Below are 144,179 nucleotides of genomic sequence, written 5' to 3'. Positions count from 1 at the left end.
TGGATAGGACTCAACTATTCAGCACAAATCACTGCCCTGGGTGAGAGGCAAGATAGGGAGGGGAAAACGTTGCATAAACATTTCAGGCAAGAAAATCAATATCATGTTTATCTGTAGTAGGATACTTAAATACTTGTAAACAGAGTTGGCCATCATAAGCTTTACTATGCATGACTTTTATAAACTCTGATGATCCAAATTTGGAGATTTGGTGAACTTCAAGCTTGCACAATAAATGTATGAAGGCACACTATAAGTTATCACTAATGTAAGATTAGTTTTGTATGACCACAGAACAAGATTAGAACTAATGCAAACAAAACAGTTTGTGATGGTCTACAAATAAAGTGTTACTCTGAGGTAGATTAAAAATATATATACAAAATACAAAGACTAACTAAGACTAGGACTAGCATATAAATTATGCAAATCCTAGCAAAATGTAATTTTGCATGAAGACCCCTTTTTTTCCCTAAGGTCGGTATTCAAAATTGGATGTGTCTCTCTGTGTAAATGCTCATAAGACTATGGAGGCCGGGTAAATTGAGAGTCCAACTGTAACAGAGTTAAAAATGCACTTTATCATTTCTTTTGTTTCCAATTTGTAACACGTGAGTTTTGTTTATCATTTAACAATCCTGTTGAGTATGTGTGAATTTTATTTTCATGAGTTATTTTTACGTAGCATTATTATTTTATATATGTTTCCTGAGGAAATCGCGTTTCAACTCTTCTGTACCTCCTGTGACGGCTCCTGCAGTAGTGTCTGGCATTGATCAGCTTGATTGTGGGATGGGCTGGTAATCAAGGCTTGCTTTGACACCTGGGCCCGGTGTCATTGGGTTATATAAAAGCTAGGCCAGACTACTCATGGTGTCCTGTTTTTTTTCTCACTACAGGTACCCTGTTGGTGATATGGCCGTTTACGTTGCTGTAGTTCTTTTTTGGCTTAATGTTGCACTTAAACAACATTCTCACACATCATTCCTCACTTCCACGCACACCCTACATTCCTGATGCTACTCACACTCACATACCATACCTTTTGATTCTGTTTTGTCTAAAGTTTCTGGTATTTTGTTACATATAAATTCGTTTTTTGTCCTTCTGAACACGGTGTGACTCATATTTGTCAAAGCCCAGAGCCAGGTAGTGACACTCCTAAGCTACCGTCCCGTCTTCCCCTCAGAATTGCTGAGGGTAAGTTGTGTGAATTAATGCTGTTGTGCTATTTTGTTGTATTCTTTAGAAAAAAATGAACCGTTTATGTTTTATGCTTACTGACTGCTTACATTATTACTTACATAGTTTTTTGGGTTGTTTCGGCTGTTTAAAATCTAAGTTTTATGAGTGTTTAATTTTGTGGTTTATGCGCCATTTTCGCTACGTCTGGCCAACCTGTTGTATGTGTTTAAAAAAAAAGAAAACTAAAGAAAAACGTTTTTTCCTTTGTTTAATGTTATAGTTTTTGCGGGTTTTGTGTATTCACTCCACCCCACGTAACCTTTTTACTCTGGCCACCCGGTGTCGCTGGTGTTTGTTACTATTCATGGTTTCGAAAATAATTCCTGTTATAATTGAAGTTTAATGTTTTCCTGTAAATTCTATGTAGTTCTTGACTACAAATATTACACAGTAGTATAAATAATAAGTATTGCAGTATTAGAGAATTGCGATTTGCATTGCTGAGGGAGCAAACGTGCATTGAGAGAAAGAACAGAAGACAATTGATGTTGTACATTGTCTTCTGCAGGTTTAAATAAATACAAGAAATGCATCTCTGAGTCATCTCCTTCCATGCCTGATCCACATCCGTTACACAACTACCTTAGTAGTCATAAGTCATAAGAGCAGTGCTCAAGTCAAAGATGGCTGCTACTACAGCTCCTTGGCCGGTGCTTCAAGGAATGGGAGTATTAATATGACTTGGGGGAGTGGATTAATTTAGGCTGACATATTCTTCACGACAAAATAAATCAATATGATTATCTGTTGTCATCTCATGTACTAATACTGTTTTAGATGACTCCACTGTTTTCTGTCAAAAATTCAAAGAAATAAAAAACAGGAACAAAGAATAAATATATATATAAATTGTGAAACCAAGACCACTCTGCATTCTTGATATCTTAACATCTTTGGAATATGATGGCGATCAAAGGATTTCAAAGGCTGTGGACCTTTAGAGGGACAGTCTTTCAAAAAGTCACCATATTGCTTCCTTTACATTCAGGCTCTCACCCTTTATCCCTCAATAAGCAGATCTTTTCACCCCTCCACACTTACTCATCACAATGCTATCAGAGTCCTGACCACATCTAGCCAGACACTCACCTTCCCCTGTGCTCTCATTTTATTCCTTCACAAAGACTCAACAATGATCTATGTAGACATATTGTACAGCGAAGTTAGTCCCAGCAATGCTGAGTGGAATTGTGGATGTGTGTGTGTGTGTGTGTGTGTGTGTGTGTGTGTGTGTGTGTGTGTGTGTGTGTGTGTGTGTGTGTGTGTGTGTGTGTGTGTGTGTGTGTGTGTGTCGGGGGGATGCTTCCAGTACTCTACCAGATCTTCTGTTATGTGATATAATCTTCACGCCCACTCTCCTTTTCTGCTCAAGAATTCTCACCGCTGAAGATGGAGAAGTGTGATAGCATATATGAGAATGTTCTAATGTCTGCCCTCTCAGTCGTTGAGCTTGGTATTCAGAGAGGAGTGAACGAATGCTGAATCCCTCTGGACATAGCCGTTCATCTTGGAGATGCATTTTGTCTTTGTGGATTTCAGGGAGGGAGATGGAGGCCTTTGATTAAAGAAAAAAAATACCCGAATCGGTATGTGGTGGGAGTGTACAGTGAGTGAATGTCAGATATTTTATAATTAATGTTGATACACAAACATGTTTTTGAATGTGGTCAATGTTGCTTACTTGCAAATGCATCAACAAAATTTGTGTTGTATATTCAGTACTTTTATAAAATTTAAATAAACTTAACATGAAATACTGGAATTAGATGGTATTACATCTACTTCCCTCTATATTTTATTTTTGTGTGTGTGTATGCAATGGCCTTCCGAAAAAAATGGCCTGCAGGTAAAAAAACACGGATCTTGGTCAAATACATTCTTAAAAACAATCAACATGCTAAGGCAAATTAAAATATATAAATCATAGGAACCAATAGAGTGTATAATAGGTTGTAACAACTCACCTTATTATTAAATCCCAAGGGAAAGGTACATACGCTAAATTTAAGGGACAGGCGGATCTGATATCTGGTGTGGACCGATACTGCAATCTGAAATATGTTTAAAAGCTACGTAAATACGCTGAAAGGCTCTCCCTTTTCCTCACTATATCAGAAAAAGTCATATATTTTAATGAAAGACACACTTTATGTTGCATATAACGGCATATGTTATTGTAAATCAAATTAATTCATGTCCAACCTCATCGGCATACAGCAAACAAAAGCCGTGAGGCGAACCCTAATACTCCGACACAATAAACAAACTTAACATTCACAAATTATCCCCAAACCCAGAGTAACATTAGTCCAAAAGTCCCTTCCTAGTCCAGTGAAGTTTCACGATGCATAATCCACAAAGTTCGATCCCGATCCTTTGCTTTACGATTGCCTGGAAATCCTGCTCGTTGTGCCCACTAAACGCCGACCACTTCCCCCGCCTGCGCGCTCCATACTCTCCGCTACGTCATTTCCCCTTGCCCGCTTTTATACGAGCGAGGAAAACCAAAATAAATAGTAACAATAATACAAGATCTAATTCATAACCAATGTTAACATTACAGGCCACTGATAAAAATTCCAAGTACAGCACTTTAAAGATGCAAAGGAAAATAAACATAAACATGTTCCCCATTCACAACTGCCATACATTAAGACAGACTTAGGCGATCATTACAAGGTGAGGTTGAGAGCAAGGTGCAGATGCTAGCACATTGACACATTAGCAAGTTCAAATTCATGATTTAAAGGAACTTGGATTTAATTTGTTCTTGGATTGAGATTATTCTACATTAGAAAACATTACTAAAAGTGGTGATTGTCACTGCACAGGTAGTACTTGAGAAATGATTTGTTACTAATACGGGACATTTTTTAACGGCAAGCCTTTTTAGCTATACCAGCTACTGCGAGTCTCGAAAATAAACTGGATTTACTTGGTTGCTGACATCCACACTACTACGTTTTGGTTTTAAAACGTATATCTTTTGCTAAATTTAAGCTTAGCATCCCCACTACTAGAATCGAGATCTTTGAAAGCAATGACACACTACTGGATTGAGTCTTAGCAGTCATGACGTGTCCTACCCTGATTTGTCATGCTGCCCAAAGAAAACAAACATAAGCACTGATTACCGATCGCTTACCAGATATTAATTCAACATGGATAATGAATCACAGGCGTTGCTGATCTGGTTGTCTATGCTAGCAGTTGTTGGGCAGTTGAATTCTGCAGTTTATAATTTTACTACTGCATACATGTGGAGGAAGCAAGCTGTTATTGGAGCAATAAAAGAGCAGCCTGTCAGGCATTATCAGCCCTACGAAGTGGACATTTTAAGTCACGGTTGCCGCTTTAAGGAGGGAGATGGACACAAATGGAGGCCTTTCCATTCCTTATCCATTTCTTATCTCAAACTAATTTTGAGAAATATATATATTTTTAATAAATATAGAGAAATAGAGGAAGATCTTAAGTATCAAGCCCGACCACTTATTATTAAAGAGTACAATGATGCCCAGTGTATGTGACCGTTCATGTGATATTCGTTTTCAGGCGTCTTAGTATGGATGGAAATCATTTCTTAAACAGTGATGAAAAGCTTGTGTGGATGGAGTCGTTTAAAATGAAAATGTATTAGTGTGGATGTAGCTTAAGAAGCAGGGGGGCCTACCTCAATCTTAACTTGATCTCCGTGGTGGGGCCAAGTTCCCTTGCATCACCAGCCATACACTGAACTGGTTTCAGCTTATTTAAATACAGAGAGAAACTAAACCAATGTTTTTCAAGGATCAGGGTTATTTTTCACTGTCCATTACAGTGTCAACAAATTACTTACTCCTCTCCTTTTTTTCTTTCTCTGGTGTCTGCCCTCTGATAGGCTTATATTGGATCAGGCCTGTCTTCTTGATGCTAAGTAATCAACTGTAGGACAAAGGACCACCATAAGACCTTTTCAGAGGTCATCTCTCTCTCTCTCTCTCTCTCTCTCTCTCTCTCTCTCTCTCTCTCAAAAGATGGTCTGACCTGGTAAAAATTATGTTGTGACTGTTACATAAAAACATTTTATTGAGACATGAGACCAACAGCTTTGGTTCTTGCAGCCTCTGTCCTGCAGAGTGGTGAGTGATCATTTAGTGGTACATTACTCTCTGTAAGGCTCTATGGTCCTGAGCAGGGCAGTAGCCAGACCAGTTGGTGATGCCCCATTTTAGGATACTTTCCGAGTAGAGTAGAAGGTCTTTAAGGCCAAGATGTCATGATGTGATGTGGCACCTAGGAACCTGAGGTTATTTGTCCTCTCCACATGGGTTCTGTTGATTTCCATGGGTGTGTAGTGCCTTTGCAGCTTCCTACCAAAATCCAGTACAGTTGTGCATGTCCAGGAAGTACAACAGGGAGCCAAATATGCAACGTGGATTTAATTAGGACAGTTCAGAAGATTGATAGATTAACAGATTAACATATTTATGTAAAATGTATTATTGTTTAGGAAACCTAAACTTGCGTTCCAGATGTTTGAAAGCCCACCACTCCGCAAGATGTTGGTAGCTTGGGAGTAACACTTCCTTACCTCCTTATTGTAGAGCTTTGATGCTTTAATCTGCTTTGCCACTAGCTTTTTATCCCCCAGAGGGTTGGTTCTCCACCTTGGCCTTGAACCTGCACCTCAGGGTCTGTGTGTGGTGTCTAGATCTTGTTATAGATGGATGGGTGGTCATGCTCTGCCTCTAAACAGCACTCCTCCGCCCTCCCATTCAGTGATTAATGGTCGTTTAGTTGACAAATCACCCCTTTGGCTCAGAGATGGGGGAAAGCTAGACAGACAATTGCTGCTAGACAATCAATGCCACAAGGTTTCTCTTTCAACCCTCTGGTCAGAGCTGTGTTTTCTCAAAGCCTAGTCATCTGACTTTAATTCATTTTTATTTGAAACATATGTTTAATTCTTCTCGTAGACTCTACCTAACACTTCAAATTCTATAAATTAATAGAAAATGATTTATATAAAGAATACAATTTGAAATGCTTTAATTTCACTATTAGAGGTTTATTTTTATACACCTTATTCACAACGGAAATTAAGCAAAAAGGAAGACAGAAAGAAGTCCCTAGAAAGAATTTGTCTCTAAAAGTCACTTGGTTCTGTAGAGGTAAATAAAGTTTAATCTATTACACTGGGGCAGCTTTCATGCAATCTCTAGCCATATCACTTAGGTAACTACATATAATGCAAAACAAAAATACTAGTCATTCGTCATGTTAGAAATCAAACAGAATTTCTCTAAAGCGGGTAGTTGAGAATGATATTAAACACCCCTTTACCTGTAAATTTGACACCATGTTGTTTATGGGACACAGCATACATAGGTGTTATAAACTGGTTTCATGTTAAAACTTGAAATCAAACAACTTGGGATGTACCCTTCAAAACATTGCAGCCATTTGTTTGGTATCTCCAAAACAATTGTGTTTATTTATGTTAATCTTACATTCTATCATTTTATCAATTCAATACAATTCCAACAAGATTTGCATAATACTCCTCTCTTTAAATATTTTATTTGCGTATGATGATTTTAATGTTTGTAAAGTGTCTTTGAGAACCTTGAAAAGCACTCTATAAATATAATGTATTATTTTCTTTTACCTTTCATTTTAGGTTTCATTTGAATAATGAACTTATATTACTATACAAAGTGAAATTATTGTATACAATGTTTTACTGTTGTGAATCATAAGAGAGTGCCTTGACTGTTGTCAGTAAAAGGTAGATACCAGGGCCATTGAAAAATTACAGCAACATAGAATCATGGATGATATTTTATAAAATCAGTAGGCTATGCCAACAGACACACAATTTTCTTTTTAAATAATTTATTCACTTAATTAAGCGACTGTTCCAAGTGTTCTTTCTTAATGAAATTCTCTTTTAATTCATAAATGACACAATGTAAATTATGTTATGTGGTGAATTTTGAATGGGTAGACCATTTTGGACAAGGAAAACAAGATTCATATGAACCGCTAAACACACACACACACACACACACACACACACACACACACACACACACACACACACACACACACACACACACACACACACTCCTAACCCTTACCCAAACCTAAACCTAAAACTAACATTACCCTAACCTTAGACCAAGTGTTCATTCTAAAATGTAATGATTTATATCATAGGAATGTTCATTTTGTCCCCAAAAAAGGTGATTCCCCATAATGTGACTGTTTAAACAGATTTATGTCCCCATAAGACAGGTAAAACACGCCCACCTAGACACACACATGAACTATCCACAAAGCATAAAGGTTCAATCCTGGAGGAGATTGGTTTGTCCATTTTGAATAATAAATGCAACCATCCTCTTTTTGAGGGCCTTTTTGAGGTTAAACAAACAACGTGTGTTGATTAGTCTGAGACTTACAATACCAATGAGATTACAATGTCATTTCTCACCTCTCAGTTGTGTATAACAAAATTGGGATGGGAAGAGTCCTATCACAAGGGGGTTGCGTGTATTGCTAATCGCTTAGGAAGAAGCGTATATAGCATGACATTTCAGCATAACAACTTAATAACGCATTTTAGGCTTCTTGTGTGTTTCCTGGTTGCCAGTCCTGTTTTTGTTTGAGTCATCCACCACCTTTGTTGCCTTAACCTAACCAAAAGATGTCTTGCCTAGACCTTACAAAGTATTTCACAATTTTTTCCTAAACCTTACCAAGCTGTTTCGTTGCCTCTCTTAGCTGAGTTGTTTTCTGTGATAAACGGAAGTCTATTTTGAAAAGACTGTGTGCATGTAACGAGCAGAACCTGACAAGTGTTACTTGTTACTTTTTTTTGTAACATATACAACCATTTTATGAGGCTACGTCACAAACTGACTTCTCAAACGGATTTGTTTTGAAGCTTGCTGAAGCATCTATAACAACTTGGGGGACATTTGAGATGATGCTCTCTACATCAAAATACAAAGGTTGAAGGAATTCTAGAGAGACTGTATAGCTCCACTACGGACACCAACTGATCTTTATTGAAAGAAACATCCCAGGTAGTTGTTGCTCTCAGCTAGACCAATCCCACATGATCCTCCGTGTAGCCCCCAAGCATGAAAAAGCTCAAATACCTGATGTGGATAACCTGCACAATTGCAATGAAATGACAATTTGATAATCTCCTGGAGGGAGCCTAGAATGTTTTACAGTGTAGCTTTCAAAGTCCCGGCCATGCATGATCGCTGTGGAACCATATGGCTGTGATTTTCACCGGCAATACTTATGCATTCAACAATTATAGGTTTTATCTTATAATAACAGTAAAATTATTAATAATAGTCTCAATAATAATACAACTTTATTTATACAGTACTTTTTTAAAAACGGTGATTTACAAAGTACTTCCCATTTACAGTCAAACGGATGCTGATTAGTGTTCACATAGTGAGAGACAAATACGTTAATTAAATAACAAAAACATTTAAAACATTACATTAGAGAAAGGGGCCAAAAAGGCATTAGTTAGATACAAAATAGGTGCAATAAATACAATTAAATAAATTATTACAAAAAGATACATTATTTGAGTTGTCTTGTCTGCATTAATATTAAAGTCGCCCAGAAAAAGTAACTGGTCATATTTAAGGACAAGAGAAGACACTAACTCAGCAAAGTCAGTTTAAAAGATCCCTCGGGTGGGCAGTGAATGTACAGATGCAGATGACTGGAAAACTTGAACTTTAATTTTGATGAAGAGCAATTCTAAGGAACACTTGAACTGAGTTGTCTTCAGATAAGGATGCAAGGAACCATAGTTAGGAAGTGTGAGCCATATTCTGAAGTTTCCTGGCCTGGTCTACCGAAGTGCTGCCAAAGATTCAACGTCAGCAGCAGTGGGATATCTGCTTCAGTTGTTTTCTCTTTCCAGACATTATTTTCTGTAGAGAGGCGAAAGATGGGGTTATTTTTACAAATATGTTAAAATAACCTGAAAGTGTGTAATACAACGTATAAGTGTTATACATATTTTTTTAAATGTAATAAACAGAAATATACCATCCAACACATTTCAGTTACTTTATACTCAATTCTCATATCTCTTAAACAAGCCTGGGCATATTACCACACACACTCTCATTTTGCCAATGCGTCAATTTAATGCATGTGAAGGCATAATGCAGACCGTTTTGTGAGAAAGTAAAATACGAAAGTAAAATATGAAAAACAAAACTCTTGAAAAAATCTAACCAAACCATTTCTATCAAGTCCATCAAATACGAATTTCAAAATACTATTTTGTATTTCAAATGTGTATTTTAAATACACATTTAAGAAATACTGACCATTCCTGCCCCCATGTCACTTGACATAAAAGTACTCCCAAACTTCTTGTTAACCAAAGACTAATGTGTGTCATGATCTGTAATGCTAAGTGACTTGGTAAATTCAAATGTTTAGTTTTTCTTTTGACCCTGTCTACAACATGAAATTGCGAGTTTTACACACAAAGGAAAAATACACCAGGACAGTCTATGCAGTATCTTCGGCTCTGCAATGGATACATGTGATTCCTGAATAAATGTCATTGTGCTGGGATTTGAGGAGCCAAGGTGAGTGATTTCAAGCAGAGGAAAGGGGAGGGGACATAATGAATGACGTGGCACTCAAGCCCAATTCCCCCTTCATAAGAAAAGTATTCTACTGATAGATATTGGCCTTTTCTCCTCTGCACTGTGGAGAGGCAGAGGAGATAAGAAAGATGAGGCTAGAATAAAGAAGGGAACATTTGGAGGATATATTCTGTAGCAGTTAGTCTGTCTTTGTAATGATAGAGCTCACACATTAACCTAAGAAATCCACAGTTCCTTGCGGCTTACTCACTCTTATTTTTCCGTTTTCTCATTTTTGTGTCTTGTTTCTTTTCCACAAGTTTGCTACCCTTTTCCCTCGCTTTATTTTCTTTCATAGCTTCTCTCTATCTGCACTTTCTGGTCTCTTTGCTGCAATAAATGTCAAACTGCATCAGTTACCCTGACCGGCGGCCAATTCCGAAGCCAGACGACTCACACATTGCTTGAAAGAGGCGATCCATCCCACCTAAACCCTCACTGTTTTCATCATGGTCTCTCTATCCACTGCATTCCCTAGTTCTTTTTCCTATTCCTTTTTTACCTACTTATTTTTTATCTCTTAGCTCTCCATGGCTCTCCCTTACACTAGCAAATTATCACATAATTCTTTCATTTTTGCCGGTGTAAGTGTCAGTATTTCATTGCTTGCATTTAAAGCAGTGGGTCCCTTTCAAGCAGTTTTGTCTGGGGGGTTTATTCTCGGCAGGAGGTGGGGGTAAATGCAATATTTCTAGCATGTGTGAGGGACTTAATGAATGAATGAATCACAAGAAAAGGTACGAGAGATACTCCTTTAGGAAGATAGTTACCGATCGATTGAAGATGTCTTTGGCTTTGAAATCGCCATTCATATATCACCATCTATCATTAACTTGGTTTATACTTTGCTCTGCTGGCTGAAAAAAGAGCAACAGCAACAAGACTTTGGGCCTTATTTTAATGATATATAGCAAATGGTCTAGATTGCATGGCCAAAGCGTATTAAGGAGGTGTCCAACTCCACTTCTGCTAGTTATACAGTGCATAATCTGGGCGCAATTTGAGTGGCATGGGGAAAATAGGTTGTAATTAGTTTCTTTATTATACAAAAGTGTTTTGGGCATAACATGAAATAATTAATTAATGAACTAATTAGTGTGTCATCTCTCACATATTTTGAAGGGAGAGAAGTCCCCGCCATCTCCCAATCCTCAGTGCAATCATCAACTCCATTTGACTGCATATGGGTACATGCACTCCAAAGTGTTGCTGTGCGATCCTATGTGTGTACCAAGCAGAGTGTTCGTGTGGCGTGTTACCGCCTATGTAAGTTAGGTGCATCCTTTTAATAGGAAGAAAATACTTGTCTTGACTTTAGACCAAGTTTTTGTTGGTCAATGGCACAACCCTTTTCTGCTGCCTAAAGACAGCAATGCCCCAACAAGCGACATGGCCATGTATAATTTTAAGACCAACATGCCCATGCGCACCAAATAGGTGCAAGTATATTGGATACTTACACAACCTGGGCGCTAGGCGTGAAAATGACAAATGTATCGGCCTGAAACTATCAATGATAGTTGTGCTGCGCTGTGTGGAGCTTAGCGCTGGCAGTAAATTAGGGCCAAAAATGTCTGAAATGTCCCCAAAAAAGTGCGGAAATTATTCGTGTCAAAAATTAAACTCCTTTTTAATGAAGAGCTTATTTGTTTGTTGGACCTCTGCATATTTAAAACTGCAATGCCTATTAGATCCAGCAATATACAAAGGTGATGGACAAAATGAAAAACATTCAAATGGTGCTTTAGCAGGTGCCATACAAGGCTATTTAGTGAATAGTGAAATAAAAAATGAAAAGAATTAACTGACGCATTGAAAATTTTAAACTAGTATACAAATACTTTAGACTGTTATCCTTAGTTGAAAAAACAATAAAGACATTTTAAATAATGACCATACTGGATTATGGATGAAGATGGCATGGTAGAACAACAGTGGTGTTCTCTGCCCCAGTGGATATGCATTTTTTATGGCAGATGTCTAGTCAACAAACAGACTTTATTAGATGTTGGCAGTCTATATAGAAAATATTTCTGTGTCCCTTGTGTCAATACAATACTTACCCATTGTAATGATTTATTATATAAAGGGAACAGCAAAGGTTATTCAACGAGATGCTGTATTCACACAAGTGAATCAGTGCGCTGTCTGTGTTTTTCCGTTAAAGCATAAGAAAAGGCTATATTTTCAATCCAAACCCATTAGTTCTCCATTGCTGTGAAACCTGCACAGATCAAAGAGCCTGACAAACTGTAACACCACTTATTCAACCAGCAATTAACATTAACATGAGGTAACAGAATGAGTTGCCTTATATCAAATCAGGAAGGTATATTTCTTCTTTATACTTACAAATTAAAGAACAAGATTCCAGCCAATGTGAACTTGGGAGTGTAGCTCATCCAGCTATGCAACTGACAATGACTGTTTAGTCCGCAGGGCCATTCAGTCCAGTGCTTACGAGCTGTAATACACAGTTAATCATTGATATCAACAAGGCAGAGAGAAGAAGACAGCGATCTTTATAGAGACCAACAGGTATTATTTCAGAAGGATTCAAACACAATTGTAAAGGCCAATAGAGCAGCTACTTTTACAGCCAGGTTGTGTTTTAAAAAAAGAAAACAACTTATAATTAGAATGCGGTAAAGAGGTGGACCTAACTGGAATAAATTTTTGATTGAATTCAAGTATTTTCACTTTACACTTAGAAGTAGATTTTTAACCTGCAGAGCAAGTTAATACATTTTTAAGCTGTTTTACACGCTCTTTGCGAATTCTGCATGCTCTCTCCATGTCAATGGGGTCTCCATGGTCTCCGTGTCTGTAGGGACTGCAGGCTGTTGACTGGAAAAATACCATTACAAGGAGTGATAGAGGGTTTTCTCTTTAAGCTGAGTAAATCTATAAATAAATTGATATAAATTAATAAAGTGAATGTTAGGAAATGTTGTGCCATATGCCAGTGATCAATATGGAGCTTGAGAGTTAAGATTTTAAGCAGCATAACTTATCTTGATCTGTGGAAGTCTGCTACCTAAACTTGACTAAAAGATAATTCAGTTCAAGTTTTTTTAATACTCCCTCGATGTAACCCCAAGTTAATGTCAGGCCAAAAGCATTCAAATCACTATCCAGACCTCAGATTAGCATGGCTCATTATCACATGTGTTTCAGAAATAAGGGGATGGCTCCCTCAAGAGAGACAATAACTGTTCTACACTGGCCCAGACAACAGTTTGTAAAATATTAAAGTTACTGAATTTTAAGGTGTATGAGTTATTCTTTGTTTTACACAAAAAAAATGTATTAACACAAAATAACCAGAAATTGCAATTTGAAATGGAAATACATTTCAAAAAGTCAGTAAAAAATCCTCCGCTATGATGCAATGAAATGACATATAACCCATCAACATAATACATTTTACAGTAAACATAGGACTTGACCAACACAAAATGGGGGCAGATGATTGAATCTTTTGTTGAAGAACCATTTAAAACCATACAACCCAATTGGATGTCACTTTACTGTCAGCTCAGTCTACCTGCTCTCCGTTGACAGGGGCTGGCCATGTTGGATGAGCACAGAATTCAGCTGTGACAACCATTTATGTGTGATTAATGATCAAGCCATAGCCCAGTGTGGGTGACTAGGGGTCAAAGTGTAAATCACAGTACTTTGTCCTTGACCATAGTTCATCTATTTTCTGATGGAGATCCAGGGATTCTGATTGCCCATCTAGTCATACTGAAATTACATATGTTTTACGAAAGGATTCTTTTCGTGTAATAACAACAGCTTATACAAAGCACAAGTCCTGCCCGTAATTTACGCCTTATGATTTTGTTGCAGTAGTTTTACGTGAGGTAAATTCTTCCTACTGTATCATACTCCTCAAATCAATATCTTTATAAATATAATAATGATTAATTTAAGTGCTGTGTGAATAGACACAGAGATTTGTTATCACCTCTTTCCTCTTTGTTTTGGTCATTATAAGTGCTAGAAGTCCAGCAGCAGCAGGCAGATGTTTACAGAAAACAAGCTGTGATAAACCCACTGTACACCAACCACCCAGCACTAAATAATAATAATAATAATAATAAGTAAGAAGCCTAGCTGCTGAGTTCTGAACCAGTTGGAGGCGAGAGAGTGACTTGTGGTTAATGCCAGAGAGGAGGGAGTTACAGTAGTCCAGTCAGGTCTGGGGGAGTGAGGATAGGTTTTATTTTGGAGATGGTTCTGATTTGGAGGAAACAGGACTGGACTATTTTTGTGATGTGGGGTCTGAAAGTGAAGTCGGAATCAAATAGAACCCCTAAGTTCCTTGCAGTGGATTTTATATTTAAAGACAGAGGACCAAGTGCATTTACAATAGGAGTGATGGGGTTTGGGGGACTAAATAAAATGATACCAGATTTCGAATTATTGAGTTGAAGAAAGTTTTGTGCCATCCAACAGTTGATATCCCTTAAGACAGTCTAAAATAGCAGCTAGGCTTCTTGGGTCGTCGGGTTTCAGTGGAAGGTATATCTGTGTGTCGTCTGCGTAGCAATGAAAAGAGACCTTATGATGTTGGATGATTTGACCTAGGGGGAGCATGTATATGGAAAATAAAACTGGACCTAAAATAGAACCTTGCGGTACACCACCGGTAATGTTGGAAGTATAAGATGAGTAATTACCTAAGGTGACCGAGTGGGTTCTGTCAGTGAGGTAAGAATAAAACCAACTAAGTGCAGAGACCTCGATGCCAACCCAGTTCTTAAGACGGTTGATTAAAATGGCATGGTCTACCATGTCAAAGGCTGCACTTAGGTCCAAAAGGATTAAAATCGAGCTCTCCCCCCTGTCAGCTGCTAAAAGGAGGTCATTGGACACCTTGAGGAGGGCCGTTTCTGTACTGTGTAATGCTTTAAAACCTGACTGAAACTTCTCAAACACGTTATTAAGACACATTAACGCTAGAAGTTGGGTTGAAACAACTTTCTCTAAAACTTTTGATAAAAACGGAAGTTTAGAAATTGGCCTGAAATTGTTAAGAACTGAGGGATCAAGATTCGGTTTCTTTAAAAGAGGTTGGACCTCAGCATGTTTAAGACTGGATGGAATAGTTCCTGTTGCTAACGAGCTATTAATAATCAATAAAATACTGGGCCCGACTGTGTCAATAACCTCTTTGAGAAATTTAGTTGGTATAAAATCAAGGCTGCACGTGGTTGATTTCATACGGGATATGGTTTCTGCTAAAGAGGAGAGCAATACAGGATTAAAACTGCTAAAATAACTAAGAATATCCCTACTAACATGTAAAACACGGTCTGGGGGAGAAATTTGTTGCCTAGTGTCCTGTACTCTGTTTGCAAAAAAAAATAAAAACTGCTCACACACCTCTTGTGAGGCATCAGTAAAATGACAGGGGGAGGGGGTGACCATTGAGTCAATTATTTTAAATAAAAGTCTTGGATTTGAGTGGTTTGCTGTAATTAAATTAGAGAAGAAAGAAATTATATCTTCCTTAACTGCCACCTGATAGTACTTCATCGCATGTAAGCCTGTTTTTTTCCATTTTCGTTCCTTACTCCTGCAGTCTCTCTTTAAGTCTTTGGTGACCTCGTTTAGCCATGGCTGGGGTGTTGTATTTGGCCTTTTGTTTTTCATGGGGGCAGTTAAAAAAGCAGTAGTAAAAAGCTCAGAAAACTTGCTAGCAGACAGCGTTAAAAACCCGCTGGCGGACAGGTGAGCTGTCAGTAACTGGTAGAGAATGTAGTAAAACCACATTAAATAAAACCGCTTTGTGATCAGACACACAGATATCCTTTGTCTCAAAGTTGTCAGGGCAGAGACCACTGTAAAACACCAGGTCTAGGGTGTGACCTTTTGAGTGTGTGGGCTCCTGTATAGTCTGTGTGAGGTTAAAAGATTCCAGGGTATCCATAAAATCTGTGACAAAGGTCTGTGAAGGGCAGCAGACATGTATGTTAAAATCACCTAAGATAAGAATTTTGTCATACTTTGATGTCACATGGGAAAGTAACTCCGCAAACTCTTGGATAAAAACACTATTCGGCCTGGGTGGTTTGTAGGTTATTAAAATGATCACTGGATCCTTAGAGTTTACTATAAAACCAAGATGTTCAAATGAAGTGAAAGAGCTATGTAAAATGGTATTGCATTTAAAATTGTTTCTGTAGATAACAGCAACCCCCCCTCCCTTGCCTGACAGCCGGGGTTGATGGAGATGTGTAAAATCTGGGGGGTTGCTTCAATCAGAGAACTACTGTCTCCCTGCGACAACCAGGTCTCTGTGATGATAAAAAAGTCTAAATTATTAAAATTAATGAAATCCAGAGCTAAGAACGACTTATTATTTAGGGATCTGATATTTAAAAGACCAAAATTAACAGGCTTGTGGTCATGAGCATGAGGTGGCAGAGGTTGCAGGGGGACTTGAATTATATTCTTGTGGTTAGCACCTGAAGGTTGTGCCGTCGAGCGTGTTGCAGAGGGTCTTTGACAGGAGATGATGGTGGTAATGAGAGTCTCCCTCCTGTTGACAGTAGCTGAGATGAGGGACCTGTTGGTGGAGCTCTCATGTGATTCCGTGTGCTGAGGTTGTGACGTAGAGAAAGAGGAAGACGGGGGATCCGTTTGCCGGATGTTGGTGTGGAATGATAACAGTCATGTGGACGACTGCTGCACCGTATGCTGCTGATTGGCTGAAAGCATGTGGCTGCCCCTCTTGTTGGGATGGATCCCGTCTCTTTTAAACATAGAGGCATGATCCCAGAACAGGTTAAAATTGTCAATAAAACTCATGCAGTGGATCCTGCAGGTGGATTGTAGCCAGGTATGGAGACTGAGGAGTCTGCTAAAGCGCTCTGGTCCATGACCAAGAGTGGGGATAGGACCGGATATAAAAACAGTCTTTCCACAGTCATTTAACACTGCAACAATGGCTGCAACAATGGCTTACTAAGTAAGCGTCCTGAAAATAATTTAAAGTCAAGTCAAATCTGCTATGAGTTTTCAACAGCTGGCAGAGAAAAAAATATAGCTAAAAGAAGAGTGAATATTGAACTTTTACTATTGTTATTTCTTATTCTCCATGATCCAACTCCATTTGCTAATAAAACTGAGATGTAGTTAAAAGCTACAAAAAGAATAAGTAAGTGGACCATAATGTGATTTATTTTGTCCTTTAATAAAAACACTAATGAATGTTGCATCGCATAAACAGCTTTATGGCCAAAAAGGTTTTCACATACAAAGAATTTGCCTTGGTGGTTGGTCTATATCAGTAAACATAGTAGACTTAACGTTAATGGAACGTGTAGTGTCTATGGGACGGGAAGGGAATCACCAGGCAGGGTGCAAATACCCAGCAGCTATCAGGGGTATCCTCCACGCCCCAACCCTCACTGAGCGCTCCCCCCACCTAATCCTCCAATATTATCCTGAAGTTAAACACAGACTCAATACGCAATATACAAAATTTAATGGATGCAAGCCAAAGCAACCAGGATGTACACATTTTGCACACACATCACTAAGGCTAATCTCAATAAGGCAACTCACACAACTACACAACAATTAATCCCTGCAACAGAATATGCATAGCACGCTCGCCTCTCTCTTGCTAACCGGACACACATGCACACGCTTGTACTCGACACACAGACCTTGGCTAGGCTTCTTCTAGTTGCCATCCAAGTATCCAAGAAGAGACCCCCCCATATTTTTTCTATTGAGGCATTCAGGGGTCTGAAGTGTCAATCAACCCATATTTCGCACCCTGGTCCAGGGCCTTGTTGATGAGGCCAACTGCAGATGGGAAGAAACTGTTGTAGTGAAGTTGCCTCTATACATTTGGCATACACCTGTCCATCTCAAGAACACACAAGCAGAGACAAACCTGCAGAGACTAACCACATATGCACGCACACACACACGCACGCACGCACGCACACACACACACACACACACACACACACACACACACACTGTCTGGTTATTATGTTTCAATCGCCACTTCCCTCCACTTATTTCCACACCATCTGAACATTGTTGTCCAAAGCCCCGCCTCAAATCCGGCCATCTTTAATGTGAAGGGGAATTACAATAATTTGTCATTGTAATCTGCTGGGTGGCAGAGGGGTATGAGGAGGCAATCAAACAGGAGGAGGGACTTTGGAATGAGAAAAAGTCAAGGATTTTGATTCATTGCTTTGTCCCAACAACAGAGATTAATATTTGAATGTAATTATTCCTTCCCTGGCTATTACTGACCATACTAAATTAAATCATCTGTGTTAGATAGAGTTATTGAGGAAAACACAGGTATTTCATTAAAGCTTCAACAGAACTGGAGGAGGTGGTATCACTTACTTGCCAAATGAAAGAATGATTGGATATGTTGAGCGGGTGAAGATGAGGAGGTACTGAGCCTCCTAATGAGGACAAATGTCATGATCTTGAGCAGGTGCTCTGCCTGTGATTCATTTGGCCACTCTGTTATCATTTGGCTAACATCAAATGAGGCATAAAGTAATGGCAAAGTGGAAGATTGTTTTGTGTGATTGAATTGGGTTTCATACAATCACTTCCATCACTTGCCAAAGCTCAAAACAAATCAAAATGATTAGAAAGTGAAATGTGTCAATTGATCATTCTCAGAAATCTTTTACATTACATACAATTGCCATTGTTGAAACCATATGCACAAAGCTATTCAGTTTTGCTACAGAGAGATGCCTTGACAGTTGCTTTTGCTTAACTTGACTTTAGGAATAAAATATCTTGCTTGGATTATCCATATACCTCCCAAGCTCCGCATATTGGAGCTGCGCTCAATCAATGCAGGGTTACTTGTGGTTCCTAGAGTATATAAAAGTAGGATGGGAGCCAGAGCCTTCAGTTATCAGGCTCCTCTTCTGTGGAACCAGGTTCCAGTTTCAGTCCGGGGGGCAGACACACTCACCACTTTCAAGAGCAGGCTTAAGACCTTCCTTTTTGATAGCGCTTATAGTTAGGGCTGGTTCAGGTTCGCCTTGGTCCAGCCCCTAGATATGCTGCTATATGCCTAGACAGCCGGGGGACTACCTAGGATACGCTGAGCTCCTCTCTCCCTCCTTCTTTATGTATTAATCTCCTATTTATGCACATTACTGATTTTGCTTCTTCCCCGGAGTTCTTGTGCTTTCTCGCCTCGCAGGTTCCCAGGAATCTGGGTTATATTTGGACTGTCATCGTGCCACCTACTGAGGCCCTGCTGACACCCACTACTACTACCACTATCATTATTAGTCACATTACTATTATTATTGCCTGTACTATTACGCTTATTGACTTGCTTGTACCCTGGAGTCTTTGTGCTTTCTCGCTTCGCAGGCTTCTATAAATCGTGGCTGTACCTGGACCGTGGACGTGCATCCTGCTACGGCCCTGCTGACACCGACTGCTACCACCATTATTATTATTACTAGTCACATTACTATTACTATTACCTGTACCATTAAGCATTTTAGCTTTACTTCCACCCTGAAGCCCTTTTGCTTTCTCGTTCTGCAGGTTTCCATGAATCGTTGTGGTACCTGGACCGTAGTCGTGCCTCCTGCTGTGAGCCGACTGACACCCACTGCTACTTCGATTATTATTATTAGTCACATTACTATCCCTATTTTCATGGCTATAATTCTACTGTAATAATTGCTGCTGTTATTATAAGTAGTCTTATTATATGAATCATTTATGTCATATACATTGAATGTGTTGTATCTCTGTTATGCTGCTCATTCTGTACACATGACATCTATTGCATTCTGTCCATCCTGGGAGAAGGATCCCTCCTCTGTCGTTCTCCCATAGGTTTCTTCCTTTTTTCTCCCTGTTAAAGGGTTTTTTTAGGGGACTTTTTCCTGTGCCGATGTGAGGGAAGGACAGAGGATGTCGCATGTGCACAGATTGTAAAGCCCTCTGAGGCAAATTTGTAATTTGTGATTCTGGGCTATACAAAATAAACTGAATTGAATTGAATTGAAAATTGTTAAAATATTTCCCCATTGCGTGTATCAGGTACATGATATTTGATGTTTGTTATTAAACCCATGCCCTTGTAGTTGATTTCAAGTACCATGAATATTTTAATCTTATACTGCACATGTGCAGACTTTTCAGTTGCCATTCATTCATCACCCTCCAGGTGTTCTAGTCATTGTCAATGTGAGAAATGAAGTCTACCAGTAAGTCTTTAGGTCCGTATATAGAGGTACACTTTCATGAAACTGCAAAGGGCCATCGCTATCGATCTCATTAAAGCTGATGATAATTTGCTGCTGCAGAAATAAAAGTCTTTATGGGATCTGTAACTTTGCACAGGACTAAATAAAGACTAAAGAAGCCAACATCAGAAATGGTTACACCAGATTCATCCACATGAGCATTTCAAATATCTCCTGAGTACATGGGACAAAATTAATTAACTGAAATGCTGGTTAAGCAACAACAATTGTCTGTTCCTCCAACAAGATAAATTCCCGTATTTGATGATGATGCTCTCCTGTACAGATCATTAATAATCACAGCGTTTGAGCAAGGAATAGATTAAAGTAATGTGGACAATGTGTTAAATAAATTGTTCTATATGAAGCACAAAACACAAAAAAGGACATCCCAGACCAGATAGCTGATCTCTGATCTGCTCAGTATCAGATCGATTTCAGATGATACAAACTAAATCTCTGATCTTTGCTGCTCTGCACCATGGAAACTCAATAAATATCTATTATTACTATATTAAGGCAGACCCCAATAGCGAGTGCTGGAGAACCAGATATAGCTCCTACTAGCTGTCCTCCGGCAGCTCCCAAGAAGCCAGAAAGGATGGGTGACTGTCCGAAGCCAACAGTTCACCACAAACCACTTTACGTTTCTAACAGGTGCTTCCCACTCAGTGACACACCTGCTGAGAAACCATCTCCAATTATTGGCAGTTCTATTCTTAGGAATGTGAAGTTAGCAAAACCAGGGCCACACACTATCACATGCATTCTCTGGTCAAGAGTGTGCAACATTGAATCATATTTAAAACTGCGGGCTAGAGATAGTTGTAAATACAGTAAGGTTGTTATTCATGTCAGCAGTAATGACACCCGATTACACCAATCCGAGCTCACTAAGGGTAATGTTAAATCGTTGTGTACATATGGAAAGACATTTTCGGACTTCGTAGTGTTCTTTGACCCCCCCTGGCAAATTATGTCATCATCCAGCAGCTGGCTTTCAAGGTGGTGTCCAGCAAATGATGTGGGCTTCAAAGATAATTAGCATACTTTCCACCCTTTGGATGGAGCAGATCTCATATCTAGAAATCTAACCAAGTTTATTAGTGGACCTAATCCATGACAACCCAGAGTTCAGTTAAATTCATTTATTTTAATTTATTTTGAATAGCCAAAAACAAAAAATCTGAAAAATTCCCCTCAGAGGGCTTTATAATCTGTACAGCAAACAACACCCTCTGTTCCAGGACCTGGACATAGGTACAGGAAAAACTCCCCAATAAACCCATTAACGGGGGGGGAGGAGGAAAACGGAGAGCAACAGGAGGGATCCTTATCCAAGGATGGACAGAAGTGCAATAGATGTGATGTGTACAGAATAAACAACATAATAGATCTACGACACATTCAATGCACATGACATAAATTATTCATATAATGAGAGTAGTAAGCAGAACAATGATTGAAATTTTACAAATTCTAATAATAACAGCTGCAGTGGATATAAGAATAATAATCATAATAAAAGCATTAATGGTGTCAGTATCAATAGAGATTTCACTAATAGTAATAATAATAGTAGCAGTGGGTGTTAAGAAAGATCACCGCAGGTGGCTGGACCACGGTCTAGGTATAACCAGCATCCGTGGAACACACGAGGAGAGAAAGCACAGAGTCTCCGGGGAAGAAGCAAGGTTAGTAATGTGCACTAATGGGACATGAATATATACAGATAGAGAGTGAGAAGAGGAGAGAGGAGCTCAGTGTATCCCGGCAGTCTAGGCCGATAGCAGCATATCGAGGGCCTGCCAAGGCAAACCTGAGGCGGCCCTGGTTCCACAGAAGAGGACCTTGATAGCTGAAGGCTCTGGTTCCTGTTCTACTTTATGAGACTCTGGGAACCACAAGTAACCCTGCATTCTGAGAGTTATATGATGGTGCCTGGGCAATTAGGGCTTTGTAGGGGAGGAGAAGGACTTTAAATTAAATTTCAGATTTTACAAGGAGCCCGAGCAGAGAAGCTTATTTAGGTGTAATACGATCTCTTAGTTTGTGTTGCAGCATTTTAAATCAATTGGAGAGATTAAAGAGATGTATTAGAGCAGCCTGATAATAAGGAATTGCCGTAATCTAGTCTAAAAGTAACCAAAGTATGAACACATTTTTCACAGTTAAAAGATATATTTCGATCAAAGATAACGGTGAGATTCTTTACGGTTGTGCTTGATGCCAGGGCAATGCCATCTAAAATAATCTTATCATTATATAATTGATTTTGGAGATGTATTTGGATTAGTATAATAATTTGTCTGAAGGACATTAAAACCTGGATTACCAACAGCTTCCTGACTTAACTTTCAGACATGCTAAAAGTTTAAGCAAACTGGTTGAGTGTTTTCTAATAAAATTGCCTAATGGTGACTAACATTGCTGTTTATGGAGGATTCATGGTTTACACATCGATCCGATAAATACGACTTAAACCAGCTAAGTGCGGTTCCTTTAATGCAAATTAGATGCTCCAGTCTATTTTAATAGAATGTGATGGTCAGTGGTGTCGAACACAGCACTAAGGTCTAACAAGAAAAGTACAGACACAAGTCTGTTGTCTGATGCAAGTAGAACGTCATTTGGAATTTTCACCAGTGCTTTCTCTGTGCTATGATGCACTCTAAGTCCTGAATGAAAATCGTCAAATAAACTATTGTTATTTAGAAAGTCACACACCTCATTTGCGACTGCTTTCTCGAGGATCTTAGAGAGGAAGGGAAGGTTAGATATACAGTCAGGTCCATAAATATTTGGACATTGACACAATTTTCATCATTTTGGCTCTGTACACAACCACAATGGATTTGAAATGACACAATCAAGATGTGCTTTGAGTGCAGACATTCAGCTTTAATTTGAGGGTATTTACATCCAAATCAGTTGAACACTATAGCTATTACAACAAATTATATACATGGTCCCCCCTTTTGAAGGGACAAAAAGTAATTGGACAAAGTAACATAATCATAAATCAAATTGTCACTTTTAATATTTGGTTGCAAATCCTTGGAGTGGCTGCGGCACACGAGGTAGAGCGCTCATCCCGTAACCACAAGGTTCGTGGTTCAAACCCCTCTTGAGTCAACATGCCGAGGTGTCCTTGAGCAAGACACCTAACCCCAAGTTGCTCCCTGGGCGCTTCTTAGCAGCCCACTGCTCCTCCAGGATGGGTCAAATGCAGAGAATTGTAATTTCCCCATTGTGGGACTAATAAAGGCTTAATTATTATTATTATTTGCAGTCAATGATAGCCTGAGGTCTGGAACCCATAGACATCACCAGACGCTGGGTTTCATCCCTAGTGATGCTCTGCCAGGCCTCTACTGCAACTGTAAATACTCTCAAATTGAAGCTGAAAGTCTGCACTCAAACCACATCTTGATTGTTTCATTTCAAATCCATTGTGGTTGTGTACAGAGCCAAAATGATGAAAATTGTGTCAATGTCCAAATATTTATGGACCTGACTGTAGGTCTATAGTTAGCCAACACCTCTGGATCAAGAGTGGTTTTCTTAAGAAGAGGTTTAATTACAGCTACTTTGAAGGACTGTGTACATGGCCTGTTTAGGAAATATATGGCAAATCAATTAAGAAATAAAATTTAATTTAAGGACACATGCAGCTATAATATTATAATTGAGAGCTACATTTCTATGATGGTAATAATTTCACTCACCAAGACCAAGCCATGACTAAGTTACAAAAGTAGTTTTATTTGGAGTGGCTTGAGAATGCAGGAAGATTGGTTAACGGTCGACTTCGGGGGAGGATGGGGTGATGGTTGTGTTTGGGGATGATGATGGTCAAGGGGAGGGATGGAAGGGAGGCGATTGCCAGGGGATGAACAAGAGCCGAAGGTTGGTCAGGGTCCTGTTCGATGGGATGGTGAGGATGGAAGCGAGGGATAGAAGGGGGTCAATTGCATGGGGATACGGTATCCTTAGTGTTGTGTCTGGGGCAATCCGTATCCCGGGGGGTCCCCCAGAAAGCTTTACTAAACTAGGTGAGCGTGGGAACTTTGGATGTCACTGAGGTGGCTGTGGATGTAATTATGATAGGTGTGGGATGACCAGCAACCAAGAACTTTGAAGGTGTTGTCTGGTAATCTTTGTCTGGAAGCTATTTTAGTGGCTCAAATGCGGAATGAGTGACTGTAGTTAATTGTGTGGGAAATTGTTTACTTGGAAAGAACTTGGCGGAGATGGTGGTGGAACCATTAGTGTGTCCATTCGGTGTTGAAGAGCCAATTTGGTGGAGAAGCATGGTGGGTTAATCTCTGGTTTACATATGTTAGTTAGAATTAGTTAAAATTTGTTCAGATATGAATTCAGATGGAAGAGGAACATGGGGTGTCAAACTGGTTGGTTTTTGCGTTGTTTGAGGTTGAATCTGAGAATGTCAGGGAAGTGGACGGAAATATCGGAGAGGCTTGGGTGCCATGATGGGTCGAAAGTTAAGGTGGTGGCGAATTTGGAGCATGATAAAAAACAAAGAATGCCAGGAGCAGCATGGATACAAGGGTTGAGTTGATTAAAGGGGATAAGTATTCTGCCCAGAGAGTCTGGATGTAACGGAAGAGGAGGTCTGCTGTCAGTAAGCATTTTGCTGTGAGATGAGGTTCTGACTTTGTTAAAAATGTACAAGGAGATACGGTGGAGTTTCTCAACTGGGCTTGGAAGAAGAGTTAATCTAGGGTGATGCAGAGGAACATGATGGCTAGGTTGGAGAGACCATAAGATGGAGGAGAGGAAGATGGTTTGACAGTGAAGAAGTCATCCAGAAGGTGAATGACGTTTGTAAATTTGTGGTTGTTAAGTAGGATCAGAGTTCTTCGGAAAGGAAACCAAATATTTTGTGGCTGCTCTTACATCCAAAAGTGAGACGAATTGCAAAGTAGACTGAACCTTTCAATGAAACACCAAAAAAGCTCCAGAAGTTTTGGTGACTCGGCAATACTTTGAAAGCACTGCCAATGTCCGCTTCGACCAACCAGACGGCCTGGCCAGCAAAGTTGATGGCGTGTCATGCTCAGCAAGGACAGACTGAAGATTCTGGCAAATTAATGATGAAGTGGAGATGACCTCTATGCCAGGGCTTTAAGGTGTGTATGGTTATGGGTGTTTTGAGGTAATAGCATAGACAGAGACCAGGTTTGGTTGGGTTATGAGGGTTAGTGGACCATAGGCTAATGGCAGCATGTTGACTGATAGGGGGATAGGGATTGGGATATGTTGAGAGGAGGAGGAGGCACATCGGAATCAAGCCTTGAAAACACATTAGGAGCATGTGCTGATTGGGCGAAAGGATGGGGTAATAGGATGGTGATGACGCAATGGGTGGCTGGGTGGGAAGGAGCCCTGCACAGGTTGCAAGCCAGGGAAGAGCTTGAGGAGAAGAAGTGGCAGTAGAGCTCAGAGTCAAGGGCCCTACAGTAGCTGCTTCAGTCAAACTGTTGAAAGGTACCTGCTGCCTCGTAAACGGAGAGGATGTGGTATGTGTAGAAACCACCGAACCGCAGAGCCAAATGCAAGATGGTGGACAGGTAATCATCCAGCTTGAAACCACGGATCGATTTTCAAAGAGATCGCAGACCCAGGGGGTGAGAACCAGCTTGTAGTCCATAGTGGTAAGCAATGTAAACTATTAGATAACTTCAAATAAGGGTTAAAGTGCCTCAGTCTGAACAAAAGGCAGTGAGAACTGAGACAGGTGGGAGAGAGAGGGACACACAAACATCGTGATGCAAAGGTGATTGAGTTGATGAGGCACAGGTAGTGGAATTTAGAAGTCACAGGTCTTTTATCCTGAACCTTACCAAAAATGTTGTATTGAAATTCACATTCAGATCAATCTTATTATCATACTACTTACTCCATTGGCATTAACGGCTGTTGATGAACATACATACATATGAAACTAGAGAATGCAGATCTCCGCCAGGCATGCTTGCAATGAGCACTGCTTCAATGTTTGACCATAAACGCATCAGATACATTTTTCCACTAACACATCTCATGCAACAGGTACACTCTCATTGTAATGTCCAGCTGTCTGCATCAGCTTATCTGCAGTTTACAGTGTAGCGCTTCACGCTTCCTCTGAAGAGAAACGGTCAGACCTATGTTTAGTTCCGTTAGCTATTACCTGCGTTAGCCAAACACACCGCTGGACAATGCTGCCTAGCACGTCTGGTCAATATTTTAAAATACTCCAACCAGTCTCCGTCAGTCCAACAACTGGCAACTGCTGATTTAAACTCGCTGGGTGATGGGTTGGAGCGGCGACTTCATTAAGTTACTCAAGCTCTCTTAGTATGCTGTTTAATTTGTCTCAAAATCTGTGTACATTAAAAGTCTGCTAATGCAAGTGATACAAGAACACAGAACAGTAACAACGAGCGGACAACATGCTTGCATTAGAGCAGGGGTCTCAAACTCAATTTGGCTTGGGGCCACTGCTGGTATTGTCGTCTCATAGGAGGGCCACTTCAACGTTCAAGCACTACAAGAAAGCGCAATATTTTTGAAAATGTACTTTTTTATTTCCATGTTTTTAATAACTTATTGAAACATTGCACTGAACCAACACATACAATCCCTGAATACATTTGTGCTTTATTCTATTTCTTGACAGGGAGACCTGGCAGCGCTTCTGCTCACACAGCTGAGCAACATTTGCCCTGATCAAGGTTACAGTAGAAACTCTGAGTACAGCTTCAACATGGGCATCACTAAGTACTTGCATTTATTAAAGTTCATAGTCAAGAAAAGTTTTTCACACAGATACGTGCTTCCAAAAAGGCACATTACCCGACTGAACATTTTTGACAGCTCAGGGAAGGATGGAAGTAATTCTCTCATGAATTGTCCAGTCATGTCTGCTTTTCCCTGTGCCTCTCTGAATTTAGCTTTTAGATCACTGTTGCACTGCAAGTCAATAAGTTCCATTTGCAACATACTTGGGACACTCTCCACATCAGCTGAGAAGGGGTCAGCAAACAGCTGGAAAGTGTCACAGCGTGCCTTGAAGTCAGCAAAACGCTGATCAAACTCCTGCAGAAGGTTTTCACTAGCACAGGCATATTATTACTACCACCACTGAAGGCTGTGCCCTCCTCCACGAGAGACCTGCATGTTGTGAAATGGCTGAGATATTTTACAGAAAGCTGAGTTTTCCACAATTTCAGTTTAGCGGAGAAGGCTTTCACATTTTCATAAGCTGCAGTGATAAGCTGACCAGGGCCCTGGAGCTTCAGGTTAAGGATGTTCAGCTCCTGTGTTAAGTCCACTAGGAATGCAAGGTCCATAACCCACCCTGGATCATCAGGTTCAGGAACATCCATTCTGTCATCTTCCATGAATTTCTTCACTTCTGCTCTTAAGTCAAAAAATCTCTTCAGGACACTACTAAATGATGTACTTTTACTAAAGTAAAGTACATCACCATATGTTGTAAAAAGGCCCTGAACTGGCGGTGCTGTAAACTCCTGGACCTGATGTAACTGATACATCTCAGGACAACAGACATGACATGCTGCACAGTGCCTGTTGGTGTACGATGCAGTGCAGAACGACTGGATCTGCATTTTCCTCTAACTTTCTTTGAACCAGCGCTACCAGTCGGTCATAGACGGGGCTCCATCCGTGGTAATGCCCACCAGTCTGTTCGCACAGCTCCTGAAATATATCCTTGGCTGTGGTGCGGCCGTGCATTGGACACAAACTCAGCAGCTCTTCTGCTTTATCGGGGACTGTTATTGCAGACGGACAGGTGTCGTATGTGACTGCAGACCACATTAGGCTACATTATTTTCTTACTTTTCTTTTATCTCGCCGCGTACGCATCACTTTGATTTATTTTGTCAGAGAGAGACATATATACGTATAATGTCCCGCTGGGCAGCAACTTAAAAAACTTTTTTTTGGAGGTGTTGTGAACGCAGCACGCTGGGACGAATGTCCGCGTTTGCCTCATAGAAACGAGGCAGCCAGCCAGGCACGGAAGAAAACTCTCCATGGCAACACTGCTGTAACTGTCACTCATTGAGAAATGTTTCTCTGCTTGCATCAAGCCCGGTCGATGTCCCGCCCCCGAGAGCCATATACCCCACCGTGATTGGTAGGTTCGTTCAGCTCCGCACACAACACTGTAAAGTGCCATTCATATAAAACTCGCGGTCCGCACTAACATTAAACTTTCATATTAAGGTGGGGGCCACAAAATATCGTCTAGCGGGCCGCAATTGGCCCGCGGGCCGCGAGTTTGAGACCCCTGCATTAGAGCATTTCTGCGGTCCCACAAGCACTGGGATGTGAGGAGCATGAGTTCAACCCTCCCTACATAAGTTGTGTACGTAACTCAAGGTGACTTTTGAGACTTTTGAGTTGGGGATGAAGACCTCCGCTCCACTTATTAGTCACTTTCAACATCCACATACAAACTCTCTGTTTTTGTTGTGATACACACCACTGTTCAAAAGCTTTCAATCATGAAAACAAAATGTTTGAAAGGTTTTTGAAAGACAGCTTATTCATTACACACATCGTGAATAATATATATTCATGCAAGAGCTCGTAACACATGCCCCCTGCATGTGTTACCTGGTTAATAAACTCACAAAATATCAAAGAAAATATATAGTCTTACACCTTTTACCCATACCAGAAAAATACAACCGTACACCTTTTGTTACCCTTCAAGTTTCTTTCTTTCACTGAACAGATGTTAGCTTAATTTCCTTGTTAACTGATTGTAAAACACACTTTATTTGAACTCTACACAAACAAAAGAAGAGCTAACAAAACTGTGTTTGCTAGTCTCCCTCTGTTCTAACAACTCTTGTTTTGTATAATAACTCTTATTCACAAAATTAGATGTGTTTTTCCCCAATGTCTCTCTCTTTTTATTCGGAGGCAGACCATTAAACGAGCAAAATAAAATTACATAAATCAGCACCTGGCAATAGTTCCCAGAGGCTGCTAACAGCTACTAGCTTTATTCCTACCGACTTCCCACCCTCTGTTATAGTCAGTGCTTAGTTCAGTTTGTCATTTGCTTAGCAAATGTTAAGCATTCATACATAAATACACACAAATGTCCTACCTTGGTGTGCAAATCAAGAGAGGAACAATTTGTAATCCATGGCATAACCAAGAGTCCAAACGGAAGCAGTTGTTGATCACTTAACTTAGGCCCTACCAGCCAGTTAAGAGTAATGAGGAGTTGGCAGTCAATGAAGATATGAAATTGTCATTGTGTATGTTGTCAATGGAATATGTTTTTAAAAAGTCTGAATCACTGCAACCAAGTGAGGTCCTTGAGCACACAGTCATAAAGGAGCACAAAGCATTTCTAGCTGAAAGGTCCAGCAGTATGCAAGATTATCCATCAACAAACAGAGTCAGACGGACAGAAACAGAGATGTTTGCATGGAAACACACACACACACACACACACACACACACACACACACACACACACACACACACACACACACACACACACACACACACACACGCACACACTCACAAACTGTCACAGCATGTATGTACTAGTGGAATGTGGACACATGCATAAACAATCATCATCATTGAGAATAATTGATGGTATGCAGTCTCTTAGTACAGTACTACTGTCATTCAGGAAAACATACAAACACTAATGGCAACCAGCATTCTACTGTGAACACAGAGGCAGTCACTGGGTCATAGTGGAACCTCATCTCTCACTTCCTGCCCTCCTCGGCTGAGCTCATGTTCTGTCAAGATTAATGAGCTTGTTGAGGGTTGAGTGATGGATCAGAGAAGTGCTGCAGGGAGCCTGCTCCACCACTTACAGCCGCTAAAGGACTTCTGAATAATGGACAGAAATTCAATTTTACTTCTGTTTGAAGACCCAATAAGTCCATACCTTCAAAAGAACTGTTCTTTTGGCTCTTATGTATCGTAACTTCCTCATAGTTGGTATAGCAAATAGAAAAAATGTCCAAGATATAAGGCTGTGGCCATTTATCATTGGTTGCTTCAAGACCAAACATTTGTTAATGACTAATACTAGCTCTATCTTTGTTTATCTGTCAAACAGATACAGTGGCAAGGCAACAACTTCAAAAATCTGTTTTTTTGCATAGAGGAAGCTAGCATAATAGAATGTTAAAGGTTTTAGTTTTTTACTTATTTATTCTTTACTGTGTGATTACTTATTTATTATACTTGTTTTGATTGTGTTTTTTTTTTTTACTTGTGTCCCTTGTTTGCACTCTACACTCTGCTGCTGTAATCCTGTAAATTTCCTCGCCGTGGGACTAATAAAGGTTTATCTTATCTTATCTTAACTTATCTTAGGTGACTGTCAGCTGTAGCAATCGGTTCAAGCTGAAGCTAAAGAACCTTGATAAAAGAGCTAGCAGTTTAAATCAGTTTACCTTCATGTTCTACGATTTGGGATGAAATCAGCAATTATGGCAAGGTGTGATGTGACTTTACCATTAGCTCTGGCTTGAAAGTGAAATGAAGGGGGTGTTCATAGGTGGGCATGGTCTGAGCCAGGGGGGTGTCTGTCGCAATAGTGCAACATGCAGACAAATATATATATACATATGTATGTATATATATTAGGGATGGGAATCACCAGACGTCCCACGATACAATATCATCAAGATAGCATAGTAACAATACTATTATTGGATTTCCTTTACTTTGTTTAAGTCATCTATAGTGGTGATTTGAATAAAAACTAACAATTCTAATGGTAAGGAAATAAAAGATTGTATTTGTAATGATAAAAAAATCTTAACATTAGTAGTTTTAATATTGTATTATTAGCTGCTCAGAACTACTGTTAGAAAGCTAAACAGGTCATAATTCATCTCTAGTATCTTTTTATATTGTGTGAAAACATTCAAACAACTGTATTTATTCAAGTTTCTTACTAAATCTACATTATACAAGATTACATTTGAACACACCATAATAACGTTATAGTTTACTTTTTCCCAATACTAATTTTATTTGAATGGAGCTTGAACACACCACAATGTAACCTCCGTACAGCTCTTCTCCAAACTTCATAACAAAAGCTGTTGTTGTCTAAGTTACTAACATTACCAGCTCTCCTCCTGTCAATGTCAACACTGATTTGTTGTTCACGTTTCATTATCAGATCAGTGACTAGAAAGCATCAATGCCCATCTTCAGATGTCGTATTTTTTACTGAATTTTGGCTGATGATGATCGTCAGTTAAAACTTTTTTCACACTATGATGGTTAGCCTGTTTAATTAAACAGCAGTTCACATAACTCCCTGTTCATTTCTCATCTAAAATGCTCCATCACTGCTGATTTTAGGCTCTTTTGGCAGATATAAGGCTTGAGTGTTGGTTCCCTTCTAAAATGTTTACATCAACGATGAGAGTTGTGAGTTACACAACTCTCTCTAGCACACAAAACAAACCGGTGTAGTCACACGTGTTATTTGACTGTGCAAGAGGAGATTTCACCGCAAACACAAACACAGTTTCTCAATGCAGGAATCGTTGAAACTGAGTGTGTCTTCAGTCCGGGGGGGCAGACACACACCACTTTTAAGAGTTGGCTTAAGACCTTCTTTTTTGATAACGCCTATAGTTAGGGCTGGCTCAGGTTCGCCTTGGTCCAGCCTCTAGATATGCTGCTATAGGCCTAGACTGCCGGGGGACTACCTAGGATACACTGAGCTCCTCTCTCCTCTTCTCTCTCTCTATCGTTATGTATTCATGTCCTATTTATGCACATTACAGACTTTGCTTCTTCCCTGGAGTCTTTGTGCCTTCTCGCCTCGCAGGTTTCCATGTATCGTGGTTATATCTGAACTGTGGTCGTGCCTCCTGCTGTGGCCCTGCTGACACCCACTGCTACTACCATTATTATTATTAGTCACTTTACTTTATTACTTTTCCCTGTACCATTACTGCTCTTATCATCATTATAATTATACTATATTCATTGCTGCTGTTATTATAAGTAGTCTTAATTTTTTTCCTTTGTTACTGTGCTTACTACTCTTATTATATGAATAATTGATGTCATATGCATTGAATGTGTACTCTGTTATGTTGTTCATTCTGTACACATGACATCTATTGTATTTCTGTCCATCCTGGAAGAAGGATCCCTCCTCTGTCGCTCTGCCATAGGTTTCTTCCATTTTTCCTCCCTGTTAAAGGTTTTTTTTAGGGGAGTTTTTCCTGTACCAATGTGAGGTTCCCGGGACAGAGGATGATGCATGTGTACAGATTGTAAAGCTCGCTGAAGCAAATTTGTAATTTGTGATTTTTGGGCTATATAAAATAAATTGAATTGAATTGAAGACACCAGTGTATATTTTATATTATATTGTATATGTTTGATATATATGACAGTAGCATTGTGGAGGTCTATAATATATCGCCATGAAATCCTCTATGGGAGAATCCTCTACACTCATATTTCGATAATGATATATATCACAATGTCACATGATTTCTGTTAATTCGTCTATATGAAATAATAACATGGTGAAGACTGTTTTCGTTGTTGCTGTTTTTTTTCTCCTGATAATTAAAAGTACTGAATATTTTCTAATTATATGAAGTAATTAAGTTGAAAATGAACATAACAGTTTTAAGTGCAATTATAGAAAAATAAGTCAATACTGCCACCCATATGAAGCTTTGTGAAAGTTAGGAAGACACTCTTTACACTCTCATTCATTGAAAAATCTATCCTTCTCTCTGTCTCTGCGGCTTCTACTGAATTAAAATGAACCAACCAGATTCTGCCACAACCTCCCTCAGACAATCCACTTTTCATCTCATCATGCATGTGTAATAAATTATTGTTTTACTCTAAATTAAGTCTTACCTGATTTAAATACATGCACACATGCATGATTAAGAAAATGTTTTATTTATCTATATTGGGGTATTGAGGCAGAATTCTTATCAATTCAGTTTTTTTGAGAAAATTTAGTTTTGTGCCTGTAATTATCAATTGAGACATAATTGTGAATCAAAATATCTTCATGATACAGTTTAATCGAAAGACGATACGTTTGCCATTGTCCAAAAATCAGGGTGTTTCTGTAAATTGTAAACAATGATACAGTAGTGCAATGGTGCAGAGTGCACATATACTGGAATATATATTGAATGAGTAAATTAAACAGTTTGCTTAATATACACATGATGAAATGTAACCTGAAAAGGTGGTTGTCAGCCTGCAGCAAGAGATGGACAGTGACTCTGCGGTCCTGACTTCAGTGGGGAGTTCAGTCCACCACTGTGGAGCCAATACATTTAGACCGAGATGAGTGACCACAGAGTCCGCTGAGTAATGGGATGGCTACATGTCTAGAGGCTGAGGGGTGATAAAGTATTTAGAGACATTCGCTATCGCTAAACTGGCAGGAGAGACATACGTACACCTATTGTATCATCCAGTAGAGTCCTTAGTTACAATGCTGAACATAAAGGTGAAGGTAGCATTTAAAGAAAATTGCACGTTACCCACTTTGCAACTATGAAAACCAACCAGCCTGTCTATTTTCAAAGTTTTAGAAAGATAGATGTAAAATAATAATGAATTACTTTTTTTTAATGTCTCCACATCCCTGTGGTGTTAGATAGCCAACTCACCCCAGTTATTTTGGGAACATGCAAACTTGTGTACATTTGGTGGGGCCTCCTCTGTTATATGATTTTGTGTGCATGTTTCCTGTTTCCTTTAACCAGCAACTATTCTTGTCGTCCCATATCAAACAAGTCAATGTCTATTCACTGTTCCAGGGCTGATTTATGGCCTGCTGTTGTTGTTCCTCTCTGATATTGTTGAATACTGGAGACTGTGATTGCTTCTTCAGACCCCTTGCCACTCCGTACCCTGTACTGTCACCACAGGGGCCCCCTGAGGACCTTACATACACTTTAATTGGTTTGGGAAGGATTTGGCAGCCTTTGAACTAAAGAGAGACAGAGAGGAAAGGGGAGAGTGAGGCAGAGAGATGGAAAGAAAGAGCAAGAGAAAGGGGAGAGGAGGAGACAGTGTTTGTGTGGATGGGTGTGTATTTTCTGGGCGGTTCTTTGTCCTCATTCCTGTTGTGTCAAAATAAAGAAGAAAAAAAACATATGCAGCAACAACACTGACAATTTCAAACGGTATGCATTTTACTCTTGAATAAACAATATTGACATGCGCAGTAATGCTGGTCGCATGCAAAGTAGCCCTCAAACTGGACAGATTGGGGTGGAGTAAAAGGCATTCACACACGGACACAGAAGGGGCAGATAAAACGTGTCAGCCAGTCAGAAAACTGTCAATTAAAAATGATCTCTGAGAGCCGAAGCTATTTTGAAGTCAGACCTACTTCTGCCCTCTCCCAATGCAAGTCTGATGAGCAGAGTTAGTTATGAGACACAAATCTCTGTTTTATCATTGGAACCTTTTTAAATAATATAGAGAAACAGCACTGAGTGGAACTCAGTTACATGATTTTTCTTAGCAGTATGCAGAAGACTTCAAAATGTGTATGTGATTTCATAGACAGGGCGTCAGTAAGTCACTGTGAAGGACAGGGCTTGTGAAATGCCAGCCAGTCATGCTCACTATGGGTGTGTCTCACAGAGTTCCCTGCTCCAGTGAGCAGTAACCTGACCATTCCCTGAATGATCCAGCACCCAAACGATACTGGATTTTTAGCTTCTGAGAGAAATTCAAGAATGCAGTGAACATGTTTGGTAGAGAACCTTTAGCACAGGGAGCATGTCTCTTCGAACAGACCCACAAAATTGGTCTAGTATTGAAGAAGACAACCGTTGCTGGCAGCCGCAAAACCAGCTACAAGAGCAATTGTGCACCGTAAATGTACTTACTTACATTCCACCACTTTAAGCTTGAATACATTTAATAACTGTTTCACTAGCAAGGACCACACCATCAACGGAATGCGTTTAACAATTTATTAATGAGACATGAATGGTTTGCGAGGCTTGAACACGAATTCTGTCTAGTCTGTCAGTTGAGTTGTGGGGAGCTTTGTGTCGGGGGTTTTGCCATGGCGCCTGGGCACAACGAACCCCCAAAAACTCCAATTACTTGAGATAGGATTGAGCGGATTGGAGATCTTTGAGATCTGAGCGGATGTAGCGGATGTAGCGGATGGTCCTCTCTCCTCTTCTCTTCCTCCATCTTTATGTATTCATGTCCTATTTATGCACATTACTGATTTTGCTTCTTCCCCGCAGTCCTTGTGCTTTCTTGCCTTGCAGGTTGACATGAATCATGGTTATATCTGGACCGTGGTTGTGCCTCCTGCTGTGGACCTGCTGACACCCACTGGTACTACCACTATTATTATTAGTCACATTATTATTATTATTCCCTGAACTATTACGCTTATTGGCTTGACTTCTACCCTGGAGGCTTTGTGCTTTCTCGCCTCGCAGGGTTCCATGAATCGTTGTGGTACCTGGACCGTGGTCGTGCCTCCTGCCGTGACTCGGCTGACACCCACTTCTACTAATTATTATTAGTCACATTACTATTACTATTCCCTATATCATTATTATAATTCTACTATAGTCATTGCTGCTGTTATTATAAGTAGTCTTAATTTTTTCCTTTTTGTCATATACATTAAATGTGTTGTAACTCTGTTATGTTGTTCATTCTGTACACATGACATCTATTGCATTTCTGTCCATCCTGGGAGAAGGCTCCCTCCTCTGTCGCACTCCCATAGGTTTCTTCCTTCTTTCTCCCTGTTAAAAGGTTTTTTTCTTTGCCGATGTGAGGGTTCCGGGACAGAGGATGTCGCATGTGTACAGATTGTAAAGCCCTTTGAGGCAAATGTATATATTAATATAATAATAGTGATTTTGGGCTTTACAATTTTTTTAAATTTAATTTAACTGGTATGCTTGAGACGATCAGCGGCCCATGATTTGGATGAGATGTTCTGAGACGCCGTTATGGGAGGATGAGGTGGCGGCTCCTATCCTAAATGACTGTCCGGAGTATAGGGCGGGAGAAATACCTGACGAGGAGAGAATATGGCGGAGGTGCTGATGGAACCAGAATCTAGTAGCTACTTCTGAGATTCTGAGATGAAGAGTGGATCCGTTAGCAATAAGCTCTGGGATTTCCGGAACTACAAGTAGGTTGAAAGGGTCTCAAAAGGGCGCAGCGGTGACTGTTTTTTGAAAGAAAAGACGGACGTAGACAGCCTAATTGATTTGTTTTGGTTAGCTTTAAGTAGAATGTCATGGTGTCTTCTGTGAAATAAGATAAGTCAGATATGCAGGCTTGGTAGCGTGGGTCGAATATGAGGGTTGAGGCAGTGAACTCGGAGCATCTAAGGAAACTAAACAAGGCCAGGGAGAACATGGCTTCTAAGGTTAATGCAATGTGAGGATTGCTGTATTTGGAGCGGATGGTGAGGATGCACGGCAGGCAGCAAGTCGAAGGTGAGGGGAAGACGGCAAGGATTTTGTTTGGGCTCTTTCCTTAAAAGACCTTTAAGAAGTGAGGTTAATTGCAGATGATCATGAGCGAATTGAAGTTTTGCTTTTCTATCCGAACTGTGAAAAGGAATTCTTATTTCTTTTGGTGCTTTGTGAAGAGTTACTGCGGTCCAGTCAGAGATTAAAAAAGGCTGCGACGAAGCATCCGGCTGCGTGTGGTGAGGCCGGAATGGTTGGAATGGCGGCGGGAAGCTAGCATCTTCCTTGTGGGTGATGGTCGAGGAATTACGGCAGCGTTTTTTGGTCCTTGAATGGACTTGTCCTCTCTTAGCTGATGAGGGATGTGAACTGGGAGATGCTGAGGATTCGCCGGGTGAACTGTGGTAGTTTTGCAAGTAAAGAAGAGATTAACCGGGCGGGATGAAGACCATGGAAGGCACTTTGTAAGGGCTTGCTGAACTCGCTCTCTTCTTGACTGAGTTTTGGAATGCAGAAGGCTGTGTATGGATCACCGAGGTTGCGGAGGTTTCTTTGGATCTTGTGGCCAAGTTTTTGGGAGTGTCTGGGAGTCATTGGACTGGTTCGTTCTGGTCCCTTCCGAAAAGATCGTTGTTGGAAGGAGAAAGCGAGATGGAATCCATGCTGGAGGTGAGCAAATTTGATCGTGGAATGTGATCGTTAGTAGGTTACTTACTTTCTAAACATTCAAACGATGTTACGCGTTCTCGGTTCTGGTGTTGAATAAGAGAGCTTATCCTGTTTGAAGCGTTCTCCCTCAATACTGTTCCAATTTCAGAAATAAAATAAAAATGATACAGGTTGAAAAATACCCTTCAACATGTACCCATGCCATTAGATGAAACGAGGTCAATCACAAAGCAACTCTGTATTTCAATGTCAAAATGGAAGAAAACATTTCTAACTTCCATTCCTCTGTGGCAGAGCACCAAATGCCCACGTCAGATCCTATGTGAGATCCACAAAACACAATGTAGCATAAAATGTTGTGTAGTAAAATTTCATGGATATCAGCCTAACTGTTCACTATTCACTCTCGTACAGCCTTATCAAAGCTATATTAACATAACCAACTCTGTTTATTGTGTCATGTTGTGTGGATAACGGCTTGTGCTGAGGGGTTGCTCATGGCATGAAGGAAAAAGGCTAACTACTTACTACTACATCTTCAACTACGACAGCCCTATACACAGATACACCCAATGCTCTTCTGTTGCATTTCTGGCAAAGTAGCTGCTCAAGGCGTGTTTGCTGCTCTTTAGAAGTCAGAGTGCTTAACCCTCACATGAACTTCAGATTTGGAATATATTTTGCCTTGAAAGGGCAAAATCGTCCCCCATCGTCCCCCATAACTTAAATTGGAAGGGATCCGTTAATTGGCAGTATGGACAAATGATCACAATGTAAATATGAGCAGTGAGTCTTAAGACAGAACCTGTCCTTTTTTTATTGTGGGGGGTTTACCGAATTTGCATTATTGTTTTTACTGTCAATATTCTCCCAAAAGGCCATTAGAATTGAACATGAATAAACATAAGGCAGTAGGCACAACTAAATGTTGGTACAAAAGATGCAAATACATTATCTGTCCCTATCATCCGTTAACCTGAGGTTGCAGTAACAATACAGAGGATTACATAACATTGCAAATTATTGTTATTATTATTATTATTATTATTAATATTATTATATCCTAATTTTTTGTTTGCTAAATTGATTTAAATGTAGAGAAAAGCACAACAAAATGTCTAATTTCCTTCTGCAACATGTAACTATGGCCTTGCAGACATTATTGTGTTATGCTACAGGGCAGGATGTCTAGGATGTTCCAAGCGCCTGCCAGTCAGTTGCTCAGCCCTGAAAGAACTGACACTATGTGCTCCAGCCACAGTGTGTGTTTGTGTGTGTGTGTGTGTGTGTGTGTTGGGGGGGGCAGTCTTAGTGATGGATGGCAAAGCCCAGCTGAGCATATTGCTCCCTTAATAAAAGCTGCCCTGCAATCCACATGCAGCTAAGGGTGTATTTTCTCCTGGTGGCTCCCTCCGCTCTCCTCACTCCACCATCATTTTTAAGAGCGAAAACTGGTTTAGGTGTCATAAAGAATGATGCCCCTCGTCAGACTGCGACTCACCTCTGAGCGGTATCCACGGCTATATTCACACCAAGTGGCTCTCTGTTGGCGAGTGCTGTTTTCTTTTTCGCTCGTGTTTTGACCAAGGGACCAGAGCAAACAAGAAAGACAGAGGACATCGTCAAACTTTCACCTGCTGACTTCAGACCCAAAATGATGTTGGTGACTTTATTTGGTTTATTGGTAGACAGACAGAGCCACAGTACAGCCTTGAAATAAAACATGGTGAGTTGGAGGTCATGAACCAGGAAGTTTGATATTTACTGATATAATCATTGATGCTGTTGAGAATGTTATGGAGAATCCCAATATATTTTATACATTCATTCATTTCATTCATTTTCCGTAACCTGCTTATCCAGTTCTCAGGGGGTGCTGGAGCCGATCTCAGCTGTCAATGGGCGAAGGCAGGGTTCACCCTGGACAGGTCACCAGTCTGTCGCAGGGCAGACATATATAGACAGACAACCATTCACGCTCACATCCACACCTAGGGGCAATTTAGAGTCTTCAATTAACCTAAGCTGCATGTCTTTGGACTGTGGGAGGAAGCCGGAGAACCTGGAGAGAACATGCAAATTCCACACAGAAGTGATCCCGGGACCCTTTTGCTGTGAGGCGACAGTGCTAACCACTACACCAACATGCAACCTATTTTATACAATAAGAGTTAAAGTTACTGTGAGGAACACTGGTTATGAAACAGTCTCAATTTAATGCTGATGTCTCTTTATTTATACGTGAGTAAACAAGATCATCAGCAAGGACATGCAGCCTTCAACCAGCAGTCGGAGCTCCAGCAGGTGGAGGAGAGCTCCGCTGCCAGCAGCAGCGTCTCCTCCTCCTCCAGGAGAAGAGCTTCACCACGCTGCTCCTCTGCTCCCCGCTGGGATCCAACACTGACACCATGCTGCTGGAGACCAAGCTGTATTGCTGGAGCCGCTGGAGGGAGGGGAGGTACAGTTAAACCAGAAACAGGACTGAGCGGTGTTAACTGTCAGACATTGCTGCAGTAAAATGAGAGGATTTATAAAGGCATTTTGGTGCTCGGAAACAAGAAACACCATTTTTGTCCACAGGGACTGCTAAATCCAACTCAAAGTGACAGTTCCTTGTAGTTGCTTGACATACAATACATGGTATATAGGGTATGCAGATAAACAAAATCAGTAAACTTAAAAAATACAATCTAAATTCAGTTGTGGAAATTATAAGTAGATGAGATAAATTCAATAAACTCTTGACTGATCACCCAAGTAAGGTACCTAACAACATGGCAAATTCACTCTATGACAGGTACCTGCTGCATAAGCCACAGCTGGTAATTAGTATTAGTTATATCTGACACAATTTAATGAAACCATAAATTATTCTAAGGACCCAGAATAAGACTTAATACCTTTCATTATTTCTATCAGCAGATTTCATGTCATAGTTGGAATAGGATTAAGGTGGTCCATTAGCTTGAATTAACTTGTATCATCAGTGTGTAATAATACATACAATTACTAGACTAAATTCTGTTTTAATGAATTCATTATGTATTAGTTCCTAAAGGGAAACAAGACATCGAACTTCCAAATACAACAGTAACAAGCAGCATCAAAACGTCTACACTGTAATAGATTACTGTTGATATACTTTGATGGTCTTTGGTCAGTAGATGGAGCAGTTAGCAGTGGATCGTTGGGTACACAGGAAGTCACTGGTGACCTCTTTATAACCTCTGGCTTCAGTTAGACCACTTCCTGTTCAACAAAGGAGACACAGGTATGAGGAGCATCTGTCCACAGAGGAAGACAAGACTGAACTTTGCATCACACTGTAAGTTTAAATGCAGCTTAATGTTGGGTAAAGCTCTTTTCACATGAGGAACGTGTAACACCGATGGCTTCATCAAGCTATGGAAGTAACAGTCTTGGCGTTACTACCACTACGCATACACACACACACACACCGTGTTGGCAACTTAGAGACTCTCTCACTGTTCTCTGTGACTTTCAGACCGTTTGAGAGACTTGCTGCCCAGAGTGAACTCAGTCAGCGGCTCCTCTAGCAGCAGCGTCACTCCTCTTTCCTGAGTGCATGTAGAAAGTAACTATGGTTACTGTAATCAGTGTAAATATATCATAATCACACTAGTGATTCTTCTGTCTGGTGAATCTCCAGACACATTTCCTCATAAGTTTCCTCATTTCATTGATAAATACATGCTTGCATGCATCTAAAGCATTTTGCATGACGTTCATTTATTTGTCCATACAGTTGGTACAGATAAGAGTTGAAAATATAAGGAGACAGCTGGTTGGACAATTATGTGGTTGTATAAGTTTTTCTTTGTCTTTCGCTCTTGTTGTTCGCACCTAAAGGGGAACATTATTTTTTAAGAGTTATCTGACATGAGGAGAATCTCCCAAACAACGTTCAACGAGCTCACTCACAGTACATTTATTAATCAGATTTTATTTCAATTGAGTATAATACTAATACATCTGTGTTAGCTATCCGTTTTTTCATCACCATACTGTTGTCAGATCTTACCTTCAATGAGGTTGTAGAGGTTGCAGTAGTTGGTGCCGTGGTCTTTAATGGCATACCAGTTCTCAGAGATGGACATGGCCTACAGACAGGGTTACAGCTTTATGTGTTAAATAAAAGACAAGGCTGCACAGAATCAGACTCAAGCAAAAGGTGATAGACACAAGAATATGGACAGACACCATGAAAGGAAAAACTTTACTGTAAGAAGTTGAGACGGAGAGGAAACAGATGGTGACAGAAAGCGAGAGAGGAAGAAGGGAAGAGAAAGTGGTTAAGTGTGGAGTGAAAACCTACCGAAACGTGACAGCAAGTGAAGAAGTGATAGGAGACCAGCCGGAAGTTGATGTCGTCCACATTCCTCTTAAAGGGAGTGGAATGTTTGGCGGCTATAAAGTGGACAGAGGAAGACTGCAGCTGCAGAGAGAATAAATAGTTTTTGATTAAAAGCCAGTGACATAAAACTCAGTTCACTTATTAAAATGATAACTTAATTTTATATTAACTTAATTGTTTTTATTGTTTTTGGTTAAACCCCTCAACAAGTAGGCCTCTATTGAAAATAATAAAATGATGACAATTAACCCATTTAAATATATAGCTAAAATGCCTTTCCTGCGTGAATGTGAATGGATTTAGACAGAAAGTACTACCTGGGAGGAATTAACTATTAAAAATAATCTTTTACAATATGAAGAAGTAGATAAAAGCCTGAAAAGATGCAACCCTAAGTGTGTGTGTGTATCTGTGTGTCTTTAACCACACAGTTCTCCACAAGAACAAAGGTATGATCTGGCCTTTAAATGTCTGTTCTCCATGTTATTTAATGCGTAGGATGAGATTAATCATGATTTGGCTACAATTTTAGTTCTTACACGTCATTTAGTGAAGCGTTACATGAACTTTAGTTATTTGGTTCATATTTGTCTTGATTTTTTCAGACTGTCTCACTGTTACATATTCATGTAATCGCCTTAATAACAAAAGTTCACAAATGTAGTTAACTACAATTGAGGAAAGTACAGATAGTGTTAGGGATTCCCATCCTGAGCAGTTTCAAAGCTGTCAGCATCCAAGAACTAAGCTAACTAACTTTTTTAACATGGTACTTACATGGTACGAGTTTTATGTATGGATGATTGTTTATGGTTATTGAAAAACCTTTTCCATCGCTGCCCCCTCTTGTGCCCCCTACAGTGCCAAGCTTCCTGCCCCCCAACAGCACTCCATCCCCAAAGAGCCTGTCTGCTCGGGGACATCTTCTCTGTCTCCTGGTGGGGAAGCAGATGGTGTATACCCTTGAAGTTTTCATGTCATTTGCACGTCATGTTATTGTGAAGGACGGAATAACGTGTGTATTTCCATTATATGCTGCTTTATACTTTATGCTGCTCCACCACATCTCAGAGATTAACTTTACTCCACTAGATTTATTTGACAGCTTTAGTTGTTTACACATTTTACTGCTTGACTGTGGTGATCTGTTGTCTCTGCCCGACGCTTGTATTGGCTGGATACTGTGTACCACAGCACCACAGGTTTGTTACAGGCGGCAAAGCTCTCACCCACCATGGGATCCTTTATGCCAGAGCAACATGGAGGATGAATTCACTGGCCTTCATTGGTCTTTGCGGACTCACTCAGTGGCACATATTTATTTATAAGTCTATCCTTAGTCTGCTCTCTTCTTTTCTTAGTGGATATTTCTCCTCCCAAACTAGTAATTATTGTTTGCGCTCGAATTACACCGTTTTACTGTCTTTCCCCAATGCTCGCACTGAAATGGGCAAACAGGCCTTTATGTTCTCTGCCCCTGCAGCCTGGAACCGCCTGAAGACAGACTTACAGTGGGGTAGGTTGATCCTAATAAGCTTTTAAAAACTTAGTGAAAGGCTTTGAGGCTGATTCAATTGCACTGTGTAAGTGCATCCAGAGCTAGATCTTTGTCCCCCTGTCTGCCTTACTGGGGATATGACTGCTGTTGGTACTGTGTGTTTTGTTTTGAAATATTTTACTTTTGCATGTTTGTTGTTCGAAATAGTTTAGTTTAATAGTTTGTTTTATGTGAATTAAATATTGTGTGCATCTCGCTTGAAAAACGTCTTTCTGGTTAAATAAAGGTTAAATAAAAATACTATATATATATATATATATATATATATATATATATATATATATATATATTCAGAAAGTATTCTTAATCTGAATCAATTAATAAATTATGATATACAATTGTAGATTAAGCTGCCCAGGAGTTTACTATTTGAAATTTGGCACACCATAACCATTCTCAATATTAACATAATGTTTATAGTATGACTATATGTGTGTATACATTTTTCAACTACACAGAGAAATCCAACACTCTACAAGCTGTTGTGGGAAACTCAATTATCAAATTTTGATCTGGCAGGAAAAGAGCTACCATCAGTGTGTGAGTGTGTGTTTGAATGGATGAAAGAGAGCCAAATAGGAAAGCACTTTATAAATGCACCTATTAACCAGTCACCATTTAAAAGTCTGTACCAAATTTCATGGCATAGATATTTCAATGTCCATGCCATGAAAAAAAGGCAGAGGATTACCAAAGTCATTAGGATTAATTGTCTGGGGGCCGTGTTGAACTGTGAAAAAAATCCCTGGCAATTCTTAAAGTAAATGTTGAGATATTTCACAGAAAACTTGAAAACTTTGACCTGTTGATGGCATTTGAAGACAAGTAAGAGTATCATCACCATTATAATTCATCCTGTAGAGACCTTGAATATATTTAGCAAATTACGAGACAATCCATGTAATTGTTTGTTAGGTTATTTAGTTCAGAACCACAGGAAAAGTCAGTGGGTCGCCATAGTCATTAGGATTGACTCCCTACTAGGCAACAGGATTGTCTGTACAAAAGTTTGTGGCAATCCATCGACTAGTTTAGTCTTGTTATAGTTTGGACTAAAGCTCAGGACTATTATTGTCCTCCATAGAGCCATGCCACAACACACACCTTGTACAGGCACCGCTGTCCTCCCATGGTGCAGCCAGCCATGGTTCTCCACTTGTTAATCTGTGAGACCAGGGATTCATAAACCACTCCACATGGTATCCCAAAGTACCTGCATGAGAAAAACAAGTACCGTCACTGAATGAGCGTTTACGTCCATGTGAGTACTCAGGTTTCTTGAAACGACACTGCACATAGTAAATGAAATGGCCCCATCTAGTGGAAATTTGTTGTGTGTGCTGTTGTTTGGCTATATGACACCTTTCTTTCAGCCTAAATATGAATGCTTTCAGAGGCTGACTTAATATTGCCGCTTATATGAAAGCAGTATTTTAATGACAACAGTACCTACCTTTTTTGTGCACATTATAATTTCTCCATTGTTAATTTTAAATGTTTTATATTTTATTTTATTGAAATCTTCATATAAGATAATGACGAATTCAAGAAAAGTTGCACAGTTATATAATTTCATCTCACACGGGAGCTTGACCTGTTTTACTTCTCTTAGGGCAGGGTATCTGAAAAGTCAGACCAATTAATTATGAGTAATACTGTTTCGGCCCAGTCTATGTTCAGTGTTGAAGCTCAGCTGAAGGACATTTCTATTTACAAAAGAAAGGACATCTCAGTGTCCTGCTCTCTGATTTAATTAATTAATTGGTCTGTAATCATAGTTTATATGGTGATCATAGGATCCTTACTTATTCCCAAATACATACATAGTGGTTTTGACTGGAAACTTCAGAAATGTCTAATTATTTGATATAAAAATAAAAGAACATGTGTATATAATAATAATAATAATAATAATAATAATAATAATAATAATAATAATAATAATAATAATAATAATATACTGCTATCAAATAACTACCATTGCAAATCCAATCCATATTCTGTTTTTATTGATAATGTGTCACAGAGGAGATGATCTCACTCTAGCGTGATTACAGTGTAACAATTTTCCCTTAAACCATTTATGTAGCTGCTTTTGTAAGTGATAACTTACAAGATACTGGTGCTTTGTGCTCATGGGATGAGATTTACTGGCAACACTCATGGTCCACACAAGGCCTCAAGAGCCTTTTGCAGGCCACAGCTTCCAGTTGCACACAGGTAATATCAAGATTTGATGGGCAGATTGCCATGAAGTGCGCTGGCATTAAATTACATCATGGCCTTCCCTGTAGCGCCATCCAGGGGATAGCAGCATGAAGCAATAGTCACTTCGGTATGTGGAGTGTATGGCCTCTGCTGGCTCATGCTGGCCTTTACTTTTCTTGTTCCTGTTATTTTGTCCTCCCCAACACAATTGTAATAATGGAAGTATTAGATTCAATACAAAATGATAGTGGCAAGTTGCTACAAGAATGGCAATCATTTGACAATTCACTGTGGATTCTCTCAATACCAAGTAATATACTCAAAGTAAAAAGACAGCACTTGCCCATATATGGTGCATCAATGCGTTATATAACGTTGTAATGTGCCAGATACAGTAAAACCGCATTGGAAAGGGGAACAATGAGCACATACACACACTCATCCACACTAATAAAATGATGCATAACTGAATATTTCACTAGAACCTGAATCAAGACCTCTTATACACACTCATCAAATACTCACATTTCAGAACAATTTAGGCTGGACAAGGGCAAAATTTGAATTGTATTGTAAGGCATTCCTGATGAGTAGTGATAATAAAGTACAATAGAAATACAGCATACCATTCGACCTTGCACTGGGCATGGAGAGGTCCGGCACAGCAAAACTCAGAGGCACCAACTGCCAGGAGCACTGCCATGAACCAAGGGACTGGATGCATTTTGCTCCAAACTGACTCTGCAAAGTATAGCCGGGATTTAATCCTCACACTGACAACAGTTCAGCTGACTGACCGACATAGAATCACAGGATGGTCATGTGCTTTTCTGAAAAGGAAACAGCCTAAATTCAATTTACTTCAGAGGAAGATTTAATAAAGAGAGCAGACACACACCACTCTCTGCCTGTGTCTGTCCCTCCACTAGTGCTGCTTCTGCTACAACTAATACTGTAGTCTCCACCACTGGCAGCAGGTCCAGATTGGTCCAGTTCCAGCCCAAGGGGGCATGGGCTTTTTAGGTTATTTTGTAAATCCTGTAACATTTCCACACTAAAGGTTATGTATAGTGTGCCAACTTATTTGAAACAAAACCCCTACTTGACCAAAAAATTAGGACGTATATATAAATATCCTCATTGAGCCTTTTCCACACGATACACCCAAGAGAGCATGCAGCTTCATTTCTGCCTGGTTGAGTCTCAACAAAATACAATATGCCCCAGCCCATCTCATTTCTGTCTAAGTAACTGGAAGAAGTAATAGTGAAGCAGGGAGATCACAGTTAAACTCTTCCTCCCTGTCAGCTCTGAACAGACCGTTGTCCTTCACTCATGGGTAAACAAAGACATAAACTGTACGATTTCATATCTAAAGTAAATGTATGGTTCTCATCTGTTCAGTGTCTTCTTCCTTTTTTAAGCAAGTATTACTATGGCTAAAACTACATAAGCACACTATTATTAACAGTAGGAAAGTGAACAGTAATAAGCACAAATTACTTATTTATCTCCTGAAGTGTTAATTTGATTCCATTGTTACCACCCACACATACTTACTTCCTGCAAAATGCTGCCGTTTATAAAGGAATGTACAGTAGGTATGCAGTGGGAATTCAAAGTGGAACACTGCTGTAAACAGCACATATAAAAAGCCTGGGTTGCACTAACAAGGATTAATTTAATCTAAGATTAGTTCGAATCTAAAAAAATAGTTGTGTATGATCACATCCCTTTGTGTCAGCATGAGGACAGGACAGGACAAGGCAAGAATGCCAGGTGCTCTGACCAGCAGAACCTGGTTCATCCATTCCCAGACCAAGGCTGCATGACATACTGGGGGACATCAGCATTGATTTCGATGGTACTAATAAATTAACTTTCTTTACAAGTTTTGGCATGCAAAATAGCTTATCTAAATCTAAATATCTAATCTAAAGTGAATAACAATTCTTGTATCTCATAAGTTTGTCCTGGGCATCATTGTAGCATGTTAGAATCAAATTAATTGCATTCTTTCTTCACTAACGGTCATTCTGGATTATGTAGGGGATGGTGAATATACAGTATCTTAGACGGTTTAACTATAAATGGGTACATTTATAAAATGTTAGAATTATGTTGTGATGCATTTCAATGTTTCACTGTCTGGATAAAGCATGTAAAATATGTCGTCCTAAAGCACTACTGGCCTTGGTAGCACCCAAGGGAGAATTATATAACATGCTGCATTTTATCCGATCTTGTCACATGCGGCTGTGATTTCTATGATGTATACCATGAACATTGTTTATTCTTCTAAATATATGCCCACATTTGAGGGTTTGCTTTATCTCCTGCCTCCTCACTTATGGTCTTGTCGCTCCGTAGGTCAGCCTAACAAAGGCAGAGGAATGCAGCACCACAGCAGGGCTCAATGGAACCTCCTGCAGCACAAATTACCTGGTGTTTGTTTTGGCCAAATAGAGTCTGTAGAACTGATATACATTTAATTATTGATAACTCATAACTTGTGTTTAAGACTGGTCTGTCAGTGTTTTTGTGACCTGACAGATCTTCTAAGTAATTATTATCTTGTTACATAACATAATAAAATGAAATGATGACAGGCTGCAGTCTGCCTTCATCTGGAGTACAGGGTGACCTAGCACTCGCATCGGAGCTCAACCTATTCTTCAATAGGTTCGACACTACCCCCACCCCGGTGTGCTCCGATAGTGAGGCTAGGTCTCCACCCAACACCTCTTCCCCCATTCACACCTCTGCTGGGGTCTCTGCTCCCCCTCCCATCTACACCTCTGCCACCTCCCCCTCTCTCAGCAGACTGTTAGGACCAGAGGATGCCCCCCCCTCACCCACTAGCCCTCTTCAGACCAACATCAACAACATCTCCACAGATGTGGACCAGGACAGCCCACCACTCCCCCCATCCCCCCCTACAACTGTTCACCCACGGCCAGGAGCTCACAGCTCCCTTCAAACCCCCTCACCACCCAGCCCCACCTTCACCACCATCCAGGTACAGCATCAGCTCTCCAGGCTTCAGATAAGCAAAGCCAGTGGACCTGATGACATCAGCCCTAGGTTGCTGAAAGTGTGTGCTGGACAGCTGGCAGCTCCTCTCAGGCACCTCTTCAATCTCTCCCTGAGGTTGAAGAAGGTGCCCACTTTCTGGAAGACGTCCTGCATTGTCCCGGTGCCGAAGAAGAGTCGTCCCAGCGGTCTTAATGACTACAGACCTGTGGCCCTGACATCACATGTCATGAAGACCCTGGAGAGACTGGTTCTGCGGCACCTGAGGACCCAGCTTACAGCTTTCCTGGACCCACTACAGTTCGCCTATCTGCCACACATCGGGGTGGAGGACTCCATCATCTACCTGACACACAAGGCCCTCTCTCACCTGGAGAAGCCGGGAAGCACTGTGAGAGTCATGTTCTTTGACTTCTCCAGTGCTTTCAACACCATCCAGCCCTCCCTACTGAGAGAGAAGCTGCTGGAGATGAACCTGCACCCCGACACCACTTCCTGGATCACAGACTACCTCACAGGCCGGCCATAGTACGTCAGGGTGGATGGCTGTGTCTCTGAGTCTGTGATCAGCAACACCGGCGCACCCCAATGAACTGTACTGGCACCGTTCCTCTTCACTCTCTACACCTCGGACTTCCGCTTCAACTCTGGTTCCTGCCACCTCCAAAAGTTTTCCGATGACTCCTCCATTGTTGGATGTATCACCAGGGACAACGAGGAGGAGTACAGAGGACTGATTGAGAGCTTCATCACATGGTGCAGCAACAACCACCTGAAGCTCAACATCAGCAAGACCAAGGAGCTTGTGGTGGACTACCAGAGGAACAGAAGCCCCCCTGTCCCTGTTTTCATTCAGGGAGGGGAAGTGGAGAGGGTTGAGTCCTACAAGTACCTTGGGGTGCAGATAAACAATAAACTGGACTGGACACACAACACTGATGCCCTCTACAGGAAAGGACAGAGCAGGCTGTTCTTCCTGAGGAGGCTGAGGTCCTTCAATGTGTGCAATAAACTGCTCAAGGCATTCTACCAGTCTGTGGTAGCCAGCGCCCTCTTCTTTGCTGTGGTGTGCTGGGGTGGTGGCATCAATTCAATTCAATTCAATTCAGTTTATTTTGTATAGCCCAGAATCACAAATTACAAATTTGTCTCAGAGGGCTTTACAATCTGTGCACATGCGACATCCTCTGTCCTTCCCTCACATCGGCACAGGAAAAACTCCCCTAAAAAACCCCTTTAACAGGGAGAAAAAAGGAAGAAACCTATGGGAGAACGACAGAGGAGGGATCCTTCTCCCAGGATGGACAGAATGCAATAGATGTCATGTGTACAGAATGAGCAGCATAACAGTTCTTAGATACAACACATTCAATGTATATGACATAAATGATTCATATAATAAGACTACTTATAATAACAGCAGCAATTATTACAGTAGAATTATAGCCATGAAAATAGGGATAGTAATGTGACTAATAATAATAATCGTAGTAGCAGTGGGTGTCAGTCGGCTCACAGCAGGAGGCACGACTACGGTCCAGGTACCACAACGATTCATGGAAACCTGCAGAACGAGAAAGCAAAAGGGCTTCAGGGTGGAAGTAAAGCTAAAATGCTTAATGGTACAGGTAATAGTAATAGTAATGTGACTAGTAATAATAATAATGGTGGTAGCAGTCGGTGTCAGCAGGGCCGTAGCAGGATGCACATCCACGGTCCAGGTACAGCCACGATTTATAGAAGCCTGCGAAGCGAGAAAGCACAAAGACTCCAGGGTAGAAGCAAGTCAATAAGCGTAATAGTACAGGCAATAATAATAGTAATGTGACTAATAATGATAGTGGTAGTAGTAGTGGGTGTCAGCAGGGCCTCAGTAGGTGGCACGATGACAGTCCAAATATAACCCCGATTCCTGGGAACCTGCGAGGCGAGAAAGCACAAGAACTCCGGGGAAGAAGCAAAATCAGTAATGTGCATAAATAGGAGATTAATACATAAAGAAGGAGGGAGAGAAGAGGAGAGAGGAGCTCAGTGTATCCTAGGTAGTCCCCGGCTGTCTAGGCATATAGCAGCATATCTAGGGGCTGGACCAAGGCGAACCTGAACCAGCCCTAACTATAAGCGCTATCAAAAAGGAAGGTCTTAAGCCTGCTCTTGAAAGTGGTGAGTGTGTCTGCCCCCGGACTGAAACTGGAACCTGGTTCCACAGAAGAGGAGCCTGATAACTGAAGGCTCTGGCTCCCATCCTACTTTTATATACTCTAGGAACCACAAGTAACCCTGCATTGATTGAGCGCAGCTCTCTAGTTGGGTAATATGGAACTATAAGTTCCTTAAGATAAGACGGTGCCTGACCAGTTAGAGCTTTGTAGGTAAGTAAAATAATTTTAAATTCTATTCTTGATTTAACAGGGAGCCAGTGCAGAGAAGCTAATACTGGAGTAATATGATCTCTTTTCTTAGTTTTTGTTAGAACACATGCTGCAGCATTCTGGATCAACTGTAAAGATCTAAGAGACCTATTAGAGCAGCCTGATAATAAGGAGTTACAGTAATCTAGTCTAGAGGTAACAAATGCATGAACTAGTTTTTCTGCATCACTTTGAGACAGGATTTGCCTGATTTTCGCAATGTTACGTAAATGAAAAAAGGCTGTCCTTGAGATCTGTTTTATATAAGAGTTAAAAGACAGATCCTGGTCAAAGATAACTCCAAGGTTCTTAACGGTAGTGCTGGATGCTAGAGCAATGCCATCTAGAGAAACTATATCGTTAGATAATTGAATTCGAAGGTGATCTGGGCCTAGTAGGATAACTTCTGTTTTTTCAGAGTTTAACATTAAAAAGTTACAGGTCATCCAGGTTTTTATGTCCGTAAGACATGCTTGAAGTCTAGAGAACTGGTTAGTTTCGTCTGGCTTAATTGATAGATACAACTGGGTATCATCTGCATAACAATGAAAGTTTACTGAGTGTTTTCTGATAATATTCCCCAAGGGAAGCATATATAAAGTAAATAAAATAGGTCCAAGAACAGACCCCTGTGGAACTCCGTGACTAACCCTGGTTTTCATCGAGCTTTCATTGTTTACATATACAAACTGAGATCGGTCTGATAAATACGACTTAAACCAGCTAAGTGCGGTTCCTTTAATGCCTATTAGATGCTCCAATCTCTGTAATAGGATTTGGTGATCAATGGTATCAAATGCAGCACTAAGGTCTAGCAATACAAGTACAGAGACAAGTCCTTTGTCTGAAGCTATTAGAAGGTCATTGGTAATTTTCACCAGTGCCGTCTCTGTGCTATGATTCACTCTAAATCCTGACTGAAAATCCTCAAATAAACTATTGTTATGCATAAAGTCACAGAGCTGATTTGCTACTGCTTTCTCAAGGATCTTAGAGAGGAACGGAAGGTTAGATATAGGTCTATAGTTAGCCAACACCTCTGGATCTAGAGTAGGTTTCTTAAGAAGAGGTTTAATTACAGCTAGTTTGAAGGCCTGTGGTACATGGCCCGTCAGTAAAGACAGATTGATAATTTCTAATAAGGAGTTGCTAATTAAAGGTAAAACTTCCTTAAGCAGCCTAGTCGGAATCGGGTCTAAGAGACAGGTGGAAGGTTTAGACTTAGAAATAGTTAAAGTCAATTGTTGAAGGTCAATGGGAGAAAAGCCATCTAAATATATTTCAGGTTCTACAGCTATGGATCGATCGGTACTGGTTGAGGGCAGTAGATTATAAATTTTTTCTCTAATAGTTAGAATCTTATCATTAAAGAAGTTCATGAAGTCACTACTACTGAGGTTTATAGGAATACACGGCTCAACAGAGCTGTGACTCTCTGTCAGCCTGGCTACAGTGCTGAAGAGAACCCTAAGGTTGTTCTTATTTTTCTCTATTAATGCTGAATAATAGGCTGCTCTAGCATTACGGAGTGCCTTCTTATATATTTTAAGACTGTCTCGCCAGACTAACCGCGCTTCATCCACATTGGTGGAACGCCATATCCTTTCAAGTTTTCGCGATATTTGCTTTAAATCGCGGGTTTGAGGATTATACCATGGAGCAAACCTCCTTTCTTTTATTAGCTTCTTTTTTAGAGGAGCTATAGAGTCCAGTGTCATTCGCAGTGAGCATGCAGCACTATCAACAAGATGGTCAATCTGAGACGGACTAAAGCTAGCGTAGGAGTCCTCTGTTATATTGAGCAATGGTACTGAATAAAACCCTGAAGAAATCGCTTCTTTAAATTTAGCTACAGCATTATCAGATAGACATCTAGTGTAGAAACTTTTGCCTAATGGCGTACACTGTGGTAGAACAAATTCAAAGGTTATTAGAAAATGGTCCGATAAAAGAGAGTTCTGTTGAGAGACAATTACATTTTCTACTTCAATACCATAAACCAGAACAAGGTCGAGGGTATGGTTAAAAGAGTGAGTCGGTTTATGTACACACTGACAGAAGCCAATAGAATCTAGTAATGAACCAAACGCAGTACTAAGGCTATCATTATACACATCCACATGAATATTAAAATCCCCTACAATAATAACTTTATCTGTCTTAAGGACTAAACTAGATAAAAACTCTGAGAATTCAGATAGGAATTCAGAATACGCACCTGGTGCACGATACACTATAACAAATAAAATTGACTTTAATGCTTTCCCGCTTGGGTTTGAAAGACTAAGAACAAGGCTTTCAAATGAGTTGTAATTTAATTTAGGTTTAGGGTTTATTAATAGGCTTGAGTCAAAGATAGCTGCTACTCCACCTCCTCGGCCTGTGCCTCGAGGAATATGAGTATTAATATAACTTGGAGGAGTTGATTCATTAAGGCTAACATACTCTTCATGACACAGCCAGGTTTCAGTAAGACAAAATAAATCAATATGATTATCTGATATTAAATCATTTACAAGTACACCCTTAGATGACAGAGATCTAATATTTAAGAGTCCACATTTAACTGTCCTGTTTTGATGCACTGTTGCATCGGTTGCCTTAACTTTTATTAAGTTATTTTGTATAACTCCTCTTCTGTTGACTTTAAATAATTGAAGTGGCCGTGGGGCAGACACAGTCTCTATAGGGTTTTGGGTGGGTAAGTGGGTGGGTAACTGCTCCAAAGGAAGCGCAGAGAGGTGTGAAAGACTGCGACTCTGCTTCTGCTTCCTGGTCTGAACTCTGGGTCATGGATTAGGTCCACTAATGAACTGGGTCAGATTTCTAGAGATGAGATCCGCTCCATCCAAAGTAGGATGAATGCCGTCTCTCCTAATCAGACCAGGTTTTCCCCAGAAAGTATGCCAATTGTCTACGAAGCCCACATTGTTTGCAGGACACCACCTCGACAGCCAGCGGCGGAATGATGACATGCGGCTATACATCTCATCATTGACCAGATTAGGGAGAGGGCCAGAGAATACTACGGAGTCCGACATCAGGACTGGAGATGCCAACAAGCTCAACAAGCTGGTGAGGAAAGCCAGCTCTGTGGTGGGTCTGGAGCTGGACAGTCTGGAGTCAGTGGGTGAGAGGAGGATGAAGGCCAAACTCGGAGCCATCCTGGACAATCCCTCTCACCCGCTCCATGAGGAACTGTGGCAGCTGGGCAGCTCATTCAGCCATCGGCTGATTCTGCCAAAGAGCAGGACGGAGCGCTTCAGACGCTCATTTGTTTTACACATATGAAAGTGAACATTTAATTCGTTTGCCCTGTAAAATAATATTCTCCAAATCAAACAAGCAGATTCAGAGATCTTTTAAATAAAGTTTGATTTATTGTTTATATTTACAAATAAAAAAGTTATGGCGTACAGTTGAAAATAATAATAATAATCTATAGCCTATACCCGAGGCTCATGTCCCCCTAGCTTCCCATTTCCCACTTTTGTGTGTTTACACCTGAGCCAACAGAAGGGGCTGCTGAGGTGCATCAGGTGTGTGGCAAACATAATGCATTAGTATGTCACAGACTACTATTGTGTTATGCCCAATAAAGTGATGATGATGACGACATCAGAGCGTACAGTAAATGTAACTACCAAACTATTTAGCACTGAGTAAATTTGATGAACATCATTTTAAATGTGCCTATGACATCACTTTAGTGAACAAGCAGCTCAGATCCGACATTCTTGTGCAACAGATTGACTTACTTTGATTTAATTGTGTTCATTTTTATTTGCCAACCATTCAAGAGATGGATGTGGGAAATAGAGGAGATCCTTGCTGTCAAGAAGCACATGTTGTCCTTATCTCCTTATATCTTATTTTATCTCATCAGATTTCGCATCTTGTTTCTTTTCATCATCATCATCATCATCATCATCATCATCATATCTTCTACCATTCTATCATCTTTATTTTCTGTCTCAAATGTCAAATTGAGGTTTGAGTTCTCACAGCACATCACCACTCTCGCTCTTCGAGCCTCCAGAGCACTTCCTGGTTCCTCGCGGCACGTCAGCCGCAACGCAGATGGCATTATGATGCATCCCACGGCCGGAGAAGCCCAGCTATTGACATCTGCCATTTCATAGGGTCAGGTCTTGTCTTGCCCTCTTCAAGCTCCCTCTGTCCCAGACATCTCACCTCGAATTTTCTTTTCCCCGGACTTCACTATCAACCCATGCACATTCATCCCTCCATCCCAGCATCCTTTCCTGTTCTATTGCTTCTGCTTTTCATATCCCATCCACCTCTGCCGACTTTGTTCCTCCCAACTCGACTCCGGGCAACTCAGCGTCACTGACCACTCCAACAACAGAAATCCACTGTTGAGCCAATGGACTCTCTTCCTACACCTGTACCCCCACTAACGTTACCCATCCCAATTGAAATGCTCCCCTTTTTTTCCACAGCTCTGCCAGCAGCCAGTTCCAACTTATTTTCCTTCACCTAACAGTTCCACCTTAGCGACAGCATCACCTCCAGTCGCACCAGCCCGACCATCCCCCCGTCACTCCCTCAGGCTACAGAATCTCGCCTCAAACTTGCTCAATTAATTAATCTATCCACCTGAAATCCCTACATGTCCAGGGAATTGCTAACCGCTCTCTGCCCCTTTGCACTCAAACAGCTGATTTTCAAAACTTCGCCTAGTCTTTCTTCCTGTACATCAAGTTGGACGGCTACTTGTTACTGATCCTCAACCTGGCCTTGCGGTTCGGCTGCAACTTTTTATACATACCATGTTATACTGGCATCTAAAGCCACTGGTTGCTTGTAGCAGTTCAATTAGGGAAAATACTGGGAAACACCAGACCCCAAGCTATATCGTTGGGTTTTCACAGCTCGCTTTTCCCTGAATTGCATGCTTTCGGCGCCCTCCGATCCGGCCACCACATACAAATTCACAGCCCCCCCGCCTTTTACCTCAGCTCCTAGTAAACGGCGTAGATAGGAAAAAAAATTATAATTAAACGAGCAGCTATGATTGGGCCCTCGCCAATGAGTCCAAGGGGCTTTGTTGTTAGGGAATGAAGATGACCCACATCAATGTACTACATTGATGTGGGTCATCAGTACTCCTCCGAGGCCGTGGAGTCCGGATCTTCAGTCGGGTGGGTGGAGGGGTTCTGGAGGAAGGGTTCCTCGGCCCCGGATGACGAGGCCTCACTGTCTGACTCGGGCGCCTCTTGAGTGTCTCTGGCAGGGGTCTTTCTCCTGGAGGGCTGGTCTGGGTGCTGCCGATGAAAAGCAACAATGAGTCGAGGATCACAGATGTGACGAGCTGGAACCCACAACCTCTCCTCAGGACCGTATCCCTCCCAGTCCACCAGGTATTGGATACCCTGACCCCAGCGGCGAGAGCGAAGCAGGCGATGGATGGTGTAGACAGGTGGTGATGAGGCGAGGAGGTGGTGGAGGAGGAGCCGCCGGCATCAAGGGGCTCTCCCGGACTGGTTTCACCCTGGAGACGTGGAACGTGGGATGGATGCGCATGGACCTGGGGAGCTTGAGCCTTACTGCCACTGGGTTGATGACCTTCTCGACCTCGAAGGGACCGATGAACTTCAGCCCCAGCTTCTTGGATTCTACCCGCAGTGGTAGGTCCCGGGTCGACAGCCACACCTTATCCCCCACTTGGTAGATGGGGGCTGGAGTGCGGTGTCGGTTGGCAGCATTCGAGTAGCGGTCGGCGGACCGAAGCAGGGCTGTTCGGGCTTTCGTCCAGGTCTGATGGCAGCGGCGGAAGAAGGTCTGGACTGAGGGGCAGGAAACCTCCTTCTCCAGTGAGGGGAACAGAGGAGGTTGGAAGCCATAGGCGCACTGAAAATGAGACGGAGCTGGTCAGGGTGTTGTGCGCGTACTCCACCCACATCAGCTGGCGGGACCAGGAGGCAGGATTCCTGGAGACCAGACATCGAAGGGCGGTCTCCATCTCCTGGTTCTTCCTCTCTGTTTGGCCGTTGGACTGTGGATGGAACCCAGAGGACAGGCTTACGGTGGCCCCCAACAGTGTGCAGAACTCCCTCCAGAAGATGGAGGTGAACTGGGGACCCCGGTCAGAGACGACGTCGACCGGAATCCCATGTAGGCGGAAGACGTGGATGGAGATGAATTCGGCTGTCTCTTTGGCAGACGGGAGTTTAGGCAGAGGGATGAAGTGGGCCATTTTGCTGAACCGGTCAACCACCGTCAGGATGGCGGTGTTGCCTTCGGATGTGGGCAACCCGGTGACGAAGTCCAGGGATATGTATGACCATGGACGATGGGGTACCGGAAGAGGATGCAGGAGGCCCGCCGGAGCCTGATGAGGGGGCTTGTGTTGGTTGCAGGTCGGGCAGGCGTTGACAAACTCCCTGGTGTCCTCGGGAAGTGAGGACCACCAGAAGTGCTGTCGCAGGGAGTCTTGGGTTCGCTGGATGCCCGGATGGCAAGTAAGTTTGGAGGAGTGAGCCCACTTGAGAACGTCGGTTTTAGGGACGAACAGGCTGTTCGGGGGACAGGCGCTGGGACCGGGTTGACCCTCAGTCGCGGCCCTCACTGATTCCTCGATCTCCCAGGTGAGGACCGCGATGAGGACCCAGGAATGGAGGACCGCGATGAGGACCCAGGAATGGCTCCTCCACCTCCTGGAACTGGCAGGAGAGGGCATCGGGCTTGATGTTGCGAGAACCGGGGCGATAGGATAGAGTGAAGTGGAACCTCGTGAAGAAGAGAGACCACCTGGCCTGTCGGGAGTTCAGTCTCTTGGCGGTGCGGATATATTCTAGGTTTTTATGATCGGTCCACACCAAGAATGGAAGTTTGGCTCCCTCCAGCCAGTGGCGCCACTCCTCTAGGGCGAGCTTCACCGCTAGTAACTCTCGGTTCCCAATGTCGTAGTTTCTCTCGGCGGGGGAAAGCCGACAGGAGAAAAAAGCGCAGGGATGCAGCTTCTGGTCGGTAGCCGAGCACTGGGACAGGACGCCCCCAACTCCTACGTCGGAGGCATCTACCTCCACCACGAACTGTCGGTCTGGGTCAGGAACTTGGAGGATGGGTGCCGAGGTGAACCTGGTCTTGAGTGTTTGGAAAGCTTCTTCGGCTGCAGGATTCCAGTGAAAAGGAATCTTGGAGGATGTGAGGGCGGTGAGAGAGGAGGCGACAGAGCTGTAATTCCGGATGAACCTCCGGTAGAAGTTGGCAAACCCCAGGAAGCGTTGTAGCTGTTTGCGGGAATCAGTAGAAGACCAGGACGTGGCAGCGGCGACCTTTGCGGGGTCCATCTTGATGTTACCGCCGGACACAATGTAACCCAGGAAAGAAACGGTGGACACGTGGAACTCGCATTTCTCAGCCTTAACGAATAGAGAGTTCTCCAGGAGATGTTGCAGGACAGACTGGACGTGGTGAATATGTTCCTCCTTGGTTTTGGAGAAGATAAGGATGTCGTCCAGGTACACAAAGACATGTCGGTCCAACATGTCCCGGAGAATGTCATTGACCAAGGTCTGGAAGACGGCGGGGGCATTAGTCAAACCGAAGGGCATCACTAGGGCATCACTTCGGTGTGTTGAAGGCTGTCTTCCATTCATCTCCTTCTCGGATCTGAACCAGGTGATAGGCGTTGCGGAGGTCGAGCTTAGAGAATATGGTGGCGCCTTGGAGGAGCTTGAATGCAGTATTGATGAGAGGTAAAGGGTAGCGGTTCTTAATGGTGATTTCATTCAGGCCACGGTAGTCTATGCATGGTCTGAGGGTCTTGTCCTTCTTCCCCACGAAGAAGAACCCTGCCCCTGCAGGAGATGATGAGGGATGGATGAGTCCAGCTGCGAGAGAGTCGTTTATATATTTATCCATCGCCTCCCTTTCAGGCGTGGACAGGGAGAATAGACGACCCTTGGGAGGAAAAGTGCCCGGATAAAGGTCGATGGCGCAGTCATATGGACGGTGAGGAGGCAGGGACATAGCTTTGGATTTATTGAATGGCTCCTTGAAGTTGCGGTACTCGTTCGGGACCCCCGTGAGTTCAGGCGTATTAGAAATAAATTATCCATTTATCTCATTTTGTCACAATTTCTTACTTCTCCCATTGTTTTGATATTTGCAAGATAAAAAGATGCAAAATATGTCTTGACAGGCTGTGTTCAGCAGAGGAGGAGAATTGCAGATCCACTGGGGATATTGTTGAGCGGTTGAACCCGACCAACCCTTCCTCCGATAGTCTGATAGTCCAACCTTAGATTCAGGAGGAGCAATGCAGATTCTGTCCTGTCCATGGAACAGTGGATAAGCTCTTTACCCCTGCAGGTCTTTTGGAGGTGTCGTTGGAGTTTGCCCATCCAGTCCACATGTGTTTGGTGAACTTGGAGAAGGCGTATGACCTTTTCCCTCGGGGAGTCCTGTCGGGGGTACTGCTGGAATACAGGCTATGTGGATCATTGCTACAAGCCGTCTGGCTGTTCTTGTATGACCAAAGTGAGTAGCTCAGGAATCTAGAGGGAGCTCGGAGTAGAGCCGCCATCTGAGGTGGTTAGGCCATCTGAGGTGGTTAGGCCATCTGATCAGGATGCCTCCCTTTAGAGGTTTTTCCAGGCACATCAACAGGTGAAAGGCCCTGTGGTAAACCGAGAACACGCTGGAGAGATTACATATCTCGTTATCTGGGAACACCTGCTGGAAAGCGTTGCTAGGGAGAAGGACGTCTGGAACACCCTCCTGAGCCTTCACAAAGGGACACTTCTGGTGCAGCAGGTTAAGAGACTTATAATATAATAATACTCTCTAGTAGTTAAATATTTTCATTTATCTTTATCAGTACTCTCAAATTGACTATCATGTACAAAATGTACAATTATTTAAAAGGACCTAAACTTTGACACAATTTTCCAAGCTCTAGCAAATGAATATCATGCTGCCTCATGGTTCCAAAGCAATCACCTTGATAGTCAAATGAGTTAGTGGTTCCCCCAAAAAAGGTTCAACCTGACCTGTGTGTAAAGTGGTACTCAGAAAGAATGAAAAAAAAAAACAGTGTGTACATATTGACCTCACTAATAGCTAAATTCCTAAAGTCTCCATTAAGGCATTCCAAGTCTGGTCATGGGACTCTTCTTTTTCTGATTGATCATTTTAAGTGTATCTGTCTTTATGTCAACTCAAACCACCTTTAGAAAGGGTTTACCCGGTGTCCTTACAATGCCACAAAGACAAGGATGTGTGTGTGTATATGTGTGTGTTTTGGAATGAGGAAATATTTAGGTAAATTACAAACAAGTGATTGATGGATTGACACAAAAATATGACGATTCCATAACATTTCTGACATCAGACACTATGTATGTATACACGTTACAATACGAAGCCTACAATATGATACAATAATGTGACAACTGAACAAGGAGGTTGTTAGGGAGGAAGATACTTTATCATAGAAGTAGTACACCACAGGGGAGAACGAGACACATATCTGCTGCTGAGTCAGCTGTGAATGATTGAGGTTAGAGAGACACAGAAGAGAGACGAAGTGAAAGAGCTGCTGTTGTGAGTGTTCCTGCAGCATCACACTGGCCTTGAGAGATGAAGAGCAGGGAGGAGGAGGAGGAGGAGGAGGAGGAGGAGGAGGAGGAGGAGGAAGACAGCATTTCCCCTAAACAAGAGGTGCTGAAAGCTCCTCAGCACCTACAGCCTCCAGCAGGACTACAAGCACTGCCAGGGTTACAGGCACTCAGAGGGAACAGCCCCCCCCCCTCACCCACTGACAGACAGAGTGCAGAGGAGTGCACATCAGGAGCTACCATGACAGAACCAACGTCAAAAAAACAGGGATTTAAAAAGTGTCGGAGTGCTACTTTCAGCATAGATGGCTTCAGCTTCACCATCGGTAAGAGACTCCTTGTTTCAGTAAGGTATGATGTGTGTGTGTGTGTGTGTGTGTGTGTGTGTGTGTGTGTGTGTGTGTGTGTGTGTGTGTGTGTGTGTGTGTGTGTGTGTGTGTGTGTCTGTATGTGTGTGAGAGAGAGAAAGAGAGGCTTTGCTTGCTGCTGTTGCTGAACAGAAGGTGTTCTTTACATAAAGTGTATTATATTTGCATTGTAGCTGCTTTACCGGTACATTTTCCTCCATCTGTGGCGTGTGCTTCAAGAGAAACAAAGATAAATAGAAAATATGTTTCTGTACAACTTTGAAGCAACAGTTAGTAACTTTTATGAAAACAAGGTGTCACTGTATCCTGACAATAGTATAAGAGATGCTCTTTGTAAAACATCTTTTGGTGCCACGCCTGAAGAAAACTACCAATCATAGCAGAGGAGTCCCCATCCAGTGGGCGGTGCTTGGCCCGGGCTCGACTGATTTTTAACATGGCGTCTGGTCAAAAAAATTCTCATTTTACATTGTGGTGACAGTCGCTCAGTGATAGAGCAGGGTCGTCCTTCAATCTTAGGATTGGCGGTTTGATCCCTAGCTTCGCTAGTCCATGTTGATGTGTCCTTGTGCAAGACACTTAACACTTAGCTACTGCAGGCTGTTCCATTGGTATATGAATAGGTATGAATGTAAGTTCATAAGGTTCATTCATAAGGTTAATGGACTTGTATTTGTACTTGTATAGCATTAGACCATTCAACTCATTCACATTCACACCCATTCATACAGCGATGGCACAGCGCATTTTCGGATTGGCAGAGCAGGCCCTCATTCCAGCCTACCTACCAAGGGCAACTCTTAAAAGGGTTGGAAGTCTGGTCTATAGTAACAACTGTCTGAAAGAGTCTAGGTGAACTACTTTTTAAAAGATCTGTGCATAAAAATAGTTCCCAGATCAATAAAACAAGCAACCTGGCATGTGCAATAGATCTTTTGATGCCATCCTGGGTTGCCTTCACTGACAAGCCCATCAGAACCAGAGCTGCTCTTTTGCTTACCATGACACACAAATATGAATACAAAGAAAACACACCACATAACATGATACAAAAACTATTATTGTGAATCAGATACATGTTTGCCTTAACATCAGTAGAACAGAAGGCCATGCCATTTGTACAGTGTGTCTGTGTTTACTGACTGCTGTCTCTATGGGAACCAGAAGAGATGTGAAGTGACTGTGACATCATTTCGACTGGTGTGTTGTCAGTTGTTAGGGTGCGGAGCTCAGGGACTCATTATCACTAATGAAGTGGCTGTTCTTTATCTCATCCTTCTCTGCCTGATTCCAGCTGTACTTCCATCCCCCTTCACTTTCTCTCTCTCACACACACACACACACACACACACACACACACACACACACACACACACACACACACACACACACACACACACACACACACCCTCTGCTCGTTCTAGGTGGGGGGAGGGACAGGTGTCCTCCTGGGTCATACCTTATTCTATATTTTTTCTGGTAAAGAACACAGTTAGGTACTTTCTTGAAATTGTTTTTTAATTTCTTGTCTTTTTTTTCATTAATCGTAATCTGGAGATATGGTATCCTTTGTGCAAAGTCTTACAGACAAGAAAATACTGAAATAACCGGGTGAACAACACATAATAACACATTTCTGGTTACTGTTGGTGATTAAACCTCTGCACAGGTTGAAGTTGTATAGAGTTATCCTGGGAATGAATATGAGGTCACCAAACTGCATGTACTAGTGAGAATTATGGAGGTGAGGATTACCTCACAGTAACAGGTGCACCAGGAGAGTATGGGATATGTCAAACAAACTCAGTCTGTAACTCTAGCACAGTTCTGAGAAGACGTCTAATCTGACAAGAGAGGTGGTGCTGAACAATGGCTCTTTGAGGCCTTTAAACATCTGACTTAAATTATCAATGATAATGTTAAATCAAAGAAATTCCAATTCTTCTCTTTTCAGTTGCCAATGAGGCGGGGCAGAGCAACCACCATCCACTGGCCCGCTTGGCACGTGAGTTTACCAAAGTGTACCCTTTTTTCTATTTCAAGTTATTATTTTGACGTGCGTCATAGAGGTAGATATGATGTGATGGTGAGGTTGAAGCAAGGGCGTAGGTTTTTCTACACATGAGGGGCCAATGTACATCTGAGCAGGCATGAATCTATCACTTGCAAAGCAGTCTTAAAGCGAAGGGGACACACAATATTATAATTTCATTCTTTAAATCTCAGATTTCTTTTTTTCCAACAGCGGCGCTAATCCTACATCTTATTCTCTGACTTGTGGCTGTATAAGAGAGCAGCTTTTACTGTGTTCACTCCAGTCCACTTCCTGCAGCTATCTTTTTCGTTTTATGGCAGATTGCAAGCATTGCTGTTGTACACACATGAAAATGCAAGCAAAGGATCTTTGTTTTTTTCCAAATTGTTCAGGCTCACGGTCCCAGAATGCACTATGCACCGCCATCACAGCTGGCGTTGGCGTCACTGAACTCAAAGGAATTCTGATTGACCCGCGAAGCGCTGAAGATATCCTGGCGGATGAGCTGCCGATCCCTGACGCCCCCGACGCCATGGAGAAGACTGCCATAAGGTCACACATTCACACACACAGAAACAGAAACACAAAGTGCGAGAAATAAACTGGCCTTTGGTTCTCCTAGTCATTTCGAGATGTGTTATGTAAATGTATCATCCACATGCCATATGCCATAAGTTGTGATGAATGGAAATATTTCCTAGAGTAAGGCAACAAACGCATTGAGCATTAACACCTTTGTGTTTCACATGGCCTGGCCCATCTCCACAGCGCTGTCTCAGTGCCAAAGAAAGGTCTGGCTGCAAATATGATCATTCTTCCATTGGGGGAAAAACATGGTATTTCTTTAAACACAAACATCTTGGGTGGCTCCAAGCAGACGATGCCGCCATGGAGCCCATGCAAAATAGATCTGAAAATAGGGGAAGGGGAGGAGGATGAAAGAGAATGGAAGTGGATGAAAATGTGGCTTGAGACAGACTTCTTCCCACAGTCTATATCCAGTGAGTCAGACTACATCCGGCAAGGAAGGGAGTTTTCTAAAAGAGTTCTATATTTTGCTTTGTAGTAAAATAAAATGGGACTGCTGCCTTGACATTAACATTGCCAACATACTGTCCGCACTGACGAAGAATTTCTCTTGAATTTCTCTCATATTATTTCGCCAAGTTTATTGTTTATCAATCCCAAATTATGTGTGGGGATTTGCCTAAGGATAGAAATTTTAGAGATGAGTTCCCAGAGGAATTAGTTCCATTTTAAAAGGCACTTCATAATAATTTCAAAGTAAAGCTTAACAACTGTGACTCCTAGCCTCTATTTCATTCATTTAAATAAAGACAAGACAATGTTTATAGCATATAGCTAATGGTCAAACAGATTATTAGAACATTCTAAAATTATCTGTTAAGTTCTTTACATTATGGATGAAAGGTCAAAGGTTGAAGACATCATCTCAATGTAAGGGACAGTTGTACTGCTTGTAACACGCTGTGGGTCTGGTATATTTCTTTCTAAAATCAAGCATGTGCAATGGTTTAAATGAAGTGGTGATGCTGATATCGGTGTGACCCTATGTGTTGCAGGTTGCGCTGTCTTGTAAAGCAGCTGGAGAGGGGGGAGGCATCTGTGGTGGACCTGAAGAAAAACCTGGAGTACGCCGCCTCAGTCCTAGAATCGCTATACAATGAGGAAACCAGGCAAGGAGATTTCAGCTCACTTCTGCTTTTATCAACTCATCCTTAAACATGAACTGTGTCGTACAAAAAGTATGTTTTTTTTAATCTGTGAGGCAGTTGGTGATGGTGGAGATGTAGAGCTGGGTGTCGTTAGCATTGCAGTGGAAATGGAGACCGTGGTAGCGTATGATGTTACTAAGGGGGACACCTTTAGACTGGGGCTGTGTCAGAGTTGAACTTATTGATGCAAATGAACTGTTGAACGGTGGTCGAAGAGATATGATTTGAACCAGGAGAGGAGGATGGAGTGGTTGATGGTGTCAAACGCTGCACTGAGGTCGAGTGGTATTAGGATGTTGAGGGAGTGTTCATCTGAAGAGAGGAGAAGGTCGTTGGTGACTTGGATTGGGGCCATTTCTGTGCTGTGATGAGATCTGAATCCGGATTGACATGTTTTGTAGAGTCCAGGTTGGTTTTGAGTTGGTAGGCAACAGTGCATTTCAGTATTTTAGACAGAGAAGAGAGATTGGAGATGGGTCTGTATTCAGATGACAGAGAGGAGGAGCGGGCCTAGGGCCGGGAGACAAGCTATGACTAAAGTGGAGCGGATGGGGTTCAGGTCGCAGGTTGGAGTCTTCATGCCAGACTGATTTGTTGAAATTTGATGGGGAGATGAGGGAGAATTGGGAGAGTGACCGGTCGGTAAGTGGGGGATTGACACGGTTGGCCAGTTTGTTGTCTATGGTTGCAATTGTTGCTTTGTAGAAAGACAGGAAGGAGTTACATTTCTCTACTGTGAAGGAGTTGGTTAGACTGTTCATGGGTTGAGGAGTTTATTTCTTGTGGAGAGGAGGACCTTGGGGTTGGCGGAACCGGATTGGATGATGCCAGAGTAGTAGGTGGAGCGTGAAGTATTAAGAGCATTAATTTATGTCCTCCATTTGTAGTAGAGTAAAAGCACAATGATGATGGTGATACTATTGGTAATAGCATTTTTCCAGTTGCAGTTTGTACACACAAAACTCAAAGTTGGCCCCTCCTACTGGTTCATCTTCACCAGAAGCCCCGGACCCTGACCACGGTTAGGGTTCGGGTGCTAGCCAGCAGGTGAAAGCCAACCCAAGATTCAGCTTGCTGTTTGCCCTGCTCTTTATTGATCAAGTGTTGTGATAACGTCTACACAAGCTTCATTTTCTTAAGCATTCCGAAGTTCAAGCACAGCAGAGCTCTGTGCTGTGGTCTGAAAGTAAACTGCTAAGGATCAGTAAGTGACGCCACCGCCATGCACAGACGAGTATGTGTATCCGATAGAAGCACTTTCTATAGGGTAACATCATGTACCAGTCCTAATGCCTCCGACCTCTCTGCCAAAGGAATACAGATACACCAGAGGGTTGGGACGGAAAGGAAGTGATGTTGGTGGTGATTATTGATATGATAATGTATTTTTTATATTAATGAAACTGTCTTGACTTCAATGTAAAACATTTTTTTTATGTAGTTAAATTAAGATTGCCATGTTGCTGTAGCTTAGCTTGCTACATTTCTCTGGGGGTAGTTTCAGTGTATTGAAGCTTCATCTAAAGTAATAAGTAACTGGTAGCTTAGCTCAGTACCGTTTCAAGTAGCTAACCCAACATTGTGTAGTTATTGCTGTACAATACACGGATGCAGGCCTAATTCAATAAGGAATAGTTGGGACACAGGAGACACAGTAACCCATCACATGGATGTGTACATTTGCGACACAAGACCACATGTTAAGAGTCATGTTAAATGACCATATTGTGATGAAACTGTGAGTAAAAAAGATTAGGATTTCCAGTTTGTTACACAAAGCATCACTGACCTAAAGCTTTTGGTTTCACATGGGACACGAGTAGCTTCACATCAAATTAGACACATGATAAACAGACAATATTCACATATTACACAAGATCAAATATACAGTCATTATTTACATGTGCCGCTTTTATTCATTAAACTGTTAAAAACTCTGCCCCTGTTACAAACCATGAGACCGCTCTACAAAAGCAAAGATTAAAACGAATGAATTGTATCAACTTTGAACTCCTTTGAACTTATAGAATAGTGAAGTAAGAACCATCTACTTTGCTGATGAAGTTAAATCATCAATCAGCAGCTATGAAGAGAAGTAACATGATAATTTTTTCATGGCTTTTAGTTCTTTGTGAATGTGTCTCTCCCTGCAGGCGGCTGGTGGATCCAGAGGACGAGCTGGGTGACATCCGGTCAGACTCTGTGCCGTCAGAGGTTCGGGACTGGCTGGCTTCAACCTTTACCCGGCAGAGGGTTCTTATGCTGCGCCGTAATGAAGACAAGCCACGCTTCCGCAGCATCGTCCATGCGGTGCAGGCTGGCATCTTTGTGGAGAGGTTTGGCTTGTTTGGTGTACTTGATGGAACAGTCATCTGGGATTGTAGGCCCTTAATGATGTTAATAACATTTTATTACATTCAAAAATGAATCTAATAAAGTATTAAGCTGTAGAAAGTGTGTGTGAGTCTGTCCATGGCAAGCTGAGAGGACTAAAATACAATGGCAAAGGGCAAAGCGAACCCAGAGTGCTTTGTTTTCCAAATGCACAGGTTAGGCTAACCGCAATGCAAGCACTAATTCCTCCTGAGGAGGTCTGATTATGGTTCGCTCCTCAGGGGACCGAGTTATTTTGGACTATACTTAGTAGCTGACTGAGCGCTCTAACTTCATTCAGGCTAGTTCAGGCTTCGGCTGCCAATGCTATCAAGACAGAGTAAAGCAGCGGTGTTTAACCCGTTCTCACTCCCAACTTGTTAAATAGTGATGCTCGGTCAGTGCCCCTCGGCATCTGATTCCAAACCACCATTGCCCCCTTTAGGGTCTGTATTTGACAATTTGACAAAATTTGATAATTTTGTAAAATGTATACGTCCAATTCCAAACACTCTTTGCACATTTAAGGGATAGGAAATCATTTATTCGGGAAACAGAAAGAATTTGCAATTCGGACCATACTGGTCAGTGTAGCATTCAGCGTGCGTCATCTTGCTTTTTACACTGTGTTGTGGGATGTGTCTATGTGTTATATCTCTGTGACAGGATGTACAGACGAACCTCCAACATGGCCGGTCTTAGTTATCCCCAAGATGTCATCACTGTGCTCAAGGTATCAATGTGTGTTTGTATGTTTGTTTGGATATGGTGGAAAGCTTTTAATAGATTCATATTTGATGTGAAAATTCCCCCACTATTTTCCAAATGTGTTTTGAACATATGTTTTATTGCCAAGCAATTGCTGAGTTTTAAAATTAACCCATTGTTGAAACAGGTGGACGGCTGAATGAAGTTCTAGAATGGAGGGCTGATATAGATTTTTTTCACAATTTTTTCAAGGGTGTGTTATTTCCATTTGAGAGCATGATTTCTGATGATCTCTTCAGCCTCCTATTCCTGACCTCACATTGAAAATCAACCTTGCTTGCGCTTGGATTTCTGCTCAAACTGTATGCTTGCAGTCCGATATGTTATTGCTTGCACAGATTTCCTGTGCTCCAGCTTCAGCCCTTCTCCTCACACTCTGCTGCTTCTGTGAGATCGAGACTCTGATTTGTTTTGTCAAAATTATCCAACCAATAGAATGTCAGATGTAGTGTTGGCCAAAGAAATTACTCCTGCCTTGTTTGCGGGTATGTTTGCTTTACTTCTTAGAATGTTATTGATGGGCGGTTACTCTCTAACCTGGTCCTCCAAGGACTTAAATGAACTTCCTTTGTTTCTTTAAGGCTTTTTGAAAAAATATATAGTTTACCAGCGCCCATACTGTTTCTTTTACTATAATAACTACACCATCTTCTATAACTGGACGCAACTTTTTCATTTTGCGATACAGTGACAAGGATGCCGTGAATAAACCATATCAACTCACTTTTTGACTGCTGCACGCAGAGAGCGAGACATTAGCTTTCTAATGCTAGCAAAAACTTAGGAGATTACCGCCCAGGTCTGCCCCTTAATACCTCCATGGTCTGCCAATATTATCTATCTACCTCCCTGTAGCTCAAAGTTAGGCTTGCAGTCCCCTTCCAAGCATTAACTGAAGTTGCTAGTTAATTGATTGTCAGTGGTATTCCTGTTGACTATTGAAGTAGCATGCTGCTGCGATAAACAGGTTCTTACTACCTAGTAAGTGGAAAAAGTACAGCGGTACGCTGGTTTATATGTTGACTGTCACTTTATTCCCCCAAAAAAGAAAGTAATATAACAAAGACTTGGAGGGCGGAATGAACCAGGTTGAAGAGTAACCGTCCCACAGCAACACTCTGGTAAAAGGGTCGCAATTTAATAAAAGCTGTCACCTGATTCGTTCCACCATTGTGCAATTATATCTGTTACATATATAAAATCCTGAAAATGTGTGTGTCGTCTAGAATATTTGTTATTCATGAAAAGGCAACAATAAGTAGGCACACTCACACATCCATAGATTTTTGCTGGTGCAGAATACCAATAATCTGCATGTTGTTAAATTCTACATCGGTATAAAAACATTTAGACTAAATCGTCATTGGTATTTTAAGGTTTTATTATCTATGATACGTTTTGAAAATAATGAGGAACCACAGCAAACAGCAGATGAACAGGTCTATAGACATTCATGTGCTAATGAAATGTTTCTGTGTGTCTGTTCTAGCATGTGGACATGTGGTCCTTTGATGTGTTTGCGCTGAACGATGCTAGTGGAGACCACGCTCTAAAATTTGTATTCTACGAGCTCCTCACAAGATATGACTTGATCAATCGTTTCAAGGTATGCCAACAAACTTCTATTGCTTTTATGAATAACTTTGGATATGTGATTGTATGTTAACCAATCCCTTCTCACTCCTAACGCGTCCAACAGTCAATGCTCCTTGGCTTCTGACACCGACGCTTATTTAGCATGTGCATGCAACGCACCCATCAGACCTAACTACGTTCCTGTGAAGATTGATGTTTTTTTTAAAAAGACACTATGTATGTAATGAACGTATATTGGTACACCGTCAGTTCAATTCAATTCAGTTTATTTTGTATAGCCCAGAATCACAAATTACAAATTTGCCTCAGAGGGCTTTACAATCTGTGCACATGCGACATCCTCTGTCCTTCCCTCACATCGGCACAGGAAAAACTCCCCTAAAAAACCCCTTTGACAGGGAGAAAAAAGGAAGAAACCTATGGGAGAACGACAGAGGAGGGATCCTTCTCCCAGGATGGACAGAATGCAATAGATGTCATGTGTACAGAATGAGCAGTATAACAGAGATACAACACATTCAATGTATATGACATAAATGATTCATATAATAAGACTACTTATAATAACAGCAACAATTATTACAGTAGAATTATAGCCATGAAAATAGGGATAGTAATGTGACTAATAATAATAATCGAAGTAGCAGTGGGTGTCAGTCGGCTCACAGCAGGAGGCACGACTACGGTCCAGGTACCACAACGATTCATGGAAACCTGCAGAACGAGAAAGCAAAAGGGCTTCAGGGTGGAAGTAAAGCTAAAATGCTTAATGGTACAGGTAATAGTAATAGTAATGTGACTAGTAATAATAATAATGGTGGTAGCAGTCGGTGTCAGCAGGGCCGTAGCAGGATGCACGTCCACGGTCTAGGTACAGCCACGATTTATAGAAGCCTGCGAAGCAAGAAAGCACAAAGACTCTAGGGTACAAGCAAGTCAATAAGCGTAATAGTACAGGCAATAATAATAGTAATGTGACTAATAATGATAGTGGTAGTAGTAGTGGGTGTCAGCAGGGCCTCAGTAGGTGGCACGATGACAGTCCAAATATAACCCCGATTCCTGGGAACCTGCGAGGCGAGAAAGCACAAGAACTCCGGGGAAGAAGCAAAATCAGTAATGTGCATAAATAGGAGATTAATACATAAAGAAGGAGGGAGAGAAGAGGAGAGAGGAGCTCAGCGTATCCTAGGTAGTCCCCCGGCTGTCTCGGCATATAGCAGCATATCTAGGGGCTGGACCAAGGCGAACCTGAACCAGCCCTAACTATAAGCGCTATCAAAAAGGAAGGTCTTAAGCCTGCTCTTGAAAGTGGTGAGTGTGTCTGCCCCCCGGACTGAAACTGGAACCTGGTTCCACAGAAGAGGAGCCTGATAAATGAAGGCTCTGGCTCCCACTTTTATATACTCTAGGAACCACAAGTAACCCTGCATTGATTGAGCGCAGCTCTCTAGTTGGGTAATATGGAACTATAAGTTCCTTAAGATAAGACGGTGCCTGACCAGTTAGAGCTTTTTAGGTAAGTAAAATAATTTTAAATTCTATTCTTGATTTAACAGGGAGCCAGTGCAGAGAAGCTAATACTGGAGTAATATGATCTCTTTTCTTAGTTTTTGTTAGAACACGTGCTGCAGCATTCTGGATCAACTGTAAAGATCTAAGAGACCTATTAGAGCAGCCTGATAATAAGGAGTTACAGTAATCTAGTCTAGAGGTAACAAATGCATGAACTAGTTTTTCTGCATCGCTTTGAGACAGGATTTGCCTGATTTTCGCAATGTTACGTAAATGAAAAAAGGCTGTCCTTGAGATCTGTTTTATATAAGAGTTAAAAGACAGATCCTGATCAAAGATAACTCCAAGGTTCTTAACGGTAGTGCTGGATGCTAGAGCAATGCCATCTAGAGAAACTATATCGTCAGATAATTGATTTCGAAGGTGATCTGGGCCTAGTAGGATAACTTCTGTTTTTTCAGAGTTTAACATTAAGAAGTTACAGGTCATCCAGGTTTTTATGTCCGTAAGACATGCTTGAAGTTTAGAGAACTGGTTAGTTTCGTCTGGCTTAATTGATAGATATAACTGGGTATCATCTGCATAACAATGAAAGTTTACTGAGTGTTTTCTGATAATATTCCCCAAGGGAAGCATATATAAGGTAAATAAAATAGGTCCAAGAACAGACCCCTGTGGAACTCCGTGACTAACCCTGGTTTTCATCGAGCTTTCATTGTTTACATATACAAACTGAGATCGGTCTGATAAATACGACTTAAACCAGCTAAGTGCGGTTCCTTTAATGCCTATAAGATGCTCCAATCTCTGTAATAGGATTTGGTGATCAATGGTATCAAATGCAGCACTAAGGTCTAGCAATACAAGTACAGAGACAAGTCCTTTGTCTGAAGCTATTAGAAGGTCATTGGTAATTTTCACCAGTGCCGTCTCTGTGCTATGATTCACTCTAAATCCTGACTGAAAATCCTCAAATAAACTATTGTTATGCATAAAGTCACAGAGCTGATTTGCTACTGCTTTCTCAAGGATCTTAGAGAGGAACGGAAGGTTAGATATAGGTCTATAGTTAGCCAACACCTCTGGATCTAGAGTAGGTTTCTTAAGAAGAGGTTTAATTACAGCTAGTTTGAAGGCCTGTGGTACATGGCCCGTCAGTAAAGACAGATTGATAATTTCTAATAAGGAGTTGCTAATTAAAGGTAAAACTTCCTTAAGCAGCCTAGTCGGAATCGGGTCTAAGAGACAGGTGGAAGGTTTAGACTTAGAAATAGTTAAAGTCAATTGTTGAAGGTCGATGGGAGAAAAGCCATCTAAATATATTTCAGGTTCTACAGCTATGGATCGATCGGTACTGGTTGAGGGCAGTAGATTATAAATTTTTCTCTAATAGTTAGAATCTTATCATTAAAGAAGTTCATGAAGTCACTACTACTGAGGTTTATAGGAATACACGGCTCAACAGAGCTGTGACTCTCTGTCAGCCTGGCTACAGTGCTGAAGAGAACCCTAGGGTTGTTCTTATTTTTCTCTATTAATGCTGAGTAATAGGCTGCTCTAGCATTACGGAGTGCCTTCTTATATATTTTAAGACTGTCTCGCCAGACTAACCGCGCTTCATCCACATTGGTGGAACGCCATATCCTTTCAAGTTTTCGCGATATTTGCTTTAAATCGCGGGTTTGAGGATTATACCATGGAGCAAACCTCCTTTCTTTTATTAGCTTCTTTTTTAGAGGAGCTATAGAGTCCAGTGTCATTCGCAGTGAGCATGCAGCACTATCAACAAGATGGTCAATCTGAGACGGACTAAAGCTAGCGTAGGAGTCCTCTGTTATATTGAGCAATGGTACTGAATAAAACCCTGAAGAAATCGCTTCTTTAAATTTAGCTACAGCATTATCAGATAGACATCTAGTGTAGAAACTTTTGCCTAATGGCGTACACTCTGGTAGAACAAATTCAAAGGTTATTAGAAAATGGTCCGATAAAAGAGAGTTCTGTTGAGAGACAATTACATTTTCTACTTCAATACCATAAACCAGAACAAGGTCGAGGGTATGGTTAAAAGAGTGAGTCGGTTTATGTACACACTGACAGAAGCCAATAGAATCTAGTAATGAACCAAACGCAGTACTAAGGCTATCATTATACACATCCACATGAATATTAAAATCCCCTACAATAATAACTTTATCTGTCTTAAGGACTAAACTAGATAAAAACTCTGAGAATTCAGATAGGAATTCAGAATACGCACCTGGTGCACGATACACTATAACAAATAAAATTGACTTTAATGCTTTCCCGCTCGGGTTTGAAAGACTAAGAACAAGGCTTTCAAATGAGTTGTAATTTAATTTAGGTTTAGGGTTTATTAATAGGCTTGAGTCAAAGATAGCTGCTACTCCACCTCCTCGGCCTGTGCCTCGAGGAATATGAGTATCAATATAACTTGGAGGAGTTGATTCATTAAGGCTAACGTACTCTTCATGACACAGCCAGGTTTCAGTAAGACAAAATAAATCAATATGATTATCTGATATTAAATCATTTACAAGTACACCCTTAGATGACAGAGATCTAATATTTAAGAGTCCACATTTAACTGTCCTGTTTTGATGCACTGTTGCATCGGTTGCCTTAACTTTTATTAAGTTATTTTGTATAACTCCTCTTCTGTTGACTTTAAATAATTGAAGTGGCCGTGGTCTCAGACACAGTCTCTATAGGGTTTTGGGTGGGTAACTGGGTGGGTAACTGCTCCAAAGGAAGCGCAGAGAGGTGTGAAAGACTGCGACTCTGCTTCTGCTTCCTGGTCTGAACTCTGGGTCATGGATTAGGTCCACTAATGAACTGGGTCAGATTTCTAGAGATGAGATCCGCTCCATCCAAAGTAGGATGGATGCCGTCTCTCCTAATCAGACCAGGTTTTCCCCAGAAAGTATGCCAATTGTCTACGAAGCCCACATTGTTTGCAGGACACCACCTCGACAGCCAGCGGCGGAATGATGACATGCGGCTCTACATCTCATCATTGACCAGATTAGGGAGAGGGCCAGAGAATACTACGGAGTCCGACATCATCTTTGCGTACGAACACACCGATTCCACGTTCAATTTAGTGACCTCCGAGCGACGTAATCGGGTGTCATTACCGCCGACGTGAATAACAATCGTACGGTATTTACGTTTAGCCTTAGCCAGCAGTTTCAAATGGGATTCTATGTCGCCCGCTCTGGCCCCGGGGATGCAGTTAACTATGGCCCCTGTCTTCGCTAACTTCACGTTTCTCAGAATGGAGCTGCCGATCACCAGAGTTGGTTTCTCAGCGGGTGTGTCGCTGAGCGGGGAAAACCGGTTAGAAACGTGAAGCGGTTGGTGGTGACCCGTGTGCTTCGACATAGAACTATGCTTCCTTCGGACAGTCACCCAGCCTCCCGGCTGCTCTGGGGTTGCCGGGGGATGGCTAGCAGGAGCTAAGTCTGGTTGGCCCGCACCGACTACGGGGTTGGGCTGGCTAACTGCAGTAGCTAACGACTGAGCTTCAATGGTGCGTAACCGGGCCTCTAACTCACTGAGCTTCGCCTCCAACCTAACAGACAAACTACATTTGTTACATGTACCCGTATCAGTAAAGGAGGCAGAGGCATGGCTAAACATGAGACACACTGAGCAGGAGGGAGGAGGAGAGAGAGAAGGAGAGAGGGAAGGAGAGAGGAGCGCCATCGCTGGCTGCTAAGCTAAATGAGGCTAGCTAGCGTTAGCAGAACTGAACAACGTGTAAACTGTTGGTTTAAGCGAAAAGTCGCTGAATTAAGATGTGATATGAGTGTTCAAGTGTTTTAAATGTAAAACAGGTAATTAGCCGCTATAATAAAGAATGTCACACAATTCACTAGTTTTCGCTGGAGCTGCGAAAAGTACGCTATCAACTACGCTGAGAACCGGAAGTGAGGCAACACGCTTACCGCAGTACGTCAGTGACACCAAAACTGAGAAAAAAAGGAAACGTAGTGTCATAGTCTGAATGTGTTTGTGTGATCATATTTGTATTATTTCATTTCCAGACATTTGCTAATACCCGGCTCAAATGTGTCATGGGGGAAACTTGAAGGTAATCATTCGTATTCAGAAATAAGGTCACAGAGGAATGGTATGATCTTTTGTACAATGACTTTACAAAACATGAGGCCGATCAGCAAGGTCTTTCATTCTATGGAGGTATCTCTAAGTTTGGAGTATGTAGCTCAGATGTGGCAACTGTACTCTCACCTTGGTTGTTTCCAATCTAATGTTACATCGCTTGCTCTGTTAAAATCTGCAATTAAAATCACATGACTTTACACAACAAACTCTGTTTACAGGTTTTTGGAAGTAGGACTGCAAATGTGAGAAAAGTTGAGCTAGAGCAGGAGTAAGCAATTTGGCACACGTTCCACCGCTTGCAGCAATAAGTTGTTTTTTTTGGAAACGCTTAGGTGCCCTCCCATCCATATGCCAAATTACATCTTTCACAGCCATTGACAGTTGTGAAGCTTGTTCTTTACGGCAGTTAGACTGACTTATTTTACCCCTCACCCTTCTCTGCCTCTGAACAAGATTGGTGGAACTCAGATGTGGATGTTTTCATAAGGAGGGAAGCTTTCCTGTCTAGTGCACTCATATACTATTAAAATGTGAGATCATTTTTAAAAAATGTTGTTAAGTACCTTGCCTATATGGAATAAAATCAAAGATCCTTTGGCGATTTAAATCAGAATCAGAATCAGAAGCTGTTTATTGCCAAGTACGTTACACTTTGGCTAGGTGTTGGATGTGTGCGTAACAGTAAACTGTAAACACAGTGCAAATATCCATCCATCCATCGTTTATCCGGGGCATGGAGCGGGGGCAGCAAGCTAAGGAGGGTCCTCCAGACGTCCTTCTCCCCAGCAACACTTTCCAGCTCCTCCTGGGGAACGCCGAGGCCAGACGAGATATGTAATCCCTCCAGCGTGTTCTCAGTCTACCCCGGGGCCTCTTACCAGTGCAAATATAAGACATAATTTAATAATAGGAATAGGAATATGTATAGTAAAATATGGTAAAGAAATAAACAAATAAGAGTACGTTAAAACATACTTAACATACATAACAAGTATATTATTAAAGTGTCAAGTGTATATTAATAAAGAAAAGAAAAGATGTGCAGGGGTGTATAACTGTGAGAAATTGTCCTGTGGTGGTCCCCAGCTTTATTGAAGAACCACACCTGCAGATGGGAATAAACCGTTTTTGTGGTGTGAGGTCTAGGTCATAACGGCCCGCAGGATTTGAAGAGTTTGTGTCTGGGGTGAGAGGTTCGGCTGCAATATTTCTTGCCCGCCTCAGGGTCCTTGGGGCGAACAAGTCGTGGAGGGAGAGCAGGTTGCAACCAATCACTCTCTCAGCCAATCTCTGCCCTTGTCCTTGGCAGTGGCTGCAGCGTACCAGACGTTGATGGAGGAAATGAGGATTGACTCAATGATGACAGTGTAGAAGTGCACCATCATTGTCTTTGACAGGCTGAACTTCTTCAGCTGTCGCAGGAAGTACATCCTCTGCTGAGCCTTCTTGTGTTTTCCAAGCTTCACATGCTCCTTCCTGTCGGACAGGAAGTCTGTTATCCACTTGCAGGTGGAGTCGGATACGTGCAGCTCTGAGAGCTTGTCCTGCAGCAGTGAGGGGATGATGGTGTTGAATGCAGAGCTGAAGTCTACAAACAGGATCCTGGCGTAGGTTCCTGAGGAGTCCAAATGCTGGAGGATGAAATGAAGGGCCATGTTGACTGCGTTGTCTACAGACCTGTTGGCTCTGTAGGCGAACTACATGGGGTCCAGGAGTGGGTTGGTGAGGGTTTTTGAGGTGGGACAGGACAAGGCGCGCAAATGACTTCATGACCACAGAGATCAGGGTGACGGGCCTGTAGTCATTAAGTCCTATGATCCTTGTTTTTGGGGGGGGATAATGGTGGAGGCCTTGAAGCAAGCTGGGACGTGGCATGTCTTCATGAGGTGTTGAACATTTCTGTGAACACCAGAGACTGCTGATCAGCACAATGCCTTAGGGTGGAGGAACAGACAGCGTCGGTTTTGACTTTTAAACAGCCTGTTGACATCTCTCTCCAGATTAGAGTGAGTTGTCATTGTGGTGGGGGATGGGGTGGGCTATGGGATGGATGGTTGTGAGGCGCAGTCCCCTGCTGAGCTTTGGGAGGTGGACTTGGTATTCTAGAACTGGTGGATGGGGTCATGGGGAATGGGTTCAGGACTGTCCCATTGTCTTTCAAATCAACAGTGAAACTGATTCAGCTCGTTTGCCAGGTGGAGGTCATTCTTGGAGTGGGTGGCTTTAGGCTTGTAGTTAGTGATCTGTCTGAAACCTCTACAGACAGAAACAGAGTCACTTGCTGGGAGCTGGTGTTGCAGTTTACTGTTGTTTAGCGTCTCTCACCGCCTTGCTAAACCTGTATTTTGACTCTTTATACAAGTCCTTATCTACACTCCTAAATGCCTGTTTAGTCTCTAAAGTCTCTGTTTTTTCCCACCAGTAGCTGAAGGCCATCCAGTTTGTTGCACAGTTTGTGCACGTTGGAAAGAAATATCCCTGAAAATAAAAGATCTGCAGATTATGCTTAACATTATTGTGTTGGAAATGGAGGCTAGTGGTAAATCATGACAAAACACCAAAAGTACATTTTAGACAAAAATGATTGGAGAGAAGTTATTTGTTTTTAACTTTGGTTCAACTGTGCTCTCTTACACTGAACAGTATAAATATCTTGGCATTACTCTAGACGAGCACATGACATTTAAAGAAGCTATCAATGTCATAGTTTAGTCAGCGGGAAGAGCACTTGGATTTGTACTGAACAAAGTTAAACAATGTGGTAATCTGGGATTCCATACTTATACACAACTCTGTAACTCATGTGTATGTCCTGTGTCTGACTTTGCATCTGGGGTTTGGGGTTTTCTTTGACCACACAAGTTCTAACACTGCGCATCACAAAGCTTTTCGCTCTTTCTTGGGAGTTCACAAATCGACTTCAGTTCTGGCCATTAGTGAGTAAATGGGTCGGGAACCTCCAAACATCAGACATAAGTGTCAAATGATTTGATTTTGGAATAGACTTGTGACGATGTATTTTCTGAGAGCGAGATATTTTATTTTCACATATGGCATGTTCATCCCTGGGCTAAGGGTTTAAAACCTCTGTTTAATATGAACGATTTGTCACTTTTTGTTGTACTGTCCTATCTAAGACGACAAAAGGGATGTTCTCTTTAGTAAAATGACTTGATTTCTTTTGGCAGAATGACTATGAAAAACCTGTTGTGCTTCAGGAAAGGTACCATTTTGTAGCAGGTTTTATCTGCCAGGCCTGGGAGAGAAGGCAGAATATTTTGTTTAAGATCGAGCGCTTAAGTAACCTGTAATTTTGTAATTGAATGAAACTTAATGAAATGTTTGTCCACTGCAGTTTTATTATTGGTGTCTTATAAACCCATGAGCATTGGGCACGTTATCTGAATGACAAGAAAATAAACATATCATCATCATCATCCCTACACTTCAGGGTTCTAATGTTATCAAGCTGAAGTTACGGAGTATGCCTTATCAAATTGTAGGTTTTACAAATACGATGCTATAGCTAGCCAACATTAACAGTAGCCGTTCTTAGCTGTTGGGTTTCCCAAGATAGATACGCTGCCTCAGAAAAAATAAATACTATCACACATTGCTTCTTACTGTTGAAATCTTATGCTGATTAATTTGGAAGTTAACAAACATAAAATGAACCATTTAGGATCTACAGCTGAGGGAGCTGATGAAGCTGTATGCAGTTATCGTTACTGACCCAGTCGCTCAAGCAATCAGCCTCATAATGTCCTGGCCTCAACATCCCATCCTAAATTCCATCATATCACCTCTGAAATAGCATTGCACATGACCGTGTTTTTTGTTACAGATGCAGCAGTGTAATACCGTCTCTGCACAAAACATACCCAGCCATGAAAACTAACTAGCTCTGATCTGTTTCATGCAAACAATTAACTTCATGCCCTGACAGGCTGGGCTTTGTGCATCCCAAATAAGTTCAATAATTCTCCATGATGACAAAAGGTGAAAAGTAATTCAAAACTACCAGGAAAACATTTATTCCCTTAAGTCTTGACAAACATAAAGTTCTGCATGAACTTTTCAAATGGTCACTCTTAGCTTTTTTAGCACTTTCGCTTGCCTAGTGAGCGCTGTTAGCACAATTAGCTGAGAGATGCCAGCCATGTTGAGAGCCCTAGAGAGAGAATCAAAATGCTCCATTTACATTTGAATGGCTGGTAAAAGTCTTGTTATCTTCAACAGTATTTCATGCTTCCATGCAGACCATCTGATAATTCGAACCTTCCCTAGTTTCAAACAAGAAACTACATACACTTCACGCAACTTCTTCAGCGCAGCATCTTTTTGGCTCAACCTTTTTTTAATAAACTGCAGTAGTTTGGCAACATAATCTGATTCAATTAATCCAAGGAAGTCAGAGGTAAACTCTCAGTTTTGGATACAGACACAATGTGAACAACCTTCTGCTCGCTTTTTGTGATGTCCTTCGATCCATCAAAGAACAGCTAGAAAATTCTGTGGATTGCAATTTATACATGTCCTCCCTTCATGTGCATGATATGCACCTATACTTCCCCTCGTAGCTGCTTCAACAAAATTAACTTAAAAATATAACACAGAGCTTGTCATTCATTCCCTTCATTCAAATTGTTTTGCTATTTAGCAAGTGGAAGACTGGACTTCTTGCTTAACTAGTATGTTTTTTAGCAATTGCTTGAGCCACATTGGTGTTATCCCTTTCTTTTTGTGCTTATCAAATAATGGATGGTTGAAATTGAAGTGCTGGAATTCTCCACACTCAGAACAACTTAACCATAAACTTAAGGGGAACACTGCTGACTAAGATGAACCCCTGCTCATCAGGATCTAATCTAAGCTAAATGCTCATTCACACACAATCTGATGGCAGAGCCTTTAGCAGTAGTTTGAGTTTCAGTATCTTGTCGAAGAACACTTTGACATGCAGACTGGAGGTGGCTTTTTTCCTTTGTAGGTTGCGGGTTGCCAAAGTAATCGCTCAATATCTCGTGTTTCTTATCTTTCACATTAGCCCACTTCCCTGGGTTGGTGTTAGGGTTGTGTGTTGATGACCATTGAAAGTCGCTCACTAGTGCGCAAATACATGTTCTGAAACAAATTGGCATTCCAGTTATGTGCACCTCTGGTTATATGCAATGCTAAATAGGTGAAGTACTCTTTTACAAGTCTCACTTTATGGACGCAGGAAAGGTCAAATATTTTTGAAGTAATTAAATAATATTCAGAAGAAAACCTGTTGTTGTATTGCACCTTTTATGAGCTTGTGAAGAAGTCTGAATTGGATATTCAAGTTTGCGAAAGAATACATGGTTTTGGGCTACAAAATTAAGATAACCTGGAGTTATCCTTCAAGGTGATGTGAACGTGGTTAACTCACATTAATACTGCCGTATTTGTCAGTGTACCTCATTCTCCTTTTTCCTCTATTGAAGGTCCCTATTTCTGCCCTCATATCATTTGTGGACTCGTTGGAGGTGGGATACAGCAAACACAAGAATCCCTATCACAACCTGATGCATGCTGCTGACGTCACACAGACCATCCATTACCTGCTTCTCAAGACTGGCATGGTGGTAAGTCTTGGGTTGGGTTAATGCAAAATGCAATGCACTTTTTCTCAGTGAATCCTCAAAGTCAATCAAAAATCAAGCTTTTCTTAACTCAAAACCCCAAAGCAACTAAGGGCAGTATAAATGATAATTAATTGATGAAAGTTAAAGTTTCAGCAAATAATAATGACATAATGATGTCATCAGTGTTGTCTAAGCTTGGACTATTAATGAATGGAAGGCTGACAACTGGAGGATTAAGTGACTTTGGTTTGCTTTGACTTTTATTTGGGGCAATGAGGGGTTGTTAAGGCAAAGAAAGAACAACAGAAGGAAAGACCATTCAGTGAAGCAGTACAGTAACGCGGGAAAAAATCAATTATATAAATCATTGTTAAAACCTAAACGAGGCTCCATCTTGGGAATCTCAAGGGCCCGGGTGACTTTTTCAAGCCCCTCCCCAAAGCAGCATCGCAACTCAACAGTATTTTCTTCTCCTTGTGAATTTTATCTTTTTTAAGTTATGGGCCTCTGGGCTTTTGCCCTATGAAGTCTGTGTATTTAAAAGGCAGTGCAGGAAACCCCGGATCAAGTTGAACCTGTTTATGTCACATTCTTTTCCTTTTTGTCTGTCTGTGTCTTCTCTCTCCCTCAGCATTGGCTAACTGAGTTGGAGATCTTTGCCATCATTTTTGCAGCTGCCATCCATGACTATGAACATACAGGGACCACCAATAACTTCCACATTCAGACCAGGTAATTCCCACCCAGCATCATTTGTAGCATTTCAATCACTGCAGCTGCGGAGTGTTACAACCTGTCTCAAAGGCTGCAACATGAATAGGAGACCAGACGAGTTTAAAGTACACATTTATTTAAAGAAAACATAAACTAAACAAACATCGAGAATAGGTCATCCGTAATTCCAGCATGTGTGGATGTGTGAAAATGTCTGAAACAAACTAAACAGCAGCCGTGTCAGCCCAGGAAGAGAGGGCTCAATGGTCAGGTGGTGAGTCTTTATAGATGGAACTCCACCAGGCTAAGGTGTGACTCATCAGCCTATGATCTACAACTTGAAAGACAAATTAGAACCTGAAAGACAAATTAGAAGAAGCAAACCAGTAACAGACCCCAAGTGGAAGGGAGGTGTCTTCACACTGAGGACATTGATGACAGTTTAGAATAGGCTTCCATGAATAGAATATGAAGAGACATGTAAAGACTAAATAATAAAAGGCTCCTAATTATTTTATTATTTTTTCTTTAAATTTCATAATAATTTGCTTTGCTTCATACATTATGATTGTTATAATTATGATGATGGTGATGATGATAATCATGATGATGATTATTATTATTTCCATTTTAATCCAAAACATTCTGAAGTAGTTATGTTGGATTTGCAGGTCAGACACAGCCATGCTGTACAATGACCGAGCTGTTCTGGAGAACTACCACGTCAGTGCTGCATATCGTCTTCTACAGCAAGATGATGAAATGAACATTCTTTCTAATCTCTCCAAAGATGACTGGAGGTAAGAGGAGACAGCTGAGATTGACATGGACTTAATTGCACAGCTGTTTCCATTTAATGATTTGTGATTTCGCAATAATAATTCCTGCTCTTTTATTAGCATGAGACATTTTGGTAACACTTTACAATACAACTTACAATAGACAGTGTTATTATGTTGTAGGAATCGGTACATATAAAATACTTAACGGTTCCTACTGGTACTTAAATGGAGTTGCAGCTGAAGAAACCCAGACTATGGGAAAATGGGAGAAACAAATGGGAATTTGAGAGAAAAGGAGAAATAAATTATATTGTAAGTATTTTGAAATTCTGGGTACCTTGGGGTAAACTGGAATTGAATGGTTTTGAGCAGGTTTGCATCGATCTAGCACTGAATTGCTGTCAGCAGCAGATCATTTGACAGCAACAAGATGAATGCATCTCAGACAGTCTTCCTGATTTAACTTTCCCCATGCTTTATTTGTTTTTAATTCTGAAGGGAACATGAATGTTTGTGGCAATACATGCAATCGCTTTTTATATATCTTAGTGTCATTCACTCTTTCAGAGAACTGCGGGCACTGGTAGTGGAGATGGTGTTGGCCACAGACATGTCCTGCCACTTCCAGCAGATCAAAGCCATGAAAAGCGTTCTGCAGCAACCTGAGGCGTGAGTAGTGGATTTCACTTATGAGTCAGTGTTACTTTTGTCGCCATTCACTCAAGTTTAAACCAGCCTCAGGTACTTCACAATGCTGATGCTGAAACTATCAAATCATGACCCAAAGTTGGGTTTAACACCATTATAATAATTTCAGACATCACTTGAGTAAAAATGTTTTGTGGTGTAGCTTCTGAATATCTTTGTAGTGGTGTTGTTTTAGCTAAAAACTAGGGTGGGTAATGTATTGGGGGTAATGTATGAAGCATATTTTTGTTAATAAATGTTGAAATTCTCTTAACATCCCAACAGCAATCAAAGAATAAAATGCACTGACATTCTTTTTTTTTCTTAATGTGGTGTCTGTGGCTGTCGCAAGACAGTCAAGATGAAATTATTGGACGGGGCTACCTGGCTACTAGTCTTTCTACCTACATGCCTGTCTACAGTTCCTACCTCTCGGTCTACCTACTTGTCTAACTACTTACCTGTCTATCTACCTGTCTGCCTACCTACCGACTCTTCAATTCAATTCAATTCAATTTATTTTATATAGCCAAAAATCTCAAATTACAAATTTGCCACAGAGGGCTTTACAATCTATACAAATGCGACATCCCATGACTCAACCCTCACATCGGCACAGAAAAAACTCCCCTAAAAAAACCTTTAACAGAGAGAAAAAGGAAGACACCTATGGGAGAGCGACAGAGGAGGGATCCTTCTCCCAGGATGGAAAGAAATGCAATAGATGTCATGTGTACCTGTCCGCCTACCTACCCTTCTACATACCTACCTGTCTGCCTACCTGTCTACCTATGTGCACTCTGTGCAATAATTGTGTGTCCCCTAAAGAAGCTTCTATCTAACTATCTGTGAGTACTAACAATGGTCATGTTGGTTGTTGACAATCATTTTGATAATTATAGTGGAGTTGCTTTGGAAGGAGGCCTGAAGGAACAGCTGTCAGAGTCACAAGTTGCAAGGTTATTTATTGTCGTTGTACAATAGGGTTGTCAAATAAAATGCAGTTTGTATTATAGCTGGTGAAGTTGCGGAATGAGTCATTAAAGGCCACCTCCATTCCTCAAGGTACAGTGTTTGCACACCTGCATGTAGCTGATATGGTGACCGAGGTTCCAAGTCCACCCCAAAAGATTGATGCGTCATTGTTTGATTTAGGAGGTTCTCCTATTCCAAGTGAGTGGAAAGAACGACTAAGACAGAAACTCTCTGAGAGGTCCAAAGTGTTGTCAACAGATGAATGGTACGTTGGATTGGACAAGGGAGTGGAACATCATATACGATTAAATGACAATACCCCATTCAGAGAAAAGTCTCGCCGCATATCGCTTGCTGACCTAGACAACCTTCAACGCCACCTTCAAGGACTTATGGCAGCAGGGATAATAAAGGAATCGAGAAGTCCCTATGCTTCGTCCATTGTCCTTGAAAGAAAGAAAACCGGGAAACTGCGCATGTGTGTGGTTTATCGAAGAACCATCCCTGATCAGTACACAGTGCCACGTATTAATGTTGCATTGGACTGTTTGACTGGAAGCAAGTGGTTTTCAGTGTTGGACTTGCGCAGTGGTTACTACCAGATCCCAATGGTAGAAGAAGATAAAGAGATAACCGCAAGATATAATCCACTGGGATTTTATCAGTTTGAGAGGATGCCCCAGGTCATAGTGTACTTGGACGATCTGATCATATAAAAAAACCCCGGATGAGCACGAACAAGACTAATCAAGGTGATAGACGGACTGGAAGAGGCTGGTCTGAAGTTGTCAATAGACAAATGCCAGTTCTGTCCGCCCGAAGTTACCTACTTGGGACACATTGTGTCAGAGAATGGAATCGCCACAGACCCTGAAGAAGCTAAAGCAGTAGCCCACTGGGAACAGCTCACTGATCTTCCATCTTTGCAGTCCTTCTTAGGATTCTGTGGGTACTACTGTCGCTTCATAAAGAACTTCTCCATCATTATCAGACCTCCTACAGAACTCTGCAAGGGTTATCCACCTACCCAAAAGAAGAGAAAAACAGTCAAGGTACCAGATAAGACATACTACAAAGTGAGTGAACTCTTTGGAGACAGGTGGGATCAGTCCCGCACAGAGACCTTCAAGAAGATAATTTCCTGCCTCACCAATGCACTGTCCTTGCATTCGCTGACCCAGCAAAGCCCTATGTGTTACACATAGATGCCAGTTTTAAGGGCTTATGGGCTGAGACCAGTCACCTTTGCTAGCAGAAAGCTGAGTTCCTCTGAGAAGAACTATCCAGTGCACCAGCTTGAATTCCTGGCACTTAAATGGGCTGTGGTCGATACATTTCATGACTACCTGTATGGAGCTTAATGCAACCATTATCGTTGGCTTGCTGCGCTCACGACATACAACTTCACCCTCCCATAGAAAGGCACACGTTCCACTCAGTTAGAGGCGAGGATCCCAGAATCCCAGTGTTGCAACGAGAGGCAAACAAGTTCAATGGAGGGATTTTGAAAGTAAACTGATCCGAGACCTCCTGAAAATGTTGGGGATCTATAAATCCAGAATATCACCTTACCATCCTCAGGGGGATCCACAACCTGAATGATTTAACCACACCCCTCCCATCCATGCTTAGAGCTCTGGATCCAAAGCAAAAGCAGAAGTGGAGTCAGAACATCAGTCATTTGGTCCATGCCCATATTTGCACCATACAATTTGAAAAGAGTGTAACGATCCAGCAGTATGTTACTAAGCTGAAAACAGATCTCCACAAAGCCTACCAACTCGCCACAGAAGCTGCTGATACGAATCACAAGAGGAACAAGAAAGCTCATAACAAGCTGGTAAAAGAACAAGTCTTCGAAGAAGGACACCGTGTGCTGCTGAGAAACTTTGGTGGCACTGGAAAGAACAAGCTAAAGGATAAATGGAGCCCTACATCATTGTTGGAAAGATGCCAAACCTTCCAGTCTACCAAGTGAAACCAGAAAGGAGGACAGTAGTTGTAAAAACATTGCACCGCAATCATCTGTTACCCATTGGCTATTTAGTGTGACTGACTGAACATAGTGATGAGCCAGAGCTGCCACAGAGGCCTGTGACAAGGACACAGCAGAGACAGGTTCAAAGCTCAACACAGATTTTCAATGATGAAGATGCTCCACTCTCTTCTGAGTCCGATTATGAGTATGTGGACCCACCAAGACCCTTAGCAGTAGAGTGGAAAGAATTTTTGACACAACCAGAGTTCTTCAACGCTCTAAGAGGGTCAGGAAACCAGTGGTTTGACCCGTCGTTTACTGTCCTGAGCTGCAGCGTGTTTGTTGGAAGCGGAACATACAAAGCTTTAAGAAGCCACCTATGCCAGAAAGCCTGTTGCCACCCTATGGCATTGTGTCCAGATTGTTTTAGTTTTAATCAATGTAATCAGTATGACCAGATTATGGTTCTCTAAACCTTTTAGTTTTAGTCTGATGAGGACATCAAATGTTTTAGAAGGGGGATGGTGTAGCCCTGGTAAAATAGTTACGGATTAATAGTTCTAGTAGTTCCTAATAAAATTTAATTAAAATAACTCAGGAAAGCAATTAAAACTGAAAGTAATTTAGTAGATTGGTTGTAGGTAAAAGAGGGGGCGGGGCATGATGATGAATGTTTTAAGTGAACAGAAGAAAACCGAAGCTGTAGACATTAACACTGATTGATTGCTTAAATCTCTGTTGATTTAGCTGAAAGTTTGTACCAGTGTGTTCAGGTATAGCTCAAGTTTGTCGGTCGCTGGAACAAGAGGACGCCATTGCCGACCGGAACGGACTGTTTTCTCTTTCTGACGAGTGACCGGCCGTCACCTCCGCGGTCGCTTAGTTTTTCTTCCGTTAGACAACAGACTGTTTCTACTTTGCCGAACTGTGAGTTTGACTTTCTGTGTCTGTGCTCTGATGAGGACAAGGACTCGGAAGACAGCAACGCACCCGAGAGGCATACAGGCCTTCCAAATTAAATTATTGGAAACATTACAGGGTCATTCATTCAATACCTCCCAAAAAAATCTGGCCTTAAGGGTTTTACATATCTCACCCACTTGTTCCATAATTGAATGAACACAGTTGTCTGAAGATGAAGGGAAAAAGTAATCATTTCCATAACATAAGTGTAATTTACTATATCTATCCACTCCTGTATTGTGGGGGGTTCAGGAAGCAGCCAGCGCCTTGTGACTGCTTTTTTACAAGCGGTTATTAATGTGCCAATCGTATATTTATCTGGGTGCCTTGTTGGAAATCAATTTTTCCTAAAAATAATGTGGTAAATTGCAGGGGCAGGTCAGTGTTAAGAATGCTTTTTAATTCTTTGTGAAACTCTGCCCAGAAAGGTTTTATCGGTGGACAATCCCAAAATATATGCTAGTGATTTGCTTTCTGAATCCCACATTGTCTCCAACATGTGGGCTCCCCTCCAGAAAAACGTGCTTTCTGCTTCGGTGTAATAAAGAAATGAATAACACACTTCCACCCAAATTCCCGCCACACATGAGAGTTGGTGCATTCCCGCTGAAATTTACAGACATCCAACCAGTCCTCATTTGATATTGAGAGGCCACCTTCTCTTTCCCATTTTTCTCTAACATATTCAGCAGTGTGGGATTTTTTTGTCAAGCGGCCTTTGTAGAATCTAGAGAAAACTCCTTTATTTGAATCATTTTGGTGGGCACCAAGAAATATTACATTACAGTCATTTAGCAGACGCTTTTATCCAAAGCGACTTACAATCAGTAGTATATTGCATATCATTCACCCATTCACACACTGATGACAGGCTACCATGCAAGGTGCCACCATCAGACTCTAACTAACATTCATGCAACATCCAGTCCACACCGATGGCAAGCCTTCGGGAGCAACTTGGGGTTAAGTGTCTTACCCAAGGACACATCGACTGCCGAAGCCGGGTATCGAACCACCGACCCTCTGATTGGAGAACTACCTTGCTCTCCACTACACCACAGCCGCCCCCGTCTGTTTTGTTTCTAATGCTATGTTCAAAATAACTGCGTATCTGGAGGTACCTAGAAAAATCAGATTTTTCAAGCCAATATTTTTTCAAAGTCCTTTAATTGCACCTTTTCTGTAAGGGAATAGAATGTCGTTATACCTTTTCGGATCCAAAATTTAAATCTATAGTCAATTTCATTTGGCTTGAACCCGGGATCACAAGCACACCACTGAAGTATTTGTAGTTTATGATCTAGCTTATATTCTCCTCTAATTGTATTCCAGAATCCACATTGTCTATAAGTTTGTGCCAGTACTGCATGAATTGGGGATCCTTCATAATGGAGAGTTCAATGTCTTTCCATCTGGAACAATAAGTTGGGGTACATATGTTAATTAAGGATTTAGTCTGGGCAGCGTATAAGTAATCCTTAAAATTGGGTAGACCCATTCCTCCTTGGTCCTTTTGAGAGTTTTAAATTTAACCCTGGGTTTTTTCCCTTGCCAAATAAATCTTAAAATTATTTTATTCAGTTCAGAAAATTGTTTTGAGGGAATTTCTGCAGGAAGTGCTTGAAATAGGAAGAGATATCATGGGAGAATGTCCATGACTGAGACTGAGGAAAGAAATAGAGTTCCATCTGTGTATGTCATCTTTAATTTTTGTTAAGAGAGGGGCATAATTTATCTCTGCCAGTGTTTAGATAACTTCGGTAAGTATTTCAATGAATTCTGGTCCTAGTTAAGGCGAAATTTCTCCCTAATATTTTTTGGAGGCGTGGAAAAGTAGCGGGAAAATTGAAAGTAACGAATGGCCTTAATAAAACTGTTATGCATGCCAAATCTTTCAAAGACTTAATATAAGAAAGGCCAGCTAACTGAATCAAAAGCCTTATCAGCATCCAAACTGATTAGGTAGGCTTCAAGATTGATCTGTTGGATATGGTTTTAATATGTGCAACGATCGCCTGACGTTATCGTGGTTTTGTCTTTGTGAGATAAATCCAATCTGGTCATTATGTATAAGTTGAGGAAGGATGTTTTCCTGTCTTTTAGCAAGGATGGCTGTGTATAATTTGTTGTCAACATTCAACACAGAGATTGGCCTATAAGATCCACATTCCAGTTTGTCTTTTCCTTCTTTGTGGATAACGGAGATCAGTGCCTCACTCCAAGATGGAAGCACTTTAGCGTCTGTTAAGGTTGTATTGCAGGCCCTAAGAATGCTTGGCACTAACTAAAATCGAAATGTCTTATACTACTCTGAAGGAAGACCATCCGGACCGGGTGATTTATTAGCTTTAAGCTTGGAGATAGCACTGTTCAGTTCTTTCTCAGTTACCGCTGCTGTTAATATCTGATTGTGTTCTTCTGATAGAACAGGCAGGTTGAGAGAATTGAGCAATTTGCCAATTTGTTGCTCGCTCTCTAGATGTGGTTGTTTAATCTATATTTAGATTTATAGTACGTTTTAAACGCTCTTTGTATTTCATCTTGTTTGTAGTGTATAGTTTTAGAAACTGGGTCCCTTATTTTGTATATATTTTTATCCGCTTGCTGTTTTGCTGATTCTGGGCTTGGCTCATAATATTTCTGTTTCGTAAATATCTTTTTTTTCAATTTCCTGTGAGTATAATATGTTTATAATTTTGTTTCTTTATTTTTATCAGCACATTCGTTTTTTATTCCCTTTTATGCTGTCTCAAAATCTTTTAATTCTTTATTCTTTAAGGTGTATTAGTCTTAATTGTTTTTCTTTCTTTTCATGGGCACAGTAAGATATAATTCTCCCCCTGATGACTGCTTTTAAGGCATCCCATACTATAGCTGAATCAACCTCCCTGTTATCATTTTCTTCAAGATACATTTTTATTTCCTTTCTCATTAGGATCTTAAATTGTGGGTTGTTTAGAATACTTGTATTTAACCGCCACAATGTTTTTCCAACTTTGTCGCTTATAAGTATCGCGCAAGACAGAGGTGCATGATCAGATAAATTAATACTTCCAATATCACAGCTATACATTCTATTACGATCTCTCTTCAACACAAATAAATAGTCTATCCTTGAGTATGTATCATGGGCGCATGAGTAGAAAGTGTAATCACGGCCAAATGGGTAAAAGTCCACAGATCTAGTATGCCCAACTCTGCCATTAGAGCGTTAACTCTTCTATGCAATGATGTAGTCGTCAAGTTTTTTGATGAATCTAGTTTTGGGTTAAGACGGATGTTCCAATCTCCACCACCTATGACAATTCCCGGGGGCCATAGATGTTACATAATGTCAATGTAACGCCGTCAATTTTTCCAGAGACTATTATATATCTCCCTTCTTTGTTGTTACTTTTTTCATTTTTGACAGTATTTGTCTTTTCTTTGCTGGGTTTAAAATCCCTTTCACATTAAATTAGATAACTTTTAGGACATTTTCATTCATAGTTTCCAGCATCGATTAGCACAAAAAGACCTCTACTGATATCCCTGATGCCATAAAAGTTGTACACTAAAAATATCTCTCCCAATGGACAAACACAATACATACAGAAAGGGGAAACGTTTTTTAATGGAACATCACCGAAACGGTTTATAACAGTTGTTTCCGATGTAGAGGCTCGATTCAAATGAGCCTTAAAGGACTTTTTAAAGTCAAAGTCCCCATAAGGGAAAGACCGACGTCGTGTCAGTGGTGGGGCCCTGGAGTGTGGCTTCATGGTAGCCTATGGTAGATCTTTTTTGGGGGGGGGATTGGATGGAGTCGTCCACTGTGCCGGGTTCCTGGTCTCCACTCCGGTCGCACCATCTCCCCACCACCTGCCAAGCAGACAGGAGCCGGGTCTCTTCTTGGTCCGGAGCAGCAGAGGACCTCATCACCGTAACTGGAAACCCTTGTGAGGCCATGTCCCTCGTCGCTTCTGCAGCATCCTCCGGGTGCCATTATCTTAGAAGACCCGCATCCTTGCGGGGTACGGCGTCTGAAACTTTATTAGTTTTTCTTTCAGGACGTTCTTGGCTTTGGCGTATTCACTGCATTTCTTAAGCGCCTCGGGGGGGAAGTCATGGTCAACATAGAAGCAAACATTGTTGAAAATACTTATTTTTTCTGCCATGCTCTCCGGAGCACCTCTTCCTTCATCTGGTAGCTCCCAAACTTGACCACTATAGATCGGGGCTTTGACTGCGGGCCATTAGGCTTTGGTGCCAGTGCTCGATGTGCCCGTCTCAGTATCTCAATTCTCCCCTCTACCTCGTCCAGTCTGTCGTTTCCTCTCTTTAATTCGTGTTTGATGTCAGTGAGTTGTACCCTGTTGTCTCTTCTGAAATCCCGGAGTTTGTTGAGAATGCTTTGCAGGCTAGCTTCGGAGCTTTCCTCGTCATGTGAGGACGGGTCCGGGGAGCTGCTTCGGCTGTCTTGTCTCAGTTCAGGATCATATTCCATCACATTTGTGGTCGTCCTACTTCTAGTAGTAACCCCTATTTCCATTATTAAAGAAAATTGCACTGGGATTGACAAAACTACAGTTTTTTGGAGTTATTTCATAAAACCGTAGGGGAGCTCGAAAAAGTCATCCTCTCAGTGGTGGAACTGGAAGCCCTAACCGTAAATAATATTTTAAACAATTAAAATCAACAGTCAGTAAACCGTTATTTACTTTCAAAACAAGTTGTCTGTGGTCAGTTATTTAAATAGAGTTTGGTCAAGGAACTAGGAAATTATGCGAGTGTCAGGAGTGATTGGCAGATGTATGAGAAACAAACTATAAGCCTAAGCATGAAAGAGCATGGTCTTCCTGACTGAATTTACTCTAGAGCTTCATATCCCCGGTTCTGTGCAGTTGGGTCTATTCCCACCTTTAAGTAATAATGCTTTGAAATTAAATTAGTATTTTCATTTTGCTATGATGGTTGACCTTTACAGTAGTTTTTGTTGTAGTACTCGTATTTTAAATATGTTGATAGGATGTGGGTTAACAGGCTAGGATACTGGTAGAGCCAACAGTTTGATTTTCAAATTGACTAACAAGGTAACCAACTACCTGTACATGTTGAATGCCTTGAACACAGCTGCTCGGTGCACACTGCCTGGTAATTCATTAAATATCCCTCGTTTTTATCGTCCTCAAGTGCCTGTAAAACTATGGAGCTTGTTGGCTACTTGTTGGCTACTTGCGATGGCAAGTAGCCAACAAGTAGCCAGCAAAATGCATGGCATTGGCCACTTGCGATGGCAAGTAGCCATTGCCATGCATTTTAAGTTGGAACCAAAGGTGTAGCATGGATTGTCATGATGGGCCAAGGGGACCTCTATCCATTTCTCTCACATATATCAGCTAACGAGACTTTGTTTTGTTTTGTATTCTACTCTGTTTACTATCAGATTTCAGCTATGCGTAAAAAGAAGCCTCTTGTGCTAGCTTCTGAAGAAACCACGAAGCCTAGTTTATTCGCTCTAAACCAGCTGATAGAACGCAAAACCTACTGGCAGTTTAATTTGCATGTCCCCTATTACTGACACTGAAAGTTACCTTGTCACAGCCAGCTAACATACCGTTAGCCTGTTTCACAACTAATTGTTTCAAATTCGTTGAATTGGCAGGCTTATATTAAGAAATTAAACTGCCACATTTCAGCTGTGTGCCTCACTTTTTAGTGTACCCCGGAAACAGTTGGTTCTGTTTTTCACCATTGATGATGCCGTAGTGACGCCAACTCGGACTGTGAGGAATCTGGGTGTGACCCTGGACGACCAACTGTCGTTCTCAGCAAACATTGCATCGGTCACACGCTCCTGCAGATTCCTCCTCTACAACATCAGGAGGATTCGCCCCTTCCTCACTGACGAGACGGCGCAGGTGCTCATCCAGGCTCTGGTCATCTCCCGCCTGGACTACTGCAACTCACTACTTGCCGGAGCCCCGGCGTCGGCCATCAGACCCCTGGAGCTTGTCCAGAAAGCTGCAGCACGTCTGGTGTTCAATCGCCCCAAGTTCTCTCACACAACTTCCCTTCTCCGTTCTCTACACTGGCTCCCTGTAAGAGCTCGCATCCAGTTTAAGACTCTGGTGCTAGCCTACAGGGCAGTGAAAGGAACAGCTCCTTCCTATCTCCAGGCCTTGGTCAAGCCCTACACCCCCGCCTGACCACTTCGCTCTGCTGCCTCGGGGCGATTGGTTGCCCCGTCGCTCAGAGGTCCCTGCGGCCGATCCACCCAGTCACAGCTTTTTTCTGTCCTGGCCCCTCAGTGGTGGAATGAACTCCCCACCGACGTCAGGACAGCAGAGTCGCTGCCCATCTTTAGGCGCAGGCTGAAAACTCACCTCTTCAAGAAGTACTACCCTGAGCCTTCCTCGTAGCACTTATTGCATTCGTATTAGTTGTTGCACTTATTGTATTCGTATCAGTTCGCTGCACTTATTGAATTCGTATTTGTTTACTGCACTTATCCTATTCGTAGTAGTTTGTAGCACTTATTATATTCGTATTAGTCTGTTGCAATTATTGTTTTCGTAGTAATTTGCCTCTGCACTATACTTTTGCTCTGGCTTATGCTTTAAGATGCTTGTTTAAGAAAGGAGATGCACTTATGACTTCTGGTGACTAGTAGTTCTCTTGAATACCTATGTTGAATACACTTCCTGTAAGTCGCTTTGGATAAAAGCGTCTGCTAAATGACTGTAATGTAATGTAATGTAATTTTTGCTGACAAATTTAGGTGACTATCTGCAACTCAAAATGAGTCACGGAGAGGCTGAGTAGGAGAGACTAACCTGCAGACGCGCTGGCCTTCAATGAATCAAAGATCCAGTAGCTGCGTTTGGTAGTTTTATTTGCAGTCAACAAACAAACACGTGTGCCCGATTACACAAACATTCTCAATATTTCGTTATGGTGTACAAAGTTGATCAACAGCGATAAATAGCGATAATTAGCAATCATTTGCGATAAGTAGCGATAGGTAGCGGTCAGCAAAAATAAGACTCCCTCTCTCACCCCCTCTCCTTCCATTCACCAAACTAAACTAGTGAACAGCCGAATGTACCTATTGCTATCCCCAACACAACGTGTCTCATTACCGTAAGTGACCAAAAAATGGTGTACAAAATCACACAGGCTATACCTGGCTCCTACAAGTACATTAATAATCTCTGGAATTTTCTAAAACTAAGCAACCAATCTATTTCCTGTTTACACCGGCACCTGCTTGCCCAGTGTACATAAATAGTCATGTGATAGTCATTTTCAGGCATGTAAGTATGGACGGAAATCGTTTTTGTTTAAAAACAAAAATGTATTACTGTAGATGTAGCCTCAGTCTTGAGGGGTCCTTTTAAGCGACTTGTAAATAAATGGGTATAACAACAAAAATTGTAAGAATCATGCAAGAACATTCATTTGATTAATTAATGTTCATGAGCTACTCAAGCAAGTACTTCTCTTAAGCCGTTGCACAGAAGCATGTTGTGCAATTGACAGCAGCCCAGCAGTGACTGACTGGATTGTACTTGCAGGATTGACAAACCAAAGGCCTTATCCCTTCTGCTGCACACTGCTGACATCAGCCACCCTGCCAAACAATGGAACCTGCATCATCGCTGGACAACATCCCTTCTGGAGGAGTTCTTCAGACAGGTATCGACCCAAAATCGTGCCACCTACTTCCTGCCTTAATATTAATAAAGCAACGTTACTTAGCCTTCCTATAAACACTGGCTTACTTTTAATCGATGAGCTGGCTTAAATTTATTATGCATGGTCAATTTCTCTGCAATATATATACACACTACAAAGTGAACTATGCATGATAGTCTCACATGGTCAGTTGAAGATGTAACTTCCATTTTATGCAACGTGTACTTTTCTTTACATTTCTTCGTATCTACTTCAACTTCAGAAAAAAGCAGGAATGAAAGGCTGCTTAATGTTGGCGGCATCAAACGTTTGAATCCGCCTATGAGCCACTGCCCAAATTGCACAATGGCAGGCTTCTGCACTTAGAAGACGTTACTTTATCATGTCTTATTCTGTTGTTCAAAGGTAACTCAGCATTACATTTGCAACTGACAATAATATAAGATTGATGTAAGAAGGAAAGGATAAATAAGTAAACAAAGATGATGAACATATGTGTAAGTGAACCTGCTCAAGTGACCCTGTGCTGACAGTACCTTGTGATTCTGAATTTATTTTCAGGGTGATAAAGAAGCAGAGCTGGGTCTACCTTTCTCCCCTCTTTGTGATCGCAAATCCACTATGGTGGCCCAGTCTCAGATTGGTAAGGCATACCAAATGACACCACAAGTCCAGTTAATTTATATATCGTCGTCGGGGGTCATTGTGTTTGTTGTTTATCTAGTAAATTAATGAACAGTCCTGTTCAGCGTACAATCTTCTGTGTTATGAAGTGTTGTTTTACTATGTCTCTTGAGATTTTATCCGGCATTTTGTGGATTGGGGGTCATGACCATAACAATCATGCACCTCAAACCTGTGGTATATTCATTAACTTGTACTCTGTTAAAGTTATCATGTTTTTACGGCGGATGAACAAACCGGTGAAACTAAAGATTAGTCAGTTACCTGAGGTGAGGAAGAGTGGTAGAAACTGCTCAGGGCTTAGACTTGACCTTTTAGTAGATCTGGATCTGGAGATCTGATTGCTGAGTGGAGGAAGGAAAAGGCAGGTTTTGAAGAGACAAGCACCTGAGTTAACCTGAGCGAAAGACAAGCCTTCCTAAGGTGATCCGACTGGTGGTGCTACCAGTGATGCCAGAACTTGTTGCTTGTCACCTGGTATGGCAGCTGCACTAACATGGACTGCAAGGTGCTGCCCAGCAAGGTGCTGCCCAGCCTGCAGGAGCTGTACACCCAGCAGTGCCTCCGAAAGTCGCTGAGGGTCAACCTCAGGTGGGAGGTACAGGATCCCCAAAACACACAACAGCAGGCAAAGGAATCACTTCCTTCCCCAGGCCATAAGATTTAGAAAAAAGAAAGAAATAACACATACCTCAAACAAAGAGTGTCAGAAAAGACCATCCTCTCTCTATTCCTCCTGCTTCATCTATCAGAAAACCTGTGTTCATAACGAGCGAGTCAGATTTTATGCTGGATTTAGAGTCCTATGGAGTTTACTGTAACATACAACCACATCCAGGTGACCATCCACACCCACAGAGCGACTGCTGAATAGACCGCACTGTCCGCCAAGGTGATTTCCTTACTGTCTGCAACCTGGTAACACGTCTCGATCAAAGCACAGTACTTGTTCTGTTGTTAGGTGCAAAAATGAACAGAAAAGGAATCTTCCGAGGAAGTGAAGACCCAGTGAATTAACTTTATTCATGTCTGAAATGTCCTCACAACAACTTGAAAACACTTTCTCAATGAGGAACAGTATAGAGTTGGATTCACCGCAAGACTGAAGCTCAAGGTAGATTGATACCCACTGTCTGTGACCCAACTTCAAACTTGGAATCTGTAAGTTTTGCAATTTTTCTTTTTTTTTTACCATTAATTGCTGTTTATTTTATCAGCCTGTTCAACATAGTGTTAGCATGCTGCACAGCTAATGGCTCGCTTCAATTGTAGGCCCCCATTAGAAGCTGAGATTATGTGACAGAGAGATGTAAATAGCAGTATTTCCCTGTGCCAGAAGTCAAAGATGCCTGTAATATTGGTTGTGGATGTTTGAACCAGATTCCTTCTGGAACGTGTGCAGTTAGAAGTTTTTGATTTAGAAACAATGTTGCCAAATCTATTCCAATGAAAGTAGCTAGCACTACCTCCATAAAGTTGCATAAAACTTGCCAGATGATGTCATAGGCTTATTTGTGTATTGGTGACATCGCCGCCTATAAATTTGCATGAAGTAATTGTATGTTGTGCGAAATGTCGGTTTCTTTCTTTTTAATCTGTGAAGTGTTCTGTGACATGGTGCTATTAAAATAGATCTTGGCTGATTGATTGATGTTGTAGTGGAAGAAAACTTCATTTTGGGTTTTTTTCCTCCTGAAAATAATTCCAGAGTGAGCATTCAACATTTTCTGTTTATTCAAATGTATTGTAAGATAAACATAATATCACAATAAGTTGGTAATGGACTTGCATGTTGCATTTCTAGTCTTCCGAATACTAAAAGTTCTTTACACTACTGTGTCAGGCACGGCCTCCAGGAGCAACTTGGGGTTGGGTGTCTTGCCCAACATCGACATGGACTGGAGTGCCCTTATGTTTTCACGGTTGCAAATCCCATTTATCCGCTGAAGCAGAGGAAGGCAGAGGTCGATTGCGGTATCTGCTCTAACCCGTCCTCTCCTCACCATGTGCCACGCTCACCAACTTCTAGAGCAGCTCTTTTGATCTTAAGAGGGAGGACCACTCATACTTCAGTCTCTAGGATACACACAGCTTGGTTATAGGCCTTCCTGGGCCGGCTGTGGCACACAAGGTAAAGCGCTCGTCCCGTAACCACAAGGTTGGTGGTTAGAACCCCTCTACAGTCAACATACCGAGGTGTCCTTGAGCGAGGCACCTAACCCCCAGTTGCTCCCCGGGCGCTTCTTAGCAGCCCACTGCTCCTCCGGGATGGGTTAAATGCAGAGAATTGTAATTTCCCCATTGTGGGACTAATAAAGGCTTAATTATTATTTATTATTATTATTATTATTATTATTATTATTATTATTCCAATGACTGAAGTCTTAGTCTGGAGCTTCACTGAGCCGACCATGTAACAATAGTATTGTTATGCGGTTGTTGTTTCCGCAAGGACCTTTTAGAGGGCAACACAGGTTTAGTGAGTTGTGCATGTATGCTATGTTGTATGAGCTCTGCTAAGTTAATAAAACAGCGTAAGCAGCTGGAAATGCTTTATCCGTCCATTCTGTATAGTTAGTGGAAGACAGAACAGAATGAAACAGACCAGACCTCTTGAGGCGTCATCAACAAGATTGTTTTCGCTGTTTATGTATATCCATTGAGACCGATCTGTGTTGTCACAAAGGAATGAGACTCTGTTGGCTACATAGATCTTAAACCTAGTATTGTAATTTCCAATATACCTGAGCCCTGTTTGGCTATTCTTCAAGAACACAGAAGGTTTTAAGTCTAGGTGTAATTCTTTACTTACTACTTTGTCAACCTTCACCAGCAGTGCTGCAGCCTCCAGCTCCAGTCAAGGCACTGGGATGAGCATTAAAGGAAGTACTCTGGACTTTCCTAGTACAAAAGAAACATGCAGAGCATCCTGAATGTTGCCTTGCCTAACTCACAGAGCCATAGGCTCTTTCACTGGAGTCAGCAAAGTGATACAGTTCTGCACATTTGGGTGTTCCGTAGCTGTTAAGTTTCATACCACATGAAACATTGAAGCGTTTAATCCTTTCCAAACTGTTTATCGATTCAATCCACTGATCTGAGATAGCCTCGGGACAAAGGTCCTTCCAAAAAACTGCCTCGCTGGGAGAATGAGAGGAGCGGGAAAGCCGAGAGCTTACAACAGAAAGCATGCCTCCTCAGGCATGTGGCTTCTGGCTGAAAAGAATGTTGAACTGGAAATGGTCAGAGTCCACACACCGCTGCAGTGTTTGTGTCAATGGGCCAATAGCCCACTGAGTGAGCTGAAATCCACCATTGCTGCATTATGAAATTAGGTCATGAAAGCAAAAGTTAATTTCAGTAACATTGACCCCAACACACATTGAGTTTAATATATAATAAAGAATATATTCGTAGCATTCTAATGCTATCAGTATTGTTTTTGTACTCCAAATATTGAGAAAAATATGTCACTTTACATGCTGACTTTAACCAAGTCATGATTTTGGGAAAAAGGCCTTTAAAGTTTGCAGTACATTTTGATAAATCAAATGTATAAATCAAATTCATCTAGACATGTTTACACAAACACATACTGTATACTGTTCACTGTGATTTAAAAGATCACCTAATGGAACAAAGGCACACACACATTCACATGCAAATTTATGTCAATTTAATTTTTTAACATTTTAATTATGTTTGAGGACGGGCTTATGTGCACAGAATAGAGGTCTGCAAGCCCATCGGGACCCAACAAACTGAGTTGATTGGGGTCGGGCTTGGGCAATCTTTTTATTTATTTGATAGACTGGGCTCAGGTAGGACTCAGGCTCATTTAACTTTTCTCCATTCATTGTGCTAGTATTTCCCTTTTAACTACACTGTATGAAATATTGTTATATCGTTTATATTATACAGTACATCATATAAATATGAAATATCTGACTAACTAGATAGCCTAACAAAATCTAATTAATTCTTGGTATTTACAAGAACAAGCAGAAGGTAAAGTCAATTTTAATTGGGCATGTCAACCGTTTCTTGCAGGATTCATTGACTTCATCGTGGAGCCTACATTTACAGTGTTGACAGAAATGACCGAGAAGATTGTGACGCCGCTGATTGAGGAGGCATCGCGCTCTGGATTGACTGGCTTCAGACGCTCTAGGTGACACACAAAAGACCCTCATGTTCTGCATGACATTCCTGAGACTAATGCTATTAGATAATACAGTAGTTTCTACACTACAGTATCCTGTAGTGTAGAAAATACCTCCTGACACATATAAAATCTGTCATGTTTCTATGATGATGATGAGTCCACCCTCACAGGTGATTTCACCATTCATCATCATCTATCTTTCTGCCGCTTTAGATGTCTTCTTGGAGGAAATTTCCACAACTAAATGTGTCCCTGCACAACATAGGACATAAACATAGTTCCTATGTATTATAAATACATTCAAAATCAATATTCATGAAAATAAGTTGCATCAAATAATAAAAAATAATAATTATGGTAGTTATATTGTCCATTGCCATCAGCAACAGTGTATTTTCACCAAAAGAATATGTCAAATACTACCCATAGTTTAATTGAATATTAAAAAGCAGCTTCTGGACGGAGGATATGCCCTGCTACATCAATGCTGGTGTTAATATTGACATTGTTGGAGCCACAATGTTTTTGTTATTTTTATTTTATCTTTGTAAAAGCACAAGGACGTGCAGTTCTGACATTGAACACAGGGTGGGGCACTGATATAGAAGTGCTTATAGGTAATTGCATGGTGATAAGAATCTTGTGTTTTTTTATGTGTTGTGTAACACATTGGTGTGAGAGCGTGACATGCTTGGAATCATTGGTCGGTGAAAGCAGATAGTGATTCAAAACTATGGACAATGTCAAACTGTGAATAAATGGATCAACAGATCCAAAGATAAACATCACACTGGACAGTGGTTTGTTTTGAGCCTATAACACATGTCTGAACAAGTCGCCCATCAGTTGCTTAAAGATAACATCAGTTATTTTGTCACTACAATTAAATCAAAAACTGGCTTCATTTGAACTTGTATGGTCCATTGTTTGCAGCCGGGATTCAACAATTGTTTGACTGGATATTGTTGGATATCTGGGTTTAGCTTTGGATTATAATTGGACAAGCAACCTTCACCATGGGGAAACAATGCATGACAGGCAATATGAAATACAATTCATTAAAAAAAAAAAGAGGAAATGACAGGTGTGTAAGACAAGCAAATATCGGTCACAGATGTAATCTCATGAAGAAAAGGAGAAACATGAGATATGGCTCAAAGCAAAAATGTTGAGTGTTGAATTTATTAATGCTGTGAATAAGTGGTTTTCAAATGCACACATTTCAAAGCTTGCTGAAAATAATTATGCGCTTCACATCTACCAAAGAGACAGAGCAGTCCATGCAAATTAAATAAAGCCAATGGAACCATCATTGAGCAGTGCATTTGTCTCTCTGCAGATATATCATACAGGGGCCAAGAAAAGTGATGGGGTTATATCAATCTGACCAGTACAGGTGCAGTCTAATATGGGTGACAAAGTCACCCATATTGGATGGTATTTGTGTGCTTTACATTCAAGCTGACGTGGAGTTGTTAAAAAGCACCAATGCCTCAAAAATGGTTGAAAATGTTAGGAACCTATTGGAGTGGGTTATAAATAGTTCCCTTCAAGGATGCAGTGATTAGTGGGGTAAGAGTGGCTACCCTGCTTTTACTGTGAGCTCCATAAAAAGCTCCATAAAAAACTCTGAGGAGTTGTTGAATAATCAGTACAATCAGGATGTTTATGAAAGGTCATCAGAGGACAAAAGGGAGTAGTCTAGGGACATTTCAGAATGTCCATGAAATTCATGGAAATCATGAAATGTTCAGTCAAGCTTAAAAAAAATGGGCATTATAGTTTGAATCTTCCCTTAAAGAAAGTAGAGGAGGAGTGGCCTGCTAGCAGCTTGGATTCCGACATTGCCGCTGAAAGGGAACTGATAACAAATGCAGTGATTGTTGAGGATACACCAAGTGCCACCTATCAACTGATAACATACTATTTTGACAGGAAAAGTTTAAAGAGGGCAGTTGCAAAAAATAAACGGAGGGTTATGAATATGCAGACATGAATGGCAAAAAATTTGAACAGGAAATGCATCAAATTAAAGCTGCAGTAGGAGGACAGAGTTTGACTCCAGACGATCTTTTCGGAGGATAAACATCTATCCTTTTGCTTCACTCAGCAGTAAAGGTTCCATGATGAATTGGCTGTATTATCATCTGTCAAATGTGAGGTGAAAATGGATATCACCATCTACAAGCTGGACCCTGTTCTGGAAGATGGATTGCTTAGAGTTGGAAGGCAGCCATGCCTGAGGAGTCACCCTTTCCAAAGACCAACACAAACAGGTACATTCACAAACAGGTTGGGCCATTGTGGAAGAAACCACATTCTCTCGAGATTACGGAGGATTACCAGTGCTAATGCTACAACAAGAAAGATCCTGTCCAACTGTGGCTTCTGTAAGCACCATGAAAGGAAGCAAAACATGTCTAGGCCTATTGAGATCAAGAGAAGACGTTACCTTAAAAATACTATGGAGTAATGTTTACACGTATGGCATATAGAGTAGTCAACTTGGAAGTTGCCCTCTCTTTGGATACTGACGGTTTGTTTGTACAAGAGGAGAATACCTGACAATGGAACCAACTTTATTGTTGCTGAAAAGGGAGTTGAGTGAAGTTCTTGCTGCTTCACAGGAAAATACAAGCAGCTTTTCTACAGGAAGAAATAAAGTGGAACCTCAACCCACAAACAGCTTCTCATCATGGAGGTGTATAGGAGCGCATCATGAGGATGGTTAGACAAATACTAGCATCTGTTGTACATCAACAAACCCTAAGTGACAAGGGATTGCATACAGTTCTGCGTGAGGTTGAAGCCATTCTAAATGATTGCCCTTTTATGAAGTTATCTGGAGGTCCCAATGATCCAGAAGCTCTTACACCCAATCACAATGAAATGAAAACTAGTTTTACCACCTGGACTGTTTGAGAAAACCAACCTCTACACTAAAAGTAGATGGAGACAAGTATAGTACAGAAAATACCTGCCTTAGCTCTAGGTGTGTCAAAGGTATGGAGGACCCGCTCCAGTCTTTTTCCTGGAGACATTGGACTTGCTGCAGATTCTACAGCTCCACATAGTTTATTTTCTTCTTCGGTAGATACTTACTCATTCAGAAAAGGACTACCGCAAACTGTGGGTTGACTGTGGCTCAGTGTTAGAGCGGGTTGTCCTTCAATCAGTGGATTGGTCAGTCCATGTCGATGTGTCCTTGGGCAAGACACTTATCCCAAATTGCTCCTGTAGACTGTGCCTACGGTGTGTGAATGGGTATGAATGGTTAGATGGTCCTGATGGGCAAGTAGCACCTTGCATGGTAGCCACTGCCATCAGTGTATGAATGGGTGTGAATGGGTGAATGATGACATATAGTGTTAAAGCACACTGAGTGCTCGGAAGACTAGAAAGTACAAGTAGAGTCCATTTACCAAGACCAGCATGCTGTATAGGCCAGTGACCACACTTTGTCTTCTTCAAGGAGCAGAAAAATAAGTTGTTATATGTGACCTCCTACCCTGAGAGAATTTTTTTGGTTGTTTGTTTGTTTTGTTTGTTGATAAATTTTGACATGGATTTATTGGCTCCATTATATAAATATGTATTGAATTTTTTATGCCCTCCTGCCATTACCAATAAGGTCCGCTGAGTTGGAGCCATAATGTTTTGTGTTTGTTTTATTTTATTTTTGGAAAAGCACAAGGTTTAATGTATACATTATTATAGAAGTGCATATAAGATAAGATAATCCTTTATTAGTCCCGCAGCGGGGACATTTACAGGATTACAGCAGCAAAGAGGATAGTGCAAACAAGAGACATAGTAAATAAAAAAAACACAAGATCAAAATAAGTATTATAAATGAGCAATAAAAAACAGTAAAAAAACAGTAAAGAACAATAGAGAATCCACAGTAACTGAAATTAAATATTATATATACAGACAGAAACTATTATGAATATTGTATTGCACAGTGTATTAGTGTATTAGTGTCATGTGGTCTGCTGGGAGCAGAGCTGGTTGTGCAGCCTGACAGCAGCAGGAAGGAGCGCGTCGATTTCTGACGAACGGTCAGTGACTTTTGCTTCAGTTTCTGACGCAAAAGGGTACCCTTGCGCTTCTTTTTTCGACGCATGGGGTTTTCAACTAGTTACAATGTAACCCTTTGACGGGGGACCCGATGGCTGCACATAGAGACGCTATGAGCATTCATATCCCATTGGCTAACGGAGGACCTTGCGCTTCTTTTTTCGACGCAGGGGGTTCAACACCGCACTGGCACAAGAAAATGTGGGAACCCGAAAGTGCCAACAGTGTTGGCGCAATTTAGCTGTTGTTCGTTGTCGTGATTGTCTACCACGGCCCTTATTCTGTGCGGAGTGCGACGTCGTCATGCACACCAGACACCCCCTTCACAACCGAGATGCCAGTACTTTAGGATTTTTCCAGCCATTGCCCCCAACGACTACTGTACAGAATATGGACCTTTGCCAGTGTGGTAAGTTCTGTACAATGTATTTTAAGTACAAAATAACGTGTGTGTGTTGCGGGCATACATACTTGTTGTTATGGAGTCTAGTCTCACGAACGACCTGTTTTTCCGGTTTTATGTTCAATTCAATTCAAAGTGTTTATTGTCATATGCATAAATGAGATGTTCTCAGTTGTGCAATGAAATTCTTCCTTTGTTTCCACAGACTGAATGCCAAGATTTTTTTTTACAAGATAGATAGAACAAATAATACATTTAAGTTAAAATAAATAAATAAATAAATAAATAAATAAATAAATAAATAAATAATATATTATAACCTACGAACGTTTCCTGAACTCTCTATTTCGGAAGAAGGGAAGGTTTACGTAAAGAAACGTAAGAGCTTCCGAACCTCCGAGCTGCTTTGAAGGCGGCTGCGCAGTGCACACCCAAGCATCACGTTAACGCGCATGGAGAAATAGGATGTCACGGAAATCATGTCCGTTAGCTCTTCAATATAAGTCTGTCAAAATAAAAGTCCCTCAAAACAATCGTTATTTTGGGGATTCATTTATCCGCGTGAGAAATTTGAATTGTGGCGTGTGATAGTGTGTGAACTGGTTGATATGAGTGTGTCTCAGGGCCAAATGGTGAGACTTGGCAGCTCTGTCAGTTGTGAAACAAAGCGGACGGACGTGGTCTAGCAACGACCTCAGCTACCCAACACTGATCAAAAACACGATTGTTTCTCTCAATCAAAGCACCAAAACAGGACAACTGATGCCCAGAGCCTTAACCCATACATGTTGTGTAATTAACAAGGACACGTTGGTGTAGTTGTGTTGAGGAATGTCACAGATGTCACTGTAAAATCGCCGTTATTGTGCAGCCATCGGCTCTTCCGTTAGCCAATGGGATGAATGCTTATAGCTTCATATATTGCCGTGGAGGGATTACATTGCAATGAGTGGAAAACCCCTGCGTCGAAAAAAGAAGCGCAAGGTCCTCCGTTAGCCAATGGGATGAATGCTCATAGCGTCTCTATGTGCAGCCATCGGCTCTTCCGTTGGCCAATGGGATGAATGCTCATAGCTTCATATATTGCCGTGGAGGGATTACATTGCAATGAGTGGAAAACCCCCTGCGTCGAAAAAAGAAGCGCAAGGTCCTCCGTTAGCCAATGGGATGAATGCTCATAGCGTCTCTATGTGCAGCCATCGGCTCTTCCGTTGGCCAATGGGATGAATGCTCATAGCTTCATATATTGCCGCGGAGGGATTACATTGCAATGAGCCAATGGGATATGAATGCTCAAGCGTCTCTATGTGCAGCCATCAAAGGGTTACATTGTAACTAGTTGAAAACCCCATGCGTCGAAAAAAGAAGCGCAAGGGTACCCTTTTGCGTCAGAAACTGAAGCAAAAGTCACTGACCGTTCGTCAGAAATCGACGCGCTCGGAGTGAGAATGTGTTGCTCCTTCACACACCGGGGTGAAGCAGCCGGTGGCTGAAGGAGCTGCACAGAGCTGCCTGGGTGTCCTGCATGGGGTGGGAGGTGTTGTTCATCAGGGATGACAGCTTGGCCATCATCCTCCTGTCTCCCTCTACTTCCACCGTATCCAGTGGACACCCCAGCACACTGCTGGCTTTCTTAACAAGTTTATTTAGTCTCTTCCTGTCGGCTGCTGAGATGCTGCTGCTCCAGCAGACCACTGCATAAAAAATGGCTGATGCCACCACAGAGTCAAAGAAGGTCTTCAGGAGTGCTCCCTGCACTCCAAAGGACCTCAGTCTCCTCAGCAGAGTATAAGTATAATATACAGTATAATATAGTTAAGTGCTTGGTGATGAGAACAGGTGTTTGGGACAGGAAGCTTACGATAATAAACGTGCTGTGTAAGGTGTTGGTGTGAGAGCATGACTAGCATGCTTAGACTCATTGATTGCGAAATGTAGATAACGATTGATTGATGCTGATTTAATACTGTGGTTACAATGTCAAACTGTGAATAAATGGATCAACAGATCCAAAGACATTCACTGGTCAGTGGAACACATGTCTCCTTTGCCAAGTTCTCCTGTTTGCCCTCAGTGGATTATACATAACTTTAGATATTTTGTTAAAAGTCATTACAGAAATGTCTTTACAAATTTATAAAAATGTGCATGTAATGGTTGAAAATGGCTCAAAAAGCCATCTACTGTTTTAAATCAGCCCTTATCTTGCAAGTCCAATTCTGAGATAGAGTCTACCATTTTGGAATAATCTAAATCATAAAATACAAAAACAAAATGTCTATTTGCGCTCGGACTGCATGGTGGTGTAGTGGTTAGCACTGTCGCCTCACAGCAAGAGGGGCCCGGGTTCATTTCCCGGGCTAGACAACCTTCTGTGTGGAGTTTGCATGTTCTCCCCGTGTCAGCGTGGGTTCTCTCCGGGTTCTCCGGCTTCCTCCCACAGTCCAAAGACATGCAACTAAGGTTCATTGAAGACTCTAAATTGCCCGTAGGTGTGGATGTGAGCGTGAGTGGTTGTCTGTCTCTATATGTCAGCCCTGCGACAGACTGGCGACCTGTCCAGGGTGTACCCTGCCTTCGCCCATTGACAGCTGAGATCGGCTCCAGCACCCTGCGACCCTTAACTGGATAAGCAGGTTACGGAAAAAAAAAATATTTGCACTCGGGTGAGAATAGTCACACAGCAGATATTCGACTATTTGCACCCAGACAACTAGAGTTAGAATTGTAAGCTAGCCTAAAGTTCTCAGTGAGAGCATTTTCTGGCATAAAGATTTATGGGTAATAATATAGTAATAGTAGTAATCATATAAAGAGACAAAGCAGATCTAGTAATTATTGTGAATGACTGGGTCAAATTCAGGGCTTACCACAAGAGCTAGATCTGGCTGGCACCAGAAGATTCAGCTCAGGCATATGAAAGGCTGCCGGTCAGGTTGCTGGAACTCAGGACGGGATTCAGGCAACTGGAGTTATTGACTGCTTTCTGGCAACTGGAGCTTTGGATTGGTATTTGGCAACTGGAGCTTTGGACTGGTATTTCGCAACTGAAGCTTTTGACTGGATTCTTGCAACTGGAGCTTTGGACTGGTATTTGGCAACTGGAGCTCTGGATCGGATTCTGGCAACTGGAGCTCTGGAACAGATTCTGGCAACTGGAGCTCTTGACTAGATACTGGCGGCTGAATGACACTGAGGAGTGAACCCTTTTGAAAATGGAAACTTGAGGACAGGGAGGGCAGCTTGAATCTCATGACCCAGCTGTAGGTTGGACCAGTGGAGTGCTGGACAGGAGCAGGAGGGTGCTTCTACCTAGTGGCATCAGGAGGTCCCTGCGGCCACGTGGGAATGGGTATCGGCCAGAACCCAGGCAGAACATTTTGAGCAGGCTTGGCTGGGACACCCGACACAGGAACTGATCAGATTTCGGCCGGAAACCCTGACCCACAAAGTGGCTTGTGGTCTGGATGAGTGTCGAAAATCGAGCTAGACTGGGGAAACTCTGGATTACTGGGCAGCTTTCGGGATCGACATCTCAAGGACCTCCCAGGGCCAGGCGGGTTCACAGGTACAGGTTTGGGGCTAGAGCCGGCTGGCTGCAAACTCAAAAAGCCAGGCCTCATTGATTTGGAGGTAGGCTGCTGTGGGTGAAGTCTTCGAGAACCATGGTGATTCTGAACAGTCCATTAGTGGTCAGTTTGTACTTTCACATCTGCATAAGGCAGCAGCCAGGGAAGAAAATAGTACAAAAAATGATTGAAGGTTATTTTAATAGAAAACCCCTACCTCAGAGCCGACCCCTCACTTACACATAAGTGAGGGTTCGGGGGCAAATAGGGTGTTATTCTTGTTTCATTTGTGGTCTAATAATCCTTCAAATTCAGTCCCCCATATCATTATTTTCCAAGCTAGACCCTGCGTTGAAGCTTTCGTCATGCAGAAGTTGACATCTCTCAGCCCCTTGCCCATTTTTGTATTTTTTAAAGTTGTGCTGCGGGTGGACTTAGGCTGGGACCTGAGGGTGATGTTACATACAATTTGTGATGTCATATTTATAAAGAATGGAAGTTCTTAACTCACAAGCCCTCATTTATCATTATAAATGAAAGAGAAAGACAGGAAAAAGAAATTGATACATAAAACAGAATGTGCATAGGTATGAGAAAGGAATTTATCAGCTCAGAAGGGGCAAGAAGTTGTTTTTTTTTGAGTACATTTGAAATTAAATGAAAGAAAAGTGAACACAGGTGGAGATCATGGTACGACTTTTCTATCAGTTATGGACTAGGGCAGAGACCTATGCATTGTAATTCAGACTCTCCATAAGGCATCAGGAAAAACTATACAATTAAATTTGCAATGTTTCTGTTGATACAGCAGGTAAAATAATTATTGAACACGTCACCATTTTTCTCAGTAAATTGTTACCGACATCTGGTGAAAATTTCATGTCAATAGCACCTTTAGAAATATATTTACTGAGAAAAATGGTGACGTGTTCAATACTTATTTTACCCGCTGTATATATTTTTAACTATCATGCTTAAAACATTTTTTAATAAAAGGTCTAGTGTGTTGTCCCTGGGGTATCTAGCAGTGAGATTACAACCAACTGAAAATGTTCCTATCTGCCAAGTGTGGTTTGGTTTGTCCATTCTGGGCTAATGTAGAAAAATGGCGACCTGCTCCTTTTGTAGATATAAAAGACTCATTCTATGGTAAAAAAAAACAAAAACATTATACACTAATGAAAACATACTCAATAATATATGCCATTTGTGCCAACGGATCTCCCTATATCCTGCACACTGTTTCTTTAATAAATGCAACCTTAAGAAAATGAGTACTTTAAGACATTATATTATGCATATTTAAACCAAATGATCACAGCTGCATTATCAGCTAAACAAGTTAAAAATAGTACTTTCAAGTGTAATATGAAAGGTGTCGCTCAGTCCAACAGGAGACACTAGCTTTTTAACTTAAACATGACTGAATGGATGTGTGTATGTGTTTGTTTGTGCACATGCATATCTACACTGTCCACAGTGTCAACAGTATCAGTGGCAGTGATGGAAAGCTGCCCAGTGTGAGGAGTACAGGTTCAGAGGGCAGCTGCTCTCTGACCATGGTGGACTTTAAGAGCTTCAAGATCACATGGAACGAAGAGATTCACCACAACAGGGAGACATGGAAGGCCCAGGCAACCAAAGGTAGCCACACTCACCACTTAATATCTCTCACTCGTTACATGGCTCGTACGAATGGATTCCACATTTTCAAATACAGATCTGAGAACCAGCTCTAAGTGTGTTAGCTCTGAGAAGACATCCTGTGAGCTGTGGAAGATGTCGTTGGCGCTGGTTCTTTTGGGCCGATATAGGCATGTTCATGGACAAATAACCTTGTTAGTGCACAGTAACTCACGACAGTGTCACAAAAAAAAATGTTGTATGATAGATGAATATTGCATCTGTTAATGTGTGTGCGTGTGTCTGTGTGTGTTCTGGTTAGACCTGGAGGAGAAGGTCAAGAAGGAGGCAGAGGAGGGTGGCAAGCAAGAGAAGGAAACAGAAGAGGAGAAACAGTCGAGTAGTCCCAATTCAGGACAGGAGATGAAGACAAATATGGAGGGAAAGGTAGAGGTGGAGAACAGGATGCAGCAGGAGGTGCAAAAGTCCAAAGACGTGGAAGGAAACAATAATCCAGGTGGAGCTGCAGGATCAGGCCCAAATTACAACAAGAAGGCTGAGGGCGCTACAGAGAAGCAGCAACGGCAGAAGGGTAAGCATCCCAACAACTTCCTCCCTGTGGGAACACTTTCACAGTGTAAAGGGAACTAATTATATTTACTAAAGTACTCTGCTCAGGTAGAATTTAATTTTACTAATGAAATTCTAAGACATAAAATAGTGAAAAAGTCTTAAAATATAACATACATTTTTTTTTATAAATCTATCTATCTATCTATCTATCTATCTATCTATCTATCTATCTATCTATCTATCTATCTATTCAATTCAATTCAATTCAGTTTATTTTGTATAGCCCAGAATCACAAATTACAAATTTGCCTCAGAGGGCTTTACAATCTGTACACATGCAACATCTTCTGTCCCGGAACCCTCACATCGGCACAGGAAAAACTCCCCTAAAAAAAACCTTTAACAGGGAGAAAAAAGGAAGAAACCTATGGGAGAGCGACAGAGCGATCCTTCTCCCAGGATGGACAGAATGCAATAGATGTCATGTGTACAGAATGAACAGCATAACAGAGATACAACACATTCAATGTATATGACATAAATGATTCATATAATCACAGTAGTAAGCAGAGTAATGAAGGAAACATTAAGAATACTGATAAAAGCAGCAATGACTATAGCAGAATTAAAATAATGATATAGGGAATAGTATTAGTAATGTGACTAATAATAATAATCGAAGTAGCAGTGTTTGCCAGCCGGCTCACAACAGGAGGCACGACCACGGTCCAGGGACCACGACGGTTTGTGGAAACCTGCGAGGCGAGAGAGCAAAAGGGCTTCAGGGTGGAAGCAAAGCTAATATGCGTAATGGTACAGGTAATAGTAATGTGACTAATAATAATAATAATAATGGTAGTAGCAGTTGGTGTCAGCAGGGCCATAGCAGGAGGCACGACCACAGTCCAGGTACAGCCACGATTTATAGAAGCCTGCGAAGCGAGAAAGCACAAAGACTCCAGGGTAGAAGCAAAGTCAATTAGCGTAATAGTACAGGGAATAATAATAGTAATGTGACTAATAATGATAGTGGTAGTAGCAGTGGGCGTCAGCAAGGCCTCAGCAGGTGTATATATATATATATATATATATATATATATATATATATACAGTCAGGTCCATAAATAGTTGGACATTGACACAATTTTCATCATTTTGGCTCTGTACACAACCACAATGGATTTTAAATGAAACAATCAAGATGTGATTTGAGTGCAGACTTTCAGCTTCAATTTGAGGGTATTTACATCCAAATCAGGTGAACGGTGTAGGAATTACAAGACATTTTATTATTACTTATGGTCCCTTTTGAAGGGACCATAAGTTTTTTTACAACATAAAGCAGTGACAGACAATAAAAAATTTCAGATCACATCATGAGTAAACCAAAACTAAGACTCAGGTTATCATATCCTAGATCACACAGGGGCACATACCTCAGTCAAAAACATCTAGAACCAGATGAACCTTCCTCCAACTCCTTCAATCTATTTTTAAAAACACTTAAAGAGACCAGCTCCCGTAGACCCAAATCAGTCTGCAGCAAATTCCAAGCCGCAGTAGCAGCAAACCTAAAACCCCTTTTTCCCATTTCGAGACGGACTTTGGGGACAGATAGCAAGAGTAAGTCTTGCGAATATGTCACAGAGCGGAGACAGTAGCTTCCAGCATTTTTCTGATGAATTAAATTACATAGATGAGATGGAAGCAAGTTAAGAATTGCCTTATAAATAAGGACATGCCAATGATTGAGTCTACGGATGGACAATGCAGTCCAACCAACCCTAGCATAGAGGGAGCAATGGTGAGTAAGGGCCTTAAGATTGGTCATGAACCTCAATGCTCCATGGTAGACAGTATCTAAGGAGTGAAGGCATTGAGAAGATGCATGCATATATAAAACATCACCATAATCAATCACAGACATACCCAGTGAGCACTAGACCAGATTTAGACGTCTAAATCTGGTCTAAAACTGGTTGAAATCGGGTCTAAACGTCTATAGGCGTCTTTTAGCCGTCTTTTCAACCGGCTAAAACACAGTTACAACTTCAACATGTCACAAAACACCATTTGGTTGATAATGTGTTCTGTTGTAACGTAAGGCTGTAAGAGAGACGATATTAACATATTATATATATTATAGTATTCATGTAAAGTATTCAACTGCTCGATTTCAACGCTTTTAATGTTTCATATAAAAAGTAGGAAATATTGGACTTTATCGACTGTTTGTTGCTAAAATAAGCTTCTAGGACGTCGTAATCCGGTCATTTTTATACATTACTCATAATAAGAAAGTTCGTTTACAGCTGTAACGCACATGCGCAAGAACTTAGACGCTAGAGTTTGGAACTTCGACTGAACTGCACGAGAGCAACGGTCGAGACTGACGAGACACAACGACAGAACGGGCTGATGAACCCGAGGCTTCACGCTGCACACACTGTGTAAGTACTTCAACTACTGGATTCAGTTATTCAAAGAGAAGTTAGCATCATTAATATAATTCTAAGATGCTCACGATGCAGGTGAGGCTGCTAGCTTGTAGCGTTAGCATGTTAGCTTGTAGCTACTGCTACATGGACCAACAGTAAACATTAACATGTGTGTAAGTTAATGTTGATGTGTTTATGGGCTGTCGCTGTAGTCTAAAATACATTACAGAGAGCTAGTGGGGCTGTACACAGTTTAAATGGGAGGAAGTGAGTAAACTAAATTAATGAACAAACAAGAAGACGGTTTATAAGAACAACTTATAAACAATATAAAGTATTATAATGTGTAATATGCCAGTGAGCATGTTTCCGTTGGAAAGACGTTTAAAAAACGGCTATGGTCACCGGTGAACAGACGTTCAAGAGTGAATATGTTTTATAATTCTTGTTTACTTTACAGGCATCCATCTGAAACTGGCTCCTGGAGGCTTTGACAACGACATTAAAAGAAGAAACCGGAGATTCTGTTGTGTGTATTTTCAATTTCTTTGTAGTTGTATGACTAAAAACTAATTCATTGTTGCCTGTGTCAGATGGTCTTATTTGTCCTGTCAATGTAAACTGTTAATGTGTTACTATGACTACGTGTTTAATTGCTACATATTTTACTGTGAGCAGTTTGAGGTTCAAAAGACTTTTAGAAAAGGTTTATGTCTAAAAGACGTTGAAAAGACGTTTAAAAGACGTCTATGTCTAAAAGACGTCTAAAAGTGGTTCAAAAGTGAAAGTTTATTCAACGTCTATTTGTAGACGTCTATTAGACGTTCACGTTTAGACCACATTTAGACGTGATTTGCAATAGTGCATTTGTAATCCTCTATGTTGTGCTAATCACTTTTGAACCATTTTTAGACGTCTTTTAGACGGAAAAATGCTCACTGGGATAAAAGTAGCAGCAACAAGTCTCTTTTTAGCATCAAAAGAAAAGCAAGACTTATTTCTGAAATAGAAACCCAGCCTCAGCTTCAACTTCTTCACAAGTTGCTGAATGTGAGGCTTAAAAGAGAGAGAATCATCAATTAAGAATCCCAAGTATTTATATGACGTTACAGACTCAATCACATTGCCCTGAGATGTAATTATAGATGGAAGGTTCAGTGGCTTTTTCTTTGAGTTTGTAAACATCATGAGTTTTGTTTTGTCAGGATTCAAAATGAATTTCAACTCATAAAAGGTGTGTTGAACAGTGTCAAAGGCCTTTTGCAACTGAGAAAGAGCCTGATACTGTGTAGGAGCAGAGGAGTAAATAACAGTATCATAAAAGTGAAAATTTGTATTTGGCACATTTTGACCGATACTGTTTATATAAATTGTGAATAAAAGTACCCTGGGGGCACACCCTTTATTACTTTAAGAGAGCTAGAAGTAATGCCTTCAGCCAGGACACACTGTGATCTGTTTGATAAGTAATTTCCAAACTAACAGACAGTTTGTTCTGACAGTCCAATACTAAGAAGTCTGTGCTTCATTATTGCATGATCGACAGTGTCAAAAGCCTTGGACAAGTCAATGAAAAGGGCTGCACAGTGGTGCTTGTTTTCCAAAGATTCAATAAAATCGTTTACTACCTTTAATGCTGCTGTGGTTCTGTTTTTTTTCTAAAACCTGATTGATAATCAGATAAAATATTGTTTGTGAGTAAAAACTCCTTAAGTTGCTCACTCACAAGGGATTCTAGTGTCTTAGCTAAAACAGTTTGGAGATAGGCCTGTAATTGATTAAAAGTGTGGGGTCTCCTCCTTTTAACAGGGGAAGAACAAAGGCAGACTTCCATATAAGCGGAATTTCGTTTGAGACTAAGGAGAGATTAAAAAGATATGTTAAAGGAAAAAAATCAGCAGCTAACTTTAAAAAATATGGTTCTAGGTTATCCGGACCTGCCGGTTTTCCTGTGTCTAAAAGTTTAAGGGCTTTGTGCACCTCGGTGACAGTAACAGGCTTAAAACTGAAAGACTGACTAACAGTTACCTGATGACCAACCAAAACAAACAGGGGATTTCTCATGTAGATGGTTTAGAGTGTCAAACAGGGTACCAGAGGCAATTAAGTGCTCAATGAAACAGTTAAGCATTATGGCTTTGTCAGAGATGTCATTAGAGTCCTTGACAATGCAAGGGGGAAGCTCAATACCATTCTTATTTCCAGATAAAGATTTTATTGTCTTCCAAAACAGTCCTGGATTGTTTAGGTTGTTTGTTCAGAAAATGCTCAGCTTTAGCTTTTTTAATTGCAACTGTGCAAGCATTGCCTAAAAAGCAGTCAATCTGAATCAAGACCAGAACCCCTTGCCTTGGCCCAAGCCACATTGCGCTCATGTAGTAACTTGAATAAGTCTGGACTGAAACATGCAGTATCACGGCCTTTTATCCTGCACTTTTTGAGAGGAGCATGTTTGTCAATATTTTCAATAAAACCATCATAAAAGAATTTCCAAGCACTTTCAACATCATCAATAAGGTACATTTTTTCCCAGTCAAAGCCAAAGAGATCATGAAAAAACCCTTGTTCCACAAAACGTTTCATATTTCGCTTTATAATGATACGTAGCTTAGTTTTGGGAATTTTTGTATATCTAACTGAAGCGATAACACAATGATCGCTAATGTCATTTGCGAAAATACTGGCAGGAGAATATTTATGGGGAACATTAGTTAGGATAAGATCGATCAAAGATGATGTTTCAGGACATTTCAGATTTGGTCTACTGGGCATATCAACAATCTGGAAAAGATTTAGTGAGTCACATTGTGCCCTGAAATTATCAGACACTGGTTTTAACCAGTTCCAATTGAGGTCACCAATCAAAACAATTTCATTAAAATGTAATCCTGATATGAGGTGCATTAAAGAGGGAAGAGCTTCACTGACTGCTGATGGTGTCCTATAACAACCAACAATTGTAATACGAAGCATTTTAGATACCTCAAGATCAAGAGCCAAAAATTCAAATTGTTTGCTCACTGATTTAGAGAGTAGCACCTTTACATGAAACTTACTTTTTATAAAAATAGCAATACCACCTCCCCTATTTGGTCGATCAGTCCTATATACAGTATAACCATCAATATTAACATCCTTGTTTACTTAACAGATTTACTTAACCATGATTCAGATATCCATAACAATTACATCTGCATCAGTTGAGCGTGCCCAAATACGAATCATATCCAGTTTATCAAATAAGCTGCGTACATTCAAATGGATAAAACCTACACCAGCCCTTGATTTAAAATCAGCAGGAGTATTAAAACCTGAAGCTTCCTTGCTATTACACTTTGTAATATCAACTGGGCCAGGATTAGGCTGCACATTTCCTGAAATCAACAATAACAGAAAAATCAAGAATCTCTGCTTGGTCAAGTTGCCAGGCGCCTCCTCTCTTGATTTTATCAAGTTAACAAAATCAATGAGTGAAATGTCAGAGCATATAAAATATCTTTTCAGCACAGAAAGGCATAGAAGACGGACCAACATCACCGAATTAGAAGAGTCCGCCTGAAAGTGTCTTGGTTTCTGCCCAATTGATTCATGGGGAAAAGCGCTGGTAACCGTGTTGGGCATGATCAGCGGAGAGTGCACCTTCCTCGGTACACTCCCCCCGACGAGGATCGGTTTGCCCAAAGTTCCAGAAAAGCAGTGCTATAAGCAATAATTTCATTGTCAGTGCTGTAGTTCAGTTTGCAACAACAAAAGCAAACAGCTTTTAGACACACCTGAATCACAGGACCGCCGCAGAGGCAGCACAGCAGGCAGGCCCCGCTGCAAGCAGGCAGACACAGAGAGGAAGACCAGCAGCAGGCAGCAGTGCAGGTAGCAGCAGATAGCTCACAGGCCGGCGGCAAGCCGGCGGAAACGCAGGCAGAAACAAAGCGGCAAACCCAGCAGCAGGCAGCGGGAAGCGGCAAGCAGCAGACCAGGCAACCGGGAACAGCACACGGAACCACCACGAAGAAAAACCCACAGGCCAGCGGCAGGCCGGCAGGGACTGAGCCGCAGAGACAGAGCGGCAGCCACAGGCCCCGCAGCAGGCAACGAGAGGCGGCAAGCAGGCGGGCAGGTGAGCGGAGAGCAGAGCCGAGTAGGGCATCAAAAGCTCACGGGGAAAACTCACAGTGCAGAGTTGACATAATTCTATGTTTTTTCGCTCAATTCACGATGCTTATAACTCAACTGTGTGAAATCAGGCCTAGAGTGTAGTATTGAGGGCTCTCAGACCATTAAACACAGTAAAACAAACACACAATTACAGGACAAACAGACATGGAAACGCTCGTGCTGCCATCTTGGATGAATTAGGAAGTAATTAGACAATTGGCTGATCAGCTGGCCAGGTGTGTGTTATTCCCTCATTATTTCATTAACAAGGAGCCAGATAAAAGGTCTAGAGTTAATTTCAAGTGTGGGATTTGCATTTGGAATCTGTTGCTGTCAATTCTCAATATGAAGTCCAAAGAGCTGTTGCTATCAGTGAAGCAAGCCATCATTAGGCTGAAGAATCAAAACAAACCCATCAGAGAGATAGCAAAAACATTAGGTGTGGCCAAATCAACTGTTTGGTTTCTTAAAAAGAAAAAAAGCACTGGTGAGCTCAGCAACACCAAAAGACCCGGAAGACCAAGGAAAACAACTGTGGTTGATGACCGAATAATTCTTTACCAGGTGAAGAAAAACCCCTTCACAACAGTTGGCCAGATCAAGAACACTCTCCAGGAGGTAGGCGTATCTGTGGCAAAGTCAACAATCAAGAGAAGACTTCACCAGAGTAAATACAGAGGGTTCACCACAAGATGTAAACCATTGGTGAGCCTCAAAAACAGGAAGACCAGATTAGAGTTTGCCAAAAAACATCAAACAGTTCTGGAACAACATCCTATGGACAGATGAGACAAAGATGAACTTGGACCAGAATGATGGAAAGAGAAGAGTATGGAGAAGGGAAGGAACCGCTCATGATCCAAAGCATACCACCTCATCTGTGAAGCATGGTGGTGGTAGTGTTATGGCATGGGCATGTATGGCTGCCAATGGAACTGGTTCCTTCGTATTTATTGATGATGTGACTGCTGACAAAAGTAGCAGGATGAATTCTGAAGTGTTTCGGGCAATATTATCTGGTCATATGCAGCCAAATGCTTCAAAACTCATTGGACGGCGCTTCACAGTGCAGATGGACAATGACCCGAAGCATACTGCAAAGGCAACCAAATAGTTTATCAAGGCAAAGAAGTGGAATGTTCTGCAATGGCCAAGTCAATCACCTGACCTGAATCCAATTGAGCATGCATTTCACTTGCTGAAGACAAAGCTGAAGGGAAACTGCCCAAAGAACAAGCAGGAACTGAAGACAGTTGCAGTAGAGGCCTGGCAGAGCATCACCAGGGATGAAACCCAGCATCTGGTGATGTCTATGGGTTCCAGACTTCAGGCTGTCATTGACTGCAAAGGATTTGCAACCAAATATTAAAAGTGACAATTTGATTTATGATGTTACTTTGCCCAATTACTTTTGGTCCCTTCAAAAGGTTGGACCATGTATATAATTTGTTGTAATTGCTACAGTGTTTACCTGATTTGGATGTAAATACCATCAAATTAAAGCTGAACGTCTGCACTCAAAGCACATCTTGATTGTGTCATTTCAAATCCATTGTGGTTGTGTACAGAGCCAAAATGATGAAAATTGTGTCAATGTCCAAATATTTATGGACCTGACTGTATATATATATATATATATTTGTGGTAAACAGGTGCAGTAATTGAAAATAAAGAAAATAAAAAATACAAAGGCTTACTGGCATGGGTAGGAAGTCTGGACAGATTAACTGAGAATCCGCAGGAAAAAGGAATAAACAGACGGACAGACAGGGACAGGTTCCAGGTGAACGCATCAGAGGCTCAAAAGCAATGGCATCAAGTAAGAAAGCAACATTGCAACTTCAGCAATCCGACAGGGATTCAGTAGAAAAGCGCTGGTTTAATTCTGAAAGGCTGAGGAGGGAAAGTAGAAACAGGAGAGCAGGTGGGTGGGGAAGGTCACGTGAATGGTACTTAAGGGGATGGGGTTGCTGCAGGACAGAAGACAGAAGGTGGGAAAGCCTGGGGCATCTGGTGGAGAAATTGACAATGACAATGAACTGGTATCGGGGGAGTGGGAATGTGTAGCAGGAAGAAATATAACAGAAATAAAGCAAGCCAGTAACTCATCAGAACTGATAAACAGGAGGAGCAAGAATTAAAAAAAACAACTGAGTTGACCTGATGGGGTTTGAGCAGTCAAAATGTAATATGTCTCTAATACTCCTTGGTTGCATTTACATGGGTTAAAAAACAAATAAAACAATGGCTACACGAACCATCCAAGATGCCTAGTGTGTTAACAGGGTATAATGCTGACTTTGTAGATTTTGTTAATTTTTAGAGAGCACAAATTTACTAGATGTTGTCACAGTTAAAATAAGATTTTATACATTCACACACAGACACACACCTTAAAGACTACAATATTTCAATGATTCAAGGATCATTAATTGTCATTATGTAACACAGTGATGCATAACGAAATGTAGTTGTAGCCAAATTGCAAAAAAACAGTAGTACATTACCGTAGTGCATGTTTTTTGAATTGCAACCTAAGGAATGTGAACAACATATTACAACCCCAAAAATATTATATGGCCTACTGTAGCCGACTCTCGACTACCGTAGGTTCTCCCCAACACAGATATGGCTTCAGTGGGTAAGTTTAACAAAGGTATATTTATTTCATCCAAAGTACAACACAAAATGCGGACCGTCGTGCGCTCCGCTTCGCTGCCCGGCTTCTCGGGCGCACTCGGTCCCACGTTCCCGGAACGCCACCACTCTGATGGCTTCACGCTCTTGCCTCAGTCCTTGTTCCTCGTGTGTGACTGTTCCTCTCCCGAACTCCCGTCTGCTACTGTTTAAGTACATTCAGCATAATTAGCACCACATTGCAGCCGTGTTGATTGAACTCACCACGGCACTGTTCCCATGAACCACTCCCACACCTCTCTCGCCTGCAGCTGAGCGCAGACCACGCTCACTGCCACACCTACATATTAACATTCAAAATTCCACATCAGGAAAACATTGTCTGTCAACGTTGACTTTGTTTGAGCACTAAGCATCATTGGTGTAAATACAGAATCCACCTCCTCTCAGCCTTCCGGAGTCCTGCTCTCTGTGGCCTGGACAGACTATATAAAGAACAGCTGAATCATTGGACACTTACAACATTAAACATATCATGTGCAATATAACTTCTTTCAACATCCTTCAATATTACATTTCAATTTCATAAAACAAGATAAAATAATCCTTTATTAGTCCCGCAGCAGAGAAATTTACAGGATTGCAGAAGCATAGAGTGCAAACAAGAGACATAGTAAAAAAATAAGTATTATAAATGAGTAAATAAGTAATAAAAGTAATAAAACAGGAAAGAATATTAAAAAGTAAAAAAAGTACAAAAAATCCACAATAACTAAAAATATTATATATACAGACAGAATAATTATAGTGTTGCACAGTGTATTTATATTGCACAGATTTTTTAATGTGTTTTGTCGTCTATTGGGATGGCAGACAGAGCTGGTTGTGCAGCCTGACAACAGGAGGAAGGAAGGACCTGCGGTACCTCTCCTTCACACACCGGGGGTGAAGCAGCCGGTGGCTGAAGGAGCTGCACAGAGCTGTCAGAGTGTCCCGCATGGGGTGGGAGATGTTGTCCATCAGGGATGATAGCTTGGCCATCATCCTCCTGTCTCCCACCACTTCCACCGTGTCGAGTGGACACCCCAGGACACTGCTGGCCTTCCTGACAAGTTTATTGAGTCTCTTCTTGTCGGCTGTCGTGATGCTGCTGCCCCAGCAGACCACGCCATAAAAGATGGTTGATGCCACCACAGAGTCAAAGAAGGTCTTCAGGAGTGCTCCCTGCACTCCAAAAGACCTCAGTCTCCTCAGCAGATAGAGTCTGCTCTGACCCTTTTTGTAAAGTGCATTTGTGTGATCAGTCCAGTCCAGTATATTGTTCAAGTGAACACCCAGGTACTTATAAGTACCTATAATGTCCATTCCCTGGAATCCACCACCAGCTCTTTCGTTTTAGCAGAGTTGATCTGGAGGCGGTTCCGCTGGCACCATCCTATAAAGTCCTGGTTCAGTTCCCTGTATTCCCTGTCATCACCGGCGGAAATGAGGCAGACGATTGCTGAGTCATCAGAGAACTTTTGCAGGTGGCAGTTAGCAGAGTTGTATGTGAAGTCCGATGTGTAGATGGAGAAGAGGAATGGAGCCAGAATGGTTCCTTGTGAGGCCCCTGTGCTGCATGATACCAGGTCTGACTCACACTCCCGTATCCTCACATACTGTGGACGGTTGGTGAAGTAGTCCAGGATGCTGGTCATGGAGTGTAGTGTATGAGGAGTGTGGAGGAGGGGGGCTGAGTGTTGTGAGGAAGGGGGTGGAGGAGGAGGAGGGGCAATCTACAGGGGCTGCAGACGATGGGGATTGCAGCAGCAGGGAGGACTGGATGGGGGTGGATGACTGATCAAATCTGTTGAAGAATAAGTTCAGATCATTCACCCACTTTTGGTACCCCACAGGCTGTTGGTTGGGCCCCTTGTGGCCAGACATCGCCTTAAGGCCCTCCCAGACCCTGCTGAAGTTATTCTGCTGCAGCTGATCCTCCATCTTTGTCCTGTAGACTTTTTTCCCTTCTGTGAGCTTCCTCCTCAGCTCCCTCTGCACAGTCCTCAGCTCCTCCTTGTTTCCTGATCTAAAAACCCTCTTCTTCTCCTTGTGGAGGGTCTTTATATCAGGAGTGATCCAAGGTTTGCTGTTTGAAAAACACCGTACAGTCCTGGTGGGTACGGTGTTCTCCACACAGAAGTTTATGTAGTCCGTTATGCAGTCTGTGAGACTGTCGATGTCCTCCCCATGGGCATCACTGAAAACTTCCCACACAGTTGACTCAAAACAGTCCTTCAGGGCCTCCTCGGCGTCATCGGACCATTGTTTTACTGTGCGAGTCACAGCTGGCTGCCTGTGTACAAGAGGTTTGTACACAGACAGGAGGTGCACCAGATTGTGGTCAGATCTTCCCAGGGGAGGGAGAGGTGATGATGTGTATGCCTCATTGGTGTTGGCATAGAACAGATCCAGGGTTTTGTTGTCTCTGGTGTGGCATGTGACGTATTGGGTGAATGTGGGCAGAGTGGAGGACGGAGGGGCATGATTAAAGTCACCAGAGAGAAGGAGGAGGGCATTGGGGCGCTAGCAGAGGTGGGAATATACGCAGCTATTGCAATAACATGCGAAAATTCCCTTGGTAGGTAGTTTGGCCTCATGCTAACGGCCAACAGCTCAATGTCCTCTGTACAGGTCTGTTCCTTAACAGTGATGTGCCCAGAGTTACACCATCTATTGTTAACAAACACTGCCAGACCTCCTCCCTTCCTCTTACCGCTCTCCGTTGTCCTGTCCGCCCGTATGATGCGGAAACCGTCCAGTGCAGCGTTCGTGTCCGGAGTTAGCTCCGTTAGCCATGTCTCTGTAAACACCATGATGCTACACTCCCGGTATTCCCTCTGAACGCGAGTCAGCGCTGATAACTCGCCCGTCTTGTTGGGGAGAGACCTCACGTTTCCCATGATGATGGAGGGGAGAACGGTTTTTAAACGTCTTCTCCTGGCGCAAGGCTCTGCCCCAGCACGGCTTCCCCGTCTCTTCCTCCTCAGCTCGCGGGGAACTTCGGGTCTCTCCTCAGGTCGAAGCACCGCCGTGTCTCGAAATGCTAACAGCTGATCCCTGGTGTAAACAATGGGACCATGGCTGCGTGCTGGATCCCCAGACACGGTGGTGAAAAGTGCAATAAACAGCAAATAGACCACGACAAACTCGACGTGTCTTGCTGCCATACTGCACTACTGTTAAAGCAATTAATCAAGTAAAAAAGTAACAAAAGTAACAAAAATAACAAATATAAAAGAAAAAGCTCAGTGGTGAGCAGGAGCTGCTGTAAAAGGCTGCCACTCGTGCGGCGCCAGAAGTGGCAGTATTCCGGCACCGCAATAATGTGCAATATCATTTTTATTATACTATGTGCAATATATTTTCATACTTCTTTTCAATATCACTGAAAATTTCACTCTCAATATCATGCTAAATATCAGTTTTCTATTTTAGTTTCTATTAGGCACTGGAGTTAGGATTACTTCTTTTACACTTAATAATTGTTATTTTATTGTTCATACTTGTTTAAATGTGTATTCTATTGTTTTTTGATATTCTTCTGTTCTAATCTTCTGATCAAACTGGCACAAGAATTTACTTTCTCACAAAAAAATTTAAATTCAGGGAGCTACAGACAAGTACATGCGTAGCCGTTTCCACAGAATCTAACTTAAATGTTGCTGTCTCTGCAGGCCTTCAGCGTGACTGCCCTCTGATCCATTACTGCAAGAGACCTAGTTACTCTGCTGGCTCCTACCGGATGATCAGGTCAAAGGTCACTGAGATACGGCCAATTGATGCCAGGGGGAAAGCTAGGAGACTGCAGCGCATCTCTCTGCGTCGCAGAAAGTGACCTCATAGTATAAAGTCATCAAATCACATCAGCATGATGTCACATCAGAAGATAGTATAACGTGATAATTTGTCTTTATTGATATTTGACTATTGCAACCTTGTATTCCAACTGATCTTCTGCTTCATTTCAATCGTGTATTGGTAACCAATGCTGCATTATCTCAACCATGTTACTCTGCCCTTTATACCTGCCAATTATTTGGTTTAATTATTTATATGTCCATTGATGAAATGTTAATGATTATACTGTATATTTAATTTTTCTTCCACTGCTTTTTTTATTCTGTAACATCCTCATTGTGTGTCTTTGCCTATTTGTTATATTTAGTGCTGACAATGTCAAGGCACTGCTGAATTGTCCCTACTAATATTTATGCTGATCTCAAATGATCTTGTAAATATAACTCATAATGTTACCAGTGGGACCTATGCAGAGTTGGCAAGTTTTTTGTGCTTTTGTCTGAATGGTGATGAATGACCTGTGGGTTACATTACATTACATTACATTACAGTCATTTAGCAGACGCTTTTATCCAAAGCGACTTACAATAAGGGTTGAAGCAGTTAGAATTATAGTTTAAGCATTGCAAACAGTGAATATTTAAAAAATTATTTGCTGGATAAAAAACCCATATCAGTCAACTGGTATATTTAAATTTCAGTTGGTATTGTGTAGGTTAAATATTTATTGATCTATCCTTACTTTTCCCTTTTTCATGAGGGGATGAGGTGTTGAGTTACTATGGTATAAGCCATTATCTTAGGGATGTTATAGGGATAATATGCCCCAGCTTGTCCAACTGATTGGTCTGTTAGTGAATGTCATGCATCATTTTATCAGGAAACCAGCCCAATAGGTGAGTCGCAGACGAGCAGGTGTGAAATGTCTGGCTCTTGGTTCATGAGCTGAAAAAAAATAAATACAAGGTAAATATTTTTCAGTGGGTTTTAATATAGATGCATGGTTTAACATTATTGTGTCACTTTCATAAAGCTCCTTTTATTAGCTTTAGGAAACGTTTTAATTGTTTTGCCGAATCGCAGACTATCAGAGAGGACTGAGTCACAGCATCACAGGTGAGGTTTGAAGATGTTTTACAGACAGTTAGTTCAAACTGAATATTAACCTACAAGTTATTACACATTTATTTTCACAACATCTCTTATTAACATCCATCCTATCTGATATTTTATTTATCAATTTTAGTCCTAGATTTATTCTATTATTTGATTGAATATTTAATCAATTAAATAAAGTGGGTTTTAATTCACGCTATTTCAGCTACCTCAACAAATGTAGTAAAGTTAAACACCTTTACTATATGCAACCTATAGAACTCACTTTCAAACTACATTCTACAGCTGCACCACAATCCTGCTCATCAAGAAATATTAACATTTAATTTCCAAAGTTATAGGAATTATGTTCCATCAGTGACAACTGACATCAACGGTGTGCACTGAGTCAAAGTGCTTTATATTTATATAAAGCTCGACTCTGTAATATTTCAACCTCAGGGCAAAAAAAAGAAAAGAAATGACTGTCAACACATGAAGGCAGTAACTTTCCCTGAGTAAAACACTAATCTCTAACCAGGATTTACATTCTGACAGACAGTAAACCTTCAATAAGCACTCAGATACGGACTGACTGAATGAGGAAATAAAACAGTGTCCCTGTCTCTGTAAGACAGAGGAGACAGAGAGAAACTCTGGGTTTAAGAAAACCTGCCAGAGAGTTTGGGTTCACAGAGTCAGTTACCATTGTAACAGAATTAGAGTTAAAGTAACTCTCTCAAAAACTGAAAACCCAGAATGCCTCAACTCAGGGTTAACTAACTCAAGAGTTTTCACTAAACCTGCTTTCTGAAATGGCCCTGGTCTGTAGCAATAACAATCAGAAACTGTCAAATACTTAAAGCTGAACATCTCGTCTAGTTTGTTGTCTAAATAACTTATTCTGTGGTTAAACAGTACCTAAGATTTTTCACTGTATTTTGCATTTTATTTAGAAACGTTTCTGTACAGCTGTTTGTGTTTAAATAAAATAAAATAAATTCAGTTATAAGGCTCTAAAAAAGTTACTGAATGACTTGTCATTGCATTTCAAGCAAATATTGAAATAATAAAGGGTCTTAATAAAATATGTGCATATTAAGTGTAAATGGTAAAATGACCAGAGCTGTTTATTCCCTGCAGGCAGCATGACAAGAGGATGGCTGCATCAAAGTTCGTGAACAAAAGGTTATTGAAAGATCTTAACACAAAGATAGGGCAAAGATTTTTTGCTACATAAAATCTTTAATCTGTCTAGTATTAATTATTTAACTTTGTTCAGTGTGGTCATAGAATAAGTTTAACATTTTGACGGCAACAATAGTGACCTGTGGGATAACACAGTGAGTCTAGGTATACGTTCTTGTTCTAACTTTCTACACTGTTCTTTCTTTAAGTTTCACTTTGAGTCAAGTTCTGGAAGAGTCAAAGGCGTTTTTCTCTCTTACAACTCAAACGGACACTTTATTACGCACAGCTGTTACAACTGGTCATTAAATATCTAATCAGCCAATCACGTGGCAGCAACACAATGCATTTAGGCATGTAGGCATGGGCAAGACGATCTGCCGAAGTTCAAACCAAGCTTCAGAAGTATTCAAGCTTCAAGTATCTCTGTGTCTTATTCCTGAGTGAGGGGGGAAAGAAGCGGCCAGAGTGTACATGACTGCCCTCAAATGGCAATCACAGACACCGAATCTCAATCAGAAAGAGCACCTTTGGGATGCTCTGCAATGGTCCTCAATAGGTACTGAGGGGCCCAGAGTGTGCCAAAAATATGATAAATGATTAGGATGGATCCATGCTTACATGTTGTTTTATGACAAATTCTGACCTTACTATCTGAATGTCAAAGACTTTTGGAGATCCCAAGCCAATTGTAGCCTCATTTTCCTGTAGTTAGGTGACAGGAGTGGCACTCTGTGTGGTCCTCTACTGCTGTAGCCCATCTACTTCAAGATTCAACATGTGCGTTCAGAGATGCTCTTCTGCATACCTCCGTTATAATGAGTGGTTATTTGAGTTACTGTTGCCTTATAAGCTCAAACTAGTCCGGCCTCTTCTCTTCTGGCCTCTGCCAACAACAAGGATTTGTTATCTAGAGAACTGTCGCTTTCTCTGTTAAACCGAGACATGGTTGTGCATTAAAACCCTATTTGATAAGCAGTTTCCTGAAAATTCAAAACCAGCCCAGCTGGCAACAACAACCATTCCCTGTTCAAAGTATCAAAGTAACCTCTTAATTTAAAAATAGCAAACATCAGGAACCTCAGTGGAAAAGATATAGGCAGGGCAAAAAACAGCACAACTGCTCTTCAGACAGTTTGTGTCCTCAGCGGTCCGGACCTTTCTTTTGCCCGTATGTTTCGTATTGTTGCCCCTAGGGCAAAGCGCCCCCGCAAAGATGGGAGGAGAGACACAAACAGGTGAGAGGTTCATTCAAATTAGGCAAGCAGAATTGTTGGTATTTTGGCTCAAGCATAAGGCTCTCTAGATGTGTGAATAAGGTGTTATCCATAAGTATTTTCACTTAGAAGAGTCTTGCATGCCTATTGTAGACCTAACAATCGTACGAATTCTGAGAAATGTATCGAAATTTATCGAAATCAAAATGCTCCCTGTTGGCGTTGATACAAAATACGGGAAGACAGGAGGGCTAACGGGAAGGTAAAGCTAGCTCATCATTGGTTATCTCTTACAAGTATTTTCCTCATTAATGAACGGTCTCTGAAGCAAAACAGATGAGCTGAGACTGCAGATTACCACTCAAAAAGGGATTATGGACTGCAACATCATGGAAACATGGCTCAATAGCAACATTGAGCGAACAGGGTTGAGTCCAGTGTTCTACAGACTGTTGGGATTGGAGCATCCCTTTAGGACTTCAGGAATACCAAAGGTTCACACAATCTCCCATCCAAATCATGACAGAGGCTGAGCATGTTGCTAGCTTTATAAATGTGTTGACTTATTTAAGGACATTACTTAGACCCTTAACACTTAGACCCTGCTCAAGAAGGATCATCAGCATATCTTCTTCTTTGGAGAGAGGATGGTGAAGACGACCCAGGGCATCACTGGTTCTGCAATTCCTGCTGTCAAAGCGGTCAAGCGCAAGTAGTCTGCGATAGGGACATCTCTCACCCTATTCCATGTGTGGCAAATAGTTATAAATGGAAATTTTGGGGGTGTGTCCAGTAGTCATACAATGCCTTAAAGATGTCCTCTTCATTAGACAGCCTCTCAATGGGTCAATGCATCCCAACATTTGTGCAGCTAATTGTCAATTCCAAGGGCGTAAGTTTGTATATGGATAGCAGGGTCATGTCCCTACCAATATTTGAGCAAACTTGTTCGCATTATCATTTGAGTGAAAAGACACAAGGAAAAGAGAGAGTGAGAGAGCAGCAGACTGAGGAGCAGAATAGTTGACTTGCACGGAGAAATGTGCTTCTAGTGCGTCCATCATGCTCACTGAGGTCCAACCCTCATTAATTATCCAGCCTACTAAAAAGCCCACTGTCCCTCTGCATCTGAGTGATGTGAAACTGACAGCTATCTGTGAGGTGACTGGAGAAGACAGAGGGTGTGTATTAGAAGATAAAAGAACGCTATTGACGCTCTGATATGTCATTCTTTAATTCTATTTGATGTCTGATTGAATTACACCTGATCAGCAGTATTTTTTTTATATCAGGTCTATTTTCTCTTGAAGTGTTATGACATTTTATTCATAAAATTGAGTTTATTCTTGTCTAGAGAACATATGTGGGAAAAGTACAAAAAGTATGAACATGAGCGGCAGGGGTCGAGCTATTAATGTCCAAGGGTTTATAAAGTAATTAACATTAATTCATGTATCATTGATGTGAAAAGGTGCCACATGCACATTTAAAGAGGTTAAAGAAAAACAGGAGGGAAGAGTAAAAAATGCTTGTACTCATCCCATCAAAGATAACACATTAAATGAGAAATGTTGATCTGCAGGAAAATAATAATATTAAAAGCAATACAGAATGCCTGAGAGCCATAATGCATTGTATTCCTTTATATTTTACATTTTGAATTGTCACCTTGCACCTGAATTTAGTTTCTTGCTGAACAAAAATAATGACTTTTCCACTATAAATTTATGCAGAAAATTAAGTCTTTTTACACTCGAATTTACGCCCAGTGTACTTTAACTAGGCAAAGGTTTGGTTTCAACATAGGTGGAGACACATATACTAAATATGTGCCACCTATGTTGGACCAGGCCGACGGGGCCTCTCTGGGGATCGGCCACGGGGACGACCAGGCCGGGCCGGAACCAGCGAGACCTCGGCCCGGACCTCCGGCGCGGGAACTGGCGAGACATAGGTTCGGACCTCCAGCGAGACATGCCGTGTGGGGAACAGACCTCTCCTTCTGTGCTGCCTCCCTCTTGGTCTGGCTAGCTGGACACACAGAGGCCCTCCGAAAGCCAGGCGGCTTCCCAGGAACGGGTTAGGGTCCTGGGCGGGCTGAGGGGCAGGCTGTGGTGCAGGCTGAGGGACAGGCTGAGGGAGAAGAGACTGGAGGCTAGGTGGCTGATGGCTAGGGGTGCCTAGAAACTCTCTAGCCCAGAGAGGCAAATAGTTCCTCAGCCATGGCATGGAGGAGGCCTCCCTTTGTGCCATTTTGAGTGCAACCTCTCTGTACTCGTCGTTAGGAGCTCTCCTCCATTCCCCCTGGATACAGATGATAGTATACAACAGTTCATTCAACTCCTTCTTAAACATTGCTGGGTCCATGTTATGGCCAGATCGTACTGTCACGGGTGTGGTGTGGACCCAGAAGCAGTGCGGCAGGAGACGGAGTAGAATGCAGCAGCTTTATTGAAAGCGGGACATACAGCAGACAAACAGGCTGGATCAGACTCACGTCGTGAATTCCTATAAGGAGAACGCCAAGCCGTCAGGGAAACAGGCAGGGGATCAGGCAGACGGAAACCAGAGGAAGCGGAGGCTAAACTCGTGGTCGGGGACAGAAGGCTAAGGTGGCTAACCGGGGCAAAGGCAAGGTAGGAATCTGGTGGTTGGGGACAGAAGGCTGAGTCGTTGACCGGGGCACAGGCAAGGCAGAGTCCAAACGGGCAGGGTCGGTAATGGGAAATCAATCCGGGGAAAAATGCTGGAAGGTCTGAATACTGGAGGGAGTAGGTGCAGCAGAGTGAGCAGGTGAGAGGGATTGTGCTGATGAGGTGGGTGTGGCAGACAGGTGCACTGAGTAAGGCTGATTAGGTGAGTGAGGGATGGTGTGGTGAGAGAAATGTGCTGGGCTGTGGCTGACTGTGAGCTGGGAGTGGCCGGAGTGAACTGAGAGACAGGGGAATGAGAGAGCTAATGACAGGAATGTATGGAAGAAGAACTGTGCCAGAAAACACTCAATAAACTTTCATTGTTATGCAGATGATACCCAATTATATCTATCGATTCAGCCAGACGAAACCAACCAGTTGATCTTGTACTCCGACAAAACTGAAGTTATTCTACTAGGCCCAGATCACCTTCGAAATCAATCAGCTTATTGTTTATTGTTTATTGTGGATCCCCATTAGTTGTCGCAGAAGCGGCAGACTAGTCTTCCTGGGGTCCAATTAAAATCAGAACATACAAACAATTAATCATCACTCAAATACAGTAAAAGTAGTGACAAAACTACAAATACATAGCAACAGTCAAACAAACAAACATAATTCATTGAGCGCCAAGCCAAGTCAGAGTCCCGAGTTCATATTTAACATAAATAAAAATAGGATTTAATTTGCCTCTTGAATTCCCTCTTCACAGGTATAACACGAATGTGCGAAGGGAGTATATTCCACAAAGAAATGGACCTATAGAAGGATGTCCTCCTCATTGCATTACTCCTACAGTGTGGGAGCACAACTAGCCCTGCTGTTGCAGATCTAGTACCGTATGAATGAGCATCAGAGCAAAAAACAATTTCATTAAAAAGAGCTCTAGGAACATGAGTGGAAATTACATTCTTAATAAATATCAAGGACCTAATGGATAACCTATCAAGAGCTTTAGGCCACTTGAGATCAGAATGCATCTGATCTACATTTGATCTGTAAGATCTAGCAAGGGCAAGTCTAGCAGCCCGGTTTTGTACAGTTTGTAGTTTGCTTAGGTCAGTCTTAGAGGCAGAGGCCCAAATAACAGAACAATAGTCGAGATGGCATAATACTAATGTTTGAACAACCTGTCTCCGTAAAGTAGCTGGTAAGTAGGTGGCACATTTCCGGACCGTAGCAATGCTCCTACTCATCTTGGCAACTATCTGCCTAACATGATCAGTCCAGGACAGAGTGTTACAAATAGAAAGTCCCAGAAGCTTTAACTTGCTCTCCTGCTTGACTGGCTGACTAGAAATCTGCAGATCAAGCATAGGCTGACTGGCTACATTATGCCGAGATCCAAAGACAATGCTGACAGTTTTTGATAGATTTAAAACAAGTCTATTTGCAGTAACCCAATTGACCACTGCTTTCAGATCTTGTGACAGAACGGACTTAAGTTTACAGCATGAAGATGCAGAATAGTACAGTGTAGAATCGTCAGCGTATAAAACCAAAGTGGATTCTTGAATAACAAGCGGGAGATCATTCGTAAAAATTGAAAATAAGAGCGGACCCAAACAACTTCCTTGCGGCACACCACAGTCTATGTTAATGCTGTTGGACAGAGTACCATTCAAGAAAACCTGTTGAGTTCTGAAAGATAAATAATTTTCAAACCAAGAGATTGCCATAGGTCCTAAACCATAATGCGTGAGTTTTTCAATCAACAACTTATGGTCAATTAGGTCAAATGCAGCGCTGAAGTCCAACATGACAGCACCAGATAACAATGAATTGTCAATCCCCCTTAACCAATCGTCAGTCATTTTTACCAAGGCTGTGCAGGTGGAATGACCCTCTCTGTAGGCATGTTGTGCATTACTTATCAAATCATTCTTAGACATATAATCATGGATTTGGTTATATACAATCCTTTCTAAAATTTTACTCAAAACAGGTAGGATTGTTATAGGTCTACAGTTAGGACCACTGAATGTTGATTTGGTATCTTTTGGTATGGGAATAATTTTTCCTTCTTTCCAGATTTTAGGACAGGTTCCATTAGATAGACAGGAATTAAATATGTGACATACAGGAAGAGCTATATAATCAACAGCTATTCTGAGTAATTTACCATCAATACAATCTATACCAGCAGAGTTGTCTTTAGAAATGGATCGTAACAATTTTTCAACCTCCTTGATTTCAACCGAATTGAACTCAAAAGTACACTGTTTGCCTTTCATTATGAGATCATCAATGAGCAGACACGATTTGTTCTTTACATTTGTACAAAAGCCCCCCCCTCAAATTTTCAACTTTTTCCACAAAATACTTATTTAGGTAATTTGACATATCCTTAGGCTTAGAAATAAATACACCATTATCAGTTTCAATGAAGGATGCAGAAGCATTAGTACTCCGACCCATAATATCATTCATCACTTTCCATAATTTCTTACTGTCATGTAGGGCTCTATCAATCCTTTGCCGATACAATTCTCTCTTTTTTTTCTCTGTTCACCTTCGTAACTAGATTCCGTATTTTACAATATGCACTTTTATCATTGACTGAACCAGAGGCAATAAAGCATCTTTTTAGCTCATTTCTTTGTTTCATTAAGTTCTTTAACTCCTCATCAATCCAGGGAGCTCCATTAGGCTTGACAGTGAATTTCCTAAGTGGTGCATGTTTGTTTACAATGGGTACGAACAAATCCATAAAAATATTTAACGATTTTTCAGCATCAGGTTCAACACAGACTTTAGACCATTGAGCATACTTGACATCTTCTAAGAAAGCATTGTCGCTGAAATTCTTATATGACCTAGCACAGATTATCTTTGACTTTGCTTTTGGAATCTTTGACTTTCTGGACACAGCAACCAGGTCATGGTCACTGAAGCCAACTAACAATGACATTACCTTGGAACACCTGTCAGGCACATTTGTATAAATATGATCTATACAGGAGGATGATTGAGCTCCATCTCGGTTCAGAGCATTCCTAGTTGGTATGGAAACAATTTGACTCAAATGACAAGTATTGGTCATATCAAGCAACCTTTTCTTCATAGAGCAGCCATCTTCAAACCAGTTCACATTAAAATCACCAAGACAGTACATTTCTCTATTTTCATCTGCAACTCTGTCAAACATATCACAGATTCCATTGAGATATTCTATTCTAGAGTTGGGTGGTCTATAGCAACAACCAATCAGTATTGGGCTAGTATGGGGTAAATGAACCTGTAACCACAATGCCTCAATGTTGTCATTCATCAAATCAGGTCTTAGTTTTACTGGTATATGATGTTTCACGTAGATTGCCACGCCCCCGCCAAATCTATTTCTATCTTTTCTGAACATGGAAAAACCCTCAATTGATATCAATGAGTCATCAAATGTACTATCCAAGTGTGTTTCAGTTATAGCCATTACATGAATTCCATTGTCCATCAATTTCGCTGAGAGTTCATGTGTTTTATTCCTCAAGCTGCAGATGTTTAAATGAGCTAGTGCCAGGCCCTTAAGAAGACCCGGTTTGGAAAAAGTCCCATCAATGCTTGAACTAGCCATAAAACAAGTCCAGCATGCCAATACACAGGCCTACTGGGATTGTGACATTAAAATAACCAGGGAGTGATGCTGGAGTCTCTGAACAGTTGATTATTGATGTACAATTTGTCGACTACCAGGGCAACGCGGCTGTTATGGCTCCGATGTTCTCTCATGATAGGGAAAAGTACTTTACGCCTGTCATGTATCTCCGGAGGGAATTGGTCATTCATGCCGAAGGAGGTGTTCCTCAGCTCTCTGCCCCTCCCCTTGACAAGCTCCTTCTGCTGATAGTGTTCGAAACGAGCCACAATTGCACGGGGTCTGAGCCACAATTGCACTTGGGGTTAGGGTCTGTCCATGTTTTGAGGGTCTTCCCACTCTGTGCACACGGGAGAATGAGACACCCTGAACAGTTTCACTAGGCATGTTAAGCTGGTCTGACATAAACTCCCTAATGACTATTTCACAGTTCTTACCCTCAGCCTCTGGTATCCCAGTAAACACAATGTTGTCTCTCATAGAGCGACACTGTACATCCAGAAGCGATTCCCTCAACTTCTTGTTTACTGTTTCAATGGTATCAACTCTGGCTTCCATAAGTTCCATCTTACCCTTCAGTTCTACATTGTCCTTGACCAAATCTGAAATGAGTTCTTGACTGAACTCTAAGCTTTCTTTTAGGCCCTTTATCTCCTCCATCATAGCATTCAACATATCCAGTTTGTCAAGTTTCTTGTTGATGGACTGTAATGTTATCACCTTACTGTCCACCTCACTAATTGCCAATGCATCATCTGATGGATATTCATCACCACTCTCAGCATCAGAGCATGTCTTTTTATTTGGAGACTGTTTAACAAAGTCAGTAATCTTCTGCGACTGGGTATCTTGTTTCAGCTTCTGCCTATGAGGCCTTGCAGCCTTCTGTGATTTACTCATGATATTGTAGTGATAACTATGAAGTTGCCAAGCTTACCTATCTGTTTTAGCTAAATCCAGCGCACCTCTAGTAACCCTGGTTACCCAGGAGAGCTGCAGTCAAGGTGGTTGTAGGCTAGCAGTTGGAGGTCAGATGCTAGCAGCTGGAGGCTAGCAGCTGGAGGTTAGCAGCTGGAGGCTAGCAGCTGGAGGCTAGCAGCTGGAGGTTAGCAGCTGGGGCTAGCAGCTGGAGGTTAGCAGTTGGAGGTTAGCAGCTGGAGGCTAGCAGCTGGAGGTCAGCAGCTGGAGGCTCGCAGCTGGAGGTTAGCAGCTGGAGGCTCGCAGCTGGAGGTTAGCAGCTGGAGGCTAGCTTGATGGTTGTAGCCTAGCAGGTGGAGGCTAGCAGCTGGAGGCTAGCTTGATGGTTGTAGGTTTGTGTGGCTGCAGCGCAGACGTCCCGCCCGACGTGTTAGCAAGCAGTTGCCTATGTACACATACAGGAATCACAGAGCTGTATAATTTTTCATTTGTCATGTTCCTATCCACTTGATGAGTCCAATATTCCCTCTCCCTTTAGCTCTGTGTTTGGTCTCCACCCTATGCTAACGATATAGTTTCTCCAGATGACATTACCCTGGCATCCAGCACTACCGTAAAGAACCTCGGAGTTATCTTTGATCAGGATCTGTCTTTAAACTCCTATATCAAACAAATTTCAGTTACGTAACATTTCGAAAATCAGGCAAATCCTGTCTCAAAGCGATGCAGAAAAACTAGTTCATGCATTTGTTACCCCAAGACTAGATTACTGCAATACATTATTATCAGGCTGCTCTAATAAGCCTCTTAAATATCTCCAGTTGATCCAGAATGCTGCAGTACGTGTACTAACAAAAACTAAGAAAAGAGATCATATTACTCCGGTATTAGCTTCTCTGCACTGGCTCCCTGTTAAATCAAGAATAGAATTAAAAATTCTTCTCCTCACCTACAAAGCTCTAATTGGCCAGGCACCGTCTTATATAAAGGAACTTATAGTTCCATATTAAATTAACATTTAAACAAATAAATCACATACTTTTTTTCACTATGAGATTAATAAACCTTACACACTCATCAATTTGTATGTTTACAGAAATAGAATTTCAGCTACATACACTTAATACACAGGATTTAACAAAGATAATGCAGATCAGAAATGTGCATCGGTCATGTGACTTACTAGCGTGTAAACATTTTATAACTATCACTAATATGTACCTTACTGCGTCACAACATCTCGTCACTTTGGCACATATCTGTGTTATCACCAATTGACCACTGGATGGCAGTATGGTCACATGATGAGTCGGGTTTGCAAAACATGAAATGGTTTTCTCCTCCAACCCCCACCCCCTCATCCTACTTCCTCCCTTCTCCCTGATGATTTCGCCAACTTCTTTGACAAGAAGGTAAACAATATCAGATCCTCCTTCTCTCAGCCCCCCTCTCCCTGTCCACCCTCTCCCTTTCTACCCTCTCCAGCTCTTCCCCCTCAGCTCCCCCTCCCCTCTCGACACCCCATCTTACCCTATTTTGCTCCCCTCTCCCCTAACGAGGTCCTCAACCTTGTTACATCTAACCGCCCCACCACGTGCTCCCTTGACCCGATCCCCTCCCCTCTTCTTCAGTCTATTGTGACTGAACTCCTTCCTCTCCTCACCCACCTCATCAACACGTCTCTTGTTTCAGGATGCTTTCCCTCGGCTTTCAAGACTGCCAGAGTCACCCCCCTTCTGAAGAAACCATCACTTTACCCCTCTGATGTCAAAAACTTCAGACCGGTTTCTCTTCTACCCTTTCTATCCAAAACACTTGAATGTGCTGTCTTTAACCAACTGTCTTCCTACCTCCACCAGAACAACCTCTTGGACCCCCACCAGTCCGGGTTCAAGGTGGGTCACTCGACAGAGACAGCCCCCCTTGCGGTGACAGAGTCGCTTCACGCCGCGAGAGCGAACTCTCTCTCCTCTGTCCTGATTCTCCTGGACCTGTCAGCGGCGTTTGACACGGTGAACCACCAGATACTCCTCTCCACCCTCGAGGGGATGGGCGTCTCAGGCTCTGCACTCTCCCTGTTTGCATCCTACCTGACAGGTCGATCCTACCAGGTGACATGGAGGGGGACGTGTCGGAACCACGCATGCTGACTACGGGGGTTCCACAAGGTTCAGTTCTGGGCCCCCTTCTCTTCTCGCTCTACACAACATCTCTGGGTTCTGTTATTCGCTCGCATGACTTCTCTTACCATTGTTATGCCGATGACACCCAGCTGGTCTTGTCATTTCCCCCCGGAAACACCACCTGAAGCTCAACCTGGACAAAACCGAGCTACTGTTACTCCCGGGGAAGGGTTGCCCGCACCGAGACCTGTCCATCACCATTGATGATACCGTGGTGATGCCAACTCGGACTGCGAGGAATCTGGGTGTGACCCTGGACGACCAACTGTCGCTCTCAGCAAACATTGCATCGGTCACACGCTCCTGCAGATTCCTCCTCTACAACATCAGGAGGATTCGCCCCTTCCTCACTGAGGAGACGGCGCAGGTGCTCATCCAGGCTGTTGTCATCTCCCACCTGGACTACTGCAACTCACTACTTGCCGGAGCCCCGGCGTCGGCCATCAGACCTCTGGAGCTTGTCCAGAAAGCTGCAGCTCGTCTGGTGTTCAATCACCCCAAGTTCTCCCACACAACTTCCCTTCTCCGTTCTCTACACTGGCTCCCTGTAAGAGCTCGCATTCAGTTTAAGACTCTGGTGCTAGCCTACAGGGCAGTGAAAGGAACAGCTCCTTCCTATCTGCAGGCCATGGTCAAGCCCTACACCCCCGCCCGACCACTTCGCTCTGCTACCTCGGGGTGATTGGTTGCCCCATCGCTCAGAGGGCCCTGCGGCCGATCCACCCGGTCACAGCTTTTTTCTATCCTGGCCCCACAGTGGTGGAATGAACTCCCCACTGACGTCAGGACAGCAGAGTCGCTGCCCATCTTTCGGCGCAGGCTGAAAACTCACCTCTTCAAGAAGTGCTACCCTGAGCCTTCCACTTAGCACTTATTGTATTCATATTAGTAGTTTGTTGCACTTATTGCATTCGTATTAGTTTGTTGCACTTATTGTATTCGTATTAAATTAATTCTGCACTATACTTTTGCTCTGGTTTATGCTTTTAGATGCTTGTTTAAGAAAGGAGATGCACTTTATCCAAAGCGACTTACAATAAGTGTATTCAACATAGGTATTCAAGAGAACTACTAGTCACCAGAAGTTATGACTTCGCTTTGGATAAAAGCGTCTGCTAAATGACTGTAATGTAATGTAATGTAATGTAATGTAATGTTTTAACTCTGTTTCCACTTCATAAATACGGGACAAAGGTTTTCCTGAAATCAACTGTGAAATAACTTGAGTGGGGTAATTGAATACTCTAAAGACTTATACAGTGTTATAAAGAGCTACAGATAATAATTGTAAGATACTTAGTGTGAGTTCCTGTTCTCTTGACTCAAGTAATTTATGGCGTGACCTGTGAAAGCCAGATTGCCTGTTCCCAGATAGAGAAAAGGAGGAGGAAGGGATGTTTAAGCATAAATTCAAAAGCTGAAGATAATCAATTCGTGTTTTCCCATCCAGGCGTCGATTACGTATCCTTGAAATCTTCCTCTCAGGGCTGTGGCCAATGTCAGAACTGACACCTCTACGGCTGAAGGTGTATAGTTACTGTCTGGGAGGATGTGGGAGTCTCTGGGAAAGGGTATTGAGAACTCCCCTGTGGAGGTGATAAGCGAGAGAAGGGGGGGGGATGTCTCGGGGAAAGAACAAAGGAGTCTCCAGTTGTTAGTTACACCAGGCCTCTCCAGTCTCGCTACAGATGAGAGCCAGAGCCTTCAGTTATCAAGCTCCTCTTCTGTGGAACCAGCTTCCAGTTTCAGTCCAGGGGGCAGACACACTCACCACTTTTAAGAGTAGGCTTAAGACCTTCCTTTTTGACAGCGCTTATAGTTAGGGCTTGCTCAGGTTCGCCTTGGTCCAGCCCCTATATATGCTGCTGTAGGCCTAGACTGCTGGGGGACTACCTAGGATACACTGAGCTCCTTTCTCCTCTTCTCTCTCCATCTTTATGTATTCATGTCCTATTTATGCACATTACTGACTTTGCTTCTTCCCCGGAGTCCTTGTGCTTTCTTGCCTCACAGGTTTCCATGAATCGTGGTTATATCTGGACCGTGGTCGTGCCTCCTGCTGTGACCCTGCTGCCACCCACTGCTACTACCATTATTATTATTAGTCACATTACTATTACTATTCACTGTACCATTACGCTTATTGGCTTTGCTTCTACCCTGGAGTCCTTGTGTTTTCTCGCCTCGCAGGTTTCCATGAATCGTTGTGGTACCTGGACCGTAGTCATGCCTCCTGCTGTGACACATTACTATTATTATTCTCTATATAATTATTATAATTCTACTATAGTCATATTGCTGCTGTTATTATAAGTAGTCTTAATTTTTTCCTTCGTGACTCTGCTTATTACTCTTGTTATATGAATAATTTATGCTATATACATTGAATGTGTTGTAACTCTGTTATGTTGTTCATTCTGTACACATGACATCTATTGCATTTCTGTCCATCCTGGGAGAAGGATCCCTCCTCTGTCGCTCTGCCATAGGTTCATTCATTTTTTTCTCCCTGTTAAAGGTTTTTTTAGGTGAGTTTTTCTTGTTCCGATGTGAGGGTTCCGGGACAGAGGATGTCGCATGTGTATTGTTTGTAAAGCCCTCTGAGGCAAAATTTTTATTTGTGATTTTGGGCTATACAAAATAAATTGAATTGAATTGAATTGAATTGAATTGAATTTGTATATGCATGTGTGTATGAATGTGAGTATGAATGTGTGTATGCATGTGTGTTTGAATGTGTGTGAATGCTGCCTCGTGATGTAAAGCACTTTGAAAGGCCTTTAAGATGGGAAAAGCACTAGATAAATGCTGCCACATAGACATTCAAGATGCTGCTAGATCTTGCATGTGTATGTGGCCAGAGTACTTCAGAAAATGAAATGTTCTGACAAAACAACATTTAATGAACTGTGAACATTCATTGACAAAATAAAAGTTGAATAAATGCTTTAATCCTTCACATCTTTCTCCTCATCCTCTAAGTGGACCATCTGCTTCTCCACTTTCAGCAGTCTCACTCCTAAAGAGAGGGGAAACACAGGTGGTCAGTTTTAAACCAAGAAGCAGTTCATGCTGTGTATGCTGTCTGGTTGGTGAGGTGATATCAGAGGACAGCATAAAAGTTGTTAAAGCTACAATTTCCTACATCTTTGGTTTTACTTTGTTAGATCTGGTCACAGAGTGAATAGCGATAGAGTAAAGTGTTACATGTCAACAACCAGGAGAAAATGATCAGCTTAGTTCAAGTGTTCAACCTATTACTTTCTTTAACCAAATACTTATTTGAACCCCAAACCTAATTACAGCTTAACTGTTGTGGTGGCTCACTCATTTTTTTTTTTTTTTGTAAAGGTCATATGTTTGGAATGCAGAGAAAAGTTGAGTAAATATATATGGCAATATGTGACAGCTTCAAAAGGAACAGATTCCTGTTAGAATGTTTAGCATGTTTAAAAGCACATAGTGTGTTGATTTTGTGGGCCTTACAACATGAACATTTATATGCCAAACTTTCGGTCCATCACTTAAGAAAATCTCAGTTAGAGTGTCTGTACTGACCTGGTATGTGTGGAGGAGAGTGGAGGACGGGCGTATCTTTTCTGCGAGGTTTCTTCTTCTGGTCTTCCTCCTGATTCTTTGTGCAGAGAGCCTCCTCGTCCTCTTCATCATGCTTCATCTCTGACTTCCTGTCCACCAGGCCGTCCTCGTCTGTTACACAGTCAGACAAACTGTTACATTGTCAACCAGTTTCACCATACCCGTCTCCATAGAAGAGACAGACGTGAACAAAGAAAATACATTCATTTATACCTGTTCCATGTGGATGAAACATGATGCAATTATCTGGAAGAGTTTATTGATTGGACTCTGATGTTCTAAGCTGCTATTTTCACTTTTCTTATCTGAAACACAGATGTGCTCTTATACTTTTTAGAAGGCCAGGCCTTGGCAAACGAAGTCTGTTTTTTTGGCTTAAAATTTGCATGGTTACAAATAAATATGACCTCACATTGTATCAATCACTTTTACACACAGACTCCAAAAATCCTTCAAAATGTTCCTGTCCTCTCTGGTTCAACAAGAGGGCGAGAGAGAGAGACAGAGAGACAATGAAAGAGAGAGACAACAAATTAGAGAGAGAGAGAGATACAGAGAGAGAATGAAAGACAGAGACAGAGAGAGAGAGAATGAGGAAGAGAGGCGGACAGACAAAGAAAGAGACAGAGAGATAGAATGAAAGAAAGAGAGACAGAGAAAGATTACGATAGAGTGACAGAAGGAGAGAGAGAAAATAGGAGCGCGAGAAAGAGAGAGAGAGTGAACAAGGATTACAACAACAGTTGGACATGGTAGAACAATTTTGTCACAACTGGGCCCAGTAAATATGTAGAACACTAATTTTGATGGGTTTTTTTCAAAGAGGCCCAGATGTCAGGAGAACAAATACCAGTTCAGCATACCTAACCATTGAACATAGTATAAGTTATGGCTACCTCAGTATAACCATAACAGCATTAGGGAGTTTCAACAGTTTTAACCAGTGAATGTACATACAAAAAAAGCTTAAAGAGCTCTAAAGGCAATTAAGAGAATATTTTATAATTTCCAAATTCCAATTGAAATGTGTCTTAAACATTTGACAGCCCATTGCTCTGATCAGAGTCAAACTAAACACTCAACTTAAACACAATGTGAAGAAAACTATTTAGAACATTGGAAAGAAGAAACTAAAATCAGAATGATATCTGGAACTAAAAAGCGATGATGAATTGTCAGAATATCAATTTAATTCAATTCAAAATAATTGGTTTATTGGCATGAACAAAGATTTGTTGTTGCAAAAGCATTTAGAGAATACACATACTTCATATTAAATACAGAGGTGTCATATTCAGGTTGTACTGATACAACCCCATATTATACAATACAGCACACTACAATTGTATACAGTTTAATACAGAGAACTAATTAGTGATTGTGCGTCCCTCAGGCTGCGGCAGGAAGGTACATATTTGGCTTCCAGAGGAGCTGCTGTCCCTTCACCTAGAAGAACTGACAGTTTCCCCTTAGGGCTTAACATGAGAAAAAATGATATTTTGTTTGCTATTTCCCCTCAATGCAAATCTCTTAGTGCAGAGAACTTCTGACAGTGGAGGAGGAAGTGCATCTCTGTCTCTACATCCACCCGCTGGTCTCTGGGCAGCCATGTCTCTCTGTGTCTTCCTGTCTATACAACCAGTTGGTGGTCACTGAGCCTGTATTTGGTCAGGATCAGTCCATTTATATTCCTCATTTAGAGTCACAACAATTTAGTCTACTTTGGCTTTTTGTTTCATTTCTCCCATGCTGTTTGATGTTTTCCTTTTAACGTTTAGTGTTCTTTGACAGAATTCAGTGTTCAGGGTCTCTATTGGGTGTTTGTCCCCATGAGTCATGCTCCAATCTACTGAGAGGGCCCCAGATCTCACTTCTATTACAGTATCTTATAAAGTAAACACACCTTCGTCATAAACACACATATCATTTTTTTTGTCCAGTGCAATAAGAGCTTGTTTAAAGACCAAAGCGTGGCCTAGCATACTGCACAATAAACAGTTTCATACTGCATCCTAATGATGAACACGAGATGCACTATTGAACACTGCTTTTGTCAGTAGTATGTAGTAGGCAGATTAAATTATAATTAAGGATACTTCTTGTTAATGTCATTCTCTCATTGGCCCTTTTTTGGAATAGCGCTATCCACTGAACCCATGTCATTAGGTCAGTTTTGTCTTGTGTTGCCAGTTAATAGAATAATAAAACCCATTGAATTCAGTGTGCAAGGTTTCTTTGCATAACAATTTGGATCATATGATAGCCACCTAACCCAGGCTGCAACCTCCGGTTCTACCGAGTGAAGCCAATGTGAAAGTGTCTTTGAACCTGCGTTCTCTCCACGGACAAGCAGGGGGCGACTCCTCTGGTTGCAAAAAAGAAGTCTGAAAATGACTTTGATTTATTTGATTTATTCCCTCAGTAAACATTGTAAACATGAGTTTATGGTCTCAATCTCTAGTTTCAAGTCTTCTTCAATACAGCACGATGTTCATTTAATAAATCAGAGTAAAATAGAGCATAAAGCAGGGTATGCTTTAGGGCGGGCATAGTCATCATCATGATGACTATGTCCACCTGTTATATGCAGTCTAAGATCCAACCATAGACAACTCTACCTGAGAACCAGTGGCTACTGAAGTGCTTGTCACAAGACATCATCATATTGTCACATATGATGATGTTGCTTTCCTCTAATGCCACCCTTTCACTATCCCTGTCACAGCAACAGCTCTGCTGTTCACTGTTCTGTGCTCCACCCTTAACCTTGGATGTGTAGAAGCTTTTCATAAAAATTGCGATCCCTAGTGCCCACTGGCAGAGTTGTTATTATTATTTATTATTCTAAAAAAAGTGGAGATTTAATGGTGTTTGAAGAATCTCCCCCAAAAAATATGAAAATCAAAATAAATTCTACAAAATAATGAGTCAAAGTCAAGTATTCAAATACAACTAACAACGCCAGCCCTTTTTAAACAAATGGTATACAGTACAACAATAGGATCTTTAATGTAAAGTAATCCAATCCAAGTGAAAATCTATGTAAACTCATAATAATCTGGGTATTTTTTCATTGAAAATTGTGTCATAAATTTCCATAATTTGATAATTCTTTACTTTATACTATTTAGCGTGTTTTCTTTATCTGTGTTTGAATTGAAACTTTGTATTATTATTATGAGGTAGAGACTGGCTTACTGTGCTTACAGTGTTTGCTCTCCTGTGTCATCAGTCCATGTTCAGGCTCCAGGGTCGACCTCATACAGCCTGTCGTCATCTCTGAGGTCCTCTGGGCTTTATGCACCGATCACATAACACACACACACACAAGCATGCACACACACACACACACACACACACACACACACACACACACACACACACACACACACACACACACACACACACACACACACACACACACACACACACACACACACATTCACAATCCATTATTCATTAGTGGACCTTATCACACCAACAAAGGATAAAGCACTTCAGGGGTGTGTGTGTGTGTGTGTGTGTGTGTCTGACTGTACTTTTACACAGAAGCTTTGATCACCACACTCAAACAGCAGCACTCTGTTAAACCATCTCCACCACCACATGTTATTGCTATGTAAACCACTAACAAAAAACAGTAACAAACACGTTTTAACATGTTGTCAAGTAAGTAGAGGCAATCTTGTGTGATTTTCCAAATGGACAAGAATAACAGCAAGCATAGTACATGACCAAAAACCGAAGGAAACCAGAAGATCTACAAAATAAATGGAACGATGAAAAAACACAAAAAAGTTAAAAAGTGGATTACAAATAAAATGAAGAGAAAACAAGCAGGCCTGACAAATAAAGAATCAAAGCGTGTTCTTACCTCAGGCTCAGCAGCGTCACACAGACAGGCTGGAGCAGTGACACTCAGGGTTATAAAGCTTGGAGGAGGAGCATCATCTCTCCTATCTGCCCCCCCTTCACACGCACACAGACTGAATATGAATAGATGTCAGACACATTGTACTTAATGAAAGACTGACATGGACAGACAAGTTATTTAAAGCTCAACATACGGCTTCCTTTAGAATATTAAACAAACTCATTGATATTCATTTGCTTTAGACATGAGTTCCTTTTGTGCAGATCAGACAGTATATTTAAGTTTATCTAACATATCTATTTTAACCCTTTAAACGAAAGAAACTTAGAAAGAAAGCTTAATGCTGATAAAACAGAGGTCCTTATCCATGCCCCTACGGTGCAGAACAGCCTAGGTGTCTGACTGTTAGACATTGATTTAGCTGCTTATTGAGAAACGGTTTTGATGACAGACAGAAGTTTTATGCTATCAAATGCAATCCATGCTTTGTATAAAAAAGAGACCAGAACAACCAATCAAGTTGCAGCCCTTGTATCTGCCAACTAAAATGCATGCACCCTCACACTCACCAAGAATCAAAAGCAGCCATCAGAAAATGTAAGTGTAAAATTCATTACAGCCTCTTTGTCTCATTAGGTATATTCCGTTAACAACAGAGGAGATAGAGATCACTTTAGGAATATTTCCCTCATATTTGTTTTAATTTCCTAATACTTCTTTAAAGTAAATGTTAAAAATGTTATATTGCACAAGCATATAACTTTGGTTGGTAAGTGGACGTGTCTATAGAAGTGAACAGCAGCGACACGTTTTTTCTGGCCATGTCCTTCTATAGCAGGTTGTATAAGCTCTGTTTGCTACAAATAAAACACTCGTGATGCTCCAATCAAACCAAAGCCTTTTGAAGTCTCAATGAGGGATACTACTCTGGTAATTGGTACTTCCTGCTCTGAAGTGTGTGCTGTGGTCCTCTGCATCACAGCAGCCTCAATGTGTTTCGACAAAGAAACAAAGACTCATAGAGTACATGAACATACACAAACATGTTTATTGTAGTGGTATTATTCATATGTTGCATTGTGCACTCACTGAACAGAGGCCTAGTGTGTAATAACATCTTCATTCAATAACTCATCTTACATTCATATTGCTTTACATGGTAAATAAGCATC

General features: G+C 41.5%; 2 protein-coding genes and 1 long non-coding RNA gene across 3 annotated transcripts; 1 reads left to right on the top strand and 2 right to left on the bottom strand.

Annotated features, from left to right (window-relative positions):
- Positions 1-39,661: 39,661 nt before the first annotated feature.
- LOC129111055 (uncharacterized) lies at positions 39,662-41,556 on the bottom strand. Its single transcript, XR_008532306.1, has 3 exons — positions 41,432-41,556; positions 40,532-40,638; positions 39,662-39,832 (listed from the first exon to the last, which is right to left on the bottom strand). It is a non-coding gene; the product is annotated as an uncharacterized LOC129111055 (long non-coding RNA).
- A 19,246-nt stretch (positions 41,557-60,802) lies between these two features.
- LOC129110550 (dual specificity calcium/calmodulin-dependent 3',5'-cyclic nucleotide phosphodiesterase 1C-like) lies at positions 60,803-122,690 on the top strand. Its single transcript, XM_054622646.1, has 17 exons — positions 60,803-60,887; positions 62,884-62,934; positions 63,357-63,516; positions 64,548-64,661; positions 66,854-67,036; positions 67,740-67,806; positions 69,331-69,447; positions 80,570-80,710; positions 81,342-81,442; positions 82,096-82,224; positions 82,774-82,875; positions 94,366-94,486; positions 95,048-95,129; positions 99,221-99,341; positions 108,868-109,031; positions 109,333-109,602; positions 122,530-122,690. Exons 1-17 carry the CDS (start codon positions 60,803-60,805, stop codon positions 122,688-122,690), a joined length of 2,169 nt encoding a protein of 722 aa, XP_054478621.1.
- Positions 122,691-138,493: 15,803 nt separating this feature from the next.
- Positions 138,494-143,025, bottom strand: ppp1r17 (protein phosphatase 1 regulatory subunit 17; the record flags this gene model as incomplete). The annotated part of the gene is made up of 4 exons (XM_054623394.1): positions 143,008-143,025; positions 142,332-142,427; positions 139,095-139,244; positions 138,494-138,555 (listed from the first exon to the last, which is right to left on the bottom strand). Coding segments are annotated over exons 2-4 (291 nt in total), but the record flags the coding sequence as incomplete, so codon positions are not given.
- Positions 143,026-144,179: the final 1,154 nt, after the last annotated feature.

This window comes from Anoplopoma fimbria, chromosome 21 (assembly GCF_027596085.1).
Source record: "Anoplopoma fimbria isolate UVic2021 breed Golden Eagle Sablefish chromosome 21, Afim_UVic_2022, whole genome shotgun sequence".
NCBI classification, from domain to species: domain Eukaryota; kingdom Metazoa; phylum Chordata; class Actinopteri; order Perciformes; family Anoplopomatidae; genus Anoplopoma; species Anoplopoma fimbria.
This window is presented reverse-complemented; position numbering and strand designations above follow the sequence as displayed.

Bases quoted from the DNA above. Each gene is read 5' to 3' on its own strand.
- LOC129110550 (XM_054622646.1), top strand. From the start codon at position 60,803: ATGACAGAACCAACGTCAAAAAAACAGGGATTTAAAAAGTGTCGGAGT. The intron at 67,037-67,739 runs GTTTGGCTTGTT...TCTCTGTGACAG, and splicing joins GCTGGCATCTTTGTGGAGAG to GATGTACAGACGAACCTCCA. The intron at 81,443-82,095 runs GTAATTCCCACC...TTGGATTTGCAG, and splicing joins AACTTCCACATTCAGACCAG to GTCAGACACAGCCATGCTGT.